The following is a 144,179-nucleotide window of genomic DNA, read 5'->3' as shown; positions in this document are numbered from 1 at the left end:
GAGACCCACACCCAGCTAAATAACATGAATGCTCTCCAAGCCACTCTTGAATCATACACAGAGAGGCACCAGCCAATCACCCCTGCCCCCAGCCTTGCACCTCAGAAATATATAATTTTACACTGCTCAATACTCCTTTGGATGGTGAAAGCTCATTAATTAATTCGCTACTCCAACAAAGGATAGTGGATGTGCAACAGCCATTGTTAACCTGAGCTGAGATTCCCCAAGCACGTCAACCAAAACCACACTGTTTTAAGTAAAATATAAAACAGATTTATTAACTACAGGAAGATAGATTGTAAGTGATTATAACTAACAGGCATAAAGATCAAAGTTGATTACATAAGAAATTAAAATAAAATGCAGTCTAGATTCTACAGACTAAGCAAGATTTGAATCAAGCAGTTTCTCACCCTTATAGATGTTACAGGCAATCTACAGCTCTTAATACACAGGCTGGATCCCAGTTCCCAGCCTGGGACCAGTCTCTCCAGTTCAAAATCAATTGCCAGTTGATTTGGAGTTTTCCAGACTAAAGGTATAATTTTACTTAAGTGTTTTTAGTCTATTAGCTAGTAATCTATCAGTTTTGTTCCCCTTTTCATAATATAATTTTGTGTATCTGATTGCCTGTTCAGCTTTGTCTGTTTGTAGTAAATCTAACTTCCTTCTGGCCTCTAATTTGTTTTATAAATGTTCTGTAAAAGCAGCAAAGAATCCTGTGGCACCTTATAGACTAACAGACGTTTTGCAGCATGAGCTTTCGTGGGTGAATGCCCACTTCGTCGGATGCAAGAGTGGAAATTTCCAGGGGCAGGTAAATATAAGCAAGCAAGAAGAAAGCTAGAGATAATGAGGTTAGGTCAATCAGGGAGGATGAGGCCCTGTTCTAGCAGTTGAGGTGTGAAAACCAAGAGAGGAGAAACTGGTTCTGTAGTTGGCAAGCCATTCACAGTCTTTGTTTAATCCTAAACTGATGGTGTCAAATTTGCAGATGAACTGAAGCTCAGCAGTTTCTCTTTGAAGTCTGGTCCTAAAGTTTTTTTGCTGGAGGATGGCCACCTTAAGATCTGCTATTGTGTGGCCAGGGAGGTTGAAGTGTTCTCCTACAGGTTTTTGTATATTGCCATTCCTAATATCTGATTTGTGTCCATTTATCCTTTTCCTTAGAGACTGTCCAGTTTGGCCGATGTACATAGCAGAAGGGCATTGCTGGCATATGATGGCATATATTACATTGGTGGATGTGCAGGTGAATGAACCGGTGATGGTGTGGCTGATCTGGTTAGGTCCTGTGATGGTGTTGCTGGTGTAGATATGTGGGCAGAGTTGGCATCGAGGTTTGTTGATTGATTGAATGTTCTGTGATTGATTTTTTTCTGATATAACTTAAGTTTTTTTAACCTCACTGAGTAATGTTTGCATTTCCCCTCTCTAACTTTAACATAGGATTCTTAGTTAATTAAGCTGCCCCTAATCACTGTTTTGAAGACATTCCACAGAGTGCTTTTTAAAATCTGGTCAGCATTGTTTGCTTATACCTGATATCTTGATCTCTTTCTGGTCATCTAGCAGTGGGGTGTTTAATCTCCATCTTTTTGTTTTACGTGTCTCCTTCCAGTTTCTCATAAGAAATAAGCAGGGGGGCAAATTTTCTGCTTGGAATGACTGCAATGTTTCGGTCTCTGAGTCTTTCTAGGTCAAACTTGGTTCTAGTGAACTTTGGCCTGACAATTTTCCTTAGCTGCAGCCAAAAATTTAGCATCACAAGGTTGTGATCACTTCCAGTATCAGCATCGGGGAAGTTCCTTGTGTTAGCTCTGTTGATCCCAGAATAAAATCTTTTTTGCACCATGATGTAGTCGATCTGGCTGTGATGTAGACCATTAGGTGCATGCCATGTTGATCGTCTGGATGCTTTATGTGCTTCTAATGTGTTTGCAAGAACCAGATTGTTATAGCTGGCAAACTCCAAAAGTCTCAATCTTCTCTCATTGGTTACCGCATTACTGAAAGGATCACAATAATCTCGCCAATCTGCCTGTACCCACTTTAGCATTCCAGTCTCGTTGGTCATATGTTGGTCATAAGCTTATTCTTACCATTAAACAACTATCAGAGGGGTAGCCGTGTTAGTCTGGATCTGTAAAAGCAGCAAAGAATCCTGTGGCACCTTATAGACTAACAGATATTTTGCAGCATGAGCTTTCGTGGGTGAATACCCACTTCGTCGGATGCAAGTGCACGAAAGCTCATGCTGCAAAACGTCTGTTAGTCTATAAGGTGCCACAGGATTCTTTGCTGCCATTAAACAACTATATCCCAAGGCCAGCAGTGCAGTTCTCGTCAATAGCACAATAGGAGAGTGGTTTCGCATCACTGTTGGAATCCGGCAAGGCTGCCTTCTTTCGCCTACACTTTTCAACATCTACTTGGAGTGCATAACGACTGATGCCCTAGAAGATCACATATGCGTAGTCAGCACTGGGGGGTGAACAATCTCAAATCTTCTGTGCGCTGATGACATTGATGGCCTGACAGGCAGTGAAGATGAACTTGCCAACCTTATGAAATGATTTGATGAGTACAGAGAAATCAGTGGCATGGAAATCAGTGCAGAGAAACCCAAGCTGATGACAAACAAACATGATTTGGGGCTAATCATCACTGAGACTAAGGTTTATGATTTCAAAAGGGCTAACTTTACTAAATTAAGGCGACTATTTAGGGATCTAAAGGCGGAAGACGCCTGGGATTATTTCAGGTTGAAGTTGCAGGAGCTGTCAGAGGCCTGTATCCCGAGAAAGGGAAAACGGTCCTTAGGTAGCAGTTTTAGACCGAGCTGGATGAGCAAGCGTCTCAGAGGGGTGATTAAGAAAAAACAGAAAGCGTACAAGGAGTGGAAGATGGGAGGGATCAGCAAAGAAACCTACCTTATTGAGGTCAGAGGGTGTAGGGATGCAGTGAGAAAGGCCAAAAGCCGGGTAGAGATGGACCTTGCGAAGGGAATTAAAACCAATAGTAAAAGGTTTTTTAGCCATATAAATAGGAAGAAAACCAAGAAAGAAGAAGTGGGACCGCTTAAAACTGTAAATGGAGTGGAGATTAAGGATAAGCTAGGCATGGCACAATATCTAAACGAATATTTTGCCTCGGTCTTTAATGAGGCTAATGAAGGGCTTAGGAATAGTGGCAGAGTGACTGATGGGAATGAAGGTGCGGGGTTGGAAATTACAGTATCCGAGGTAGAAGCCAAACTTGAACAGCTTAACGGTAGTAAATCCGGCGGCCCGGATAATCTTCATCCTAGAATATTAAAGGAATTGGCGAGTGAAATTGCAAGCCCGTTAGCGATAATTTTTAACGAATCTCTAAACTCGGGGGTTGTACCGTTTGACTGGAGATTAGCTAATATAGTTCCTGTTTTCAAGAAGAAAAACGTGACCCGGGTAACTACAGGCCTGTTAGTTTAACATCTGTAGTATGTAAAGTCATGGAAAAAAATAATAAAGGAGAGAGTAGTTACGGACCTTGAGGTCAATGGCAATTGGGACAAATTACAACATGGTTTTACGAAAGGTAGATCGTGCCAAACCAACCTGATCTCCTTCTTTGAGAAAGTAACAGATTTTTTAGACAAGGGAAATGCGGTGGATCTAATATATCTTGATTTCAGTAAGGCGTTTGATACGGTACCACATGAAGAATTACTGGTTAAATTGGAAAAGATGGGGATCGAAATGAAAATCCAGAGGTGGATAAGGAACTGGTTAAAGGGAAGACTGCAGCGGGTCGTATTGAAAGGTGATCGGTCGGGTTGGAGGGAGGTTACCAGTGGAATTCCTCAAGGTTCGATTTTGGGTCCAATCTTATTCAATCTATTTATCACTGACCTTGGAACCAAAAGTAGGAGTGGGCTGATAAAGTTTGCGGATGACACGAAGTTGGGAGGTATTGCCAATTCGGAGAAGGATCGGGATATCCTCCAGGGAGATTTGGATGACCTTGTAAACTGGAGTATTAGTAATAGGATGAAATTCAATAGTGAGAAGTGTAAGGTTATGCATTTAGGGATGACTAACAGGAATTTTAGTTATAAGCTGGGGACGCACCAGTTGGAAGTAACGGAAGAGGAGAAGGACCTCGGAGTCCTGGTTGATCGCAGGATGACTATGAGTCGGCAATGTGATGTGGCCGTTAAAAAAGCTAATGCGGTCTTGGGATGCATTAGGCGAGGTATTTCTAGTAGAGATAAGGAGGTGCTAGTCCCGTTATACAAGGCATTGGTGAGACCTCATTTGGAGTACTGTGTGCAGTTTTGGTCTCCCATGTTTGAGAAGGATGAATTCAAACTGGAACGGGTACAAAGAAGGGCCACTAGAATGATCCGAGGAATGGAAAGCCTGTCGTATGAAAGGAAACTTGAGGAGCTCGGTTTGTTTTCTTTAACCAAAAGAAGGTTGAGAGGAGATATGATTGCTCTCTTTAAATATATCAGAGGGATAAATACCAGGGAGGGAGAGGAATTATTTCAGCTCAGTACTAATGTGGACACGAGAACAAATGGATATAAATTGGCAGTCGGGAAGTTTAGGCTTGAAATTAGACGAAGGTTTCTAACCATCAGGGGAGTGAAATTCTGGAACAGCCTACCGAGGGAAACAGTGGTGGCGAAGGACCTCTCTGGCTTTAAGATTAAGCTTGATAAGTTTATGGAGGGAATGGTTTGATAGGATAACGTGATTTAGTCAATAGGTCAATAACGTGCGACCACTGGTAATTAGTACCGAGGGTCAATGTTGGGATATTGAAAGTCTTTTTCCTGAGTGTCTGGGTGGAGAGTCTTGCCCGCATACTCGGGGTTCAGCTGATTGCCATATTTGGGGTCAGGAAGGAATTTTCCTCCAGGGTAGATTGGCAGTGGCCCTGGAGGTTTTTCGCCTTCCTCCGCAGCACGGGGCAGGGGTCGCTTGCTGGAGGATTATCTGCTACTTGAAGTCTTTAAATCAGGATTTGGGGACTTCAACAGCTGAGTCAAGGGAGAGAATTATTTCAGGAGTGGGTGGGTCAGCTTTTGTGGCCTGCATCTTGCGGGAGGTCAGACTAGATGATCATAATGGTCCCTTCTGATCTTAAGTTCTATGATTCTATGATGAAGGATCCAAGGCAGAAACTCAGGCAAGACCTGTGCAAACAACAGCAGCAGTGGCAAAGCTAAAGCCAATTTTGAGGAATAAGAACATCTCCCTGGAATCCAAACTAAAACTGCTTGTAATCGATCACGTCGGGGCTCAACCCTCCTGCGGGCCGGAGGGGAGCCACACCGACTCACTCCACGTCTTCTGTGGAACCGGCTGAACAATAATAATCAGTGTTTAGAGGCTCAGGCCCTCAGTTGCAGGGGCTGAGTAGCAGTCAGTATAACGAGCTCAGGCCCTTTGAAGCAGGGGCTGGGCAGCAAATAGTCAATAAGCTCAGGCCCTTTGAAGCAGGGCTGAACAGCAAATAGTCAATAACGAGCTCAGGCCCTTTGGATCAGGGGCTGAGCAGCTAATAGTCAATAACGAGCTCAGGCCCTTTGGAGCAGGGGCTGAGCAGCAAATAAACAGTACAGTGAGCTCAGGCCCTATGGAGCAGGGGCTGAGCAGCAAATAAACAGTACAGTGAGCTCTGGCCCTATGGAGCAGGGGCTGAGCAGTAATAAACAGTACAGTGGGCTCAGGCCCTATGGAGCAGGGGCTGAGCAGCAATTAAACAGTACAGTGAGCCCAGGCCCTATAGAGCAGGAGCTGAGCAGTAAATGAACAGTACAGTGAGCTCAGGCCCTATGGAGCAGGGGCTGAGCAGCAATTAAACAGTACAGTGAGCCCAGGCCCTATAGAGCAGGAGCTGAGCAGTAAATGAACAGTACAGTGAGCTCAGGCCCTATGGAGCAGGGGCTGAGCAGTAAATGAACAGTACAGTGAGCTCAGGCCCTATGGAGCAGGGGCTGAGCAGTAATAAACAGTACAGTGGGCTCAGGCCCTATGGAGCAGGGGCTGAGCAGCAATTAACAGTTCAGTGTATAGGCCCAGGTCCTTACCTGGGTGAGGGGGAGAACTGCCACCCGTAAGGGGGGTGGCAGGGGGGACACAGGCCCGCCCACTCCACTGTGTCCCAGCCCGGGGCCCTAACAGCGGCTATCACTGCTGCTGGTCAGTGGGGTCCTGACTGCAACACACTGACATCGGGACCTCTGCATCTGTAGCCTGACAGGGGTCGGCTACCCCCGGGCTACTTTCCATCTCCCCCTCCAGGCCTACCTCATCAGTCGCACTGGATCCAGGCCAGTCGAGCTGCATAGGCTCCTCGGGACCAGGGCTTGGGGGCAGGTCTGGTAGCTCCTCTGGATAGTCCGGCCAGGCGTGCTCAGGCGGTTCCTCCGGGTAACAGCAGGGGTGGAGAGGCTCCGGCGGCTCCTCTTCGTAGTGAGCTCAGGGGAGTTCCAGCGGCTCCTCTGGGTACCGGTCACGGGTAAGCTCCGGGGGTTCCTCGTCGTACCGGGCGCGAGGGAGCTCCGGCCAGTCAGGACAGCTGCCGCGGGCCCCGGTGGGTTCCCAGTCAGGAGCTCTCACCGGCACGTCTGCTCCCGGCGGTGGCTGGGCCCTGACTGAGCTCTGGCGGCCGGCTTTTCTACTTCCTGTCCCGCCCCTTGACTTCCGGGGGGCGGGGACTGGTGGGGGTGGCTCCGCCCACCTGGGTGTCTGTAAGGGAGCTCCCTCCTCAGGGCAGGAGGGGAGCCACACTGACTCACTACACTGCTGCATGCATTGGTCATCTCCATTTTTCTGTATGTGTGCAAGACATGGACCCTTATGGCAGAACTTGAACAGAAAATACAGGTAGTAGAGATGAGATGCTTCTGTAAAATCCTGGGCATCTCCTACATTGACCACATCACTAATGAAGAGGTCCACAACGTCATCACCCAATGCACTGGGTCATATGACAACCGCGAAGAAGCGCAAGCTGAAGTGGTATGGCCATGTAAGAAGATCATCTGGACTATCCAAGATGGTATGATGGGATAGCCTAATTTTTGCAATTAATTGGTCTTCGACTATTAGCGGTAAATATGGCCAATGGCCTGTGATGGGATGTTAGATGGGGTGGGATCTGAGTTACTACAGAGAATTCTTTCCTGAGTATCTGGCTGGTGAGTCTTGCCCACATGCTCAGGGTTTAACTGATCGCCATATTGGGGGTCGTGAAGGAATTTTCCTCCAAGGCAGATTGGCAGAGGCCCTGGGAGGTTTTCGCCTTCCTCTGCAGCACAGGGCACAGGTCACTTGCTGGAAGATTCGCTGCACCTTGAAGTCTTAAACCATGATTTGAGGACTTCAATGGCTCAGACACAGGTTTGATACAGGAATGGGTGGGTGAGATTCTGTGGCCTGCATTGTGCAGGAGGCAGGGGCGGCTCTAGGCATTTTGCCGCCCCAAGCACAGCAGGCAGGCTGCCTTCAGTGGCATGCCTGCGGGAGGTCCACCAAAGCCGCGGGACCAGCAGACCCTCCCCAGGCATGCCGCTGAAGGCAACCTGCTTGCTGCCTTTGCAGCGACTGGCAGAGCGCCCCCAGTGGCTTGCTGCCCCAAGCACGCGCTTTGCGTGCTGGTGCCTGGAGCCGCCCCTGGCAGGAGGTCAGACTAGATGATCATAATGGTCCCATCTGACCTTAAAGTCTATGATTCTATGATCCTCCAAGGGACAGTACAGGGGAAGAGAAGAAGAGGTAGACAGAAAAAGAGATAGATTGACAACATAAAAGAGTGGACAGGAATGGACTTTGCGGAGAATTGTCACAATTGTCAGCGGTGGAGACAATTGGTTGATTGCTCATCAATGATGGTGCCCCAATGACCAATGCGGTTCTGGGAGTGGTGATGATGATGATGATTGATGATGATGATATTTCTGAGAGTCAGCTGACCATAAGCCAATAAAGGAATATTTAGCTAAAGCTAACATACCAGAACTAGAACACACAGACCTAGAAGCCCTGGAAAAAGATATTAAATGAGAGGAAGTCCAAGAGGCTATTAAGTCCCTTCAATAAGTAAATATCCAGGGCCTGACTGATTTTCTCCAGAATTATATAAATGTTTTAGGATATAACTAAGGCCCTACCAAATTCATGGTCCATGAATACATGGCTATCCTCTGACCTATAAAAACAAAAATATTTAACCATAAATATTTATAAAACATTTGTAATTTTTCATCAATTTGTTATAAAAATGGCCTTTGAGTCTGCTTCCTTTAAAGTCGGCAACACATTTTTTCGCACGCTACTCTTTTCCTTTTTTACAAATGGCCATGATTCCATAAAGTCTTCATGTATCTTCGGTTCAATTTCAGGATGAAATGTGGAGTTCGGCAACGGGTCTGCCTCTTTAGCAAAATAAGTGTAAATGGGTCTTCTCTTCTGAACGTGAGCTGGGGCACCCACGGGCAATTCCTGCTTCTTGACGTCTGTAGGCACCTTGTAAAAGGATATGGCCATTGTGTCTAGGTTACCGATTTTAAAACCCTGCTTGCAAAAATACGTAGTTTTATATACAGTCAAATGCTCATTGGCAAGAGTTTTTCAACTAAACTACCCCACAACAGTCCGTTTCTGAAAGGCTCTTGTTTTAAAATCTTGGTATGAAAGGATTGGTTCAAAAAGTGCATTCTGTGATATAGCTGTAAAACAGCTACAGATTGGTCCACTGAAAGGTGGGGCTAGCTCCCAAGGTTCACCACCCAGAACAGCTTACATTTCACTACCGACAGTTGGTGGGGTAGGATATTTCGCTCTGCATGTATTCAGTAACACAGCCTCTCTTATTGCTTTATATATTTTTTTGATTCTCTAAAACCTTTTTTCTTTGCTCTGTGCTTATTTTTTCCTCTCTTTCTATTGTTTAAAAATCATCTCTACTTACTAAACCTAATGAAACAATCGTTCTTCTCTATAATAACCTTTCTTTCCTTTTTCCCCTCTAAACCTTACCAAAGCTTTCTTTTTTAATCTTCAAGCTCTCACACTCTATTCTTTCAACCTTTTTCTCTAAATAGTCAACCAAATGTATCAAAGCACAAGCATGCAACATTACCCTATTCAAACATAAAAAATAATCAAAAAAAGGTTTGAAAATGGCTGACGGTGCCAAACCTTGACACCAATGGAAATAGGTATGGAGGGTGGGACATAAGCCCTAAATGGGGCATGGAAACCTGTCAAAAATACATGATGATAAATGCTCTTGAGGTATATACTACTGTCATGGTATTGCCACCCTTACTTCTGCACTGCCTACAGAGCTGGATGGCCGGAGAATGGCAGCTGCTGGCCAGGCACCATCTCTGAAGACAGTGCCCCTGAAGGAGCAGTGCAGAAGTAAGGGTGGCAATACCATACCATGCCATTCTTATATATATTGAGGGGTGGAGGGGATAGCTCAGTGGTTTAAGCATTGACCTGCTAAACCCAGGGTTGTGAGTTCAATCCTTGGGGGGACCATTTAAGGAACTGGGGTAAAAATCTGTCTGGAGATTGGTCCTGCTTTGAGCAGAGGGTTGGACTAGATGACCTCCTGAGGTCCCTTCCAATCCTGATATTCTATGATTCTATCTGTGCTGCTGCCTTCAGAGCTGGGCAGCTGGAGAGTGACAGCTGCTGGCTCAGGGCCCAGCTCCGAAGGCAGCAGCACAGAAATAAGGGTGGCAATACCATATCATGCCATCCTTACTTCTGCGCTGCTGGTGGTGGCACAGCCTTCAGAGCTGGGCTTCCGGCCAGCAGCTGCCGTGCTCCAGCCATTCAGCTCTCAAGGCAGTGCTGCCATCACCAGCAGCAGTGCAGAAGTAAGGGTGGCAATACCGTGACCCCTCTAAAAGAATCTTGCACCCCCCAAAAAACTGCTTTTGGTCAGGACCCCTGCAGTTACAATACTGTGAAATTTCAGATTTAAATATCTGAAATCATTAAATTTATGATTTTTTAAATCCTGCAACCGTGAAATTGACTAAAATGGACCATGAATTTGGTAGGGCCCTATCCATGAGTCTATTTAGCTTAACAAAGAGACGGTTACTGAGTGACTTGATTAAAGACTAAATATCTATATGGGGAACAAATATTTACTAATGGGCTCTTCAATCTAGCAGACAAAGGTGTAACATGATCCAATGGAAATTGAAGCTAGACAAATTCAGACTGGAAATAAAGTGTGATTTAATGGTGAGATTAATTAACCATTGGAACAATTTACCAAGGGTGGTGATGGATGCTTTTAAACCAAGATTGTTTTTTTTTCCTAAATGATCTGCTCTAGGAATTATTGTGGGGAAGTCCTATGGAGGTCAGACAGATGGTCACAATGCTCCCTTCTGGTCTTAAAATCTAATGGAGTCAATTGATCAGAAGTAATTAGAATAGGAATCAAGGAACACAAATTCCCTTATATGCCGATGATGTCATTGTATTTTTTATTAATCCAGTTTACATACAACTAGAATTGCAAGAGGAAATCTTAAAATTTGGTGACATGTCAGGATATAAAATAAACTATGACAAGTTAGAACTTCTGCATGTAGTGTGGGAGAAATATCCAAAAGATAAATACAAATGGGTAACTACTTCAATCAGGTACCTCGGAATATGAATTTCTGAAAGATGACAAGTCTTGTATAATATTAACTATAGTCTTCTGATTAAGAATATCAAAACAGATCTGGATAATTTGCCAAAATGAGATTTCATTGTTAGGCAAAATTGCAGCAATATTTTTAAAATTAATATCTCACTCCTAATTAGTTTCTGTTTCTAGAGGCACGCCTGGTTTCAGATCCAGAAAGTCTTAGATCAGTGGCAATCCATAATAAGAAAAATCATTTGAGGAAATAAGAACTCCAGGGTTAACTAATCTGTTTCCAGGGTGGTTAAAAGGATGATTTGCATCGTTCTCAGAGATAAAAGACCTAGGATTTTGCGGAGGGGCCTTGGGCTCGTGAGATTGGGTGAGACCTTGTGACCCTCACAGGCTGAGGTCACCGTCCTTCTGCACCTTCTGTTCCCCTGGCTGGGGAGGAAGCATGGTAGGACTCAGAGCTGAGTTCTGGGGCACAGGCTGAGGAGAGCCTACCCCGAGTTACAGGATATCTGGTAGAAGCCAGTTAAATGTCTGCTATAGGAGAATATGGGTGATGGACAGGTAACGGGTATTTAAATTTAATAAGAGTTGCATCCTGCCACTTAAAATCCATCCATGTGTGTTCTTATTTCACCACCATGTCCGCATCAATGTCTCTTTGTTGGGACAAACAATGTTAAGTGAGTTTCCCAGGAAATCTCTAGTGACAGGTGAATGCAAATGTATCACCCCATTGTGCAAAAAACCCAGCAACTCAAAACTACGCACTGAGAAGACAACCATTGTCTTCTGATCACCTGTTACACAAGGACAAGATCAGAGGCCCAAGTGTATAAAGAAACAGGCTGATCTACAAAGTCTGGGTTCTTGTTCCGAGAAAAAGCTGTTATGAACTGGTAACCATGGAAAAAACCTTTTCTGGGATTTGAAGGATTGATCATTTACTGGAGCCCAAGGTTTGAGTTGGGTGTGATCTTATAAGAACATGAGTGGACTGATACAGAATAGCCAATGGTCCATCTAACCCATGGTACAATATGGACTGCTGAATAGCTGTGTCTCCTCAGTTCTCCAACCTGGGATGCCTTTTACACGGCTTTACAGGTGAACAGCCATTCCTGGCCAGTTAACACACAGCCTCTAGCATGTAACTTGCTCTCAGCTACACAGTATTGAGTGCTACTAGCTAGCCACTCATGAATTACACTGCAGAAGGCTACTAGCTGATTCTCTAGTCCCAGACTTTCCCCCAGAAATGTGTGTCTTCTATTGCCCAGCACAACTACACAACACAAGCTCATATAAAGCCTGTCATTTCATCAATGGAAAATGACATGCACCAGCCTTGTTATCCCGCATGGAGTTTCCCCACAGTCTTTAATCCATACACATTGGTTAGCTAAAATAGCGAAACAAGTTTATTAACTACAGAAAGAAAATAAAGATTTTAAGTGACTACAGGTAATGAGGCATAAACATCTGGATTGATTAAAAAAAAGAAAAAGATAAAATACAAGCTAAATGCCTAACTTAACAAGTTAAGTGAACTGAAAAGCACAAGTTTTTTCTCACCATAATCTTACAGCATTCTGTACTAGATTAAAAACATCCTAGCCAGGCCTCCCACCCCAAGCTCAATTCTTTAAGAGTCATTGATATAAACAGAGATGAAGGATGAGAGTGCGGTCAAGTGTTTTTCAGCCCTCTTTATAATTCAATTCCTTGTGCTAGAAACATCCTTGCTGAGTCATGGTGACCAAAAAGCTCTTGTGGACATGAGGTTTGAACCATCATTGTGATGAAATGTAAATGTCTTGTTCAGACTTCCCCCTGCCAAGGAATGGCCATTTAAGTAGGTGATGGTCCATTAACACCTGGTGGCGTGTGTGACACTCTGTACCTCGGGGGAATACCGAGCACCCCCATGTTCATCCTTGTAAAATAATTGTGTGGTATCCAATGCAAAGTTTGTCATGTTGGGTGTCTTCGGAAGGCTCATGATGCATGGTTGTTATAATGATGTTATAGTAAGGTTATAATTTCATGTATATAGTTATGAGGCTGAATCATAGAATCATAGAATCTCAGGGTTGGAAGGGACCTCAGGAGGTCATCTAGTCCAACCCCCTGCTCAAAGCAGGACCAAACCCAACTAAATCATCCCAGCCAGGGCTTTGTCAAGCCTGACCTTAAAAATCTCTAAGGAAGGAGATTCCACCACCTCCCTAGGTAACCCATTCCAGTTCTTCACCACCCTACTAGTGAAAAAGTTTTTCCTAATATCCAACCTAAACCTCTCCCTCTGCAACTTGAGACCATTACTCCTTGTTCTGTCATCTTCTACCACTGAGAACAGTCCAGAGCCATCCTCTTTGGAACCCCCTTTCAGGTAGTTGAAAGCAGCTATCAAATCCCCCCTCATTCTTCTCTTCTGCAGACTAAACAATCCCAGTTCCCTCAGCCTCTCCTCATAAGTCATGTGCTCCAGCCCCCTAATCATTTTTGTTGCCCTCCGCTGGACTTTCTCCAATTTATCCACATCCTTCTTGTAGTGTGGGGTCCAAAACTGGACACAGTACTCCAAATGAGGCCTCACCAGTGCTGAGTAGAGGGGAATGATCACATCCCTCGATCTGCTGGAAATGCCCCCCCTACTTATACAACCCAAAATGCCATTAGCCTTCTTGGCAACAAGGGCACACTGTTGACTCATATTCAGCTTTTTGTCCACTGTAACCCCTAGGTCCTTTTCTGCAGAACTGCTGCCCAGCCATTCGGTCCCTAGTCTGTAGCAGTGCATGGGATTCTTCCGTCCTAAGTGCAGGACTCTGCACTTGTCCTTGTTGAACCTCATCATATTTCTTTTGGCCCAATCCTCTAATTTGTCTAGGTCCCTCTGTATCCTATCCCTACCCTCCAGCGTATCAACCACTCCTCCCAGTTTAGTGTCATCTGCAAACTTGCTAAGGGTGCAGTCCACACCATCCTCCAGATCGTTAATGAAGATATTGAATAAAACCGGCCCCAGCACCGACCCTTGGGGCACTCCACTTGATACCGGCTGCCAACTAGACATGGAACCATTGATCACTACCTGTTGAGCCCGACCATCTAGCCAGTTTTCTATCCACCTTACCGTCCATTCATCCAGCCCATACTTCTTTAACTTGCTGGCAAGAATACTGTGGGAAACTGTATCAAAAGCTTTGCTAAAGTCCAGAAATAGCACATCCACTGCTTTCCCCTCATCCACAGAGCCGGTTATCTCATCATAGAAGGCAATTAGATTAGTCAGGCATGACTTGCCCTTGGTGAATCCATGCTGACTGTTCCTGATCACTTTCCCCTCCTCTAAGTGGTTCAGAATTGATTCCTTGAGGACCTGTTCCATGATTTTTCCAGGGACTGAGGTGAGACTGACTGGCCTGTAGTTCCCTGGATCTTCCTTCTTCCCTTTTTTAAAGATGGGCACTACATTAGCCTTTTTCCAGTCATCCGGGACCTCCCCTGATCGCCATGATTTTTCAAAGATAATGGCCAATGGCTCTGCAATCTCATCGGCCAACTCCTTTAGCACCCTCGGATGCAGCGCATCCGGCCCCATGGACTTGTGCTCGTCCAGCTTTCCTAAATAGCCCCGAACTACTTCTTTCTCCACAGAGAGCTGGTCACCTCCTCCCCATACCGTGCTGCAGAGTGCAGCTGTCTGGGAGCTGACCTTGTCTGTGAAGACAGAGGCAAAAAAAGCATTGAGTACACTAGCTTTCTCCACATCCTCTGTCACTAGGTTCCCTCCCTCATTCAGCAAGGGAGGGAACCTAGAAAATGTATCCTTGTGGCTTACAGCAAGCCCAGGCAAAAACTCTCCAGGAACAGAGAGGCAGTTCACATCTCGTCAGTGCATGTATGGGACAAACCCAACCCTGCCTCACAGGAACAAAGGACACTGGCCTTGGCAGCAACAAAAGAATCTGTTAGACTCTTGAGGGAGTCACCCTCCTTCCTTTGGTCAGTTTGGAAGTATGATACGGTAAGGCTCACCTGACTCTGAAGGTGGAGGAGGCAAAGCCAAGAGGGAAGAAAAGACATGATAAAAGGGAGAGATATTTGCCATGCTCTCTCTCTCTCTTCCACCTACATCTACAGACACTACACCAAGCAACTGAAGCCCTGATCAAAGGGGAGAGCCTGGCTGAAGAGCAACCAGCCAGCCTGTGGTGAGAAGCATCTAAGTTTGTAAGGGCATTGAAAGTCTTAAGATCAGCTTAGAATGCATTTTGCTTTTATGTCATTTGACCAAATCTGACTTGTTATGCTTTGATTTATAATCACTTAAAATCTATCTTTATAGTTAATAAATCTGTTTGTTTATTCTATCTGAAGCAATGCATTTGATTTGAAGCATGTCAGAGACTCCTCTTGGGATAACAAGCCTGGCACATATCAATTTCTTTGTTAAACTGACAAACTCATATAAGCTTGCTGTGTCCAGCGGACATAAGTGGACACTGCAAGACGGAGGTTCATAGGATTGTGTCTGGGACTGGAGGTTTTGGCTAGTGTCATTCAGTTGCACAATCCAAGGAGCAACTTACATGCCAGAGGCTGTGCGTGAACAACCCAAGAGTGGGAGTTCTCACAGCAGAGCAGGGTAAGGCTGGTTTGCAGAGCCAAGGATTGGAGTGACTAGCAAATCACCAGTCCAGATAACACCAAAGGGGAATGTCACAGGGTGCCAGTGTTTCTTTTTCTCTGAAGAACTGGTTTGGGCCTGCTTTTCTAACTTGGAATATGTTACAGTAATGTTATACAGCAAAATCTTTTAACTTTACATACAGTGTTGGCGCACACACTTTACCTGAACAATAATGTTCAGCAGATTATGAATTTTCAAATGATACCTCACAAGGCGTACTTTGTACAAAATTTTTCATAATTCTGTAAAAGTGGTGAACATAATGGTATAGACTGTCATATACCCTCTTCCCCTTACAAAGCCGCAGGAGTGTCAGCCACTGGCTTAGCCATAGGCAGTAGGCCAGGGCCCTCTTGAGTTTTGGCAACATAATTCCCAAGTGTTGCTAAACACTGCAATGCCGTTCACATGTGCTCCTGCAAAGTTCTGTGAACTATTTAACACTTTGACCAGCTTTGTGATCTTCCCTGCCCTTTCAACTGGTGTTGGCTCACTGCACATATTAATACTTTCCAGAGTGGAGTTATCTTGGCATTTAGCCATCAAATCAATGAGATGGTGTGCCTCTGTTTCCCCTTCTACAAAACAGATCATGTTTACCATGGCTTCTCTGCAGTGATAAGCTTTAAGTGTGTTTACATGCATTAGCTGTGAAACAGCATTACCATGAGGCTTTTTAACATGACATGTATTCTCATTTCAAAGGGTTCTTCCCAAGAATTTTGCATCTTTTCACAGGGATTAACACCAAGTTTCCTATTGCAAAAAAAGTGTTTACAAATATTTGTATTATACCACATCTTTTGTTTAGATTGATGGTCTTTGAGGTTGGTTTGGACAATACCTATTGTGTCTTTTAACTCTTTCCTGAACTGCTGCACTGGTGCTTCTTTTACTCTTTTCTGGAGGGCTATGACTTGGGCTCTTTTGGTTAAGAGAGTCCTCCATCGCCATAGACACCCTCTGGCCAGGTGTATCTATTACCAGCAGCATCCTTTCTGCTGCTTCTCCCTTCCCTGGAGTGTCTCTCACCCTTGGGCAAGGCAAGCATTTTGGCAGTTGCCCTGCCCTGCCTGTGTTTCTCCACAGTTAGCTGGGGTCTCAGCTACCACCATGCTCAGCTCTGTCTTTGCTTTCCCACTGAGGGTAGACAGCAAACTTGCTGCCTTGGTTACAGCATCATAGCCAAGGTGACTCACACCTCCTGTGTAGAGATGGGTGGAGACCATCCCTCTGCACCACTTGGCCACAGGTGTCTGGTTACAAACTGGGATGTATCTTAGGCCATGTCTATATGTACAGTGCTGCAGAGGCACAACTGTACCAGTACATCAGCATAAAAAATTCACCTTCACAAGTGGCAGCAGCTGTGTCAGTGGCTCTGAACTGTGATACTCTTCATACATAAAACTTTTAAAAATGGCACAAATCTAGAGTGCACCTCATGGATTTAAAACATTAGAACCTGAATGCAGCGCATGTTCTGCTTCCTCTCACACTGTGCTGCTGTGACAAGCTGCAGACTGCTCCCGATCCTGCACTTACACTGATCTTTCCATAGGCAGGGACACACCCAGCTGCAGTTACATGAAGGCTCTGCCAACCACTGCATGAACCAACAACAGAGAGGCTCCAGCCAAAATACCCCCAGCTCCCCAGCCTAGGACCTCAGAGCTGTACTATCCTGCCCTGGTCGAAAGCCTGACCACTATGAATTTATTACCCAGTCCGCCACTTATACAAAGGAAAGTGGACATGCACTAACTCTTGTTCCTGAGCTGATTTCCCAAGCACTTCAAGCAAACCACACAGTTTTAGGTAAAAATATAGAACAGATTTATTAATCACAGAAAGATTGATTTGAAGTGATTATAAGAGATAGCAAACAGATCAAAGGAGGTTACCTAGAAAATAAGCAAAAATGCAATCTAAGCCTAATATACTAGGCCTGGTCTACACTGGGGAGGGCAGGGGGGAGAGGGGGCGATCGACCTAAGATACGCAACTTCAGCTACGAAAATAGTATAGCTGAAGTCGACGTATCTTAGTTCGACTTACCTCACGTCCTCACGGCGAAGGGTCGATGCCGTGGCTCCCCCGTCGACTTTGCTTCCACTTCTTGCTGAGAGTTCAGCAGTCGATGGGAGAGCGACTGGAGATCAATTTATCGTGTCTACACTACACACGATAAATTGATCTCCAATAGATCGATCGCTACCCGCTGATCCAGCGGGTAGTGTAGACGTACCCCTAGACAGGATTTGTATTAAGCAGTGTCTAACTCTGTTAGTATAAACAGTCCACCAAGGTTTCATACTCAGGCAGGCTTCCTTCTTTCCTGCCTAGGACCAGCACTTCCTCCAGTTCAGTCCTTGTTCCTTAGGTGTTTTCAGGTGCTGTGTTGTAAGGGGAATGAGGCCCCATGATGATGTCACTTCCCCCTTGTATAGCTTATTCCATATGGCGGGAACCCCTTTGTTCCAAGCCAAGTTCCCAGCAGAATTCTGCAGAATTTTTAATGTTTTGGCACAGAATGCCCCCAGGAGTAAGTTTTGCAGTGGTGAAGCAGGCAGTGGAGCATGGAGAGGCAAGTTTGGCTACAGGAAAGCTGAGTGTAAAGCTGGACAAATCTTTCTCAACTGTTTTTTCCCCAAAAAAATGAAATTTCCAAGGTTCAAAATTATTCACCCATCCTGGGTCAAATTTGAGGTATAGTTTTGTTTGGAAAAACAATTTTTAAAGAGTCAAAATGACATTTTGATTTTAAATGTGGCCAGTTTAAAACAAAAAACAATACAGAGACACACAAAAGGGATGAAAATTACCTTAGGCAGCTGAATCAATAGAAAAACTTGGGGGGGAGGGGTTGTTTGAATCAACCAAAATGTTTTGATTGACTCAAAACTAATAAAAAAATTGTTTTGGGTTGGCTCAGAACATTCCAGTCAATACTAACAAATGTTGTTTTGTTTTTCAATTTGACCAAAAAAAATTGAAAAAAGTTGTTTCCGTTCAATTGGAAATGGCTTTTTGTTTATTCAGATCAGCCCCTGAACTGAGAGATCCATCCTGCACGCTGGTCTAGGTAAGTGCTTTATTAACACTGAGCGTCCGACACCTGCTCTCTAGTCCCAAATACACTAGCACATTCTTTCCTGCTCCCTAAGTCCCACTCACATACTGGATCTTGTTCCCCAAATCATATTCTCCTGGCCCCACTCCTTCCAGTCATACTCACACCTACTCTATCTCTCTTTCCCTCCCTCCCCCAAATCACCCATGCGCACACACTAGTACTTCTTCAGCCCCACCGATGCCCCAGCCCCTCCTCCTGTTGGGGTCTGCAGTGTGGTGAGGGGAATTCAGTAGGAAAGGGAGGGCACAGCATACCAACGCTTCTCACAGTGCCTAGAGCAGAGGAGAAAAGGTCCCTTCCTATCCCCGCAGATGGCTGTGCCCATGTGCTGCCCTGGCAGCAGGGCCTCCATTAAACATTACTCAGAACTCTGTCCTGGTCTCTCGCCCTGTTTCTCTAGCTGAGCCTCAAGTGCTTCCATAAAGTGGAAACCGCAGGGCATTCTGGGAGATTAAGAAGACATGGCCTTTGACATTAAGAGTATGTAGTTCTGTTTGTATGAGGGGACTAATGGGAATGTTTTCCCACCGTACTATAGTATTGAAGGAATTACAGCGATTTATGTTTCTCACCTTGGGTCACATCTTCCTAATCCCCTTGTTGTTTTAGCTGCCACCCTTTCTCTCCACCCTCCTCGCCCCTTACAGGGCCACAAGCTAGTACAGCAGAGAGGTCCCTCTTCTTTGGTGCCATGTAGACGGCATGTCTGTGGAAATGGTGCCTCCTAGTCTCCAGTCCTGGACTCTCTGTTGGATCTCCTCTGCCCTGTGTTTGTCTGCTCATACACGATTATGACTTGGAAGATGGTACAGTACCTTCCGGCAGGGGTTGTATTTGTCTGTTCTGTGTCCCTCCCCTCTGCAAATCAGGACATCCAGGTTCAGATGGTACATGTCCCTTATTCATTTCAGTTATCACACCCCCTACAAAGGCAGGCACAGACACCAGATTTGTAGAAAAGGGTGTTCAAACCCTTCTTGTCACCAGGTTTAGGGAGACAAGGAATAGCCCACTGGATTAGGAGCACCAGTCCCAGCTAGAGGTTGGTGGGAGGGTCACAGTCCCGCTAGGGCAGGTTCAAAAGGGACAGAGAATAGCTACCCAGTCTCAGCTATAGAAAAACAACATGGCAGGTCTCCTTGGCTACAGGAAGTAAAACAAATGCGAGCAGCTTCCTTCAGCCTAGCCCTAGGGTCCATGCTAAACAGACAAAGGGGAAGGTGATCAAAGGGACTTGCCTTCCCTGTAAGGGGCAATGAGAGAGCTAGTGATGGGAGCTGTTCTTGGAGTGGGAGTTGAAGAGGGAGCTGAGGCTTGGAGTGATCCTCCCCGAACTGGATGCAGAAGGACTCACTGCTGGGAGCTCCACTCCTGAGGGAGTAAATATAAAGGCAGGAAACCCCTCCCACCAGGTGTGGGGACAGGGAAAGCCAATGTTGCTGTCTGGCAAAAGACAGCCTGAGTGTATCCTCTGGAAGTGAAGGAAGAGCCTCTGTTCCCCTCTCTTGTGGAGGATGGCTAACGAGGTCTGCAGCCTCCACAGAGCCACCAGCAGGGAGAGAGCCCCATTCTGCCCCTTGGACGGCACTCTCCAGGTGCGGAGATGAGAGGTGTTTGTTCTGTGCTGACCTCATTCCTTTCCTCCAGCTCTGGGTTTCTCAGCCTAGTCAGGCCAATCACCCCTTACTCAAAGACAAGAATGTTTGCACCCCTCCCCTGAAATTTACTAAAAAGGTTAGAGTAAAATCTGTCTCTGCAGTAACAGTGATCAGCCTGTGTAATGTACAAGTGTGTGCGTGAGTTACGAGAGGTTATAGGGATACTAGGCCTTGAAGGATACAGGATATGTGGAGAGTGGGGCAGCGAGATTTTCTTTGCCTTAGACTGTAGTAACATTTCCGCTGCCTCCTGGCTCCTCTGATTGCTAATGCCCCAGGCATCACAACCCACTAGCAGAGTGGCCCTGTTCCAGATTATAGATTCTGGAGTTTGTCGGTAGCTACTGCATGCACTCCTAGCCCCACACCAACATGGGTTGTAATGGAAACTTGCGCTAGTGCTTGCACTGTGTTTTTATTTAATTTGTAAAGCTCAGCATTCACCCCTTTCCCTTCCCCAGACTAACCAAGGCATCCACAGTGGTTTTAGCTTTAGGCCAGGTCTACACCAGAAACTTTTGTCAGCATAACAATGTCACTGAGGGGTGTGATCTCCTGTGATATTGCTATACCAGCAAAAGCCCTATGGTGGACCTGTTATCTCAGCCTAAAAGTGCCATAGGGGGAATAGTTTATTTCTCTTGGGTGCCCAGGATAAACTATATTAGCAAAGGCACATTTATGCCAGTATAGCTACAGCTATGGTAAGAGGGCCCTTGCCCACTGCACTGTAGTTATTAACCCTCTCCATTATACTCACTGCAGTGCTGCTGAGTGGGAAAGGACAGATGGCACACATGGAAGAGTTCTGGCTCCCAGGTGGAATAACACCTAGCACCCACAGTGCACCAGGGAAGGAATGGGTGTCATCTATTTTCAACTGGTTTATTGTGTAATCAATGTTTATACAGTAACTGAGGTAGGAAACAGGTGATGAAATATAGCACCCTTATTGATTTACTGAACACTTAAAATTCCTGCCCTTGACATGGGAAAGATAAGGGAGAGGGGTGTCTTATTTACCACTCTAAGCACTGTAGCAATGCCGTTGCACTGGAAGAGTTGTAATACTTGAACGCTGTGCCCTGTCACAAAGTGTTTGCACATGTACCAATGCCTCAGACAAAAGGAATGTGACCACCTTTCAATCTGAATTCACCTGTAGATTCAAAAACTATCCCAATCTGTGGGTCTTAATCCTGTGATCTGTTCAGAGAGCAACAGATTAATATGATAGTCTTTATTGTTAATTATTAACATAGTACACCACCTTCCATGCTATTTATATACCTTTCATTGAAAGAACCCAGACCAGAGGACAATCTTTACAAACTACACACAATCATCAGATGAAATTTAATGTTGATAAATGCAAAGTAATGCACATTGGAAAGCATAATCCCAACTATGCATATAAAATGATGGGGTCTAAATTAGTTATTACCATTCAAGAAAGAGATTTTGGAGTCATTGTGGATAGTTCGCTGAAAATATCCTCTCAATGTGCAGAGGCAGTCAAAAAGGTGAACAGAATGCAGGGAATAATTAAGAAAGAGATTGATAATAGGACAGAAAATGTCATGTTGCCTCTATATAAATCCATGGTATGCCCACATCTTGACTACTGTGTGCGGATGTGGTCGCCCCATCTCAAAAAAGATATACTGGAATTGGAAAGGTTCAGAAAAGGGCAACAAAAATGATTAGGGGTATGGAATGGCTTCCGTATGAGGAGAGATTAATAAGACTGGGACTTTTCAGCCTGGAAAAAAGACTGCTAAGGGGAGGTATGACTGAGGTCTATAAAATCATGAATGGTATAGAGAAAGTAGACAAAGGAGTGTTGTTTCCTACTTCTCATAACACAAGAACTAGGGGTCACCAAATGAAATTAATAGGCAGCAGGTTTAAAACAAATAAAAGGAAGTATTTCTTCACACAACACACAATCAACCTGTGGAACTCCTTGCCAGAGGATGTTGTGAAGGCCAAGACTATAACAAGGTTCAAAAAAGGTACTAGATAAATTAATGGAGGATAGGTCCATCAATGGCTATTAGCCAGGATGGCCAGGGATGGTGTCCCTAACCTCTGTTTGCCAGAAGCTGGGAATGGGAGACAGGGAATGGATCACTTGATGATTACCTGTTCTGTTCATTCACTCTGGGGCACCTGGCACTGGCCACTGTCAGAAGACAGGATACTGGTCTGACCTGGTAGGGCCATTCTTATGTTCTTAATCATCATTTCACCCATCATTGAAATGCAGCCACCTCGTGAGCAGAAAGGAGCAATCTTTAAACAGTTCAGGCCAGAAAGTGAAGGACAATAATTCATCTGGTTGAAAGGCAAAGGAAAACTAAAGAGAAATGCAAGGGAGGCCATCTGAAATCCCCTACCCTAGAAACTGACCAGAACAGCAGAAGTAAGACCTTCTCTCCTGCAAAAGAAGCTGGTGGGGTTACATTTTAATGCCTCCATTTGATACCAAAGACAGTTGGGCAGATTCCCAGCTGGGATAAATGTCACCGATCCATTGAACTCCCTGGAGCTGTGACAAGTGACACAAACTGAGTATCTACCCCAGCTCCTCCAGCAGTGCTGTGCTCCTTCATAACTCGGTTTGGGGCTGATTCAGCACTGAGTCAATATGGGGAAGAGTGTAACCCATGAAATCCCAATTCCCCTTCCTGAAGCAATGATATTTTCCTTGGCAGCCTCTCATTCAAATATTGCCTAAGCCTGAGCTTGGTAATGGATGGATCCGGCATGCTCAGAGCCCAGAGTGGGCTGGCTGCCAGCTGGGTTTGTTACCAAATTGATCAACGGGTTCATCTTTAATCAGTAGTGTAATTTCTATTACAGTAGCACCTAGAAGCCTCCGCTGAAGCTGGGGTCCCACTGAATAAATGCATAATCAAGGACAGGCCCTGTCACAGGGAACTTTCAGTTTGAATAGGCAAGCCAGGCAAAGTATGGGGGAGAGAGAAGTGACTAGCCCAAGGTCACACAGCAGTCAGTGGCAGAGCTCGGTATCTGGATGCCCAGTTTTATGACTTGACAGAACAAGGAGCAATGGTCTCAAGTTGCAGTGGAGGAGGGTTGGATATTAGGAAACACTATTTCACTAGGAGAGTTTTGAAGCACTGGAATGGGCTTTCTAGGGAGGTGGTGGAATCTCCATCCTTAAGGGCCGACTTGACAAAGCCCTGGCTGGGGTGATTTAGTTGGTGTTAGTCCTGCTTTGAGCAGGGGGTTGGACTAGATGACCTGAGGTCTCTTCCAAACCTAATCTTCTATGATTCTATGATTTATCCATTAGACCACGCAGCCTCCTCAAAAGGAACATTTCATAATCTCACATCTTTCCTTAAATCTCCAATGGTGGATAATGACACTGATGTCTCTCTCCCCAGCTGACGGTAATATTCTGCCTCACTGTGCTCTGTACTACCTGACACACCTGGGACTAGGTGGAGGATGACAGCTCCTGTGTAAAACCACGTTGCCCTCTGGTCTCATTTGGCAGGAAAAGGTGAGTCCAGCTTGAAACATCTGCTGACTGAAATCACAGTGATCTATTGGCTTCTCTGAGTTGGGCTGACGTTTGGGGCTTGGCTTGGTCTGTCTGTGGAGGTTCTGAATACGAGAGCCTGGCTTAGTGCGTGCATGTGGTCATGTTCCTGTCTCCACTGAGTGTCACAGCCTGCAACTTAGCGATGGCACATGGCATAAGTCCTTTACCTCCACTACAGCCTGGGACCTTCAGAATCAAAAGCCTTTTGATTCTGAAGGTCCCAGGCTGTAGCCCTGCTAATGATCACACTGCCTCTATATCATAGATACAACCTATTACCCGCCCAAAGCCCTTGAATAGTCTGTTCTCTGCAGCTATTACATGGAGGGACGGGGTGGAGGATGGGAACCATTACTGGAAAGGAAAGGCAGGGAGAGACAGTTCATGGAGATTCTGAAGGAGAGAGTGAGGCCTTACACAGGGAAGGCTTTGATTTGATTTGATTTAAACAAAATGGAGTGTGTCTAAAGAGAAGAGCTCCTCATGTAACCATGCTGTTTAAACTGCTGACATGATGATGATTCCCATGGAAGTCTTTTATCTCTTATATGAGGTAAAATGGGACAAAACTATGTGGCCAAAATATTTTACATCTTTAGTTGGAGTTCTGAAGCCTGTGTATCATTCTGATTGACCATTCCACTTCCTGTCGAATAGCCAGGACAGAGGGGCATGGCAGGCGAGTTCTGTATGACTTCTCTTAGAGCGGAGGGCTAATATATTCCAGACTCAAAGGGATGTTGTATCTCAGGAGTCTGTTCCTGTGTTTCCAACAACCAGCATGTTACACTCTGTGAGCTCAGTTCCACTGGCTTGTGATATAAAGTACAATCAAATAAACTGAAATATAAAGCTTTCCCTGAGGCCTGCTAAACATGCTGTCTGATCTTTGCAATGTCTGTGTGCACGAAACTGACCTGTACTGCACTGGCAATCCCCTAGAATGGGAAAGGGGAATTTCCTGCAGAGTCACTTCTCTGCAGCATTTTCCATTTACAACAAGATCAATGCAGGCATTTGCACTAAACCTGATGCTGTGATTTAAATTCGTATTTCACCCACAGAGGAAAGGCCGGTATCTGCTCTGGGCAGCAGGGACAGTAGGCAGTCAGGGAACAAATCACAGCTCCCTGGTTCTTTAGCCAATTTCACCCCAGCCCAGCCCCTGGTGTAGGCTGGAGCAAGCAAAGACATCCAGGGAACCATATGCCAGATGGAGTCAGCTGGGGAGTGCTGTGTTCCTGCCACACACACCCTGTCTCCCCACCCCACTCACGGATCTGAAATCTCTGTAAGGAAATTTCATGGGTTAACTCCACTGGGCCACAAAAATGTAAACACACATCTCTGGGAGGTACATGAACAAGGTGATAGGAATGTTATAAGCATTATTGCTCTATGGGTTATATTAACAGTCCACCAACACTATCACCTCCGCCACAAGGAAAAGGCTGTGCTCTTCCTATTCTTCTCTGGGAACTGACGAGCATACAGATATGACATATACTGAAGCTCAGGTGTGATCAGTCTCAGGCAGGTTCTCAGAGTCTCATTAGCCATGTTTTCTTTAAGATTATAGCCCAGAATATTTGCACGCCCTGACTGGAAGGGCTGAAGTTTTTTGTTTTTGATCTTGGTCTTATCTATCGGCATTGGGTCCAAGAGACACAGCTCCATAAGTTCCTTTTGTCTCATTCTCAGCAGATTCACCTCCTGATCCAATTTTTCTAGCCCTATTGTCTCCTGAATTCTCCTCCAGAAGGTCCTGTTGAAGTGTTGGTAGAGCTTCCAGTCCAATGAGCACCATTCTTTTACCTTTTCCTTGCTCTCAGGTGTCATGCTTTTGATAGTGTCCTGGCTTCGGGAATTCAGCTTGAAGTAAACCACATCATCCAGCTCCCAGCCCAAAGTCTCCTTCAGCAGGACCATGGACTCATCAAAGTAATCAGTTAGCAGCATCAGCTGAAAAGCCTGTTCAATCTCTGCTAGGACACGCTGAACATAGTCCTCAGTGTCCATTGCATTGTTATCATAGCCAAAGTCAAACCACATGTAGTTCCTCGCATGAACATTATTTCTGTATTCACTCATATTGTAATATGTCCATGGAGATGCCAGAAACTCATTCACATCCTTTGACCTTCTAAATGCTGGTGTAAAAAATTTATTATAGGCATACGAGGACTCCATCAGTGAAACTGGGTTTCTCATGATGGAAAAGTAGGTGGTGGTGTTTGGCATTACTTTTCGGACCTGTTTATAAGGAGACAGCACAATGTGGCCATTAATGTATCTCTTGCTTATGCATAGGAGAGGTTTTGTGATACAAAAATGGCTCCTACTTGACTTTAAGGGTAAACAGGCCAAAAGAACAAGCATAGTGTAGATCATTTGCAGGGGGTTAAAACAGTCACGGTGGGAAAGTCTAAGTACAAGCACTGTACTGACAGGTTGTAGGCAACTGGTCCAGTTCTCTCTCTGTGCTAGGAAGGCTTGCCAGCATTGCTGTACTGGTATAGCTAAACCAGCATACATGGCCCTTGGCCACTCACTGTAGTAAGCATATGGAAGCGGAGCTTTCTCATTCCTGTTAGGGCTGAGTGAATAGTTTGGCATGTTATGATGGGCTGCATGAGGGGTTTTCTGGCTGAACAATCACAGAGGGGTATCGTACCTGAGGTACCTGTGCACCCCTAAACACCATGGATGTGGGCTCAAGGCCAGCCTCACTTGGCTGATGCTGAGGGACACATTGGTTCAGGCCAGTGGTGGAGTGAAGATCCACATTTATGAAGACCCAGTGACTAGCCCAACTGCTACAGTGAGACTGTGGCTGTTATTCCAGACCATTGGCTGGAGCAGCAGCTGTGGGAAGAGGGCTGTGCAACAAACCCTGCACCCTGGCCCTTGGTGAAGGGTAGATTTCACCTCCCAAATTGCATTTTGTGCCCTCCACACAGAGTCTGAATGCTTGGGATTTATGAGCATGGAGTGGAATTCACCCCCAGTTACTCCATCAAGAAGAGAGAGAAAGACTGAGAGATCATGGCCAGGCCTAGAAGTTGACTCTCTATTTTCCAAAGCAAAGGGTCCTCCCTGAGCCAAACAAGTTAACTCCAGTCTTGTTTGTTTGTTTGTTTTATAAATAATTGTCAGTTCTAAGATTCTTAGAGGAATTGCCAGCTAATGATGGCCATTCCCCAGTACTAGTGATCTTTGTGATTGAAGGCCGATGTACTAATTCCTAACTCATAAAACATTTTACATGCCAATTGCAATGCGCTTCTTGAATGGAAAGGCCTCTGCAGAGTGATATTTAGTGCTAGCTAATAACCAGGGATCCTAGAAATCTGTTTGCCATGGAAAAAATGTGAAATTTGCATTTTTACAGAGAATCTTTAGTTTTTACATTTGTGAGAAAATAAAAACCTATACAGTGGAACCCTGATTATCTGATCTAATTGGGACCAAGGCCAGATTGGATTATAAACAATTCAGATAATCAGGAGAATGGCCAGGGCTCCAACTGCAAGCCTGCTTTAAAATTGTAAATATATCAATAAAACATTGTGTTCAACTGATACCTATATATACTGTGGCCAGGGTAACAAAAGTTCAGAATTTCATTTTAATCACAAAAAAAACATGAATTTCTATGTTTTTTTATTGGTGAATTTTGTTTTTTTTAATCATGGAAAACTAGGATCCCTGATAATAACAGCACCACAGTCATTTCACAAGATGCATACCCAACTGCTACTGTCCAGGATCTCACCTCTGGGAGGTTAAACCTCATGTGGTTGCATATGATGTTGTAGCTTTGTCCCCTGGTTTTAAATCCCTCTACAAACTGAGCCATGAAGCGATGAGGATAGCCCAGGTGGTAGTTTTGGCCAGCAGGAAGGGCTAAGGTCAGATTGTGCTTCTCTGCAAACCGGAATAGGATGTTCATGACAGTGCTGCTGGCAGTTTTGTGGGTCTTGAGAAACATCACGTTCATCTGGGGGTAACTGGGCCACAGGTACTTGGTGGAAAACCTCCACATTCTGTATGAACTTAAAGCACATGGGAAATGTTTTCTCTAGTGTTGTAATCCATTTCTTCCACCTGACAGTGCTGCTTTCCCCTGCCATTTCCTACCCTCCTGCCCCTCCCACTTTACTTTTCCAAAGCCACCAAAGTTTAACCTGAACTACCTTTCCTTGGGATAACTGGGGCCAGCTCCACACCTGGCATAAATCAGCATCACTCCATTGAACTCAGTGGGCCCATTCCCCAGCTAGTATAAATCAGCATCACTCCATTGAATTCAATGGATCCATTCCCCAGGTGGCATAAATCAGCATAGCCTCATTGAAGTCAATGGGCCACATCTCCCACTGGTGTAAATTGGCCATAGCTCTATTGAAGACCAGATCCCCAGCTGGTGTAAATAGGCATAGCTCCCTTGCAGTCAATGTGGCTATGACAATTGACACCAGCTAAAGATCCAGCACTTTGTCTGTAGTTCTAGAAACCATAGATGAGCCACACCCCTCTTCTGCCCTCATTAGCTCCAAATGCCAGTCTGCATGGCTCTTTCAGCTCCACACAACAATCATCTTATTTGTTACTGAGGGGGTTTGGAGGGGCTCTGACTTCTCCTGCTCACTCCCCTTTCTGTGTTAGTATTGTTGCAGCTACTCCTAGCTGCTGGGCGCGCTACACTGTTGATAGGTCACTTATTTAGGTGCTAGATATAGAATCAGGCCCCCAGACTTGAAAATCCTAGCCCTAGTCTCTGTGCTTAGGGCTACATTTAGCAATCCAAAAATATAAGATATGATGGATCATCTTGCTGCCCCTGCACAGACAGGGCACGTGACAAGTTCTCCTTACTCGTTCTATCACTGTAGAAAGTGGACTTACGAGGTGATGTTTACATTCATATGGAAGAATCCAGCTAGAAAGATGACTCCCAGCCAAAGAGTAACAAGCCCCAGGAGTCTGGAATGCCTGCAAAAGAAATGGAGATCCAGTGAGTCCAAAATAAAATTTAATGTCCTCCCAATTCGAGCCACACCAAATTTCCTGTCACTCTTTGTAACTGAGGGCTTGTCTACATAAACATTTTGTTTGCAGCAAGCTGGGTGTAAATCTGTCCCCCTAGCCTGCTGCATGCAACTGTCTGAGTGGACCCTGCTGACACGCATTAAAGTTCCGTTGTGCAATCTGATACGAACATCTGTCTCCACCAGTGGCCAGTGCCAGGTGCTTCAGAGGGACTGAATAGAACAGGACAATTTCTAGTGATTCACCCCTTGTCGGCCATGCCCAGTATCTGGCAGTCAGAGGAGCTACCCCACTTTGAAAAGGGAGTAGATTGAAGTGCACTAGGGAACTGCTAGTTCATGTCAGCAGGGTCCACAAGGCCACTTAGTGCATGGAAGGCCAGCGAGGGGTAGATTTACAGCCCAGCTTGTCACAAGCTAAATGTTTGTGCAGACAATCCCTTAATGGCTGTTACAGCCATAGGCGGCAGGTTATATATGTTTGCGGTGCTTGAGCACCAGGAATATTCAGGGCTGGGGGCCCTGCTCCAGCAATATTTGGAGCTGGGTGTCTCCCCCGGCCCCCATGGGTCTCCGACTCCCCCCCCCCACCCCGCCGTGTCCCTGCCTGACAGAAAGCAGCACGGCGCCTCTCCCCTGCCTGCTCCTGCTGCCGGAGTAGAACGGCTCCTGGCAGAACTGCTGTCTGCTGCCCCAGGGTCCTAATGCCCTCACCCCACACCCCAACCCTCTGTCCCAGCCCTGAGCCCCCCCACATCATGAACCCCTCATCCTCAGCCCCACAGCCCTCACCCCACACCCCAACCCTCTGCCCTAGCCCTGAGCCCCCTCCTGCATCATGAACCCCTCATCCTCAGCCCCACAGCCCTCACCCTGCACTCCCTCCTATCCCCAAACTCCCTCCCAGAGCATGCACCCCCTCCCAGAGGGTGCACCACCTGCCCTTTCCCACACACCCCTTCCCACCCCCAAACTCCCTCCCAGAGCCTGCACCTCTCACCCCTTCCTACACCCCCAGCCCAGAGCCTGCACCCAAACTCCGTCCCAAAGCCTGCACCCCTCACCCCCCTCCTGCACACCCACCCCCTGCCCCAGCCTGGAGCCTGCACCCAGCACCCAAACTCCATCCCAAAGCCTGCACCCTGCACCCTAATCTCCAGCCCAGGACCTGCACCCCAGACCTCCCCCCAAAACCCCTCCCAGAACCTTAGGCAGGTGGGGGTGGAGTTTGGGGGGGCAGGTTCTGGGCACCACCAAAATTTCTACAAACTTGCCACGCATGGTTACAGCTGCCTCCTTTCTGGCCTCTCCATGTTGTTAGATAGCGTGAGCACATCAATCAGCATCTGCCTCTCCTGCCCTGGTGTTAACTCTTGTTCTCTGCAGTAAAGCAAGAGTGCTTGTGTTTTAACAATTACATTCTTTTAATTTAAACCTCACATAACTCGAACACAACAGCAACTAGAGCCTGCTGAAATAAGCTGCAGCCAGCTGCTCTCTGACCTGCCCATGCAGGCTACACAAGTGCCAACCCAGAGCACTCAAAAATAGTCAGGCCCCCAAAATCATGTGATTGGCTTAAAAATCAAGAGGTATTTATGAAAAATACTAAATGTTGGTTCTTTTTCTTTGCTTACTGGGTCCTGAGCCATAGAGTTCTCTCGCTTCATGCTTTCAAGCTTTTCTCTGCAACCCCCAGGATACAAAACTTCCCTTTTTACAAAAGAAAGCAGAGCATCTCAGAAAAACACGCATGATCAAATCGCAAGAGTTGGCAATGGAAAGCTGATTAGAATTCCACCTTCCAAAATGAAGATGACAGACCTTTGATCTCTGCAGCTGCACCCACAACCCTCGACAACAAAGGCAGCTCCTCCACTCAGTAACTATGCTCACAAGTGGGTGATGAAGTGGGTATTCACCCACGAAAGCTTAGGCGCCAATACTTCTGTTAGTCTATAAGGTGCCACAGGATTCTTTGTCGCTTTTTACAAATCCAGACTAACACGGCTACCCCTCTGATACTATGCTCACAAGGGTTGTATCCCTGCCACTTGGTTTATTTTGCCCTTCCACACCCTCTATACATGTCATAATTTTTTTCTGTCTTTGGAGAGAAGACCAGCTCCATCGCCTCCAGTGAACCTGCCCAGATGCCTCTTTTTCTCAGCCCAGCTGAACCTGTAGGGCAATGTTCCCTCTAATGTTTCCCACCCATGTGCGGAATGAATTTTGTTATGTGCACCAATATACATCACCTCCATATTGGTTCACATAACAAAATTCACATGGCAGGGTGGGGCTGAGGAGTTTGGAGTATGGGAGGGAGCTCAGGGCTGGGGCAAAGAGTTGGAGTGCGGGGCAGTGAGGGCTCCAGCTGCGGGTGCAGGTTCTGGGGTGGTGCTGGGGATGAGGAGGTTGGGGTGCAGTGGGATTCCTCGGGGCTATGGTGGGGAGAAAGGACTCCCCCCCAGCTCTCTATCCCCACAGCAGCACTTGGGGTGCAGGATAGAGGCACCTTTCCCCCGGCCACAACAGATCCAGGCTGGGCTGGGTGGGGGCAAGGGAGAGGCGCCTGGCTGCAGCAGGGCCGGGGCTGGGTTGGGGCTGGGGGAGGGGTGCCTGTCCCCTGGCCGCAGCAGGTTCAGGGCTGGGCTGGGTTGAGGCCAGGGGAGGGGCTCCATGGCATGTCCAGGGCTTGGGGAGAGGCATTTCTTCCCACCACAGCCCTGAACGCCTGCATGGCACTTAATAGGCAGCTGTGCGGCTTAGAGGGAACTTAGCTAGGTGACATCACTCCCACAAGCCCGCTCACAAGGGGACTCATTCAGTGCTGACACACACTGCCTTTGACGTCAGCTGGGTAGCACATGGGAAGTAAGGGAGCTCTAGGTTGGTCTCCAGGATGAGGAACCACTGCTGTTCAGGAACTGTGGGGAGTGAGGGAAGTACCTCGCAATGCTCTGGGGAAACTGCTGAAGCCAAGGCCAGGGATCCAAGAGGAGCACATGTGCCTGCTGAAAATCCTGCAGCTTGTTCCGCTGCAGGGATAGGGTGAATGGGTGCGTGGAAATGCCAGCGACCCAGAACTTCACCTCGGAGCTCTGGCAGTCACCTTATGGCAGTGGGCTGGCTGGGGGAGACTGCGTTCTAACCTAAGCTATAGGGCCAAATCCTCCAATGGTACAAACTGACACAGCTCTCCTGAAGTCACCTAGACAGTCTCCCCTGGTGTCAAAGGGGCTGTGCTAACTTACACCAACTGAAGATCCAGCCTGTTGCAAATAATATGTGACTAATTTTGTCTGGTTGTTGGCAAATCACTATGACAAACTTTACACTTTAGACACAAGTTATTCCTGTGTGCCTGTTTCAGCGTAGGTACATCAAATAGACTGTTATTCTGAAACACATGGGTCCAGACCCATCCCTGGTGTAGCTCTGCTTACTTCAGTGGAGTAACATCAGGAATGTATTGGCCCTGACTGCATCAAACTATGTGTGATTACAAGGCAGTGTGTAGGTTTGGATGTCCACACCTCCGGAAGCTGCTTAGAATTTTTCTGTCTTATACCAGGCTCCTTCAAAGCAGGCCCAAGGCTTGAGAGTCAAACCATGGTAAATTGAAGTTTTAATAGAAACCAACTGAGCTATCAGAGTGCAAAAACATGGTGAAATTCTTCATTGTGGTCATTTATGAGATAACCAAACTCAGGCAAACCTAACACCCAAGACCATCTCTGGTCTGAGAACAAGCAGGAGAAATGTCACAAAGGCCATCTCAATTGTTTCCAATTACTGAACCCCAGATCTCCAGAGCTATGCCAAGAAATGTGGACAAATGGCGAGAGTCCAGAGAAGAGCTACAAAAATGATCAGAGGTTTAGAAAACATGACCATTGAGGAAATGTTAAAGGAACTGGACATGATTAGTCCAGAGAAGAGAAGGCTGGGGTGGGAGAGCTGGGTGGGGGAAAGAGGGGACCCTGACAACAGTCTTCAACTATGTAAAAAGTTGTTATAAAGAAGACTGTGATCATGGCCATTCAGCACTATGGACCTCCACTATCTACACGTATTACTGTTGCTCAATTGTCCTCCATGTCCACTGAAGGTAGGACACAAATATGACACTGACCTAGCAGGCACCAGCTCATGCCAAGGTCCCCGTGGCTCAGCTGAATACTGCCAGATACATAACTGGACTCTGTCTGGCTCACCTGGAGGTTTGCATTGGTAGGACAGGTATTAGAATGATAAGAAAGTGTTTCGTGTCTGGACTCTATCGAATGCTTGTGAGTTGCTGCCTACATTAAGCCCACGTGTAATATCTGTAATGTAATATTTGTGCAGGTGAAGCATGAGCAGGCTTAATAATTTTGGTTGGATGTACTCTGGAGATTTCATCACAAAACATACTTTTTAATTAAAGATTAATCTTTAATTCCTGAGACTCCAAGACTATCCTGGAGGACTGGCAAACCTAAGCATGAGCCTCTGTGACTAAATGAATCACCACACAAGAAACTGTTACGCCCCTTCCAAAAGAGGAGACCCAGCAATACCAGACCAGCTCTGGGTGGATCTTACAACTGGAAACTCCCTACATCTGGATTGCGAAATTGTCAACAAAAGGACTAAAAGCTCATTGTTCTGCTCCCCTCCCCATGAAGATAAATCACAGGAATGGACTCTTCCCATCAGCTGAGAGCACATGGCAGAAGGGAGATGAAACCCCCCAACAAAAGGACCTAAGGATCTCTATGCTGCTTGGGCTCTGGGGATATGTCTACACTGCAAAGAAAAACCCACAGCTGGCCCATGCCAGCTGACTTGGGCTCACAGAACTCAGGCTAAAGGGCTGTTTCATTGCTGTATAGACTTATGGGCTTGGGCTGGATCCTGGGCTCTAGGACCCTGTGAAATCTACACTGCAATTAAGCAGCCTCGCAGCCTGAGCCCTGCAAACCTGAGTCAGCTGGCACAGGCGAGCCGTGGGTTTTTCTTTGCAGTATAGACAGACCCTAGGGGGACAAGGAGTTTCCTAGGCATAAGAAAGAGATTGAGAATCCATATTCACTTGCTTTAACCTCATAAATAACTCTATTTTCCTATTTAATTAATCTTCATATAATTTATTATAGGATTTGCTGCAAGTATTGTCTTGATGTGAGACCTAAGGCACAATTGACCTGGGGTAAGTGACTGATCCTTTGGGATTGGGAGTAACCTGAATATTGCTGTGATTCTTTGTCTTAAGGGCCATCTATCACAGAAACATGGTGACAAGACAGACAGGAGTATCCAAGAGGGCTATCTGTGACTGTGTTTAAGGCTGTTAATGCACCTGAGGAGTTTGCACTTGGTGAGTTGGTTGGTGAAATCTAAGTTTAGAACTCACGACCAACTTGGGGTTTGTGCTCTATTATTTTTAACAGTCTGCCCAGAGGTTGGTACTCCTGGTCTTGTGCCACCTTGGAAGCCTCACAATTAAGTAATCAGCTTAGTTTGCAGCAAGGGAGATTTAGGCTACCTGATAATTAAGCAGTGGAAGAGGTTACCTAAGGAGGCTGTGGAAACCCTGTTATTGCAGGTTTTTAAGAACAGGCTAGACAAACACCTACAGGGATGGTCTAGGTATATTTAATCCTACCTCAGCACAGAGGGATGGATTAGATGATTTCTTGAGATCCCTTCCAGCCCTACATTTCAATGAGCTTCTGCAGCATGAACTAAAGGATCCTCCAGCTGGGTGCTGTAGAAGAGTCAAGTCATTGGTGGATCAGTCCCAGAGGCAGGGGTGGCTCTATGTATTTTGCCACCCCAAGCACGGCAGGCAGGCGGCTTTCAGCAACATGCCTACGGGAGGTCCACTGGTAACGCAGATTCAGCGGCATGCCTGCGGGAGGTCTGCTTGTAACGCGGATTCGGCTGCATGCCCGCGGGAGGTCCGCCGGTCCTGCGCCTTCAGAGCACCCGCTGCCAAATTGCCGCCAAAGCCATGGGACTGGTGGACCTCTCGCAGGCATGCTGCCGAAGGCTCCCTGACTGCTGCCCTCATGGCGTCCAGCAGGTCGCCCCTCACGGCTTGCCACCCCAGGTACGAGCTTGGTGCGCTGGTGCCTGGAGCCGCCCCTGCCCAGAGGGGCCACACAACACTGAGCGATGGGCTATAAAAGCACTTGAAAACAGGGGTCTAGCTGAAAGTGCCTTCCCTGCCAAAACTATAGCGCCGAACTCTGATATTCTGATATTTCAAATATTATATGTAAATGTTAAAAAAAGAATTTGGACAAACTTTTGACCCTTTGGATCAAAGTGGAAGGAAACAGCAGCTTCAGAGACATGTGACAAAATTACACTGTGATTTAATTTAAAATATTCCTTAAAGGCTGCTTTCCCAGCTTTGCACCCACACCTGGATCCCAGCAAGGAACAGCCAGGTCACAATTAATCTCTGGCCCTGGATCAAGCCAGGGCTGAGCTCAGAGACATATGAACTATTTACACAGCTTAGCCAACACGTTCACTAACGTTTCCTATAAAACTATTGCTTGATCATACCCCCATGATCACTTCTTTGCCCCTTGCTGTCTTCTTACCTCCAAGAGCATACTAGGCTTTTCATGCTGTCTCCAACTTCACCACAGTGAGCTTGAATGAGTGTCCTTTGCAAACCAGCCAAATACACTTCCCTCTCGTTCCAGCTCCCCTAGTGTCTCGTGTTAGTGCCACTATTTCTAGCAATCAATCACATCTATAAAAGGCTGGGACGGGCTGGGACAAAGGGAGTGGCTACGTGTCCACTGGGTGCAAATGCAAATGGCTACGTGTTCACTGGGTGCAAGAGGAGCTTTGAGATGACACTGCCGATACACAGGAGAACAAGAGACAGGTGCAAACCCTCGTCCCATACCTGGGAGTTCATGCATCAGGAGGCAGATATGGGAAAACCATCAGTGAGAGTCTCATGATTTTTGTAATCTTGAAGGGAAGCCACACGCACGCACATAGCTCAGAGTGGGAGAATTATGACTCCATCTTCTTCCTGGCAGCGAAGAGTAAGGCTCCAGTCAGGGGCGGCTCTAGGCATTTTGCCGCCCCAAACACGGCAGGCAGGCTGCCTTCGGCGGCTTGCCTGCGGGAGGTCCTCAGTCCCGCGAATTCAGCGGCAGCTTGTGGTAGGTCCGCTGAAGCCGCGGGACCAGCGGACCCTCCGCAGGCATGCCGCTGAAGGCAGCCTGCCTGCCACTCTCGCGGAGCCCAGCAGAGCGCCCCCTGTGGCTTGCCGCCCCAAGCACGCACTTGGCATGCTGGTGCCTGGAGCTGCCCCTGGCTCCAGTCCTGGCACTGGAGGACAAGGAGGGAATTGCAATTGTTGCCCGTTGATGGTTGTATATTATCTCTGTATATTTTTGTACACACAGTTACACAGCCTGGGTCTAACTGTCGGTCACATTTTGCTGTATTACACCTCCGGTTTTTGTTGGCCTCGCACATGTATGTAACCCTTCTGCCAGGTGATGTTGGCAGCAAAAAGGTGCAGGTTCAAACACCTAGGGGTTCCTCTTAAAATTAACAAACTGTACCAGCCTGAACCTCCACCCAAAAACGTGGGGGAAAAACATCTTGCCACAAGGTAGATTTTTTTTCCCCTTCCCCTTTATCTGATTTGTGTCCAAGGAGTGAATCCTCACTGCTAAGGACCTATATGCCATTGGCCTCCCACTACAGGCAGCTCTTTGCTAAATGAAAGGGGGGGATGGTCCTGTTATTGAGGAGAACTTTCCTGACTTCTGCACTACCCTGTTAGAATGGGCTAGTGAAAGGATCTGAGTCCTTGTTCCCACTTCCATTACCCAGAGGCCTGCCTGACCTTGAGGACTCCCCTTCTGCTCTCCTGAGCAGCAGGGTCCTTGTAACCCCAAAAAGGCTGGGCCCAGGATTCCTGGGAGGCTGAACCCCAAGTCTCATCATGGTCACTTAGGATTCAGGCCAGTGGTGGGGTGAAGATCCACATTTATGAAGACCCAGTTGTGACATTGCAGTCTATATAATTTTATTAAAATATGCTAATGAGTAAATATAATGTAACTGGAATATGCTTCATGCAAAAGGTCTCTTGTAAGTTATCATTACAAAGCTTATAATCTACTGAGTGTGATCATCCTATTTGTGTATAAATGTATCACTCTTGTAACTGAAACTAGAAATATGGAATATAACTCTGAGGGCCTATTGTAATTATGCAAAGTGTGTGCCATTAATGGTGGTTTGAAATTTTGATGGCTCCCATTAACCAGGACAATTGTCTGCAGATGGGTGTGTTTTACCTGTAAGTCTTCCTGTATATGTGTGTGCTGGCATGTGGGCAATGAAGTCTTGCAGTGAGGTGATCATGTCACCTGAACTAGAATCCATCTTTAACCTGGTGTCTTTCTATTGAGAAGGAGGGGATGGGAACCCAGAGAAGGACAAAAGGATTCCTGCTTTATGCAAAAGATATATAAAGGGGTGGAACAGAACAAAGGGAGGAGAGGAGCCATCATGAAGAATCCCCTAGCTACCACCTGAGCTGGAACAAGAGCTTTACCAGGGAAAAGAATTGTGCCCAGGCCTGGGAGGTGTCCAGTCTGAGGAAAAAAACTTACTGAAGCATCTCTGAGGGTGAGATTATCTGTATTCAGTTTGATTAGACATAGATTTGCACATTTTATTTTATTTTGCTTGGTGACTTACTTTGTTCTGTCTGTTATTACTTGGAACCCCTTAAATCTTACTTTCTGTATTTAATAAAATCACTGTTTACTTATGAATTGACCCAGAGTATGTATTAATACCTGGGGGAGCAAACAGCTGTGCATATCTCTCTATCAGTGTTACAAAGGGCGAACAATTTATAAGTTTACCCTGCATACGCTTTATACAGGGTAAAACGGATTTATTTGGGTTTAGACCCCATTCGGAGTTGGGCAGCTAAGTGTTAAAGAGGAACACTTCTGTTAGCTGCTTTCAGGTAAACCTGCAGCACTGGGGCAAGTAATTCAGACCCTGGGTCTTTGTTGGCACAGATGGGAGCATCTGGCTCATCAAGACAGGGTGCTGGGGTTCCGGGCCGGGAGGGAAGGCAGGGCTAGAAGTAGTCTTGGCACATCAGGTGGCAGCTCCCAATGGGGTTTCTGTGATCCAACCCGTCACACCAGTGACTTGCCCAACTGCTACAGTGAGACTGTGGTTGTTATTCCAGACTATTGGTGGGAAGAGCACTGTGCAACAAACCCTGCACCCTGGCCCTTGGTGAAGGGTGGATTTCACCTCCCAAATTGCTCCTTGTGCCCTCCACAGCAAGAAACAGGAAAAAAAATAAAGAAAAAATGGGAAAGGTTAAAACAGTGGCTCTCAACCTTCCCAGACTACTGTACCCCTTTCTGGAGTCTGATTTGTCTTGCATACCCCCAAGTTTCATCTCACTTAAAAACCACTTGCTTACAAAATCAGACATAAAAATACAAACGTGTCACAGCACACTAGTACTGAAACATTGTTACTGCCTCATTTTATCATATAATTATCAAATACATCAATTGGAATATAAATATTATACTTTCATTTCAGTATGATACTTGAGCCTGTTTTCACTTGTGAGCCTTGTCTGAAGCCCAGGCCCTGCTGCCCAGGGCTGAAGCATGTAACTTAGCTTTGCAGAGATTCTGTGGCATGTGGCCTGGGGTAACTTCCCTACTTGCCCCCCCCATGGCCAACCCTGCACTTGTGACCCCCCCGCTAAACCTGTCCTGTGACCCGCACTCAGGGTCACAATCCCAGGTTGAGAAACACCAATCTAGATGAGTTGAGTAGCCACTGGAAGACCTCGCATACCCCAAGGGGTACGCGTACCCATGGTTGAGAACCACTGGGTTAAAGTAACAAGGACCCCGCCTGTGGGGACACCACAACCAGCCATCTCTGGGACGTAAGGGAAGGTCACAGTCTGTTCCTCACCCATCCCAGGCCTCCCCACAGGCCCTGGCTATGCTGCAGTGACACCATGAGTCAGACCCAGTTCTGGCGGTGGCCAGAAGCCCTCAGGCACTAGGTGGCAGTGACCCCTCTCCCCAGTGTCGCCCCTCTTATTGGGATCATGTCCCCCCTCTGGGGCCAGCTCCAGCTGTTTTGCTGCCTCAAGTGGTGAAGTGAGGGGGAAAAAAAAGATAAAGCCGATCGGCAGCAGCTCAATCGCACCGCTTCATTCTTCGGCGGCAATTCGGCGGCAGCTCAAAGAGGAAGAGAGGGATTGAGGGACCCACTGCCAAATTGCCGTTGAAGACCCAGACATGCCGCCCCTTTCCATTGGCCGCCCCAAGCACCTGCTTCCTTCGCTGCTGCCTGGAGCCAGCCCTGCTGGCCTGCAAGGCCTGTTGTCCAGCAACGTCTCCCTGTGCTGGGCCCCCTGCCAAGGGCCCCCCTCACGCTCTGCAGCTGCTAGCCATACTCGGCTCCGGTGTTACTTGTGGCACAGCCAGTGTCTGCTCCCCAGCTCTGGGCCCACAGCACCCGCTGTAGCTGAACCCTAGCTCCCCATCGACGCAGCTGGTCTGTGCTGTGCCAGCTCCTGGCTCTGGGCCCTGGTCGGCTCCAGCTCCACCTCCTCTGGCTCAGTGCTGCTGCTCTGCCCCCAGCTCAGCCCTGGCTGCTGCTTTCCCCTTAGCTCTGTCCTACTCTGGCTCAGTCAGCTCCTGCTCACACATAGGACTGGTCCTGGGCTCCTGACTTCCTCATTGGTCTATCTGCCATGTCAATCAGGCTGACCTGGAGCGTTGGCCTCTCCCGATTGGCCCTGGAGACTGTCAGTCTTGGGATCTTGATTTCTCTTCTTCCCTTCCCCTTTCTTTTGGTACTGGGAGAGAGCCCACTAAGTTTCCAGCAGCCCGCTGACATAAAGGCACAGAGTGCAAGGCCAGAGCTGAGTGACCTCTGGGAAGGATCACCTTAGCCAGCCCACTGGAGCTGAACTCACAACATCGGGGACCCCAGGGTTAAGTGGTGGAGCCTCTGGACTGGCCCCAGACCCTGGTGAGAGGGGGGCAGGGACAGCATCAATGTGATAAGTGATGCTATAGCGGTTCTTCACTGCAGTTTCAGAGGGCAACAACAGCTGAGTGGACAGGGAGACAGCAAGAGTTACCACAGAGATGAAAGATGACGTAGCAGTAGCAGCCAGGTGTCTCTTCATGGTAACCAGTGGCACTTCCCCGAGGGGCTGGAGCCAGGCCTACCTGAGCTCACTCCTGGACTCTGGGACTTTGCTACCCTTTGAGAACAAACCGTGAGTAGGGGGCAACAGAGGAGGAAAGGGAAAAGTGATATGTTCAAGGGACCTTTGTTCGTCAGCTGTTCACACCAACAGGTGAGGAAACTGAGTCAAATGAGTACTGCCCTAGATACTGTGGGGATGGGTGTTCTACTTATTATTCATATCATCATATTGTTGATGTATTGTTGCTGTGTTTTCCCACATTCATGCTGTGTCGCTTAATACATTTTCTTTGTTTCATATGCAGATTCCATGCTTGAGAGAGGGGTAAGGATGCCCAGGGAAGATATTTCGTTTTCTCAGGTTTCTGGGCTGGGACTGAAGCAGGTGCTGTTAGTTAATTTCAAGAGGATCCCTTAGATATTTGAACCTGGACCTTTTTGCTGCCCACACCTGGCAGAAGAGTTGTACATGGATGTTTCTATTTTGTTGCTTATTTGTTTGGAGACTGTTACAGACCATGACTCAAGAAATCCTGGACTTTATTCTGGGTTAATGCACAAGAATTCTCCCTTTCTTTCAGTGTTGTGGCCATCCCCATGCACTTTTCCATGAGTCCACTTTTTAAGTCTGTCACAGGAGTAATTGCGTTATAACCTTCAGTAACAGATTTAGTTACCTCAGATGGTGCATGCAGCAAGAAGCATTCTATCCTGTGAGCGAAGGGCGGTGTATTCAGAGACCCAAAACCAGGGCCGCCCAGAGGACTCAGGGGGCCTGGGGCAAAGCAATTTCAGGGGTCTCTTCCATAAAAAAAAGTTGCAATACTATAGAATACTATAGTCTCATGGGGGGGCCCTGTTTGGCCCGGGGCCATGGGCAAACTGCCCCACTTGCCCCCCCCCCCCCTTCGGCAGCCCTGCCCAAAACCGGAGCTGTAAGTCTTGACAAAAACTTGTATTAGGAAAATAAAACTGGGGGTTGAATTGCTGAATCGCAATCCTCTAGCAACTCCTTCCTCTCTCTTCCTAGCCCAGGGCAAGCTGTACATCCATTCTGCCACCAAGCTCTACAATCAGACACAGGCAGAAAAGCACTGATCGCCAGGGGGGGACAAGTGGGGCAACTTGCCCCAGGCCCCGGGCCCCGCAGGGTCCCTCACGAGAGTATTTTGGGAGCCCTGGAGCGGGGTCCTTGACTCGCTCTGGTGGCCCCAGAAAACTCTCACGGGGCACAGGCCCCTGGAGCTTCTTCCGCTCCAGGTCTTCGGTGGCAATTCGGCAGCGGGGGGTCCTTTCACTCCTGGACCCACCGCCGAAGTGCCGGGTCTTCGGCAGCAATTCGGCGGCCGTGGGTCTTCGGGGCACTTCGGCAGCGGGTAGCAGAGCGGAAGAACCCCTGCCGCCAAATTACCACCAAAGACCCCAGGCCCCCTGAATCCTCTGGGTGGCCCTGCTGCTCGCTGCATGCACCATTAGCCTTGCCAAATCTGTGCAAAGTTCCTGCAGCCCCAAAGTCTGTGGTGGATCTCTGCCAGCCAGGTTTGCTCCTCACCCTTCTCTAAGGGCTACACTTACCTGGAAAGAACAGTCAGCGTGAGAAGCTATTTCTGCATATACCCTGCACCAGGCAGTGATATCTTTTAAAAAGGCCACAAAGCAGAATTTTAAACCTTAAGTCTCACAGGGTGAGAAAAAGGGAGGTGGGAGTGAGTGGAGAAAACAAAAAATCTGCTCTGGAAAGTAGAGACAACAACCACCCAGTTTGCAAAAAGCAAAGCAGGGTGGCTTCTTGTCATTGCACTATCACAGGCTTTTCACAGATCTGCATTATGTGATATTGAGCTGTTATGTCTCTGTAACCCAGGCAAAGCAATGCTATAATCTGTCTGTTTGTCATGACAATGAGTGAGTCACTTTTTCTCTTCCACTTCATTATGACATTTCACAGATTCTCAGTTCAACCAGTGATTTGTACCAAAGGCCCTGTTTGTTGCAGAGGCGGTACTCTACAGACAGCACATGTAATGTGGCCAGACCCATCACTGGTGTAAATCAGCACAGCTCCGTGGCGGAGCCATGCCAATCTCACTCATAATCTGATCCCACGGTCCACCCTTGGTTAAAAATTATATGCTGGTCTGGTTACTAGAATGCCCTAGTGGTGGTGATAGAGTTTGAGTCTTGAGTAGATTTAACATGAATTTTCAAGGAATAGACATTTCTTCCAAGACTATTGTCTTTCAGATTCCCCAATTCCTGTTTCAAGAGTTTGACTAAATATTCCACCTCCCAAAGGGGTCACTGCCACCAGCATGGATTAAAGCATCCCTGAGGCTACTCTAACTGGCCGAGAGGAGGGAAGCAGAAGATGGTACAAGCATAGACCTGGTCTTCTCCTAGTTTACACAGAAACCTGTAAGATTAATTTATATGCACATGATGTCTTACTCCACGTAACTGTTGCAGAGATCATTGTTGGCCATAACAGACCCAGTTTCTGCCACTCTTGAGCTGCAAGATTAAATTCTCTATATCTCATTATCAGATACATTTTCAAAGACAATGAACCAAATATTTACCTTTTGCTTAGCACCATCAGGCTCTCTATTTACCTTCTGTAGTTTATAAGTAGGCTTGTCACCTTATCAGGGCCATCCCTAGGATTTATGGGGCCCTATGCAGTATTATTAAACTGATGCCCCTGTACCAGGAGATGTCAGCAAACCAGTAAAGGGCCTGAACCCACTATTGCTTATTGCTAAAAGCAGCCAAGTCAGCAGGCTTAGCTTATCCAAGGAAGAAGGGGAGGGGGTTTTGGGTGCCACAGAAAGGGCAGTTTGACCTCGCGTCTTTCATGATAAGAATTATGTTGAAGTTGTTGATACATGCATTTTAGAAGAACAGGATGTGCCCTCAGGAATGTGTCTAACAGGGTCTCAAGGCTGCAAACTCTGGGGAAAAAACACACCTGGTTAATCAATAATCAGAAGAAAACCTCCTGCTTGACCATTGAAACTCCTTGTGTAAGTTTTCTTTAAGGGACATGTCATTGTATTACTAATATATAAAATAAGGGGGGAAAGTTTGAGGTAGTGGGACTCTTCGGGACTGGACTCTCCCTCTGGATGCAACTTGTGTTCCTCACCGGCAGACGGACTGCAGCTGTGCCACTCAAGAGCCACACTCCGCTTTGGTAATTATCAAGGGTTGGGGGTGTTTTACTAACCTGTTGCAGATGTGTGTAAGTGCTTGAGACTAAGGGTATGTCTACACTAAGAAATTAGGTCGAATTTATAGAAGTCGGTTTTTCAGAAATCGTTTTTATACAGTTGATTGTGTGTGTCCCCACAAAAAATGCTCTAAGTGCATTAAGTCGGCGGACTGCATCCACAGTACCGAGGCTAGCGTCGACTTCCGGAGTGTTGCACTGTGGGTAGCTGTGGGTAGCTATCCCACAGTTCCTGCAGTCTCCAACACTCATTGGAATTCTGGGTTGAGATCCCAATGCCTGATGGGGCAAAAACAGTGTCGTTGGTGATTCTGGGTACATGTCATCAGGCCCCCTTCCCCCGCTCCCTCCGTGAAAGCAACGGCAGACAATCGTTTCGCGCCTTTTTTCCTGTGTTACCTGTGCAGACGCCATACCACGGCAAGCATGGAGCCCGCACAGCTGACCATCACCGTTAAGTGTCTTGGGTGCTGGCAGACGTGGGACTGCAGTGCTACACAGCAGCAGCTTATTGTCTTTTGGCAGCAGAAGGTGCATTATGACTGGTAGCCATCGTTGTCGTACTCCTGGGTGCTCTTTTAGCCGATCTTGGTAAGGTCAGTCAGGGGCGCCTGGGCAGACATGGGAGTTACTCAGCCAGGTCATCCCCATCTTCTTCCAAGCACTCAGGAGATGATGATTGCTAGCAGTCCTACTGCACCATCTTCTGGCAAGCAGCCAGGAGACGATGATGGCTAGCAGTCGTAATGCAGCATCTTCTGCCAGCCTAAAGATGTAAAAGATAGATGGAATGGATCAAAACAAGAAATAGACCCGATTTGTTTTGTATTCATTTGCTCCCTCCCTCCCTCTGTGAAATCAATGGCCCGCTAAACCCAAGGTTTTGAGTTCAATCATTGAGGAGGCCATTCTGTGTGACAGTTGTTTGTGTTTCTCCTTGATGCAAAGCCATCCCCTTTGTGGATTTTAATTCCCTGTAAGCCATGTCGTCAGTCGCCCCTCCCTCCATCAGAGCAGACAATCGTTTTGCACCTTTTTTCAGCCCAGACGCCATAGCACTGGGATCATGGAGCCCGCTCAGATCACCGCGGCAAATATAAGCACTGTAAACACCACGCGCATTATCCTGGAGTATATGCAGAACCAAAACCTGCCAAAGCAAAATCAGGAGAGGAGGCGACAGCAGGGCAGTGACAAGAGTGATGAGGACATAGACATGGACATAGACTTCTCACAAAGTACGGGCCCCAGCAATGTGCACATCATGGTGTTAATGGGGCAGGTTCATGCTGTGGAACGCCAATTCTGGGCCCGGGAAACAAGCACAGACTGGTGGGACCACATGGTGTTGCAGGTCTGGGATGATTCTCAGTGGCTGCGAAACTTTCGCATGTGTAAGGGCACTTTCATGGAACTTTGTGACTTGCTTTCCCCTGCCCTGAAGTGCCAGAATACCAAGATGAGAGCAGCCCTCACAGTTGAGAAGCGAGTGGTGATAGCCCTGTGGAAGCTTGCAATGCCAGACAGCTACCGGTCAGTCAGGCATCAATTTGGAGTGGGCAATTCTACTGTGGGGGCTGCTGTGATCCAAGTAGCCAACACAATCAAAGAGCTGCTGCTATCAAGGGTAGTGACTCTGGGAAATGTGCAAGCCATAGTGGATGGCTTTGCTGAAATGGGATTCCCTAACTGTGATGGGGCGATAGACGGAACCCATATCCCTATCTTGGCACCGGAGCACCAAGCCAGCGAGCACATAAACCACAAGGGGTACTTTTCAATGCTGCTGCAAGCACTGGTGGATCACAAGTGATGTTTCACCAACATCAACGTGGGATGGCCTGGAAAGGTACATGAGGCTCAGGAACTCTGATCTGTTTCAAAAGCTGCAGGAAAGGACTTTCTTCCCAGACCAGAAAATAACAGTTGGGGATGTTGAAATGTCTATAGTTATCCTTGGGGACCCAGCCTACCCCTTAATGCCATGGCTCATGAAGCCATACACGGGCAGCCTGGACTGTAGTCAGGAGCTGTTCAACTATAGGCTGAGCATGGGGCCGGATGCGCTGCATCCGAGGGTGCTAAAGGAGTTGGCCGATGAGATTGCAGAGCCATTGGCCATTATCTTTGAAAAATCATGGCGATCGGGGGAGGTCCCGGATGACTGGAAAAAAGCTAATGTAGTGCCCATCTTTAAAAAAGGGAAGAAGGAAGATCCAGGGAACTACAGGCCAGTCAGTCTCACCTCAGTCCCTGGAAAAATCATGGAACAGGTCCTCAAGGAATCAATCCTGAACCACTTAAAGGAGGGGAAAGTGATCAGGAACAGTCAGCATGGATTCACCAAGGGCAAGTCATGCCTGACTAACCTAATTGCCTTCTATGACGAGATAACCGGCTCTGTGGATGAGGGGAAAGCAGTGGATGTACTATTTCTGGATTTTAGCAAAGCTTTTGATACAGTCTCCCACAGTATTCTTGCCAGCAAGTTAAAGAAGTCTGGGCTGGATGAATGGACGGTAAGGTGGATAGAAAACTGGCTAGATGGTCGGGCTCAACGGGTAGTGATCAATGGTTCCATGTCTAGTTGGCAGCCGGTATCAAGTGGAGTGCCCCAAGGGTCGGTGCTGGGGCCGGTTTTGTTCAATATCTTCATTAACGATCTGGAGGATGGTGTGGACTGCACCCTTAGCAAGTTTGCAGATGACACTAAACTGGGAGGAGTGGTTGATACGCTGGAGGGTAGGGATAGGATACAGAGGGACCTAGACAAATTAGAGGATTGGGCCAAAAGAAATATGATGAGGTTCAACAAGGACAAGTGCAGAGTCCTGCACTTAGGACGGAAGAATCCCATGCACTGCTACAGACTAGGGACCGAATGGCTGGGTAGCAGTTCTGCAGAAAAGGACCTAGGGGTTACGGTGGACGAAAAGCTGAATATGAGTCAATAGTGTGCCCTTGTTGCCAAGAAGGCTAATGGCATTTTGGGTTGTATAAGTAGGGGCATTTCCAGCAGATCAAGGGATGTGATCATCCCCCTCTACTCAGCACTGGTGAGGCCTCATTTGGAGTACTGTGTCCAGTTTTGGGCCCCACACTACAAGAAGGATGTGGATAAATTGGAGAGAGTCCAGCAGAGGGCAACAAAAATGATTAGGGGGCTGGAGCACATGACTTATGAGGAGAGGCTGAGGGAACTGGGATTGTTTAGTCTGCAGAAGAGAAGAATGAGGGGGGATTTGATAGCTGCTTTCAACTACCTGAAAGGGGGTTCCAAAGAGGATGGATCTAGACTGTTCTCAGTGGTAGAAGATGACAGAACAAGGAGTAATGGTCTCAAGTTGCAGAGGGGGAGGTTTAGGTTGGATATTAGGAAAAACTTTTTCACTAGTAGGGTGGTGAAGAACTGGAATGGGTTACCTAGGGAGGTAGTGGAATCTCCTTCCTTAGAGGTTTTTAAGGTCAGGCTTGACAAAGCCCTGGCTGGGATGATTTAGTTGGGTTTGGTCCTGCTTTGAGCAGGGGGTTGGACTAGATGACCTCCTGAGGTCCCTTCCAACCCTGAGATTCTATGATTCTATGATTCTAAGTGCAGAATGGTGGTAGAATGTGTATTTGGACTTTTAAAAGCTCGCTGGCACAGTTTACTGACTCGGATAGACCTCAGCGAAACCAATATTCCCATTGTTATTACTGCTTGATGTGCGCTCCACAATATCTGTGAGAGTAAGGGGGAGACATTTATGGTGGGGTGGGAGGTTGAGGCAAATCACCTGGCTGCTGATTACGCACAGCCAGGCACCAGGGTGGTTAGCAGAATATAGGAGGGTGCGGTGCGCATCAGAGAAACTTTGAAAACCAGTTTCATGACTTGCCAGGCTAGGGTGTGAAAGTTCTGTTTGTTTCTCCTTGATGAACCCCCGCCCCGCCCTTGGTTCACTCTACTTCCCTGTAAGCTGAACACTCTCCCCTCCCCCCTTCGATCACTGCTTGCAGAGGCAATAAAGTCATTGTTGCTTCAGGGTACGTCTTCACTACCGGCCGTATTGGCGGGTAGCAATCAATTTCTCGGGGATCGATATATCGCATCTCATCTAGACGCGATATATCGATCCCCGAACGCACTCCTGTCGACTCCGGAACTCCACCAACGCGAACGGCGGTAGCGGAGTCGACATGGGGAGCTGCGGACGTCGATCCCGCGCCATGAGGACGGTAAGTAATTCGATCTAAGGTACTTCGACTTCAGCTACGCTATTCACGTAGCTGAAGTTGCGTATCTTAGATCGATCCCCACCCTAGTGTAGACCAGCCCTCACATTCATGCATTCTTTATTAATTCATCACACAAATAGGGGGATAACTGCCAAGGTAGCTCAGGAGCGGTGGGGGAGAAGAGAAGCACCGGGTGGGGTGGGGGAGGAGAGAAGGACAAGGCTACACTGCACTTTAAAACTTTAAAACTTATTGAATGCCAGCCTTCTGTTGCTTGGGCAAGCCTCTGGGATGGAGTGGTTGGGCCGGAGGCCCCCCCCCACCACCACATTCTTGGGCATCTGGGTGAGGAGGCAATGGAACTTGGGGAGGAGGGCGGTTGGTTACACAGGGGCTGTAGCAGCGGTCTGTGCTCCTGCTGCCTTTCCTGCAGCTCAGCCGTACGCTAGAGCATATGAGTTTGATCTTCCAGCAGCCTGAGCATCAACTCTTGCCTTCTGTCAGCAAGCTGATGCCACCTATCATCTTCAGCCCACCACTTACTCTCTTCAGCCTGCCTCCTCTCCTCACATTCATATTGTGCTTTCCTGCACTCTGACATTGTCTGCCTCCACGCATTCTGCTGTGCTCTGTCAGTGTGGGAGTACAGCAGGAGCTCAGAGAACATTTCATCCCAAGTGCATTTTTTTTGCCTTCTAATCTTTGCTAGCCTCTGCAAAAGAGAAACATTTGCAGCTGGTGGAAGAAAAGGGAGAGTGGTAGTTAAAAAGACACATTTTAGAGAACAATGGGTACACTCTTTGACCTTAAACCTTGCTGTTCACATTACACAGCACATGTGCTTTCGTTACAAGGTTGCATTTTGCCTCTTGTATTGAGGGCCTGCCGGTTTGGTGTGAGAGATCACTCACACTTCACCCCTACCCCCACCACGTGAGTAACAGCGGGGAACATTTCTGTTCAGCCACAGCCAAACAGCCGAGCAGGAACGGGCACCTCTGAATGTCCCCTTAATAAAATCACTCTATTTCAACCAGGTGACCATGAATGATATCACTCTCCTGAGGATAACACAGCGAGATAAAGAACAGATGTTGTTTGAATGCCAGCAAACACCGGGACCATACGTTGCCATGCTTTGTTATGCAATGATTCCCGACTACGTGCTACTGGCCTGGGGTGGTAAAGTGTCCTACCATGGCAGACGGAATAAGGTCGCCCTCCCTAGAAACTTTTGAAAGGCTTTGGGAGTACATCCAAGAGAGCTTTATGGAGATGTCCCTGGAGGATTTCCGCTCCATCCCCATACACGTTAATAGACTTTTCCAGTAGCTGTACTGGCCACGAATGCCAGAGCAAATTAATCATTAAACACGCTTGCTTTTAAACCATGTGTAATATTTACAAAGGTACACTCGCCAGAGGTCTCTTCTCCGCCTTCAGGGTCTGGGAGCACATCTTGGGTGGGTTCAGGCGTTACTGGCTCCAGGTCCAGGGTGAGAAACATATCTTGGCTGTTGGGAGAACCGGTTTCTCCGCTTCCTTGCTGTGAGCTATCTTCCTCATCCCCAAAACCCACTTCCATGTTGCGTGATTCTCCATTGATGGAGTAAAAGCACAGAGTTGGGGTAGTGGTGGCTGCACTCCCTAGCATGGCATGCAGCTCATCATAGAAGCGGCATGTTCGGGGCTCTGATCCAGAGCAGCCGTTTGCCTCTCTGGTTTTTTGGTAGGCTTGCCTTAGCTCCTTAATTTTCACGCTGCACTACTTTGCGTCCCTGTTATGGCCTCTGTCCTTCATGCCCTTTGAGACTTTTTCTAATGTTTTGGCATTTCATTTCCTGGAACGGAGTTCAGCTAGCATGGATTTGTCTCCCCATACAGCGAGCAGATCCCGTACCTCCCATTCGGTCCATGCTGGAGCTCTTTTGTGATCCTGGGACTCCATCATGGTCATCTCTGCTGATGAGATCTGCACTCACCTGCACCTTGCCATGCTGGCCAAACAGCAAATGAGATTCAAAAGTTTGCGGGCCTTTTCCTGTCTACCTGGCCAGTGCATATGAGTTGAGAGCACTGTCCAGAGTGGTCACAATGGAGCACTCTGGGATAGCTTCTGGAGGCCAATACCATCAAATTGTGTCCACACTACCCCAAATTCAACCTGGCGAGGCTGATTTCAGCACTAATCCCCTCGTCGGAGGTGGAGTAAAGAAATCGATTTAAAGAGTCCTTTAAGTAAAAAAAAAGGCCTTCGTTGTGTGGACGGGTCTAGGCTTAAATCTGTCCCTGCCAGCAGGTAGGGGATCTTGGGGGACAATTACTGCACTGCTGGGGTGCAAAATAAACTTTATTAAGAAAATGCAAAAACAGGGAAAATTTAATAGTGAGGGGTTTGTTAAGGTAGACAATTGGGGAGGGGTTTCTTTTGGTGAACAGTATAGGGGGTTTCAATAGTGGGGTACAATACAGTAGGATAACCAATTAACACAGAAATATATGATGTAACAGGTAGCTAACAATTTTCTATGTACAGGGTGTGTCACAGCAGCATATAACCAACTAACAGTTATGGATAAAGTATGTTAAATAGCAAACAATTTTAGGTAAAAATGTGTCACAGTGATGTAAATGTAGAATGTGAGGTGTATCAGAGAGAAAAAGGGTAACCAATGGGGTTTTATGCTAGATTGAGATGGGGGAAGAGGAGCACGTGGTGGAGCAGCAAAGAAACTGTAACAAGTCAGAGAGACACAGAGAAAGCCCGGGGGGAGGGGTGACAGTGAGAAGACAGACTTAATCACAATTATACAGAACAAAGCAAAATCTTATCTATGATCTAACTTAACCAAGACTACACAAATTAGCAAGTAACAAAACACAATGCAACAATTCTCTAAGCCTAACTTACAGAGTACAATGCTAAACCTAACTTAACCACAGCTATGCAAAATGAAATTACAATTTATCTAAACTAAAGGCTAAACCTAACCTAAATGGGTGCACCTTATGCTAAGGGTAGTTTCAGAGGGCAGAGTGGTGTGTGCCCAGTGGTGGCTGCAGCAGTGGGGCAGCTGCAAGCTAGAAGCAGATTACAGATACAGCCCAAGGAATTAGCTTGGGTCTGTCTGCTGGGGAAAGAAAGCCAGCAGCCAGGACAGGGGGAGTTTGCAAGAGGGAGTTCTTACCAATCCCCAAAGCAGCAGCAGCAGGAAGAGCAGTTTCAGCATCAGAGGACGCAGAGAGGATTCGATTCGCTCACAATAATCAGGAGATCTCCAGGCAAAATTCGTTGTTCATGGGAGGGGAGTTAAAAAACGGGGGTACGCTCAAAAATAAAACGAGAGCGGAGAAAGGACCCCCCCAGAACCCCTGGCTGATCAGACCAGGCAGCAATGCAGGAACCTTTCTAAGGTCTGATCAGAAAATGTCTGGTTATAAAGGCAAACTTAGGCAGTTTCCTGCCAGTAACTTTGATTGGTTCCCCTTCTTACAGGGGAGGAGAGAAGACTTCAGGTGAGCACAGACATGTCCGGGCAAGTTCTAAGCCACAGGCATGACTCATATGCTCAGCTATTTGGCCATTTTAGGTCTTGCATACCTGGGCAGAGCACCCCACACCGAGCCCAGGTCTAAACAAAGGAGCCAAAAGCCCCCCTCCCTGAGCAGAGCAATGGCTCCAGTTAGTCTGCACAAGCCATTTCCATGAGCAGGGCCAGGCTGTGACTTTTGTTAGCCCATGGCCGGGAGGGGCGGCCACACAGAACAAGCAGAAAGGAGAGGGAGAAAAAAAAGTGCAGCAGGGGGACAGCTGTAACAGACAAAATCGAGGTAATGCTGCTAAATTCGACCTAAAATCATAGTGTAGACCAGGCCTAAGTAAAGTTTAGCTTTAAGTGAAAACACTCTTGTGTTGTCCTGTCTGTGCCAGCTATCCATCAGTCGGATGGCCATGTATCCCTTGATTTATTTCCTGGCACCACCTCGCACAGAGTAAAAGTTACCAAGAGCTTTGGGTTGAAAGAACCCCGGGTAACACCCCTATGCCCGATGGCAGCCCGGGCTCGCATGTGTATTTTAGATAAGGGGGGTCTTTTGAAGGATTACTTTAAAAAACTATATGTCTGAAGATCCAAACATTTAAGGCTAAAGATGAATACTCAGACTGTGCATCTAAAAATCTATGCAAGAATTTTTTTGAGATGTGATTTTATCATCTTCAGCAACACAGTAATGAAATATTTTTAAAGCAAATTTTAAACTAAGGTCCTGTAGACGAACATGTTCTGAGTAAATATTACAGTAATGCACACTTGTTTTTGTCAGTAAATTCAGAAACTGAGGCTGTGTCTACACTGCCACTTTCAGCGCTAAAACTTTAGTCATTCAGAAGTGTGAAAAAACACCCCCTGAGCGACAAAAGTTTCAGTGCTGATAAGTGCCAGTATAGAGAGTGCTTTATTGCCGGGAGCCGTGCTAAGACCCAGGGGGTGCCCCAAATTTTCGGGTGCCCTATGCAGCTGTGTATGCTGCATATGCCTAAGGATGGCCCTGCACCTGAGGATCTAAGCCCTTAAATACAGCCACTGAGATTCACATAGCATTGTTCATGGAGGGTATTACAGAAAAGCCTCCTAAATCCCTGGAAACATTTATTTGCCTCATTTTGTCTGTGCGTGAGCATCAAGAATGCCTTGTCTTTCCTGATGGGAGGGAGGGCGGTGGCAAACAGATGGGTTTTCAGCACATTCTAAAAATGGCCAGCGTGTCCCACAGTCAGACTCTCAACAGAGAAAACTTTACAGTATCTCCAGCTCCTACCAGCCTCATGGTGGCCCTGTGAGGGGCAAGCTGGGGACAGGAGAATGGGGAGGAGCTGGGGGAGAGACAGGAGAGTGCACTGGGGAGCTGGAGAGGAAGTTGTAAGGAGTCTGGTGAATGTGGAAGGAGGAGGAGGCAGACTGGGGAAAAGGGAAGGAAATATGGGAGGAGGGCCCAGGGAATGTAGGAGGCAGTTAGGGGCAGGAGGCTGTGGAGGAGCATAGAGGGACAATAGATAGCTGCCTAGGCTGACTCAGGAGGGAGGGGGATGGAGAAGGATAGAACGTTAGCCCCCAACTTCAGGAGAGAGTGAGTGATACTCCCTCTGCACAATGAGCAGAGGCTGCATTTTTATGCTAAAGGGCTGTGCCAAAGGATGCGGCATCCTTATTCCACAGGGGACTCCACTAGGATGCAGTCCACACTCCACAACAGGCAGCTCTAGAGCATCAACTGGGAACAGCACACTAGCCCTGCCACTGGCCCTGAGCAGGATGGAGCCTGTGAGGCAAGGGACCCTTGTAGCCACAGCACTCTTTGAACTGGGCCCCTCTGTGGCCAGCTCCTTGGGAAGCTGGGGTCCCCCTGAACTCTGTAGCACAGGCTAGTGTGGTAACAAGGACCCCAGAGGATGCTCTGTGTTGAGCAATGAATTTCCCAGTAAACTTCCCTGCCGTTAAATATGAAGCCTGATGAATAACATGTATCCAATTATCTGAGCCAAGCTGCCCTTTGAGTCCCCTGACCTGGATGCTCAAAAGGGTGAACTGGCATCTTAAAGAAATTGCCAAGTACTAAAACTGAGCAAAGAATGAAAACATCCTCCATCCATTCATTCAAATCAGACTTGGATTCAATTGTGTTCACTTCCTGTGAACTTATGGCCCATTTCAAACAGTGCGACTCTAACATGTACCAGGGAAGTTCTGGTGCGTGCCAGCAGGGGCCACATGGGCCCATTGGTGTGAGACATGCTAGTGCAGCCTAAACTTACACTCCTCTGGTGCAGAGTAAAGCGCCGTGTAGACAGGGGTGAAAATAACATTAAGCACTTACTGGTTCGGGGGCCTGGCTCTGGGCCCCCAGAAGGGGCGGGGCCTCAGGTGGAAGGGGCGGGGCTGAGAGTCAGCCTCCGCCAGCCAGCCCATCCATGCTGCCTGGCCCACGCCGCCTGGGGCTCCAGTGGCAATTTAAAATGCTCAGGGCTCCGGCTTCAGCTGCAGTAGGGCAGCAATGGCCGGAGCCCCAGGCCCTTTTAAATCACCGGCCCCGGGGCAGCTGCCCCTTTTGCCCCCACCTTGTCAGTGGCCCAAGGTGGAGCAAAAGGGGCAATGATGTTAAAGTGCTGCCACAGCAGCACTTTAAGCAGGGTCCTTTGCTGCGGCAGCGCTTTAACATCGGCTGCATACAGGCCGATACCGGCAGCCACTTTTTACCGGTATGCTGTACCAGCCCACTTTCACTCCTGTGTGTAGACAAGCCCCAAGTCCCCCAAATCCCAGGCCCTAACCACTGGACCATCCTGCCATCCCAGGGGACCAATATTGTCCTCCCCTGAGGGGAGAACAAACAACAGTCCACTGATCTAGCTGTGCTAGGTCTCAAACAGGGGTTTGGGAGAGGCTGAGGTAGGGCTATAGGGCATTGACAGAGGTTCCTGCCAGCCTGCAGGGAGCCCCCAGGCTTTGGGGGTATGAGGATAAGATGCACCACTCTTGTATGGTGTCCCTAGCCTCTGTTTGCCAGAAGCTGGGAATGGGCGATGGGATGGATCACTTGATGATTACCTATCAGAGGGGTAGCCGTGTGAGTCTGGATCTGTAAAAAGCGACAAAGAGTCCTGTGGCACCTTATAGACTGACAGACATATTGGAGCATAAGCTTTCGTGGGTGAATACCCACTTCGTCAGACGCACCAGCAAAAGCTTATGCTCCAATACGTCTGTTAGTCTATAAGGTGCCACAGGACTCTTTGTCACTTTTTGATGATTAACTGTTCTGTTCATTCCCTCTGGGGCGCCTGTCATTGGCCACTGTCGGAAGACAGGTACAGAACGACTGATAACCGTCTCTGCTATCATGCAAATCAAATGAATGCTGCTGTGTAGCGCTGCTGAATCGCCTCTGTCAGCGGCATCCAGTACACATACGGTGACAGTGACAAAAGGAAAAACAGGCTCCATGGTTGCCATGCTATGTCGTCTGCCAGGGCAATCCAGGGAAAAAGGGCGTGAAATGATTGTCTGCCGTTGCTTTCCCAGAGGAAGGAATGACTGACGACATTTACCCAGAACCACCCGCGACAATGATTTTTGCCCCATCAGGCACTGGCATCTCAACCCAGAATTCCAAGGGGCGGGGGAGACTGCGGGAACTATGGGATATCTACGGAATAGCTACCCACAGTGCAACGCTCCAGAAATCGACGCTAGCCTCGGATTAATGTGCTTAGTGTGGCCGCGTGCACTCGACTTTATACAATCTGTTTTACTAAACTGGTTTATGTAAAATCGGAATAATCCCGTAGTGTAGACGTACCCTTAGCCAGTAGTAATTGCAAGGCTAATGGTGGGTGCGGTGAGCAGTGCTTTTCTGACAGTGCCTTACTGTAGAGCTGTACCTTTTAGCTCAGTGGCAGAATGAATGTATAGCTTGCTCTGGGCTATGGAGAGAGAGGAAGGCATTGCCAGAGGATTAAGATTCAGGAATTCAGCCCCGTTTTATCTTCCTATTAAAACCTTTTGTTAGCACTTCCAGTGTTGTGTCATCATTATATTTATAGTGATTTCAATATACCACCCTTAGCTAACAGGATAGAACACGTCCTGCTCTGTGGAAGCCACATGTGCCGCCTCTGCCACCTTGTAATGACTCCAAGAGTTTAAATGGCTGATTTTTATAGTTCAGTCATAACTGTTTCTACAAACATCCTCCCACAGTACGTGCTGGCTCCTGTAAGGCCTGGTCTACACTACGCGTTTATACCAAATTTAGCAGCGTTAAACTGATTTAATCCTGCACCCGCCCACACAACGACGAGGGAAGTAGCGCTGTACTCCTCCCCGACGAGGGAAGTAGCGCTGAAATCGGTATTGCCATGTTGGATTAGGGTTTAGGATTAGGGTTAGTGTGGCCACAATTCAACGGTATTTGGTCTCCGGGCGGTATCCCACAGTGCACCATTGTGACCACTCTGGAAAGCAATCTGAACTCGGATGCACTGGCCAGGTAGACAGGAAAAGCCCCGCGAACTTTTGAATTTCATTTCCTGCTTGCCCAGCGTGGAGCGCTGATCAGCATGGGTGGTCATGCAGTCCCAAATCCAAAAAGATCTCCAGCATGGACCGTACGGGAGATACTGGATCTGATCACAGTATGGGGAGACAAATCTGTTCTATCAGAGCTCCGTTCCAGAAGATGAAATGCCAAAGCATTTGAAAAAATCTCCAGGCTATGATAGACAGAGGCCACAGCAGGGACTCAACACAGTGCTGTGTGACAAGCATAATGGAAAGCCAAAGAATCAAATGGACGCTCATGGAGGGAGGGAGGGGAGACTGAGGACTCGAGCTATCCCACAGTTCCTGCAGTCTCTGAAAAGCATTTGCATTCTTGGCTGAGCTCCCAATGCCTGAAGGGTCAAAAACATTGTCACCAGTGGTTCAGGGAATATGTCGTCAATTTACTCCCTCTACCCCCCTCAAAGAAAAGGGAAAAAAAATCGTTTCTCGCCTCTTTTCAATGTCACCGTATGTCTACTGGATGCTGTTGGTAGACGGGGTGCTGCAGCACTAAACAGCAGCATCCTCTCCCCTTCCCTCTCCTCCGGCAGATGATATGGTACAATATGACTGATAGCCGTCCTCGTCATCATCCTGTGAGTGCTCCTGGCTGGCCTCGGTGAGGTCGGCTGGGGGCGCCTGGGCAAAAATGGGAATGACTCCCGGTCATTCCCTTCTTTAAGCTTTGTGTCCTGGAGATTCAGTCCTGGCAGATGGTGCAATAGGGCTGGTAACCGTCCTCATCATAGCAGGGGGAGGCTGAGCTCCTCTCCCCCGCACCCTTTAATGAGTAATGGAGATGTCCTGCCTGGAATATCATAGCAGCTGGAGGCTGCCTCCCCCTCATTTTATCTCACTAAAAAGTCAGTGTTTCTTATTCCTGCATTCTTTATTACTTCATCACACAAATGGTAGCCCAGGAGGGGTTTGGGAGGAGGGAAGCAATGGATGAGGTTGTTGCAGGGGCACCCCCTAGAATGGCATGCAGCTCATAATTTCTGCAGGATATCTGGGGCTCTGACCCGGAGCGGCTGTGCTCTCTGGTTCTCTAGTAGACTTGCCCCATATTCTAGGCAGGACTGACTCTATTTTTTGACAAAACATAAAGAAGGGAATGACCTGGGAAGTCATTCCCATTTTTGTCCATGCGCCCCCGGCCAACCTCAGTGACGCCAGCCAGGAGCACCCATGACAGCAGCAGACAGTACAATATGACTGGTAACCGTCATCGCCAATTTCCAAAGCAGCAGACGGTGCAATAGGGCTGGTAACTGTCTCTGCTACCTTGCAAAGGCAAATGAATGCTGCTGTGTAGCACTGCAGTACCGCATCTGTCAGCAGCATCCAGTACACATATGGTGACAGTGAAAAAAGGCTAAACGGGCTCCATGGTTACCAAGCTATGGCGTCTGCCAGGGCAATCCAGAGGAAAAGGGCACGAAATGATTGTCTGCCGTTGCTTTCCCGGAGGAAGGATTGAGTGACGACATTTACCCAGAATCACCTGTGACTCCATCATGGATTGTGATCTCAATCCAGAATTCCAATGGGCGGGGGAGACTGCGGGAACTATGGGATAGCTACCCACAATGCAACGCTCTGGAAATCGACGCTAGCCTCAGTACATGGATGCACACCGCCGAATTAATGTGCTTAGTGTGGGCGCGTGCATTCGACTTTATACAATCTGTTTTAAAAAACCGGTTTATGTAAAATCGGAATAATCCCGTAGTGTAGACATACCCTGAGTTGGGCGTAGACGTTCCCAGGGAGGCAAACAGATACGCAGCCCTCCCTTTAGCCTATTTCTGTGACACCCTTTGTGCCTCTTCATAAGAACATACATACTGGGTCACACCAAAGGTCCATCTAGCCCATCTAGTCCATCTGGGTAGCTATTCCGTAGATATCCCATAGTTCCCGCAGTCTCCCCCGCCCCTTGGAATTCTGGGTTGAGATGCCAGTGCCTGATGGGGCAAAAATCATTGTCGCGGGTGGTTCTGGGTAAATGTCGTCAGTCATTCCTTCCTCTGGGAAAGCAACGGCAGACAATCATTTCGCGCCCTTTTTCCCTGGATTGCCCTGGCAGACGACATAGCATGGCAACCATGGAGCCTGTTTTTCCTTTTGTCACTGTCACCGTATGTGTACTGGATGCCGCTGACAGAGGCGATTCAGCAGCGCTACACAGCAGCATTCATTTGATTTGCATGATAGCAGAGACGGTTATCAGTCGTTCTGTACCGTCTGCTGCCATTGTAAATTGGCAATGAGATGATGGTTATCAGTCATTCTGTACTGTCTGCTGCTGTCATGGGTGCCCCTGGCTGAGGTCGGCCAGGGGCACAAAGACAAAAATGGGAATGACTCCCCGAGTCAATCCCTCCTTTATGGTATCTAAAAATAGAATCAGTCCTGCCTAGAATATGGGGCAAGTGTACTAAAGAAACAGTGTATCAGAGAACCAGAGCACAGCCGCTCCGCGTCAGATCCCGCAGAAATGATGAGCTGCATGCCATTCATAGAATCATAGAATCTCAGGGTTGGAAGGGACCTCAGGAGGTCATCTAGTCCAACCCCCTGCTCAAAGCAGGACCAAACCCAACTAAATCATCCCAATCATCCCAGGGGGTGCCCCTGCAACAACCCCACCTGTTGCTTCCCTCCTCCCCCAGCCTTCCTGGGCTACCGTTGCAGTGTCCCCCCATTTGTGTGATGAAGTAATAAAGAATGCAGGAATAAGAAACAGTGACTTGTTAGTGAGATAAAATGAGGGGAAGGCAGCCTCCAGCTGCTATGATAGTCCAGACAGGACATTAAGCGGTGTGGGGGAGAGGAGCCCAGCATCCCGTTGCTATGATAGTCCAGACCATCACAGGACCTAACCAGATCAGCCACACCATCACCGGTTCATTCACCTGCACGTCCACCAATGTAATATATGCCATCATATGCCAGCAATGCCCCTCTGCTATGTACATCGGCCAAACTGGACAGTCTCTAAGGAAAAGGATAAATGGACACAAATCAGACATTAGGAATGGCAATATACAAAAACCTGTAGGAGAACACTTCAACCTCCCTGGCCACACTATAGCAGACCTTAAGGTGGCCATCCTGCAGCAAAAAAACTTTAGGACCAGACTTCAAAGAGAAACTGCTGAGCTCCAGTTCATCTGCAAATTTGACACCATCAGCTCAGGATTAAACAAAGACTGTGAATGGCTTGCCAATTACAGAACCAGTTTCTCCTCCCTTGGTTTTCACACCTCAACTGCTAGAACAGGGCCTCATCCTCCCTGATTGATCTAACCTCGTTATCTCTAGCTTGCTTCTTGCTTGCTTATATATACCTGCCCCTGGAAATTTCCACTACTTGCATCTGAAGAAGTGGTTATTCACCCACGAAAGCTCATGCTGCAAAACCTCTGTTAGTCTATAAGGTGCCACAGGATTCTTTGCTGCTTCTACAGAACCAGACTAACACGGCTTCCCCTCTGATACATAGTCCAGACAGGACATTAAGCAGTGTGGGGGAGAGGAGCCCAGCATCCTGCTGCTATGATTGTCCAGGCAGTACAGAATCTTTTCTTTACACATGAAGGGCGGAGGCTGATGGAGCTCAGCCCCCAGTTGCTATGATGAAGACAGTTACCAGCCATTCTGTACCATCTACTGGGAATGACCGGGAGTCATTCCTATTTTTACCCAGGCGCCCCCGGCCAACCTCACCTGAGGCCAGCCAGGAGCACTCACGGGCTGATGACGAGGATGGATACTAGTCCTACTGCACTGTACCATCTGCCACCAGGCGCCCCTGGCTGACCTCACCTGAGGCCAGCCAGGAGCACTCACGGGCTGATGATGACGATGGATAGCAGTCATATTGTACCATCTGCCACCAGGGAGGGGGGGAGAGGATGCTGCAGTTCACTGCCACAGCATCGTGTCTACCAGCAGCATTCAGTAGACATAGGGTGACATTTTAAAAAGTCAAGAGACAATTTTTTTCCCTTTTCCTTCTGGGGGTGGGTGGGGGGAGGGGTAAATTGACGAGCTATGCCCTGAACCACCCCGGACAATGTGTTTGACCCTACAGGCATTGGGAGCTCAGCCAAGAATGCAAATGCTTTTCGGAGACTAGGAACTGTGGGATAGCTTGAGTCCTCAGTCCCCCCTCCCTCCCTCCATGAGCGTCCATTTGATTCTTTCGCTTTCCATTACGCTTGTCACGCAGCAGTGTGCTGAGTCCCTGCTATGGCCTCTGTCTGGAGATTTTTTTTAAATGCTTTGGCATTTCGTCTTCTGTAACGGAGCTCTGATAGAACAGATTTGTCTGCCCTTACAGCGATCACATCCGTACAGTCCATGCTGGAGCTCTTTTTGGATTTGGGACTGCATCGCTACCCGTGCTGATCGGAGCTCCAAGCTGGGCAAACAGAAAATGATATTCAAAAGTTCGCGGGGCTTTTCCTGTCTACCTGGCCACTGCATCTGAGTTCAGATTGCTGTCCAGAGCGGTCACAGTGGTGCACTGTGGGATACCGCCCGGAGGCCAATACCGTCGATTTGCGGCCACACTAACCCTAATCCGATATGGTAATACCGATATTAGCGCTACTCCTCTCGTTGGGGAGGAGTACAGAAACCGGTTTAAAGAGCCCTTTATATCGATATAAAGGGCCTCTTAGTGTGGACGGGTGCGGCGTTAAATCAGTTTAATGCTCCTAAAATCGGTTTAAACGCGTAGTGTAGACCAGGCCTTAGGCTGTGCAAAGTTCCTGCAGCCTCGAAGTCTGTGGTGGGTCTCTGCCATGCCAGGCACAATTTCCCCCTCCTCTTTCTCTAAGGGCTTTGTCTGTAAAGAGCGATCAGCATGACAAGCTATTTCTGAATCTGAACTCCCTGCATCAAGCATTGATCTCTTTTAATAAGGCTACAAAGCAGAATTTTTAATCTTAATTCTCCCAGTGTGGTAAAAAGGGAGCTGGGAGTGAGTGGAGAAAACAAAAAAATCTGCTCTGGAAAGAAGAGATAACAACTATCCAGCTTGCAAAAAGCAAAGTAGGGTGGCTTATTGCCACTGCAACTGTCACAATTCATGGCAACTGCACCTGTCTTCCCCTTCTGGTGTCTGTCCATGGCACCCAATCCCAGGCTCCTGGCTCCCCAGCCCTCACCTCTCCTGGTCAGAAACACACGTCTCTCTCCACCTGATCTGGGTATTTCCAGGCTGCGCAGCTCTCTGCCTACACTGTGAATTCCCCAGCAAAGTCAGACTGCCTCAGCAGGCCAGCTTTGCTTTTCTTCTCCAAGGCGGCAAACAGTGCCATTGCCAGGGCCATAACCAGGGTGCAGGGAGAGGGGCAGGTGGGCAGCTATCCAGGGCACAAAACCACAGGGGCAGAAAAATGGGGAGGAAAAATGATGGGAAAAAAACAGCAGGAGGTGCAAATATGCTTGCTTTCCCAGGGCACTAAAATGCCTTATTACTACTCTGGACACTGCCACAGTTGAACTACCACCCAGCTCTTTCTAAGGGCAGGTCCATACTCACCGCGCGGGTCGACGCGGTGAGTTCGACTTCACGGAGTTTGAACTATCGCGTCTGATCTAGACGCGATAGTTCGAACTCCGGAAGCGCCGCGGTCGACTCCGGTACTCCACCACTGCAAACGGCGGTGGTGGAGTCGAAGGGGGAGCTGCGGAGTTCGACCCCGCCGCGTCTGGACGGGTGAGTAGTTCGAATTAGGGTACTTCGAATTCAGCTACGCTATTCCCGTAGCTGAATTTGCGTACCCTAATTCGAATCCCCTTTTTAGTGTGGACCAGGCCTAAGCAAGCACATTGATTCTTAAAGTACAAGTATTACAGAGAGAAAATAAAAGAACCTACACGCTTGTTAATCAGTTTGCCAGAGATCACCCCCCACCCCCTATCTCCACCAGGCCTCTGGTCAGTGTCAGACCTTCCAAGCCTTCCCTAAGGATGAGGGGGGCCCCTCGGACAGAAGGGTCTGTCCGTTTGCTGTAGCCGAAAGCAGGCCCTGAGTCAGTTTAAACTCAGGCTATTTATCCAAAAATTCTTTGTGTCTGTTGGTGCCTGGAGACTTCAGTTTGAACTAGTGGTGTGAGCCTCTCTCTAGGGCAGTGGTCTCCAAAGTGGGGTGCGCGCACCACAGGGGGTGCACAAGAGGATCCTTCAGGGTGCGCGGCAGGAGGAGTGCCGCCAGAGCAGCGCCGCTTTTTTTTTTTCCCCTCCCTCTGCAGTTCGGCCAGGAGTCCGAGCAATTTTTTTTTTTTTGCTTCGACAGTTCAGCCAGGAGCAGGGGGTGCATGCTCAAAAAATTTTTACTGATGGGGTGCACGATCAAAAAAGTTTGGAGACCACTGCTCTAGGGGATGAGGGCTCTCAGGAGGTGTTACAAATGAGTGACTTTACCTAACCCCTTTCCCCCACACCACCCACTGTTGTTAGTGTCTGGAGGGCTGTGCTTCCCCTCCCACAAGGCGTGCATACAATACCAGCCCACAGTGATAACAGAAAGTCAATTAAATAAGGTTTGCTCAGGATATTGCAGGAAATTGCCCCATCAGAGCCTTTTCACAACTCTGCATTATGTATTATTGGTTGCGATGGCTCTGGGAACTCAGGCAAATGCACGCTATGATCCACCAACCTCTCACCTGGTTGTTTCCCTCTTGACCATAGAGTCACTGCATCTAGTTCATTTAATTATGGCATTTCACAGACCCCAAACTCCTTAGCCGGCCCATTTGTACCATTGGCCCTGTTTGCAGCAGAGCTGGTACTCTACAGACAACGAGTAAAAGGTGGCCAGACCCTTCGCTGGGCCCAGTCAGCACAGCTCCATGGTGGAGTCATTTCAAACAGTGGGACGCTAATGTGCACCAGGGAAGTTCTGGGGCACGCCAGCAAGGGCCAAGTGGGCCCGTTGGTATGAGACACGCTAGTGCAGACTAAATGTACAGCCCTCTGGTATGGAGTAAAGCACCGTGTAGACAGGCCCCATGTCTCCCAAGCCCCAGGCCAAGGCCCTAACCACTGGACCCTCCTTCCATCCCAGGGGACCAAGTCTCGTCCTCCCCTGAGGGGCGAACAAACAGCAGTCCATTGATCTAGCTGTGCCAGGTCCCAAACCAGGGTTTGGGAGTGGCTGAGGCAGGTCTATAGGCGTTGACAGGGAATCCTGGCAGCCTGCAGGGAGCTCCCCAGGCTTTGGGGGTACCCGGGTAAGATGTCCCACTTTTGCAGAGGCACAATGTGTGTGACAGAAACAGGCTAATGGGAGGGCCGTGTATCTGTTTGCCTCCCTGGGAATGTCTGACTCTGGGAATGTCTGCCCAGCCCATGGCAGTGAGCCTCCCAGCCTGGGGCAACTGACTCGGGTTAAGCAGCAAAGAATCCTGTGGCACCTTATAGACTAACAGACATTTTGCAGCATGAGCTTTCGTGGGTGAATACCCACTTCTTCGGATGCAAGTAGTGGAAATTTCCAGGGGCAGGTATATATAAGCAAGCAAGAAGCAAGCTAGAGATAATGAGGTTAGATCAATCAGGGAGGATGAGGCCCTGTTCTAGCAGTTGAGGTGTGAAAACCAAGGGAGGAGAAACTGGTTCTGTAATTGGCAAGCCATTCACTTGCCAATGTGAACTCTATGCTAACTCGGGTTAGCGGGCTTGCGCTAGCGCTCCCAAAACAGCTGTGTACACGGCACTTTAAAGTTGCGGCTTGGGCTGGAGCTGAGGCTGTGACGCCTAGGGAGGGGGCTGCTGCCCAGGGCTGTGTACACATACCCACAGGGGCCAGCATGGGAGGATGTTTGTAGGGCTGTTTATGACTGTAATATAAAAAGCAAACATTAAAATTCTCTGAATCATTACCAGGTGGCAGAGGGAGAACGTGGTTTCCAGAGCATGACAGACCATTGTTTTACAAGCTCTCAGACAGTGGTTTCCCCAGGAATTGAAATTGGGGGGGGGGGTCGAATTTACAGGGTGGGGTGTCAGGGAGATATATAAAAGAGATATGAATAAAGTAAATGTTTTGTTAGGATAATGCAAATTTAACATAAGGATAATGCAAGTTACACCAAAACACATAACAGGCCTAGATTTCTTATATATATATATATATATATATGTATATATTTTAAAAGTATTTAATTTAAATTGACTTTTGAAAAGTAAGCCATCATAGGATAAGAGGGAAGTCCTCTCATGGATCAGTAACTGGTTAAAAGATGGGAAACAAAGGGTAGGAATAAATTATCAGTTTTCAGAATGGAGAGAGTTAAATAGTGGTATCCCTGAGGGGTCAGTGCTGAGACCATTACTGTTCAACATATTCATAAATGATCTGGAAAAAGGGGCAAACAGTGAGGTGGCAAAATTTGCAGATGATACAAAACTATTCAAGATCGTTAAGTCCCAGGCAGATGCGAAGAGTTACAAAGGGATCTCACAAAAATGGGTGACTGGCCAATTCAGTGTTGATAAATGCAAAGTAATGCACATTGGAAAACAATCTCAACTATACATACAAAATGATGGAGTCTGAATTTGCTGTTAACACTCAAAAAAGAGATCTTGGAGTCATTGTGGATAGTTCTCTGAAAACATCCACTCAATGTGCAGTCAAAAAAAGCAAACAGAATGTTGGGAATCATTAAGAAAGGGGTAGATAATAAGACAGAAAATATCATATTGCCTCTATATAAATCCATGGTACCTGCACACCTTGAATACTGTGAGAAGATCTGGTCACCCCATCCCAAAAAAGATATATTGGAATTGGAAAAGGTACAGAGATGGGCAACCAAAATGATTAGGGGTATGAAACAGGAGGAGAAATTAAAATGACTGGGAATTTTCAGCTTAGAAAAGAGACGACTAAGGGGGGATATGATAGAGGTCTATAAAATCTTGACTGGTGTGAAGAAAGTGAATAAGGAAATGTTATTTAATCCTTCACATAACACAAGAACTAGCAGTCACCCAATGAAATTAATAGGCACCAGGTTTTAAAAAAACAAAAGGAAGTATTTCTTCACACAACATAAAGTCAACCCATGGAACTCTTTGCCAGGGGATGCTGTGAAGACTAAAACTATAACAGGATTTAAAAAAGAACTAGATAAATTCCTGGAGAATAGGTCCATCAGTGGCTATTAGCCAGGATGGGGAGGGATGCAACACCATGCTCTGAGTGTCCCTAGCCTGTTTGCCAGAAGCTGGGAGTGGGCAACAGGAGATGGATCACTTGATGATTACCTGTTCTGTTCATTTCCTCTGAAGCACCTGGCCTTGACCACTGTCGAAAGACAGGATACTGGGCTATATGGACCATTGGTCTGACCCAGTATGGCCATTCTTATGTCAAAATTAATTATAATAATAAAAATGTTTAGTACAGAAACTCCCCAACATAATGACCTCTCAAGATATCAGTGATGTGAGATAACAACCTTGGCAAATAATGCATTTTAAAAATCTAGGCCTACTAGGAAACATATTTATATAAGTTTCCATTCCCAGTCACAAATCTAGCATTCTGGAGCAAAGTCACTAAAATATAGTCCAACAAACAAATGTTTATTTAACGTGCCCCTCACTTTTCCCTCCACTGCACCCCACTCACCGGTGTTGTCCTTGGTCAGTGGAGACTCAGAGTTCAGAGGTGCTTTCATGTGAGTACACCTCCCAGGTGGGGGGCAAGAAGGCACCTTGCTTGTTCCTCCAGCTGCTCACTGTTTGCTCTGGCCACTGCTGTTTGTTGTACCACCCTTCACTCCACCACTCTGTTTCCAATGGCCCTGCAGTCACCTTTTGCTGCCACCTGCCACTGTGACCTCTGCGAGTTGGTCTCTTGAGGTTCCACCAGCTCTCATTGATTTCAGCTGAGCTCTCTGTGGGGAAACCTCGCTGCTAGTGCAGTCTGGTCCATCTCTTCCCCAGAAACACTGTCCCCACAGCAGGACTAAGCACATAGACCTGATTATCAGTGATTTCAGCTGCAGTGGTCACTTAACAGAACAAAAGACTATCCATGGAGTCTAATCAGCTCTGTCTTTAAACAGTGGAGAGGAACAGGTCCCCCACCCTCTCTCGATGCCCTCAATCAGCACAGGCTAAGTACAGTTCTACTGCCCTTTACTCATACAATAAGAACAACATTTCACTCCCCCACTCCCCGCATTCAAGTGATTTGTAACCCAACCCCAGCCAAAATCTATCACTTGGGCAACACAGCTCTGTTTGCTGGATACCTAGATTAGGTGTGAATGTAAATACAATCTGGTCCTGAAGCCTTTCTCCCCAGCCCCCATCATCACTAGCTGTCAGGGAGAGCTCATTTAGACTTTGCTTACAAATCATCATTTGAAATTATTAGGTTGGCCAACATCACCAAAATGAATGCACTGACATTGTCATAAAAAACAGCAGCTGTATAAGGAAGCTAGTCTATGTTCATACTTTTCAAATCTATTATACTTTTTCAGATACACTGTGTATGCTTTTAAAGTGTGTATTAATATTTCAATTTCAATTCAAATTGCCAAACAGTCACTAAATTGGCATGTAACTAGTTCACAAAATTGGGTGGGAGGTGTTGGGAAAATGCAGGGGGGGTGTAGGGAAATCACTGCTCTCAGATCACCTCTGCTCCAGTTTGAATCAAGGTTGTGAGCTTAAAATACAGCCTATCAAGAGGCCAAAGGACACTGATTAGCAGAAGACTGTGTTTAAAAGTGATGTAGTGATAGAATGACTTGCATACATCCCCATCCCTGGGCACCCCCAAACTCCTCAACTGTCCTGTAGGCACATGCTGTAGCTGCTGATTTTCCATGTACTTGGCACAGATACTTTATACACAGGCCCCCAAAAGCCAAAGGTCTGGGGCTATTTAGACCCCATGAGATGACAAGTGCATACACCTTTTAGATAACATCTGCTCCCTGACAGACTTAGTTCTGATTTCAGTCTTCTGCTGCACACAGTTTTCCTTAGGGGGTTCAAGCACCATTGACAAGAGTTGGGTGAAATATTTTGCACAATTCATTTGGCTGAAGAGTGCAGATTTTGGAGAACTGAAACATTTAGCAAATTTATGCAGAATTCACCAAATAATTTTGGTTGGGGAAACCAAACTCCAAAAAGATCAAAAGGTTTTGTTCTCAACATTTTCTAAACAGTGTTTCAACGCAAAACAACTTTTACTTTCAAATTTTACTTCAATGTTATTGTTAAAGAAGGTTTAAAAACACCTTGACAATGAAATGAAATGTTTCCTTTCAGGCTGAACACAGCATTTTGAAATGAAATTTTTTCAACTTTTTTGGTTCACTAAAAGTTTTTTTTTTAAATTGTTCCAGGTGAGCAGCAAACTAATTTTTTTTTCTATTTTTTTATTTGTCCAGCAAACCTTAAGCCTATATGCGCTTGCTTAGAAAGACCAGTGTGGTCACTTATCTGTGAGTTATTACACAGTTTACAGCCACTGAGGAGAAGGCAAAGCGGCACCATCTCTCTCCCCCACACTGTCCGGATTGGAAGAAATATCATAGAATCAAAGAAAATTACAGTTGGAAGAGACCTCAGGAGGTCATCTGATCCAACCCCCTGTTCAAAGCAGGACCAACCTCAACTGAATCATCCCAGCCAGGTCTTTGTCAAGCCGGGCCTTAAAAACCTCTAAGGATGGAGATTCTACCACCTCCTTAGGCAACCCATTCTGGTGCTTCACCACCCTCCTAGTGAAATAGTTGTTCCTAATATCCATTCTAGACCTCCCCACTGCAACTTGAGACCATTGCTCCTTGTTCTGTCATCTGCCACCACTGAGAACAGTCTAGATCCATCCTCTTTGGAACCTCCCTTCAGGCAGTTGAAAGCAGCTATCAAATCCCCCTTCACTCTTCTCTTCTGCAGACTAAATAACCCCAGTTCCCTCAGCCTCTCCTCATAAGTCATGTGCCCCAGGCACCTAATCATTTTTGTTGCCCTCCAATGAACTCTCTCCAATTTGTCCACATCCTTCTTGTAGTGTGGGGCCCAAAACTGGACACAGTACTCCAAATGTGGCCTCACCAGTGCCCAATAGAGGGGAATAATCACTTCCCTCAATCTGTTGGCAATGCTCCTACTAATGCAGCCCAATATGCCATTAGCCTTCTTGACAACAAGGGCACACTGTTGACTCATATCCAGCTTCTTGTCCACTGTAATCCCTAGGTCCTTTTCTGCAGAACTGCTGCTTAGCCAGTCTGTCCCCAGCCTGTAGCAGTGCATGGGATTCTTCCATCCTAAGCTCAGGACTCTGCACTTGTCCTTGTTGAACTTCCTCAGATTTCTTTTGACCCAATCCTCCAATATGTCTAGGTCACTCTGGACCCTATCTCTGCCCTCCAGCGTATCTACCTCTCCCCCCAGCTTAGTGTCATCCACGAACGTGCTGAGCCTGCAATCCATCCCATCATCCAGATCATTATTGAAGATGTTGAACAAAACTGTCCCCAGGACTGACCCCTGGGGCACTCTGCTTGATACCATCTGCCAACTAGACATCGAGCCATTGATCACTATCCATTGAGCCCAATGATCTAGCCAGCTTTCTATCCACCTTATGGTCCATTCATCCAATCCATACTTCCTTAACTTGCTGGCAAGAATACTGTGGGAGACCATCTCAAAAGCTTTGTTGAAATCAAAGTTTATCACGTTCACCGCTTTCCCTATATACACGGAGCCAGTTATTTCATCATAGAAGGCAATCATGTTGGTCAGGCATGACTTGCCCTTGGTGAATCCATATTGACTGTTCCTGATCACCTTCCTCTCCTTCAAGTGCTTCAAAATGGATTACTTCAGGACCTGCTTCGTGATTTTTTTGGGGACAGAGGTGAGGCTGTAGTTCCCCAGATTCTCCTTCTTCCCCTTTTTAAAGTCTGGGCTGGAGCTGAGCCCGGAGTGAGCCAGGCTGGCCAGCAGCAAGACACATACACACACACCCCGCCACAGCCTGCTTCTCACACACTCTCTGGGATAGCACCAGCAAAAGTGTACTGTTCCCTCCAAACAGATTACCTCTAACTATGTGCTGTATGATTGCTACACACAATGGCTGTCATTGGAAAAAGGCTAAAATTATAATCTAACACTTCAAATTCTCAGGGGATTTCCTGGTTCTGCTTGCCAGCTGTGGGCTCTTTAGGGAAACATGCAGTCTGGGTCTTTCAGCAGTCAGTTAGATGGGGGTGAGTTGTGACTCTGTCTTACGGAGCAGCCTGCTTTGTCTCACTCTATTTTTGGTTCTTGTATGGTAAGGTTCTGGATTTTGAGAAATAAAGTAGAGTGAAATTGCAACCTTCCAGAAAGAGTATTTTATCTAATTCCTCAGTGTGCATGCCATGAATGTAACAGGAACAGAGCCCAGCACCCTTTGCACTAGGAGCTTGATTCTGCACCATTCAGGCTGATGGGAGAAGGGGCAGGCCCCAAAGAAGAGATATCTTTAGCTGTAAGCCTGTAACAAGCACTCAAAGGCTATGTTGATGGTGACCATGTAAGAACCTAGTGTGAGAAAATGGCTGATGTTGGTATGGTGGGTCCCGCGCTTTTCTTGGTGAGGAGCTAAGATGCCACCCATTGCTCCTGCTCTTTGTTATACCAATAAAATAAAAACAAACAGGATCTTTTAAAAGGGGATGAGGCAAAATGCCACGTTTACTGTGAATACAAAAAGAAGCACAGTAAACAAGTAATCAATAATATTCTATCCCATGTACTCACACAAAAGAAGCAAAGCAAGAAGGCAGTTATATTTACTACATTCCATTTACTCACACACACATACACATACAAGTTCTGCAAAGTTGTTATCGTTACTAGCCTAGAGGTTGCTCATGCCAAGTTACTGGCCAGGTAACCTGGGCATGAGGGTGGAGCTGAGTCTTTGTCAGATGCACAGCCGATGCTCCTGGAGGTGGTTGCAGAACCAGATTCAAAGTCCTAGTCTTTAGGGTCTATTTTTATAGGAGTTTATTCCTATGCCAGTCTATGGAGGTGGCTTCATCATGCTGTTGCTGAATCAATCAGCAGATGGCAAATCCATGATGGCTCTGTGACGGCTGCCAGATGTTATCTTGTTCTTTGATTCTCCCATCCTTGGGGTTGTTGGGTGGATTCCAGTCTGCCCTCCGTGGGTTATCCGGTTATCTCCACTTAGCACATTCTTCAGCCGATGGATAGTGAAGTTGTAACTCTTAGGCTGGCACTCCTAACCATTCATCTTCTATTCACACACAATATCCATTCACATGCATTCCCTAGCTTTATTTCAACATATAAATCTTTTGACTTTAACCACTCTTATGGTATAACAAAACTGCTTAACCCCCTTACCATATAACATACATAACAAGCAAGATAAAGAACGGGAGAAGGGTGGAAGTCTCTGTGTGCTGTTTGAGGTACAGTTGCAAGGTCTTATCTTTTCTGAGATAAGGATGTGCTGACACAATTAGCAGTTTGGCCTTGTAAACTGCTCACAGGGAGAAGAAGAAAAAGGCCTTCTAATTAACACTACTTTGGGATCTCTAAACTATGGGGGGGCAGTTTACATTCAATCTATCTACCATACACCTCCTTATGGCATTAATACAGAAACCATACAGAATACAGAAATCATACAGATATCCTTTGGTATAGTCTGACATCTTGGGGTGCCAAGGGCCCCACTAGTGGCCTGAGAAGGTGGTAGAGGAAAACGAGAGAGTGGTCTGGGTTTGCTCCTCACTCTGATCCCCAGCCCCTCTCAACCCCTGTGGATTTCTTACCCTCTTCTCCCTTGGGTAGGGTTACCCTCGGTCCTTGACACTGGGGGAGGGAGTCTCCCTTCCTTCGGTTCCTCAGCAACACACCTCCAAACTCCAGTCCTCTCTCCTTCCTCACACACCTTGATTGCCTGAAGCCGGGGGTTTTATTAGGTTCCTGACAGGGCCTTAATTGACTACCGGTACTCCAATTAACCTGTAGCAATCCTCCCTAGTCTACAGGTGTGACGTTCCCCTCTGGTGTTATCTGGACTGGTGATCTGCTAGGTCACTCCAATCCTTGACTCTGGGAGCCAGCCTTACCCTGATCTGCTGTGAGAACCCCCACTCCTGGGCTGGTCACACACAGCCTTTAGCATGTAAACTAATCCTTGGATTGCGCAACTGAATGACACTAGCCAATATCTCAGTCCCAGACACAACCTTAGGAACCTCCAACTTGCAGTGTCCAGTTATGCCTGCTGGACACCGCAAGCTTATATAGTTTGTCAATTTAACAAATAAATTGATATGTACCTGGCTTGTTATCCCAAGGGGAGTCTCTGACATGCTTCAAACCAAACGCACTGCTTCAGGTAGAATAAACAAACACATTTATTAACTACAAAGATAGATTTTAAGTTGTTATAAGTCAAAGAATAAGAAGTCAGATTTGGTCCAATGAAATAAAAGCAAAACTCATTCTAAGCTGATCTTAAGACTTTCAGTGCCCTTACAAATTTAGATGCTTCTCACCACAAGCTGGCTGGTTGCTCTTCAGCCAGGCTCTCTGTTTGATCAGCGCTTCAGTCGCTTGGTGTGGTGTCTATAGATGTAGGTGGAAGAGGAAGAGAGAGAGAGAGAGAGAGCATGGCAAACGTCTTTCCCTTTTATCATGTCCTTTCTTCCCTCTTGGCTTTGCCCCACCCCCCCGCCTTCAGAGTCAGGTGAGTATTACCTCATCACAGTCCCAAACTGACCAAAGGGCGGGAGGGGGTGACTCACTCGAGAGTCCAACAGATCCTTTGCTGTTGCCTAGTCCAGTGTCCTTTGTTCCTGTGAGGCTGGGCTGGGTTTGTCCCATACATGCCTTGATGAAGTGTGAGCTGCCCCTTTGCTTCTAGAGAGTTTTTGCCTGGGCTTGCTTTAAGCCATGAGGACACATTCTCAGCCACATTACTATATACATGAAATTACAACCTATAACATTACTATAACAATGATTACTATAACAACAATGCTCAATGCATCATGAGCCTTCCAAACACACCCGACATGACAAACTTTGCATTAAATACCACACAATCATATTATAAGGATGAACATGGGGGTGTAGGGTGTTCCCCCGAGCTACATATCCTTACAACAGGAAACCACACCTTAATTAGCCAAGGGCTTATATATCTCCCCTCTACCACTCTCCCACTGCTCTCTGGCCCTCCTGTATCACACTCGATATGCTATTCTCCTCAGAGTAAACCAGCCACTAGCGAAAGACATGATCACACTCATCAAGCCAGTGTATTATGTTTGCCTCTAGTAAGACAAAGCTCACTCTTGAGCATGTGGGGTCCACAGTAGTCCCAGTCCTGTATGCACCAGCCCAACTGATCCTGAGGGGAAGGTCAATCCAGAAAGAGCCAGAGGAAATCTGCACCTACTTTGCAGTGGGATTCAGGTAGCTGCTTGAGATTCATGCAAAAGCTCCTCCTTGGTTTGATGCAGGGGTATATGCAACCGCACACTGGTGGCTGCCACTTCTGCTCAGTGTGGTACCAACCACAGAGGATTCCTTTCACCCATATTGGAGGTTTGGCGCATGTGCAGGGCCTCAGCCCCACTCCTGATGTCATGCTCATTGGCCCAGAGGGCCAGAATCACTGTGGGGTGAGCTGGCTGGCTCTGCTTCAGAAAGGTGCTAGACCAGTGGTGGGCAACATGCGGCCCATCAGAGTACGCTGATTAAGGGCCGCAAGACATTTTGTGGACGTTGACTGTCCACAGGCCTGGCCCCCTGCAGCTCCCAGTGGCTGCAGTTCACCTTTCCTGGCCACCGCTTCCCACAACTCCCATTGGCTGGGAACAGCGAACCGCGGCCACTGGGAGCTGCGGGGGGCCATGCCTGCGGACAGTCAGCATCCGCAAAATGTCTCATGGCCCACAATCAGCTTACCCTGATGGGCCGCATGCGGCCTGCGGGCCGCAGGTTGCCCACCACTGTGCTAGACTATGCTTTTCCCTGGGAGAAGTCTCTGCCATGCTGGATTAAACAAGATGACAAGGCCCTGGCTTTGCATGTTCACTGTTAAACTGAAACTAACTTAATAAATCAGGTTAAAACACGGTATCTTCAGCTCAATTTCAAAAACTGGCAATATAGAATTTTAGAACTCTCCAAGGGCTCGGTCGGGCAGGGTGCAAAGCACTCAGGCCCCGATCTTACAAACAGGGCCGTCCTTAGCCATAGGCAGAACAGGCAGCCGCCTAGGGCACCACTAGGTCTGGGGGCACTGCTCTGCCCAGCCCGGACAGATGGGAAGCAGTGGAGCATGTAAGAGCAGGGCTGCTGGGTCCTAGAGAGAGCTGAATGCAGCACAGTCTGAGGGAGGGGATTGGCTGCTGGGGTCTCTGGGAAGGGGTGGGGGAAGGAACTCACCTGTAGGGTGACCAGATGTCCCATTTTATAGGGACAGTCCCGATTTTTGGGTCTTTTTCTTATATAGGCTCCTATTCCCCCCCACCCCATCCCGATTTTTCACATTTGCTGTCTGTTCATCCTAGATGGGGGTAATTGGTACCTATATAAGACAAAGCCCCAAATATCGGAACTAGCCCTATAAAATCCAGACATCTGGATCTGGTCACCCTAGCTGGGGAGTGCGTCTCCCCCCGCAGGCTGGCAGCGATCCATCTCATCCGGGGGGAGCTGCACAGGGCAGGATGAGCTGCTGTGGCTCCATGGGTGCCCCGTCCCTGAGATCAGATGCTGTGCTAACTTCACCATGGTCTGTTGGGCTGGCAGTGGTGCCCACTGGTGTGTGATCGGACCTGAGGGTTTGCTGCTGCTGTTGCCACTCTGCACACCAAGAGGTGGATTTTGGGGTCCTGCAGTTTTCTACCTATCTCCTCCTCTAGTGCAGCTGTTGGACCAGCAGGCTGGGGGGTGAGCCAAGCATGAAAGCAGTACTGCGTCGCCATTTAGATTGTCATTTAACAAATTTGTTCACCAAAAATGCTTGCTAACAATCCTGAATTCAATTTCAATATTTTTTTTTAAAAAAATCAATATCTTAGCCAAAAACAGAAAATTAAGTTGTTGACAATTATTTGTGACAAGTTTGGTATGGGGAAGGGAGTGGGCCCGTTTTCATCAGAGAAACAAAAAATGTTGACTGACTTTCCTATAGCCCTGTTACTGCTAAATAGAGCCCTCCAACAACTGTAATATGCTCATCTCCTTACTAATGTATAGAGCAGGGGTCGGCAACCTACGGCACATGTGCCAAAGGTGGCACGCGAGCTGATTTTTGATGGCATGCAGCGGTGGGCTGAGCGGCTCAAGGAACCCCAGGCTGGCAGTGGGCTGAGCAGGCCGGTGGCTGAGACCCCGGCTGAGCCATTCAACCCGCTGTCGGCCTGGGATTCCATTCACTCAGCTGGTAGGTGGGCTGAGCAGGACTAAATTCAACGAAATAGGAAAACAAGAGCAACTAACGACAAAGTGTAAGAACATAGAGCAGTGGTCCCCAACCTTTACCCGCCAGACGAAGGACCGTGGCGGTGGATGAGCATCCGCCAAAATGCCGCCGAATTACGGCAGCATTTCAGTGGCGACACCTCTGGATGATGATGCTTGTTGGTGGCAAGCGATGTCATCCAGAGGCGTCGCTGCCAAAATGTCGCCGAATTTCGGTGCCATTTCGGCGGATGCTCATCCGCCGGCCAGTACGCAGGTGCACTGAGAGGCCCCTGTGGGCGCCATGGCACCCTCGGGTACTGCATTGGGGCCCCTGACCTAGACAGCTTCCTGAAGCACGGCGATCGTTTTGATTTAAATGGACTTGAACTGTATGAAGAATTGAGTACACTGTCATCAATGTTGCCACATGCAAAATGGATGATGGACATAGTACAGTTTACTCATAAGGCAAACTTGTTGACATATATCCTAATGTGTACATTGCTACTCGTATTCTACTGACAAATCCTGTAACAGTAGCATCAGGAGAACAGAGTTTCTCAAAACTAAAGCCCATTAAAAACTATCTCCGCTCTACAAGGAGTCAGGAACACTTGACTGGTCTTACTATTCTTGCAATCGAACAAGACATCACTTTGTCTTTGTCATACGATGACATTACTGATTTTGCAGCCAAAAAAGTCAGAAAGATTGCTTTTAATTAAAAATAAATCCTTGTTTCAATACCTCTTCATAGAAATTTCCAATAAAATGTTGACAAATTAAAAAAATATATTATTTGCATCATTCTGTCAAATCAGAATTTTTTCTATAGTGCTACTTCTTTAGTGCTGGTCCATCAGCATTACAGTGTGCTTAATTAAGTTAAACTGGTTTTAATAACATGCATGTGGCAAGTTTTCCAGTAGTGTAAGCTTATGTTTGTCTTGTTAAGAGCAAGACAGGCACAGGGGCACCAGTTTAATAATCCTGCCTAGGGCACCATAAATCCTAAGGACGGCCCTGCTTACAAAACACTCGTGCAGAGATGAAGTCAGTGAAACAGTTCATGTGCTTAAAGTTAAGCATGTGCTGAAGGACTTTGACGGTGCAAAACCAGGGTGCTCAGCACCTTTCAGGATCCCTTCAGAACAGTTTGTGAAATTGCAAAGTGAAAACAAAACCTGAATTAAATTTAGTAACATGTTCTAAACACCCCAATGACCAGCCTGAGGGACAGAACACTTCATGACAGAACTGTGCAACTTCCCTTTGTAAATTCCTTTCCCCTACAGAGAAATACCCTGTTTGCAGTGTGGTTGTAGCCATGCTGGTTCCAGGATATTAAGAGACAGTGCAGATGTGGTAATATATTTTATTCAACCAACTTCTGTTGGTGAGAGAGACAAGCTTTGGAGCTACACAGACCTCTTCTTCAGGTCTGGCTCTGTGTAGCTCGAAAACTTTTCACTTCCACCAACAGAAGTTGATCCAATAAGAGATATTACTTCACCCACCTCGTCTCTGTGAAATATGTTGGCATTCCTGGCTCATTAAAGCGTTCTCATTCTGAGAGTCACTGATAACATGAGCTGTTTTGTGGGATCTCTAGTAAAGCCGTGGCAAAGAATGAGGCACTTGGAGATGTCTTTAATGAACCAAGAAATGATGTGATTTCACAAAGTGACAGCATCTTTTTCTTACAATGAATGGCTTTAACTATTTCTATGTGTAAGGGGACTGTTGGCCCCTTACTAAAACTCAGTGGGGTGGGGGGTTGGTTCACTAGCTCCCAGTACCAAAAGAAAGGGGAAGGGTTGATAGGAAAGCAGGTTCCTGAGACTAACAGTCTCCAGGAGCAATGGGCAAACCCAAACCCTGATGAAAATGGCCAGATCCCTCAAATTGACCTGGTGTTACCCAGGAACAGGGGAATAGAAAATATAGGTAATGAATAAGGCTAAGTTTTTTGTCATGGATATTTTCAGTAAAAATCAGGGACAGGTCACGGGCAATAAAGAAAAATTCACGGAAGCCTGTGACCTGTCCCTCACTTTTACTAAAAATATCCATGGTAAAATAGGAAGGGGCTGGGAGCTCCGGGGCCCCCACCACCTGTGGGGGCTCAGAGCTCCAGGGTTTCCCTGCCCCCTGCAGTGGGGAGCTGCAAGATGTTAGAGGGCTTTCCCTTCACTCTCTCCCCTGGTTCTTGTCACACAGACAGAAAGCAGAAGACCAGAAGTCCGAAGTGCAGGCAATGCAATATTTATTGGGGTTAGTTTCCAGCAAGCATGTGTACCATAAGCCTGACGCTGCAGAGCCTTGTTTCCCAGTGTCCCTTCCCAGCTCTGATGCCGCAGAATCCTCCAGGGTAGATTGGCAGTGGCCCTGGAGGTTTTTCGCCTTCCTCCGAAGCATGGGGCAGGGGTCACTTGCTTAAGGAGTGGGTGGATCGGCTTATGTGGCCTGCATCTTGCAGGAGGTCAGACTAGATGATCATAATGGTCCCTTCTGATCTTGAATTCTATGATTCTATGAGAACATTGCCTGTGTCCCCATTCCCACCTTCTCCTTCTTAGCAGGCCCAAATATACCGGCAATGTACGCCCACAGTTCCACCCCTTACAATTTATGGTCATGTTCCATTATGGGGGGTCATGGGTCTTCACCCGATCTCTTTTTTAGCCAATGGGAGGAGTGAGGTTGTGCTATGGTCAGGGACAGGCATTTCTCTGGCCTTTTAGTGTTTTACCTCCCCCCAGATCCCCTTTGCCCCTCCCGACTGGTTGCTTCACCTTGACTTGGGATAGTAACACTTTAACTGCTCTGTCCCTTATCTCTTTCCATTATACTAACAAACCCATCTGGCTAAGGAGAAGCAACACAGACAGTGTCTTAGTTCTTTGTTCACACATATTATTATAAGATATAAGAGTATCAAAAAGTCAAACCCAAAATTCTATCTCAGGCTGACAAACAAGCCTATATATACTAGCATGGGGTCCCCCCTGCCCTGCAACAGGGACCTGGGAGCTGCAGGGGTCCCCTTGCCCCACCATGGCGGCCAGGGAGTTGCTAGAGTCCCTCTTCCCCACCGTGAGTGGCAGGGAGCTGTGGGGATCCCATGCCCCGCCACAGCAGCTGGGGAGCTGCAGGGGTCCCCCTGCCCCATTGTGGTGGCTAAGGAGCTGCGGGGGTCCCACTGCCCCGTAGCAGTGGCTGAGGAGCTGCAGGAGCTGTGGGTATCCCCATGCCAAGCCGCAGCTGGCAGGGAGCTGTGGGGATCCCCCTGTCCTCCTGCAGTAGCTGGGGAGCTGCGGGGATCCCCCTGCCCCATCATGGTGGTGAGGAGCTGTGGATCCCCTCCTGCCACCGTGGTGGGGAGCTGTGGGGGTGTCACGGAGTCCCCGGGCAATGCTTTGGAACTGCTCCCCACAAAGCCAGTCAGGACTTTGGGGAGCCTCCTCTCCCTTGGAGCAGACTGTCTTCAGGGCAAGAAGCTCACATGGCTTCACCTTCCTGGGTCTCTCCTAGGAGCATTCAGCATATGCCCCTCTGTGCGCTTCCCACAGCGAGTCAGCCCAGGCGGGGTCCTGGGAAAGCCAGAGAGTCCTGCACTCCCACTTCACAGTCAGACGTGACTCTCAGCCAGCCAGTAAAACAGAGGTTTATTAGATGACAGGAACACGGTCTAAAACAGAGCTTGTAGGTACTGAGAACGGGACCCCTCAGGCGGGGGAATCAGGAGGAATCATAGAATCATAGAATCTCAGGGTTGGAAGGGACCTCAGGAGGTCATCTAGTCCAACCCCCTGCTCAAAGCAGGACCAAACCCAACTAAATCATCCCAGCCAGGGCTTTGTCAAGCCTGACCTTAAAAACCTCCAAGGAAGGAGATTCCACCACCTCCCTAGGCAACCCATTCCAGTTCTTCACCACCCTACTAGTGAAAAAGTTTTTTCTAATGTCCAACCTAAACCTCCCCCTCTGCAACTTGAGACCATTACTCCTTGTTCTGTCATCTTCTACCACTGAGAACAGTCTAGATCCATCCTCTTTGGAACCCCCTTTCAGGTAGTTGAAAGCAGCTATCAAATCCCCCCTCATTCTTCTCTTCTGCAGGCTAAACAATCCCAGTTCCCTCAGCCTCTCCTCATAAGTCATGTGCTCCAGCCCCCTAATCATTTTTATTGCCCTCCGCTGGACTCTCTCCAATTTATCCACATCCTTCTTGTAGTGTGGGGCCCAAAACTGGACACAGTACTCCAAATGAGGCCTCACCAGTGCTGAATAGAGGGGAATGATCACATCCCTCGATCTCCTGGAAATGCCCCTACTTATACAACCCAAAATGCCATTAGCCTTCTTGGCAACAAGGGCACACTGTTGACTCATATTCAGCTTTTCGTCCACCGTAACCCCTAGGTCCTTTTCTGCAGAACTGCTGCCCAGTCCCTAGTCTGTAGCAGTGCATGGGATTCTGCCGTCCTAAGTGCAGGACTCTGCACTTGTCCTTGTTGAACCTCATCAGGTTTCTTTTGGCCGAATCCTCTAATTTGTCTAGGTCCCTCTGTATCCTATCCCTACCCTCCAGCGTATCAACCACTCCTCCCAGTTTACTGTCATCTGCAAACTTGCTAAGGGTGAAGTCCACACCATCCTCCAGATCGTTAATGAAGATATTGAACAAAACCGGCCCCAGCACCGACCCTTGGGGCACTCCACTTGATACCGGCAGCCAACTAGACATGGGACCATTGATCACTACCCGTTGAGCCCGACCATCTAGCCAGTTTTCTATCCACCTTACCGTCCATTCATCCAGCCCAGACTTCTTTAACTTGCTGGCAAGAATACTGTGGGAGACTGTATCAAAAGCTTTGCTAAAGTCCAGAAATAGCACATCCACTGCTTTCCCCTCATCCACAGAACCAGTTATCTCATCATAGAAGGCAATTAGGTTAGTCAGGCATGACTTGCCCTTGGTGAATCCATGCTGACTGTTCCTGATCACTTTCCCCTCCTTTAAGTGGTTCAGAATTGATTCCTTGAGGACCTGTTCCATGATTTTTCCAGGGACTGAGGTGAGACTGACTGGCCTGTAGTTCCCTGGATCTTCCTTCTTCCCTTTTTTAAAGATGGGCACTACATTAGCTTTTTTCCAGTCATCCGGGACCTCCCCCTATCGCCATGATTTTTCAAAGATAATGGCCAAGGACTCGGGCCTTGTCCAACTTTATCTTCTCCAGGACCCTGCTGATTAGAGGGAACGGGGGGAAGGTGTAGAGAAGCCAGCCTGACCAGGACAGGAGAAAGGTATCGGAGATAGCGCCCCTCCCTAGGCCCGCCCGGGAACAGAACCAGGGGCATCGCTGGTTCTGCCGAGTCGCGAATAGGTCCACCTGGGGATTTCCCCACCTTTGAAGAGTCGGTGGGCCACTTCCAGGTGGAGAGACCACTCGTGTTGCGAGGAGAAGTCCCTGCTCAAGCGATTCTCCCTCTCGTTGCGGGCGCCCAGTAAGTAGAAAGCCTTCAGGTGGATGTCGTGGGCTATACAGAAGTCCCACAGCCTGAGGGCTTCGAGGCAGAGGGCAGAGGAGCAGGCCCCACCTTGCCTGTTGATATAGAACAACGAGGCTGTTTTGTCCATGAGGACCCTGACTACCTTGCCCTCCAGGTGCAAGTGGAAGGCCATACATGCCAGCCGCATCGCTCTGAGATCCTTGATGTTTATGTGTAGGTATCTAATCAGGTCCTGAGTCGGCCACAGGCCTTGTGTCTGAAAGCTCCCCACATGGGTCCCTCAACCGAGGTCCGACGCATTGGACACCAGCTCCAGCAACGGGGCCCTGTCCCTGAATGGGACACCTTGGAGCATGTTGTTCAAGGTGGACCACCATCGCAGGGAGGTAATCACAGCATCCGGCATGGTGAGGACCTTGTCCATCCTGTCTGTGGCCTGGGAGAAATTTGAGGCCAACCAGAGCTGGAGGGGCCTCATCCTGAGTCTGGTGTGACAGACCACGTACATGCATGCCGACATATGACCCAAGAGCTGCAGGCAAACCCTGGCTGTTGTCACCGGGAACCTTGTGACCGAGTCGATGAGACCTTTCAGGGTCTCGAACCTGCCTGGCAGGAGGGAGGCCTTGGCTGACTCTGCGTCCAGGAGCGCCCCAATAAACTCTATCCGTTGGACCGGGACTAACGTGAACTTGGTGTTGTTTACCAGTAGGCCCAAGGCGGTGCACGTGGATCACATGGACGAGGAGCGCCATGTGATCCCTCACCTGTGACCGGGAGGTGCCCTTGACAAGCCAATCGTCCAGATAGGGAAATATCTGTACCCACTGTCTGAGGTAGGCCACTACCACCAACATGCATTTTGTAAACACTCTGGGGCAGTGGACAGCCCAAATGAGAGGATCGTAAATTGGTAATGATTCTGTCCCACCACAAAATGAAGGAAGCGCCTGTGCCCCTCAAATATGTGGATATGGAAGTATGCGTCCTGTAGATCAAGGGCAGCATACCAGTCCCTGGGATCCAGGGAGGGGATGATGGAGGCCAGGGAGACCATGTGGAACTTGAGCTTCACCATGTGCTGGTTCAGACCCCTTAGGTCCAGCATGAGCCTGAGACCCCCTTTGGCCTTTGGGATAAGGAAATAACAGGAGTAGTATCCCTTGCCCATGAACTCCTCGGGCACCGCCTCTATCGCTCCTAGTCCTAGGAGCTGCCCCACTCTCCTGCTTGAGCAAAGCTTCATGCAAGGGGTCCCCCAGGAGAGATGGGGGTGGGAGGTGGTTGGGTGGGGAGGAAGTAAACTGTAGGTTGTAACCCCAGGAGATGGTGTTGAGGCCCCATCAGTCCGAAGTGAGCCGAGACCATTCCAGGGGGAAAGCACACAACTGGCTGGAGAAGGGAAGCTTTATTGGGGTTGGATCCCTGATGAGGACTGGTGGGTTGCCCCTGAGCCTCCCATCAAAATTGCCTTTTCCCCGCCTCCTTGCCCTTGGAGGGTCCAGGCTGCGGGACAGGCCAAGACTGCCTGTGAGGGCGTCTCTTATAGTCCCATTGCTGCTTATGGGTGGCCTCATACTTTGGGAGGGTGGCTGGGGTTGGAGTCTGCTGCGGCTTGAACTTAGGTTTTGCTGGAGCCAGGACACAGAGACCCAGAGTCTGGAGGGTCATGCGGGAGTCCTTCGTGCCATGCAGCCTTGTATCTGTTTCCTCTGTGAACAGAGCTTTCCCATCAAACAGGAGATCCTGCATGGAAGACTGCATCTCACTGGAGAGCCCGGAGAGCAGGAGCCATGACACCCGTCTCATGGACACCGCGGAGGCCATTGAACATGCGGCCATGTCTGCAGCATCCGAGGCAGCCTGCAGGGAAGCCCGAGCTGCCATTGCCCCTTCCTCCACCAGTGCCCTGAACTCCTTCTTATCACACTCCTGGAGAGAGACCTCAAATTTAGGCAGGGAGCCCAACAGATTAAATTCATACCGACCCAAGAGGGCCTGATGGTTTGCCACTCGTAACTGGAAGCTCAAAGATGAATAAATATTTCTTCCGAAAGAGTCCAGCCTCTGAGAGTCTTTGTTCTTTAGGGTAAGGGCTAGCTGACCCTGTTGTTCCCTGTGGTTGACCAACTCGACCACCAGGGAGTTGGGGGGCGCTGAGTGGGTATATAGGTACTCATGCCCTTTAGTGGGTACAAAGTACTTGCGTTCTGCCTTTTTTGATATAGGGGCCAACAAGGCCGGTGTTTGTCACAGGGCATTTGAAATTTTAGCCACTCCTTCATGGAGCGGCAAGGCCACCCTACCTGGTGCCGATGGGGACAACACATTGAACAAGGAGTCCGAGGGCTCCTCCATCTCCTCTGCCTGGAGGTGGAGACTTGCTGCCACCCTCTTTAAGAGCTCTTGGTGGGCCCTGAAGTCCTCCTGCGGGATGGAGGGAGGCGGGGCTGCAATCACCTCCTCCGGGTGGGGCAAAGAGGCTGGCGCAGTGCTTTGGGTGTTGGCCAGCACCGGACGACCCACTACCTGGTCAGACTCCGGGCACAGTACCGAGGATGAGCATCCTGACAACGACGTCCACTGCGGTCCCGTCGATATCCGCTCTCTGAGGAGGACTGGTGTCGGACGGAACCCAGCCCAAGAGTCTGGTCGGCATCGAGGGCGATTCATGTGGACTCTGCCCCGAGCAGACACTGAGCGGTGATCGGCATCGGGAATGTTCCCTTGACCAAGACTGGTACCGAGCCGGGGCTGACTGCGGAGATCCCAGCGGAGGCTTGCCTCTGGAGCATGGGGCCGACATCGGCAGCACTCTGGGCACAGGCATGTACAAGACATCCCAGGCCACTTGGAGGGCTTCAGGCATGGACGGCATCTGGAGAGGCCTGTTCCGAAGGGGCTGGGCTACTCCGCTCTACGTGAGTTGGAGGCCTAGGGCCCGGTGGGGATCGAGGACTGCCCGACATGGGCCTAGCCTCTGTCCCAGACTTCCCTCGGTGCCGCTGCAAAGAGGGAGTCTTCTTGGCCCTCTTGGCATGCCCTGTGGATGGGGAGCGGTGCTGACTGGTCAATGGTACTGGCGGATCACCACATACTGACACTGCGGTACCGGCTCAGAGAGGCGTGCTGGTGTCAGGGTCAGTGCCGACTCCATCAGAATGGCTCAAAGCCTAATGTCCCTTTCTCTTTTGGTCCAAGGCTTAAACGATTTGCAAATCTTGCACCTCTCGTTGATATGGGTTTCTCCCAAGCAGCACAAAAAGTCTGTGTGCAGGTCGCTTCTTGACATAGAACGCCGACAAGAACCACACAACTTAAATCCCGGGGCTCGGGGCTTGCCCCGGCTCAGGCTCACTGACTAACTAAACTAACTACAGTAACTAACTACAGGTTCTAAATGAATGAACAGTTCTGGGGACGAGCTACAGCAAAGCTGGAGCAGAGCAGTTCCGACACACCTTCACTGGCGGCAAGAAGGAACTGAGGGTGGGGGGGAGTGCACAGCTCCCCATATACTGCACCAGGGAGGTGCCACTCCAGAGGTTGCAGGGGGCGCTTCCCCCCCATGGGTACTTCTAGGGGAAAAACTTCCGGCACCGGTGCACGTGGCGAGCACGCACACCTATTGTGGAATACACATGAGCAATCACTCGAAGAAGAAGATATACATGAGAGCTAAAATTGGTTAAATGGAATCAATTACATACAGTAATGGCAAAGTTCTTGCTTCAGGCTTGTAGCAGTGATGGAGTAAACTGCAGGTTCAAATCAAGTCTCTGGAGTACATCCACAGCTGGGATGGGTCATTCAGAGCTTCAGTTTGCAGCAAGGTTCCTCCAGAAGTAAGAAGTATGATTGAAGACAAGATGGAGGGGTTTTCAGTACCTTTTATATTCTCTGCCCGTGGAAGGACACCCCTTTGTTCTGACTGTGGAAAATCACAGCAAGATGGAATTTGGAGTCACATGGGCAAGTCACATGTCCATGCATGACTCAGTTCTTTGCATTGTTTACGTTAGTTTGAACATTCCCAGGAAAGCTCAGATGTGGATTGGTGTCTCCCAAAGTTCATTGTCACCCAAGTGTTTCTTGATTGGGCACTTACCGAGAATAGTCCCTTCTCAAGAAGCTGACCAAATGCTTCACTGAGGCTACTTAGAATCAAAACACATTGAAATACAAGTACATAGCCAATATTCATAACTTCAACTACAAAAATGATACACACATACAGATAGCATAATCATAACCAGTAAATCATAACCTTTCCATAGACACCTTACTGGACCTCCTTTGTACAAGATTAGGTGCAAATATATAACAGTGGTTGCAACAATGATCTATATGGTCATAGTTTATGTCAATAACGTCACAGCAGCGCAGAAGAAAGGGTGGCAATACCACAACCCCCCTAAAATAACCTTATGACCCCCTCTCCCCACAACTTACTTTTGGGTCAGGATCCCCAGTTTGAGAAACACTCGTCTCCACCCATGAAATCTGTATAGTATAGGGTAAAAGCACACAAAAGACAAGATTTCACGGGAGGAGACCAGATTTCATAGTCCGTGACATCTGAATTTGGTAGGCCCTAATTATCACGTATAGTGTGAAAAAGTAGACACTGAATGTTAAATATGTTAAATGTTCTTTTGTTAATTATTAATGATTTTTTTATATGACATGATTGCGTATATGTTGCTAATATGGGGCCTGATGTACTGGTGTGAATACTATGGCTGTGGCAGAATTTTAGCAAGAGGAAACGACCCCTTACTAAAACTAAGTGGGTTTTTTTTGGTTGGCTAGTTCCCAATACCAAAACAAAGGGGAAGGGTTAATAGGAAAGCAGGACCCTGAGACTGACAGTCCCCAGGAGAAATGGGGAGAGGCCAATGTTCCAGGTCAGCCTGATTGACGGGGCAGGAAAGCTAATGAGGGAGTCAGGAGGCCAGGGGGAAAGAGGGGGGGGTCCCATCCTCCGTATGAGCTGGAATTGCCTGGAACAGAGTGGGGCTGAGCTAAGGCGAGAGCAGGGGTCCAAGCTGAGCTGGGGAGCAGGGCCACATTGGCCGGAGAGAATCATAGATTAGGGTTGGAAGAGGCCTTAGGAGGTCATCTAGTCCAACCCCTTGCTCAAAGCAGGACCAACACCAACTAAATCATCCCAGCCAGAGCTTTGTCAAGCCAGGCCTTAAAAACCTCTAAAGATGGAGATTGTACCACCTCCCTAGGTAACCCATTCAAGTGCTTCACCTCCCTCCTAGTGAAATAGTTTTTCCCTAATATCCAATCTAGACCTCCCCCACTGCAACTTGAGATCATTGCTCCTTGTTCTGTCATCTGCCACCACTGAGAACAGTCTAGATCCATCCTCTTTGGAACCTCCCTTCAGGCAGTTGAAAGCAGCTATCAAATCCCCCTTCACTCTTCTCTTCTGCAGACTAAATAACCCCAGTTCCCTCAGCCTCTCCTCATAAGTCATGTGTCCCAGCCCCTAATCATTTGCTTTGCCCTCCGCTGGACTCTCTCCAATTTGACCACATCCTTTCTGTAGTGGGGGGCCCAAAACTGGACACAATACTCCAGATGTGGTCTCACCAGTGCCCAATAGAGGGCAACAACCACTTCCCTCAGTCTGCTGGCAATGCTCCTACTAATGCAGTCCAATATGCCATTAACCTTCTTGACAACAAGGGTACACTGTTGACTCATATACAGCTTCTCGTTCACTGTAATCCCCAGGTCCTTTTCTGCAGAACTGCCACTTAGCCAGTCAGTCCCCAGCCTGTAGCAGTGCACAGGTGTGACGTTGCACTCTATATGTTTATAGAAATATGCTTATGAGTGTAAATATGACATAACTGGAATATGCTTTGTGCTAGATATGCCATGTAACATATCTTTTCAAAGGTTATGATCTACTGAATATATTCATCTGATTTGTTGGCATGTATCATTTTTATATCTGAAGTTATGAGCATTGGCTCTATGCTTGTATTTGAAGTGTTTGATGTAGGAGACATATAAGGGAGGTTTGGCCAACATATTGTGAAGGATCTATTCAAGTAATTGGAAGTACTTAACTAACAGTGGACTTTGGGAGATGCCAGTCCACATCTGAGCTTTCCTGGGAATGTTCAAACTAACATGTAAACAATGGCATCAGCCTGCAAAAAGCCAAACTGTTCATGGACATGTGACTTGCCCAGGTGGCTACAAACTCCATCTTGTTGCTGTGATTTTGCACAGAAGAACAAAGGGGTTTCCGCCCACAAGAGAGAGAATATAAAAGCTTTATAAACCGGATTTATTTGGGGTTTGGATCCCATTGGGAGCTAGGTGTCTGGGTGCTGGAGACAGGAACACTTGCTAAGCTGTTTTCAGTTAAGTCTGCAGCTTTGGGGGCATGGTTCAGACCCTGGGTCTGTGTTGCAGCAGGCTTGCATGTCTGGCTCAACAATGCAGGGTTCTGGAGGGCCAGACTGGCAGAGAAAACAGGCTCAGAGGTAGTCTCGGCACATCAGGTAACAGTCCCAAGGGGGGTCTCTGTGACCGAACCTGTCACACCAGGATTCTTCCATCTTAAGTGAGGACTCTGCACTTGTCCTTGCTGAACTTCATCAGATTTCTTTTGACCCAATCCTCCAATTTGTCTAGGTCACTCTGGACCCTAACCCTACCCTCCAGCATATCCACCTCTCCCCCTAGCTTAGTGTCATCCACGAACTTTCTGAGGGTGCAATCCATCCCATCACCAGATCATTAATGAAGATGTTGAACAAAACTGGCCCCAGGAGTGACTCCTGGGGCACTCTGCTTGATACTGGCTGCCAACTAGACATTGAGCCATTGAGCACTACCCATTGAGCCCGATGATCATGCCAGCTTTCTATCCACCTTATGGTCCATTCATCCAATCCATACTTCTTTAACTCGCTGGCAAGCATACTGTGAGAGACCGTATCAAAAGTTTGCTAAAGTCAAGGTATATCTCGTCCACTGCTTTCCCCATATCCACAGAGCTAGTTATCTCATCATAGAAGGCAATCAGGTTGGTCAAGCATGACTTGCCCTTGGTGAATCCATGTTGATTGTTCCTGATCACCTTCCTCTCCTCCAAGTGCTTCAAAATGGATTCCTTGAGGACCTGCTCCATGATTTTTCCAGGGACTGACATGAGGCTGACCAGTCTGTAGTTTCCCAGGTTCTCCTTCTTCCCTCTTTTAAAGATGGGCACTGTATTTGCCTTTTTCCAATCGTAAGGGACCTCCCCCACTTGCCTCGAGTTTTCAAAGATAATGCCCAATGGCTCTGCAATCACATCTGCCAGCTCCCTCAGCACTCTCGGATGCATTGCATCCAGCCCCATGGACTTGTGCTCGTCCAGCTTTTCTAAATAGTCCTTAACCTGTTCTTTCACCACTGCGGCTGCTCACCTCCTCCCTGTACTGTGCTGCCTAGTGCAGCAGTTTGGGAGCTGACCTTGTCTGTGAAGACCAAGGCAAAGAAAACATTGAGTACTTCAGCTTTTTCCACATCATCTGTCACTAGGTTGCCTCCCCCATTCAATAAGGGTCCCACACTTGCCCTGACCACCTTCTTGTTGCTAACACACCTGTAGAAACCCTTCTTCTTACCCTTCACATCCCTTGCCAGTTATCTTGGTCATGAGGATGGAGACGAGTCTGCGTCAGATGCACCTGATGCTCCTGGAGGTTGGCAGCAGAACCAGAGACTCAAAGTCTACAGTCTTTAGAGTCCATTTTTATAGGAATTAATTCGTATGTTAGTCTATGGGAACTGTTTCATCCTGCTGTTGCTGACTCAGTCAGCAGATGGCACATTCCTGGTGGCTCCACACTGTCCAAAGTTTGTGTTTCTCATCCTTCCAGGTGTTGGGGTGGATCCCAGTTTACCCTCCGGGGGTTGTCTGGTGGTCCACTTGACACATTCTTCGGCCAATGAATACTCCCTTTCTAGGCTGGCACCTCCCTAACCATTCATGTACATCATGCATTCATCAACATACATTCCATATCTTAACCATATTTTAATTTACTGTCTCCACCACTTTCGGAGTGTGTGCTAATTCATTTGAGACTCCCGGCCCTTTAATCACAGAGGGTGGGGGTCTGTTCCTAGGAGCCGTTGCTGTTACAATGAAGTGAAAGTCACTTAAGGGCTTATAGCATTTGTTTACATTATATCAATTACAGCTTAAGGCTCACAGCAGTTCACTTCAAGAACAATGTCAATTAACTTGTTTGTAAGACATAGTAATAGAGTATCTTTCACAGGACAGATACAATCAATGGTTTCTGCAGACAGTAGCTTACAAGTTTTAACAGAAGACCGAAGAGATTTTTGTATTTGGTGAAACTGTTGGATTTTTAAAGTGTGGGGGACAAATTATGGGGGGGGGTCACTGTCACTTGGGGGAATCACTGTTAGTACCTTCTTTAATATCCCTACACCTTGCCCCCTTATATTAGCTTCCCAGGGGATCCTGCCCATCAGTTCCCTGAAGGAGTCAAAGTCTGCTTTTCTGAAGTCCATTGTACATATTCTGCGGCTCTCCTTTCTTCCTTTTGTCAGGATCCTGAAACTCAACCATCTCCTTGTCGTCTGACAACCACCTCCCCGAGACCCCCCCAATCCAATCCCCCCTTCCCTGGCCCCTGACCGCCCCCCCCCAGGGCCGCCCAGAGGATTCCGGGGGCCCGGGGTCTTCGGCGGCGGGGGGCCCCCGCTTCAGCAGTAATTCGGCGCCGGGGGCCCTTCCGTTCCGGGACCCGCCGCCGAAGTGCCCCGAAGACCCGCGCCGGGGGGCCCCCGCCACCGAATTACCGCCGAAGCGGGACCCGCCGCGGGTCTTCGGGGCACTTCGGCGGCGGGTCCCGGAATGGAAGGGCCCCCCGCCGCCGGATTACCGCCGAAGACCCAGCGGTGGGTACCGCTTCGGCGATAATTCACCGGCGGGGAGTCCTTCCGACCCCCCCCTCCGCCGGCGAAGACGGGAGAGGAAGAGTTTTCCGGGCCCCCTGGAGTGAGTGAAGGACCCCACTCCAGGGGCCCCGAAAAACACTCATGGGGGCCCCTGCGGGACCAGGGGCAAATTGCCCCTCTGGGCGGCCCTGCCTCACAGAACCTCTGCCCCCTCCCTGCCCCCTGAGTGTCCCCGGGACTCCCTGCCCCTTAGCCAACCCCCCGGCCCCGGCTGCTTACCCCCAGCTCACCGCGCGCGTCGAGAAGCGGCCCTGCACAGCGCGGCAGCCGCGTGGCTCCCGGAGGTGCCTGAGCTCCTCCCCGCTCAGAGCCGCGTGGTCAGGGGAGGAGCCGCTCGGCCCGGAGCTCGCAGCCCCGCCCCCTGACCACGCGGCGCGGAGCGGAGGGGGCGGAGCCCAGCCCCCCCCCCGGAGCTAGGCCGCTGCCGCGCTGTTTAGGAGGCGCTGAAGCACCGGGCGCAAACAAGCGGAGGAGCAGCGGCCCGTCTTCTGCAGCCAGGCGGGGCCGCGCTACCGGGTCCCGCCGCTCTTCCGCGGTAAGGAGCCATCCCTCTCCCCCAAGCGGAGCCGGTAGCGCGGCCCTGCCCCGGCTGCAGGGGTCGGCTTGTTTAGCTGGTGCCTCGGGCCGCCCCTGCTCTCCGACCCCCCCATATCTTGGCAGTGTGCGTCCCCTCCCCCGCCGACGTAGTGTGTAATGTCCCCCCCTCCCCCGCTGCTGTGGCAGTGTGCAGAGCTCCCTCTCTGACCCCCCCATATCTTAGCAGTGTGCGTCTGTTCCCCCCGCCCCCCCCCCCCCCCGCCGAGGCAGTGTGCAATGGTCCCCTTCTGTCCCCCCCATATCTTGGCAGTTGTCCCCCCTCCCCCTGTGCCCCCCCATCTTGGCAGTTGCTGCTGTCCCCCACTGAGGCAGTGTGCAGTGCTCCCCCTCCGCCCCCCCCCATGTCTTGGCAGTGTGCGTCTGTTTCCCCCTGCCCCCCCCCCCCCCGAGGCAGTGTGCAATGCTCCCTCTGCCCCACAGTGCCTTGGCAGTGTGCAGTGTGATAGTCATGGTCCACTCCTGTTGTCTGGGAATGCTGACCATGACTTACACTCCCGTACAGCACACACAAACAGACCTGTCTCGGCACGCCAAGCTGCATGCTTGCTGCCATGCACCTGCCAGATGGTAGACCACTGCAATGAGTATCTACCTATGGCAGGACTCCACTGTAGGAAATTAGGATGTATCCCATGTGGCCATTTAATAAAAAGGAGAGATTCTTAGCGTGAAAGCGTTTCTCAGCTGTATGTTCCATGTTGCCATCTCCCCAAACACACATACAAAAGAGATTCCCAGTGACAGCTGGGCACATCCTGAAACAGCTGCCTCTGAACATACAGGTTCCAACGGGAAAGCTCAGCTTTTCCAAAATCCCCTCACGTGTCCTGTGTGAAAGGCTGAGCATCTGAGCAGGCAGATGCTTTGGGTTGGTAGCAAAGTTACTGGAGTAGCAGGTTCTTATTCACACCAAAGTAAATAGAATAGAAGATGGGTCAGGTTATTATATATATATATATATATTACTGTTTAAACCTTATTTTAAAAAGTAGCAAACTTGTTAATTTTATTCTATTATGTGCCACACACTAAATTGGACAGCAGGACAAAAATGTGTCTATTATCATTCACTCTGGGGGGTTCTTTTCTCAGCATAACCACATGGACATAATGTGGCAATAATTGGCAGTGGTACATGCTTATTGGGCCTGAATCAACATAGGAACTCAGTTTTCTCACATATTTTCTATGGGCAGTGGAGCCAGATCCCTTGTAAATGCTGCATTTTGACATTGGCTTGTGGGCATTTAGCTATATATTGGAAGTGGGAGGAGGAATGCAAACTTTTAGCAATAAATGCCATGGACAAATGAGTATATACTTGATGTGTCCTATTTGTCCTATTTCCCTATAAAAGTCCTATTATATGATCTAGAAGGGGAGATAGCTAGTCAATATTTTTTGTTTATATATAACCAAAGTTTTACCTTGCTTCTGAAACTGATTGGTTATAGTCAGTAATTCTATCAACTTATTCCACTGAGCATCCAAGCACTTTCACTGGTTTATTCACATCACATCCAGCACTCCAGCATATTATTGAAACTTGCTGTTTGTACAAAGAAACATTTTAATCAGTGTTTAAGACTAGTATTGTAAAAATTGGTAATGAAAGCAGAGAGGATTTCTTTGTTTGACTCATCAGTTTGCACTAAGTCTTTAGTTCTTCCACACCCACACCCTTTCACTGGTCACTGGAGTAGTTAACATCTTCTCCTTGTTGTTGGGGGCGGGAGGGGGTACCTCAGCTGCAATTTGTATCCAGACAGCCCCCAAATGGTGTTGGTCAGATATGTGTTCTTTGGATTCTTACAGATTAATAAGTATCCCAGTTTATAGATTCTTGCAAATGTACCCAGTGTCATGGGAAACACACAGACGGGTCTGATTCTCAACTGCGTTGTGCCTTGGAGTGGAGAATCAGGCTTCAGGAGTTTATATATGGGTACCTTCTCAAGGGCAAGATGCAGGGGAAAAGCAGGCTTGAGCTATGGGTAGAATTTGTGAAAAAGACTAGTCATGTCATGTGCAGCATAAGGGCTGAGGGCGTATGTCCTCAGGAAGCAGCACATGAGTAGGTGCATTAAATATGAAGCTCTGTCCTTCATTGAAAACAGTTTTGAAGGACCTTTACAGCCATTATAATGCATGCATTTCTCAATGAAAGTTATGATATATCATGTATATTTCATTGGGAATTTTCAGTAATACTGTTAGAGAGTTTATTCCTTCACTTTCACACTTCCCTGGTCCTTGTCACATGCACAGAGAGCAACAATACCCGAAGTCCGAAGGTGCAAACAATTCGATGTTTATTGGAGTGAACTTCCAGCAAGCTTAAATCCAAGTTTTTTTCCTTATTTTCGAATCCCAACTTACTTCCTGTTTGCCCCTAATTTATATAGTAATATTTTTAGCTATACCTTAACCAATCATTCTACTAAAATTTACCTAACCAATCCTAACATTGTAACATGATTAGCTAATCAATTATATCCCACCACCCTAATTAGTTTACACCCAGCAAAATTAATTATACAGCAGACAGAAACAATTACAGAACCAGACAGAGACCATGCAAAAAAACATACAAAACAATACAGAAGTGAGAATTTCACTACTACATCTATACAGACATAAGGGTTTTACAACTACATCTAAACAGACATAAGGGTTCTCCTGCTGTGTCTATTGATAAGTGAGTTCTTACCAGACAGAAAACTATCAAACTAAATTTCTTTTTACATGTTCTAAGCTCTTCCCTTTCTCTGGAGGTGATTGATCGGCTCACCTTCCTAACAGCCCCAGATTGCCTTATTTCAATATGACTAAACAGGCCAACAGACTGTCACAGTGAGAGAAGGCCCTTACACAGATAGACAATTATTTTGATTCTTTCTTTTATACCTCTATAACTAGCTAAGTGATAAGAATACACCTAAATTCTTAAAGTAAAGGCCAGACAGGCTTGAATATCTATATCCTAACAAATACTAGAAGCTTTGGTTTCCCTCTGCTTCCCCTATATGATCCTACTTCAGTCTGGATTTTCCTAGATATGAGATGGGTTGATTGTATACAATAATATAACGATGATCCTGAAACTCTCCTATCTGCAAATAAGAATGACCTTTTACTCCCTACAGGAGCTAGGTTTTCCCTATAGTTCTGCCTCCATAAAGAACAGTAGCAAGTCAGTTAGTTGAAAAATCTAGTTTTTTTATGCATACGGGACATGGAGAGCAGCAGGAAGAATCGAAACTGGGTGTTAATCCTCTGTTTGCATTTCAGGGCAACCATGACAGTTTCCTGTCTCGTCCAGCTTCGTTTGGTTAGGTGCTGTTGGACCCTACCAAGATGGCAGATGAATGGCCATAAGAGACCCTTGGCAGTGTGGACCAGTGCTACTGCTCAGTGGACACTTAAGCAGAAGAAACTAGTAGAGCTATACAGGATACCAGTGTCCAGGCCATCCGTCCTATCAGGCACCAGTCTGCTGGGCAAGCGAGCTCTCTCTACAGCCTCCAGCAGCCCCAAGGAAGTGATGCTGACTAGTGAGCGGTATGGTGTGCAGAGGCTGCCCTTCTCTCATGTTTCTGATAGTGATATAGCTTTTTTCGAGCACCTTATACCTGGTAGAGTCATCACAGACCCAGATGAATTACGACTGTTTAATGTGGACTGGCTGCAGTCAGTCCGAGGTAGGTGTTTTAACATTTTGACACACTCTACCCCCTTAACCATAATTAGCAATATATATTAGCAGCTATAAAAAATAGCAAAAAGTCTCTCATATATTTATTTTCTTTCCAAAAACCTGCTTCCCTTTTTAATAAAACTATTGGATATACTCAACCTTTAAGAGTTTATTCTAATAGTTTTATAGCCATCTATCCCACTGAATCTGCAGGCAAAAACATCAACTCCGGTGCCAAGTTTGTGCTGCTGCTTATTTATACAAATCCTACAAAATCAAATTTGGTTATTAGAGCTGGTGGAAATTTTTCATTCAAAAAATACTTTCCTATGAATTTTTTTTTTGGTCAAAACTCTCAATTTTGTCAGATTTTTTCATTGGAACAAAAAATATTTCCCAATCAGCTCTTGGTTAACTGTTAAATTATGTTTTTGCTTACATATACCCAAAGTTTTACCTTGCTTTTGAAATGGTTCATTTTATAGTGAAATTCATCCACTAAACAGTCAATTATGTTTTAATTGATTCTTTTAGAGTATCATATCTACCTTAAAAATAAGAGTGTTTGTTTGAAATCTTCAAATAGTCAAATCTTTCTTTGATTATCCTAAAGGTGGAGCTATTGGATGCTGTCCCTGAAAATTAGTCTAAAAATGCAAGAGTGCCTGTAGATTTGTGAGAGCTCTATAAAGTACTTGCCTTGTATCATCATTAAACTCACTGACCCAATGAGTATTTAGAACAAGGTGTTAAAATACCTTACAGTAGGGTATGATTCTTCAGTCTTCAACACAGCGGACTTATTTTTGAGAAGGTGATTGTTATTGGAGTTTTCTTCTCTCCACTTATTTATTCTCTTAGCATGGAAAATGGCATATGTTTTCCATGGTTGCCAATGCCAAGCCAGTGAAGCAGAACGCTGGACTGAGCAGAGCTAATTTAGGAAATTTAAGATTTGTCTCTGTGGAGAAGACCAATGATTACGGCCCTAGCAAATTCATGATCCATTTTGGTCAATTTCATGGTCATAGGATTTTAAAAATAATAAATTTCATGATTTCAGCTATTTTAATCTAAAATTTCACGGTGTTGTAATTGTAGGCATCCTGACCCAAAAAGGAGTTGGAGGGGGGGTATTGCAAGATTATTGTAGGGAGTGTTGTGGTATTGCTACCCTTACTTCTGTGCTGTGGCTGGTGGCAGCGCTGCCTTCAGAGCTGGGCAGGTGAAGAGTGGCCGCTGCTGCCAACTCTGAAGGCAGAGCTGCCATCAGCAGCAGCACAGAAGTAAGGATGGCATGGTATGGTATTGCCACCCTTCTGCTCTGCTGCCTGCAACACTGAGCTTTCAGTCAGCAGCCACCACTCTCTGGCCTCCCAGCTCTGAAGGCTGCAGCGCAGAAGGGTGCCATGGTATGGTATTGCCACTCTTACTTCTGCACTGCTGCTGGTAGGGCACTGCCTTCAGAGCTGGACCCCTGGTATAGAGTAAAAACACACACAAGACCAGATTTCATGGCCTGTGATGTGTTTTTGATAGCTGTGAATTTGGTAGGGCCCTACCAATGATTTACCTAGTTTGGTACCCTATGGGTAGGTTTACACTTACCTTCCGGGTCGACGCGGTGAGTTCGACTTCTCGGAGTTCGAACTATCGCGTCTGATCTAGACGCGATAGTTCGAACTCCGGAAGTGCTGTGGTCGACTCCGGTACTCCACCACTGCAAATGGCGGTGGCGGAGTCGACAGGGGAGCCGCAGAGTTCGACCCCGCCGCATCTGGACGGGTGAGTAGGTCGAACTAGGCTACTTCGAATTCAGCTACGCTATTCACGTAGCTGAATTTGCGTACCCTAGTTCGACCCCCCTTCTTAGTGTAGACCAGGCCTTAGTGTTTCTATGTGTACAGTACTTCAGGGAGAAGTGAAAGTCATCCATTATTACATCTGGCCAGTTATACACGTTCTGTGGGAAAAATTCCAGCCACATGAGAGCTGGTATTTGCCAAAACTAGTGCCATTTAATCTCTTATTTTTCTGACCATCTCTTGTCCTCACCATAGCAACATACTCTAATTGTAAAATGAGAATAATTATATTTACCTTTTTAGTAAAGTGCTTGGGGAGCTATAGATAAAAAGCACTATATAAGAGCTCAGTATTATTCCTGTTATTATAGGACACTGCTCCCTTTGCAGCCCATCAATGTCATTTCTGATCACTAAGGCCTGGTCTACTCTCGGTCAGGGGGTGGGGGGAGATCGATCTAAGATAGGCAACTTCAGCTATGAGAATAGCGTAGCTGAAGTCGATGTATCTTAGATCGACTTAATCACTTACTTCACGTCCTCGTGGTGCAGGATCGATGGCCACCCACTCCCCCGTCAACTTTGCTTCTGCCTCTCGCCGAGCTGGAGTTCAGCAGTCAACAGGAGAGTGATCAGGGATCGATTTATCGCGTCTACACTACACACGATAAATCGATCCCCGATAGATCGATCGGTACCCACCCATCCGGCGGGTAGTGTAGACCAGGGGTAGGCAACCTATGGCACATGTGCCAAAGGTGGCATGTGAGCTGATTTTCAGTGGCACTCACGCTGCCTGGGTCTTGGCCACTGGTCTGGGTGGCTCTGCATTTTAATTTAATTTTAAACAAAGCTTCTTAAACATTTTAAAAACCTTATTTACTTTACATACAACAATAGTTTAGTTATATATTATAGACTTATAGAAAGAGACCTTCTTAAAACATTAAAATGTATTACTGGCACACGAAACCTTAAATTAGAATGAATAAATGAAAACTTGGCACACCACTTCTGATAGGTTGCCGAGCCCTGGTGTAGATGTACCCTGAGTTTGGTTACTATTGGAGCATTGCAGGAACGTGTTTCTTCCATGATTTTCCCTGTGCTGCTAAACCAGGGAACAAGTAACCTCACCTCATAATTGAAGCTCATGGTGCAGATGACCCTGACATGTTCTGTTGCCATTAGTGTCAGAAATACCAAAAGATGTTGGGTTTTTCTTTTTGGCCACAATCTTTGCTTCAGATTGATTTTACCATACTTTGCTTTCATTGCAGGCTGCAGTAAGATGTTACTGAGGCCACGGACAGCAGCAGAGGTAGCTGAGATTCTCAGGTAATTTACATCTTTTTAACTGATCTTTGCTACTTAGTGCTTCTATTTTGCTATCTCTGAATTCTGTCTTTGCTCTACTCTAACAATTTTCTCATATCATTTGACATTGCTACCAGATTTAATCAAGAAACCAGGTAATGTGCATGAATGAGCAAATCCAGTCTAACTATGAACGCTAGACCAAGAGAGCTTTCAGGTGGTTAGGGAAAGGAATGGGTTCCTAACTAGAAATGTGATCACTGAAACAACTAACAAATGTTATAAATGCCAAATGGGAAACAGCTGGCTCCTCAGATCCACACACCTGTGGCCCTGATTAGAAAATCCTTAGTAGTAGTGTGTGGGTGTGTGTGTAGGGGGCAGCATCTCATCATTAGTGATTTCTCTGCTCCACTGAACTGACCAAATTGGAAACAGTGCCAGTAGCAGAAAGGAACAATCCTCAGAAGGTCACAACAGGCTCAGGCTGAAGGAGAAAAATAGCCAAAGGGGAAAAAGGAGATTAGGAGAACAAAAGGAAAATAAAATAAGAGATTCAAAATAAATCCTACAAGAGAAACCTTTGGCCTGATCCCAGCTTCAAAGAGCTCCTGAACCTGAAAGTCTGATCCTATATCCATTGAAGTCAATGACAATACTGCTCTCGGTGTCACTGGGTGTACGTCTACACTACGGGATTATTCCGAATTTACATAAACCGGTTTAGTAAAACAGATTGTATAAAATCGAGTGCGCGCGGCCACACTAAACACATTAAATCAGTGGTGTGCGTCCAAGGTCCGAGACTAGCGTCGATTTCTGGAGCATTGCACTGTGGGTAGCTATTCCGTAGCTATCCCATAGTTCCCGCAGCCTCCCCCGCCCCTTGGAATTTCTGGGTTGAGATCCCAGTGCCTGATGGGGCAGAAATCATTGTCGCGGGTGGTTCTGGGTAAATGTCGTCAGTCACTCCTTCCTCTGGGAAAGCAACGGCAGACAATCATTTCGCGCCTTTTTTCCCTGGATTGCCCTGGCAGACGCCATAGCATGGCAATCATGGAGCCTGTTTTGCCTTTTGTGACTGTCACCGTATGTGTACTAGATGCCGCTGACAGAGGCGATTAAGCAGCGCTACACAGCAGCATGCATTTGCTTTTGCATGACAGCAGAGATGGTTATCAGCCCTACTGTACCATCTACCATGTCATAAATTGGCAATAAGATGATGGTTACCAGTCCTTTTGCACTGCACCTTCTGCTGCTGTCATAAGTGCCCCTGGCTGAGATCGGCCGGGGGGCGCAAAAGACAAAAATGGGAATGACTCCCTGAGTCAATCCCTCCTTTTTAGTATCTAAAAATAGAATCAGTCCTGCCTAGAATATGGGGCAACTGTACTAGAGAAGCAGTGTATAAGAGAACCAGAGAGCACAGCTGCTCCGTGTCAGATCCCGCAGAAATGATGAGCTGTATGCTATTCACAGGGGGTGCTCCTGCAACAACCCCACCTGTTGATTCCGTTCTCCCCCAGCCTTCCTGGGCTACTGTTGCAGTGTCCCCCCACTTGTGTGATGAAGTAATAAAGAATGCAGGAATAAGAAACAGTGACTTGTTAGTGAGATATGAGGGGAAGGCAGCCTCCAGCTGCTATGATAGACCAGACAGGACATTAAGCAGTGTGGGGGAGAGGAGCCCAGCATCCCGCTGCTAGTCCAGGGACAATTGAATCTTTTCTTTACACATGAAGGGCGGAGGCTGATGGAGCTCAACCTCCTGTTGCTATGATGAAGACGGTTATCAGTCCTACTGCACCATCTACCAGGAATGATCAGGAGTTTTTTACCCAGGCGCCCCCGGCCGACCTCACTGGAGGCCAGCCAGGAGCACTCACGGGCTGATGAGAATGGTTACCAGTCCTTTTGCACTGCACCATGTGCCAAAAGGCTGATTATGACGCTGGATATCAGCCATATTGCCCCATCAGCCACCCATGGCGGGGGGTGGGGTGGAGCGAGGATGTTGGTGTTGACTGCTGCAGCATCATGTCTATCTGCAGCATTCAGTAAAGATAGGGTGACATGTAAGAGTCAAGAGAGGATTTTTTTCCATTTCACTTCTGGGGGTGGGTGGGGGTGTTAAATTGCCGAGCTATGCCCTGAACCACCGCGGGCACTGTGTTTCACCCTAGAAGCATTTGGAGCTCAGCCAAGAATGCAAATGCTTTTCGGAGACTGCAGGAACTGTGGGATTGCTTGAGTCCTCAGTCCCCGCTCCCTCCCTCCATGAGCGTCCATTTGATTCTTTGGCTTTCCGTTATGCTTGTCACGCAGCAGTGCGCTGAGTCCCTGCTATGGCGTCTGTCTGGAGATTTTTTAAAAATGCTTTTGATTTTCGTCTTCTGTAATGGAGCTCTGATAGAACAGATTTGCCTGCCCTTACAGCGATCACATCTGCATGGTCCATGCTGGAGCTCTTTTTTTATTTTGATTTCGGACTGCATCGCCACCCGTGCTGATCGGAGCTCCACGCTGGGCAAACAGGAAATATTCAAAAGTTCGCGGGGCTTTTCCTGTCTACTTGGCCACTGCATCCGAGTTCAGATTGCTGTCCAGAGCGGTCAGTGGTGCACTGTGGGATACCACCCGGAGGCCAATACCGTCGATCTGCGGCCACACTAACCCTAATCCGATATGGTAATTCCGATACTAGCGCTACTCCTCTCGTTAGGGAGGAGTCCAGAAATTGATTTAAAGAGCCCTTTATATCAATATAAAGGGCCTCTTAGTGTGGACGGGTGTGGCGTTAAATCGGTTTAACGCTTCTAAAACCGGTTTAAACGCGTAGTGTAGACCAGGCCTGAGTGTAGAATCGAGCCCTAATTTAGCAGCAGTACACAGGCTCACCACTTGGTGGTTCAGACAATTAAAGGTTGATCCCATTTTACAACAGTGTATGAACCCAATGCCAGGTGTGTTACAACAAAGTGTAAAGTGATCCTAAAACCTTCTACCATCAAGGTCTGCATTTATAAAATATTTCCTAGTACACTGCAGCTTGGTACACTTAATACAACTGGAACTTGCAGGATTCAGGATGTCTCTTGGTTCAGCAACAAAAGAACAGCATATTTTCCTAGTTCTAAAAGGTTTTAGAGGAGATTTTTAAAGTGCATTAGTTACAACAAGAGAAACTAAACTAGATAGTCCTTATCCTGAGATGCATGCCAGCTCTGTAAGAACTGATTGTGGCACTTTACCTTCTTGAAGGCCCCTTGCTAGTCAACAGCTGTTCCTGATGGGCCTGAATTGGCCTTCTGTTCTTAGTCCTTCCTTAATCCTCCACCCTGTTCATGTGTATGAGGTCTAAGCAGAGAATTAACTTAGACTGCAATTTTGGAGTTAAATTGTAAATTCTGTGGGGCAGAGACCTGTCTTTTTATTTGTTCTGTAAGATGCCCTGCACACACCCATAGTGCTCTATAAATAAGGCTACGATGAGCTCACAGAAGTCACAGATTCCGTGACTTCCATAGGCCTTTGTGACATTTTCTAACCTGGGGCTGGAGCTCCCAGCCAGCCCCGCCTCCACAGCTCCCAGCCCTCACCCTGGTGGGGGGACCCCACAGCTGCCCAACTGTGGTGGGTGGCTGGTGGACCCCGCAGCTGCCCAGCTGCGAGCGGTGGACCCCACAGCTGCCCAAGTATTTTGCATGGCAGGGGAACTCCCTGTAGTTGCCCAGCCGGTGGCCGACAGATGCTGCAGTTTCCCAGCACTAGGGGATCTCCCTGCTGCTGCCCAGTCCCACAGGCAGGGGGACCCTGGAGCTCCCATACACGGCTGCGCTGAGGGACCCGGGAGCCTCAGCAAAACCAAAATTCCATGCAATAAGGTGGAAAGAACACAGAGCAGTGTGATAAAGATGTGCTAACAAAGGCAGCCACATGAACAATTAGTTTCTAAACGGAGTTGACTGCTGTTTGGAGTAAAAATATTGTATTGTACAACTGAAACTGCAAAAAAAGGGATGGTCCTACATTTATATTCCTTTATCCAAGGCCTATTGGCATCAGCAGGATTTGTGCTTTCTCACTCTCTATCTGAAACCGGCCATTCATCTCAAATTCAGCTTTTAGGACTGAAACAATTTGCTTTAATGAGGACAACCAATTCATCCAACTGCACGTGAGAACAAATCTCCCAAAGGCATGAAGAAGGGAAGTGGGGCATGGCTCTGAGCAGTGTGACTGTTGAACAATGTGTTCCCTTTCAGGTATTGTAACAAAAGGAAGTTGGCAGTAAACCCCCAGGGAGGTAACACGGGCCTTGTGGGCGGCAGCGTTCCTGTCTTTGATGAGATTATTATCTCCACAGCTCTGATGAACCAGGTCATCAGCTTCAACAGTGTGTCTGGTAAATATATTTCTTCTAATGTAAAAGGGCTCATCTTTTAATCCTCTGAAAGCCGCCCTCCTTCTGAGTATTGTATCAGCAGGGATTCAGACCAGCAGCACACCACAAGGAGGAAGCAGGGGCTTCCTGAATCCAGGATTCTTCTGATGTTGTTTCTGATAGTACATGGAGACGAGGGGAAGGGAAAGGAGTACCTGCACTCATCCCAGTATCTGTTTAAGAAATCCAGATGGGATACTATCTGGATCTGATAGTAAAGAGTAGGACATAAATCACAGTGGTATTGAAGAAAGGATCTGCCAGGTTTATGGCCAGTCTGCACTGGCATTTGTGGAGGAGAGAAGTGGAAAAAGTATGCATATGTGGTTGGACTTGGGGAATGAGAAAATCTCTTGTTGATTTGAACATTTAAGTTCTTAAAAAGTTGAGGTAAGGGAAAATTAAAGGGAGAGAAATATTTGGTACCCCTGTGTTCCAGGTACCAATCCAGGGCTTTCTTCTCTTGAAGTCAGTGTCAAAATTCCCATAGACTTCAGTAGGAGGGTGTAGCGATGCAGACTCACCTCTGCGGTGCCTCCTGCAGGTTGTCTTGGGAATTAGCTCACCAGTCATCAGAGCGCCCACTGCAAGCCAGGTGTCCTGCCTGTCATTTAGCCCCGCCATGTCCTTCACAGGAACCCTGTGCCCCTTTAACTGGGTGCTGCCCCCTGGAAATACCCCAACAGTCTGGGTCTCCCCTCCCAGGGGAACCCCCACCCACTATCCCCACTTCACCTCAGTCTTGGCTTCTGCCCAGTCTCCATCTAGCTCCTGTTCAAATTGTGGGGCAGACTGCAGTATAAGCCACTCATCACAGGCAAGGCGGGTTTGGACCGGCTGCCTCTGCCTACCCATGGACTGCCCCCTGCAACCCAGTACCTAATGGGCCTTACCAGACTGCAGCCTGGGGCTTTCCTAGGCCAGAGCTCCCTTGGCCTTTCCCCAGCCCTGCTCCAATCTAGGTTCCCTGCTTGGCACCTTGCAGCCAGGCCCTTCTCCATCTGCAGGCAGAGAGAGACTGCCTGGGTCTCTGGCTCATTGCCTCTTATAGGGGCCAGCTGGGCCTGATTGGGGCATGGCCCCAGCTGAGCCTACTTTTCCCCAATCAGACCAGGCTTCTTGCCCCAGCCACAGCCCTCTCCTGGGCTGTTTCAAGCCTCACAGGGCAGGAGCCGGTCACCACCCTGCTATACACACACAGACACAGACACACACACACCCCTTGGGAGAAGGGGGGGGCTTCTCAGCCTGGGCTCCCTGAAGTTAGCCCTCCAGGGTCGTCCCTCCAGGCCCGCCAATCTCCTTTCCGCGGCCTCCCAGCCCCAGGCCACCTCCCGGGTTTGGGTTTCGACCTTCCTGCAGGCCAAATCCGCGGCCTCTAGCCATGCCCGCAGGTCTGAGTCCCCCAGGCCCTCTTCTTTCAGGGTCTGGGTCCCCACAGTCACCTTCACCACTCCCACCTCGGTCCCAGCCTCCTGCTGGGTCCAGTCTGTTTGGGTTTCCCTGTCACTGACCTCCCCGGCGATGGTCTGGGTCCCGCCCTCTCGGAGGATCCCCGCCGTCCCAGTTGTGGTCTTCGCCACCTCCCCTGGGTGGCCCCCTGGCCGGTCAGCCACTCTCTTGGCCGCCTCCAGCTGCGTTGCCCCCCCACCCCAGGGGGCAGTCTTTCTGTCAGTGGCCCAGCTCCTGGCAATGCCAACAGGCTCCCCGCCTCTGTGTTGCCCGGGCCTCCTGCTTCTTCTCGTTGTCCCTCACTGGGCCAGCCCTTCCTGGGTTGCCCTGGGTCGCCCTGGGTCATGTTCCTTGGGGCCGGGCAGTCTCGCCAAAATGCCCCTGCTGCCCACAGGCCCAACGCACCCGCAGCCGCCTGGGTTCCCTCACCCAGTGCACTGTCTGAGGGACTTGTCACTGTCCCTTTTTGGGGTGAGGCACCCTGCCCCCAGCCCCGTAGGGACAGTCCCACCTTATGTGCCCATGCCTGCCACAGGCGTAACAAGTCCTTAGTTCTGCTCCGGGCCTCCTGGCCCTAGGGTCAGGCTCATCCCTCTGGAACACGTGCCGGAGGAGCTTCCATAAGGCCCGCTGTTCCTCCACCAGCCAGGCCATCTGTCTTTGGAGGGCCCATTGCACCTCTCGTAGTTCTTGTGAGTCACCAGCCTCCTGTTGCCATGGTGCTGGCCCCTGTCCCCAACCATGGGAAGTCCATAGCGCCTCTGCACAATACGCCCCAGTATACCTGGGCTCCATCAGCTCCTTTCTCAGTCTGTCCACCATCTTTGGGGCAATCGTCTCACAGTCCTTGCCCAGCCCCTTGTGTCGGGGCAGACCGCCTATGCCTGCATTCTCCACCATCCTGTAGCAATGCAGACTCACCCCTGCGGTGCCTCCTGCTGGTCATCTCAGGAATTAGCTCACCAGTCATCAGAGTGCCCTCTGCAGACCAGGTGTCCCGCCTGTCATTTAGACCCCGTGTCCCTCACAGGACCCCTGTGCCCCTTTAACTGGGTGCTGCCCCCTGGCAGTACCCCCACACTCTGGGTCTCCACCTCCCAGCGGAACCCCTACCCACTATCCCCACTTCGCCTCAGTCTTGGCTACTGCCCAGTCTCCATCTAGCCCCTGTTCACTGGGGCAGACTGCAGTATAAGCCACTCATCACAGGCAAAGGGGGTTTGGACCGGCTGCCTCTGCCTACCCATGGGCTGCCCCCTGCAACCCAGTACCTAATGGATTGCAGCCTGGGGCTTTCCTAGGCCGGAGCTCCCTGGCTCCCTTGGCCTTTCCCCAGCCCTGCTCCAATCTGGGTTCCCTGCTTAACACCTTGCAGCCAGCCCCTTCTCCCTTTACAGGCGGAGGGAGACTGCCTGGGCTTCTGGCTCACAGCCTTTTATAGGGGCCATCTGGGCCTGATTGGGGCATAGCCCCAGTTGAGCCTACTTTCCCCCAATCAGCCCAGGCTTCTTGCCCCAGCCATAGCCCTCTCCTCGGCTGTTTCAAGCCTCGCAGGGTAGGAGTGGATAACCACCCCACTACAGAGGGACCAGGTCCGTGGCAGCCACCGAGGGGGCAGATCTCCTCGCGGAGCCCCTGCTACACAACCCCCAGCTCCGTGTGCAGGTGGCAGAGTCCCCCGCGGTGCGCCAGAGGTTGGTCCTGGCAGAAGCTACCAGGGTCAGAGACCTCCTGGACTACGACCGGGGAGACTGGCTGGATCCCCTGATGCTCACTCAGCGTATGGGGCTCTCCAGACCTTGTACTCCCTGGCGCGTACTACAGGAGGTGAAGGCCGCTTTGCCGCCCGCTGCTCAGGCCTACCTTGACCGGGTCCTGCACGAGGCCACGCCCCGCCCACCCCCACCCCGGGCCCTCCGGACCTTTTAATCGGGCCCCTGCCCCGTGGACCCGACCGGCCCCCCCACCCCTTCTCCGCAAGCCGGCTGCACAATCTGCAGCCGGTCCGCTTCCAAACTGCGCCAAGGAAACATCTCTACACGTTCGTGCTCCACACCCTTTACTTCCTCACCCTCGTGTCCCGCCCGACACAAAGTGGCGGGACCTCCTGCCACCTCTGGAGGGTGAGGAGCCCTGGTGGGCCAGCCTATACTCTACCCTGGTCCCGAGGCCCGCCGGGGATATCAGTTGGTGGCTCCTTCATGGGGCCATGAGCACGGGCGTGTATTTGGTGTGGTTTACCCCTGCCCCAGACACTTGCCCCTTCTGCAGCGTGAGGGAGACCCTGGCGCATGTTTACTTAGAGTGCGCCAGGTTGCAGCCCCTATACCGGCTCCTCACCAATATACTGTTACGTTTCTGGCTGCACTTTTCCCCTCACCTCCTTCTTTATGCACTCCCTATCCGTGGCCCCACAAAGTCACGGGACCTCCTGGTCAATCTCCTCCTCGCCGTGGCTAAAATGGCCATCTACAGAACCAGGGAGAGGAGGGTGGCCAATGGAGACTCCTGTGACTGTGGGGCTTGTTTCCGATCCTCTGTTCACGCATCCGGGCAGAGTTCCTCTGGGTGGCGTCCACTTGACGCCTTCGAGGAGCAGTGGGCGCTGTCCGGGGTTCTCTGCTTGGTGTCTCAGTCAGGCGCCCTTCTTATGACCCTTTGACTGCACGCCTGTCCCTGTTCTTTTATTAGTTGTCCCCCAAAATCAGTGGGGTTTTTGAGGTCCAGTAGATCCTCCCCTTAGGCTGGGGGGGATCCTTTAGCAATGGGGGGCTTCCGCCCGCCCAGTTCCCAGAAACCCAATAGGTACAGAGGGAGATAGAGTCATGAGAAGAATTGTTTTGGATTTGAATTGTACCATCAGGGTAGAAGTTTTGGAGAAAGGGGTGGTCCTAGTTGCTTACAGTTGTCCTGCATCTTTAGGAGACCATTTCTGTGTGTCAAATTGTAGCTTGATTCTTGTGTTTCAGGAATCCTTGTTTGCCAGGCTGGCTGTATTTTAGAGAACCTGAACCAGTATCTTGAGGAGCTGGACTTCATCATGCCACTTGACCTTGGAGCCAAAGGCAGCTGCCACATTGGTGGTAATGTGGCAACAAATGCAGGAGGCCTGAGGCTGTTGAGGTACGGCTCTCTCCGAGGGACAGTTCTGGGACTGGAAGTGGTAAGAGGAGTGTCTTGTAGCTGCTTTCTGTATCTGAACTTCTTTCCATCCTGTATCCTGCTGCCATCCTGTTTTTATATTCATGCATCTGACAAAGTGGGTATTCAACCACAAAAGCGCATGCTCTAATATGTCTGTTAGTCTATAAGGTGCCACAGGACACTCTGCTGCTTTTACAGATCCAGACTAACACGGCTACCCCTCTGATACCAAGCTGGGAGGGGTTGCAAGCACTTTGAAGGATGGGATTAAAATTCAAAATAACCTTGCTAAATTAGAGAATTGGTCAGAAATCAACAAGATGAAGTTTAATAAAGAGAAGTACAAAGTTCTACACTTGGGAAGGAAAAATCAAATGCACAATTACAAAATAGGGCATAACTAGCTAGGTGGTAGTACTGCTGAATAGAATCCGGGGTTATAGTGGATCACTAATTGCATACGAGTTAACAGTGTGATGCAGTTGTGAAAAAGGCTAATGTAATTCTAGGGTGTATTAACCGGAGTGTGGTATGTAAGACAGGGGAAATAGTTGTCCTGTTCTATTCAGCACTGGTGAAGCCTCAGCTGGAGTACTGTGTGTCCAGTTGTAGGCCCACACTTTGAGAGATGTGGACAAATTGGAGAGAGTCCAGAGCTAAGTTCCCTGTAAGTTCCCCACACATGACCTCCATATCGGTGCACATAACAAAATTCATTCTTCACATGGATCTAAAAAATTAGAGAGAACACTGGTCCAGAGGAGAGCAACAAAAATGATAAAAGGTTTAGATAACCCAGACTATGAGAAAAGGTTAAAAAAAACTGGGCATGTTTCGTCTTGAGAAGTAAAGGCTGAGAGGGGGACCTGATAAGTCTTCCAGTATGTGAAGAGCTGTTATAAAGAGGACTGTGATCAATTCCCCATGTCCACTGAAGGGAGGACAAGAAGTAATGGGTGTGTCAGATTTAGGCCTGGTCTACACTAGCCTGTTATTCTGGAATTAGCCAAGTTAATTTGAAAAAAAAAAATTGATTCCGTCCACACAACCAAACTGGTTTTTTTTATTTAAAGGGCTCTTTAATCCGATTTCTGTACTCCACCTCGGCAAGTGGAGTAGCACTTAAATTGAGATCGCAATCCCAGGTTAAAGGTATTGTGGACACAATTTGACGTTATTGGCCTGCAGGAGTGATCCCAGAATGCTCCCTTGTGACCACTCTGGACAACACTCTTAACTCCAATGCACTAGCCAGGTGGGCAGAAAAACCCCTGGGAACTTTTGAATTTCATTTCCTGTTTGGTCACCATCAGCACAGGTGACCGTCAGCACAGTCCACCATCACAGGCGATCATGCAGAGTCCACCATCACAAAAGATCACGCAGTCCTGGATTCGCAGACGAGCTTCAGCCTGCTCCGAATGGGAGGTACTGGATCTCATTGCATGTTGGGGAGACGAGTCTGTTATGGCAGAACTACATTCCAAAAAAAGAATGCAAATACGTACACTAAAGTCTCCAGGGCCATGACGGAAAGAGGCTGCTCCAGGGACACAGAACAGTGTCGTACAAAAATCAAGGAGCTCAGGCAAGCATACCAAAAATCCAGGGAGGCGAACAAGCGCTCTGGATCACAGCCCCATACATTCCGCTTCTACCGTGAGCTGCATGCAATTATGGGGGGTAACGCCACCACTACCCCACCACTGTCTGTGGACACCTGCAAGGGGGGAGTTTCACAGAGCGAGGAGGAAGAGTAATTGGAGGATGAAGAGGAGGAGGAGGAGGAGGACAGTGCACAGGCGGCAAGTGAGGAATGCATTTTCCCCCCTAGCCAGGAACTATTCTTAACGCTGGAGCCAATAGCCTCCCCCACTCCCAAGATGGGCTCCCGGACTATGACCCTGGAGAAGGTACTTCTGGTGAGTGGGAGCCTGATCGGAGCCATGGGGTGGAGGGTGGGGGGAAAACCCAGCCTCGCTGGACTGTTCACGTTTAGTTTAAAGGGCTCATCCCTGCTCAGAGCCTCATCGGAGGCACGCAGTGATTGCGGGGGTGGTGGAGGGGTGTTGTGTGAAGCGGTCATCCCAGAGAGCCTGCAGTCCCTCCTTTTATATGGCAAACCCACCAGGCATTGCTTGCTATGGGAAAGAGGGCCCAGCAGTTTGAAAGCATTGAAATGAATGTAGAAGAAGCAGAACCCCGCGTGCCCCTAGGCTGCCTGCAAGCTGAATTCTGTTGCCTGGCCATGTGATGGCTTACTCACACCAAAGTGTCCCCTTTGTTCTCTGAAATGTATCTTTTAAAATACTACCCTCCGTTTTTCTCCTCCCGCAGATGCAAATGTTTCAATGTGACCCCTATCTACTCCATCCCAGAGGCTAGTCCAGATTAGAAGGCGGAAAAAACAAACTCGTGACGACATGTCCACCAAGCTCATGCAGTCCTCCCGCACTGATAGGGCCCAGCTGAATGCATGGAGGCAAACAATTGCAGAGTCCTGTAAAGCAGTACAGGAACACGAAGAGAGGAGGGACGGCACAATGCGAGCAGGCAGGATGCTATGGTCAAGCACATGGGGGAGCAAACTGACATGCTCCGCTGTATGGTGGATCTAATGCGGGAAAGGCTGCAAGACCACAGACTGCCGCTGCAGCCCATGTATAACCTCCCTCCTCCTCAGGTTCCATAGCCTCCTCACCCAGATGCCCAAGAACACAACGGGGGAGGCTGCGGGGACCCACACACTCAACCCCAAAGGATCGCCCAAGCAGCAGAATGCTGGCATATGCGAACTTTTGATTTGGTTTCTGGACATGTTCTTCTTTCCTCCTCCACCCCCCAACCCAATACCCCCCCCACCCCGGCCCGTCTCCCAGTCTACCTTCTGATTTCTCTCAATGTGTTGTGCAACAATTAATAAAGAACAGTTTTTAAACAATTTTGACTTTATTTCCTTTCATATATATATATATATATATATAGGGGGCGGGTAACTTCAAAAGAAACCAACACAACTGTCACACCGTACCCTGGCCAGTCATGAAACTGGCTTTCAAAGCTTCTCTGATGCGCAGCACGCTCTGCTGCGCTCTTCTAATCACCCTGTTGTCTGGCTGTGCGAAATTGTCCACCAGGCGAGTTGCCTCAACCTCCCACCCTGCCATTAAACGTCTCCCCCTTACTCTCACAGATATTGTGGAGCACACCACAAGCAGCAATTACAATTGAAATATTGTTAGTGCTCAGATCTAACGGAGTCAGTAAACTGCACCAGCGCGCTTTCAAACATCCAAAAGCACATTCTATCACCATTCTGTTCTTTCTCAGCCTATAGTTGAACTGCTCCTTACTACTGTCCAGGGTGCCTGTGTACTGCTTCATGAGCCATGGCATTAAGGTGTAGGCAGGGTCCTCGAGGATAACTATAGGCATTTCAACATCCCCAGCACTAATTTTCTGGTCTGGGAAGTAAGTTGTTCAAACAGGCCAGAGTTCCTGAAGATGCGAGTGTCATGCACCTTTCCCGACCATCCCACGTTGATGTCGGTGAAACGTCCCTTGTGATCCACCAGTGCTTGCAGCACCATGGAAAAGTATCCCTTGCGGTTTATGTATTGGCCGCCCTGGTGTGCCAGGGCCAAGATAGGGATATGTGTTCCGTCTATCACCCCGCTGCTGTTAGGAAACCCCAGGGCATTAAAGCCATCCACAATGGTCTGCACATTTTCCAAAGTCACTACCCTTGATAGCAGCTGGTCAATGATTGCGTTGGCTACTTGCAGCACAGCAGCCCCCACAGTAGATTTGCCCACTCCAAACTGATTCCCGACTGACCGGTAACTGTCAGGCGTTGCAAGCTTCCACAGTGCTATGGCAACTTGCTTCTCAACTGTAAGGGCTGCTCTCATTTTGGTGTCTCTGCGCTTCAGGGCAGGGGACAGCAAGTCTCAACGTTCCATGAAAGTGGCCCTACACATACGAAAGTTTCGCAGCCACTGGGAATCATCCCAGACCTGCAACACTGTGTGGTCCCACCGGTCTGTGCTTGTTTCACAGGCCCAGAATTGGCATTCCACAGCATGAACCTGGCCCAACGCCACCATGATCTCCCAATCGCCACATGCCGTGCTTCTAGTAACATCTGTGTCCATGTCCTCATCAGTATAGTAATCGCACTGTCGTCGCTTCCTCGCCTGGTTTTGCAGGTACTGCACATACTGCTGGATAATGCGTGAGGTATTTACAATGGTCAAAACTGCAGCGGAGATCTGAGTGGGCTCCATGCTTGCCGCACTATGGTGCCTGCAGGGGTAATCCTGGAAAAAGGGTGCGAAGTGTAGGAGAGCTGTTCGGTTCAAGATGGCCGATCAAAGGTGGTAAATGGTTCTCTTCTGTAGCTTTCACGGAGTCAGGAAGCTCGCTAGAGCTGCAAGAGTGGGAGAGCAGAGTTTGCAGCGGAAGCTGCAGCTCAGTTCACGATGGCCGAAAAACGGTGGGGAATTGTTGCTGTCTGTAGCTTCCACGGGAGCCCAGGACCAACAACATGGAAAAAGCGGCGGAAGCTGTGCAGCTCAGTTCATGATGGCCGAAAAATGGCAGGGAATTGTTGGCTTCTGTAGCTTGCATGCGAGCCCGGGACAGACAACATGGAAAAATTAGCGAGCGATGCAAGAACGGGAGAGCAGAGTTTGCGGTGGAAGCTGTGCTGCTCGGTTCACAGTAGCCGAAAAAAGGCGGGAAATGGTTAGATAAAAGAGTAGATAGAAAGACGAGAGGACATGCGAGGTGGATTCATAGTACTAGGAGACAGGCGGTGCACCATACTGCATTGTCTGCTGACAGTATGGCGTCTGCCATAGCTTTCACGGAGGGAGAAGCAAGTGACAGCACACACCCAGAAACACCCGCAAGAATCTTTTTGCCCCATCATGCATTGGGAGCTTAACCCACAATTCCAAGGGGTGGCGGGGACTGTGGGAACTGTGGGATAGCTTCCCGCAGTGCACCACTGCGACATTCGATGCTAGCCTCTGTACTGTGGATGCACTCCGCCGAATTCATGCACTTTAGTGGGGACACACAACACCGAATGTATAAAATTGCTTCCAAAAATTCGAATAGAATAAGTTTGAATTAATTTCGTACTGTAGACATACCCCTAGGTTGGAGTTAGAAAGTTTTTCCTCTTCTCTAAGGCCTGGTCTACACTAGGACTTTAAATCGAATTTAGCAGCGTTAATTCGAATTAACCGCTCAACCGTCCACACCAGGAAGCCGTTTAATTCGACCTAGAGGGCTCTTTAGTTCGAATTCGGTACTCCACCCCGACGAGGGGAGTAGCGCTAAATTCGACATGGCTATCTCGAATTAGGCTAGGTGTGGATGGAAATCGAACTTACTAGCTCCGGGAGCTATCCCACAGTGCACCACTCTGTTGACGCTCTGGACAGCAGTCCAAGCTTGGATTCTCTGACCAGCCACACAGGAAACGACCCGGGAAAATTTGAATTCCTTTTCCTGTCTGGGCACTTTGAATCTCATGTCCTGGTTGGACATCGGGGCGAGCTCCGCAGCACCTGCAACGATGCAGAGCTCTCCAGCAGAGGAGTCCATGCAATCCCAGAATAGAAAGAGGTCCCCAGCATGGACAGACCGTGAAGTCCTGGATCTGATCGCTGTGTGGGGCGATGAGTCTGTGCTTTCGGAGCTGCGCTCCAACAAACGGAATGCAAAGACCTACGAGAAGGTCTCCAAAGCCATGGCACTCAGAGGATACAGCCGGGATACAACGCAGTGCCACGTGAAAATCAAGGACCTGAGACAAGGCTACCAAAAAGTCAGAGCGGCAAACGGACGCTCCGGAGCACAGCCCCAGACATGCCGCTTCTACGAGGCACTGCATGCCATTCTAGGTGGGTCTGCCACCACTGCCCCACCAGTGACCGTGGACTCTGAGTATGGGATAGTGTCGAGGGGCAGGTACTCGGCGATGTTCGCCGATGGGGAAGATGAGGAAGGGTTTGTGGAGGACGACGCAGGCGACAGCGCTTACAATACCGCTTTCCCCGACAGCCAGGATCTCTTCATCACCCTCACAGAGATCCCCTACCAACCCTCCCCGGCCGTTAACCCGGACTCAGAATCAGGGGAAGGATCAGTCGGTAAGTGCTATAAACATGGAAACATTTATTTTTTAAAAAACAGGAATAAAAAATATGTAAAAACTATATAAAAACTTTTCCTTAAATACTATATAAAGAGAAGGTCCACACATATAGGGATGGAACAGAAATCCTCCTGGGACACTTCCACGAAGCTCTCGGAGAGCAGCTCGAAAAGTCTCCGCAGGAGGTTCCTGGGGAGAGGTGCCTTATTTGGTGCTCCGTGGAAGCACACTCTTCCGCGCCAGGCCATCCTAATGTACAGCGGAATCATTGCCTCCACCAGCATTGCAGCGTACGGTCCTGGTCTGTGCAGGGATTCTAGCAGCATCCTCTCTCTCTCTCTCTCTCTCTCCGAGTGACCCGCCTCAGGGTAATCTCGTTCGGCGACTGCTGCATCTAATTAGGGCAATTAGTGTACTGTTACTATTGTGAATGCTTGACTTTTACTTTGCATAGCAATGACCTTCGTTTAACAGCCAGTTGTTGGAGGCCGCAGAGGAAAAGCATACAGCGATCTTTCCCGGGCACAGCCGCGAGGGGCTGGAACAGGGTCAGACTTTATGCTTTACAGATTGCCTTCAGCGGGAGGGCACAGCTATCCATTAACTGTTAAGCAGCCTATAGTGTAGTGCTTACCAGGCCTGGCTGCTACACGGATTCAGCTGTACCGCCCTGCTTGTCCGATCTCCTGTGCAAGACCGCAGCCAATGAAAGCGTATTCCGAAATCTCGAACTTGTCCTGAGAGCTCGTGAGACTAGGTGCCCTGTATGGTCTTGTTCACAGAAACTGACTAGACTGTGTTCAGTGTTCGCAAACATGTATCTTTTCAAGGAAATCACTTCCTTTTTCCCATCACACAGCTGCGGGTCTTTCAAGAAATGCCCCGGCATCCCCCTCACAGAGGCTGGCGCAGATTAGGCGGCGAAAGAAAAAGACTAGGGACGACATGTTCTCTGAACTGATGGCTTGTTCCAGAGCCGAGGCGGCCGAGCAGAGACAGTGGAGGGAGACCCTATGTCAGCACCAGCGCTCACACAGCGAACGGGAGGACAGGTGGCGGCAGGAAGACCAGCAGGCAACTCAAACGCTGCTTGGGCTAATGAGGGAGCAAACGGACACGCTCCGGCGCCTTGTAGATGTTCTGCAGGACCGCAGGCAGGAGCAGAGAGCCCCCCTGAACTGTATCTGCAACCGCCTTCCCCCGCCACAAAGTCCTGTCCCCCCCCTCACCAAAAATCACAAGAAGGAGGGGCGCTAGGGGCCGTGAAAACTGTCACTCCACCCCAGCAGAGCGCTCATGTACCAAACAGCTCTCATTCCCTAAAGTATGAGAAGTGCTTCCCTTCCTGGATCACCCAGTCCCAAATCCAAGTTTCATCCCCCCACTGTGTAGTTGAGTATTAAAAGTAGTTTGTTGTTAATCACTGTTTCCGTCACGTTTTCCTTGTCAGAAGACTTTGTGTGAAGGGGGGGAGGGTTTTTTTAATTGCATAGGACAGCCTCCATTACCAGGGTACAGACTTGGGGGCAGGATCAACAGCAGGACACACACAGACTGCAGTCACTAGGCACCAGGGTCAGTCTGGGAGGTGAATGCTGCCCCAGGTCACTCTGTGAGGTGTATGCTGCCCCAGGGTCCTAGCGCCTGAAATCCACAAATGGCAAGGCAGGCTGCCCTTACCATGCCCTTCCCCCCTAGCCACGAGCCTCTCCGATGCCCTGAGCCCCAGCAAGAGCCCTCATCCACGGACACATACTCACCCTTCCCACACACCCCTCACCCCTTCCTACGCCCCAACCCCCAGCCCAGAGCCTGCATACAAACTCCGTCCCAAAGACGGCACCCCTCACCCCTTCCTGCAAACCCACCCCTTCCTGCACACCCATCTGCAACCGTCCTCCCCCCAGAGACCGCTGTAGGAGCAGGAGCCTGTCATTCCTCTAGTGTAGAAGCGGTCTGGACATCAGTGCACACCGTACCCACCACAGTCCGCGTCCATGTTTCAACCCTTGAACAGGAATTCATAATTAAAGAAAACTTTATTAATAATCAGTGTTCAATTAAAGTTATTTTAAAACGTGTGTTGGAAGGGGGGAAACCTGGAGAACGGGGTATGTAACCGCAGATCGAAGTCAACAGTCACTGAAACAGGCTCAGGTTCAGCTTCTCTGTAAATCAACTGGAGAGTCATAGGTTACCCTGCTCTCCGAGGAACCTATCTTTCAAAGCCTCCCGGATGCACAGCGCTTCCCGCTGGGATCTTCTATCGGCACGGGTGTCTGGCTGAGCGTAATCAGCAGCCAGGCGATTGGCCTCAACCTCCCATCCAGCCATAAAGGTCTCCCCCTTGCTCTCACAGAGATTGTGGAGCACACAGCAAGCAGCAATAACAACGGGGATATTTTTTTCGCTGAGGTCCGAGCGAGTCAGTAAGCTCCGCCATCTCCCCTTGAGACGTCCGAAAGCACACTCCACCACCATTCTGCACTTGCTCAGCCGGTAGTTGAAGAGTTCCTTCTCACTGTCCAAGGCGCCTGTATAGGGCTTCATGAGCCAGGGCATTAGCGGGTAGGCTGGGTCCCCGAGGATCACTGTAGGCATCTGCACATCCCCAACCGTTATTTTGTGGTCCGGGAAGAAACTACCTGCCTGGAGGCGTTTAAACAGACCAGAGTTCCTGAACACACGCGCGTCATGAACCTTGCCCGGCCACCCGACATAGATGTTGGTAAAACGTCCCCTATGGTCCACCAGTGCTTGCAGCACCATAGAAAAGTAGCCCTTTCGGTTAATGTACTCGCTGGCCTGGTGGGCCGGTCCCAGGATAGGGATGTGAGTGCCATCTATAGCCCCACCGCAGTTTGGGAATCCCATCGCGCCGAAGCCATCTATGACGACCTGGACGTTTCCCAGGGTCACTACCTTTGAGAACAGTTGCTCAACGATTGCGTGGGCTACTTGAATCACAGCAAGCCCTATGGTAGATTTGCCCACGCCAAAGTGGTTCGCTACTGACCGGTAGCTGTCTGGCGTTGCAAGTTTCCAGAGGGCTATGGCCACTCGCTTCTGCACAGTCAGGGCTGCTCGCATCCGGGTGTCCTGGCGCTTAAGGGCAGGGGACAGCAAGTCACAGAGTTCAAGGAAAGTGCCCTTACGCATCCTGAAGTTTCGCAGCCACTGTGATTCATCCCAGACCTGCAGCACTATGCGGTCCCACCAGTCCGTGCTTGTTTCCCGGGCCCAGAATCGCCGTTCCACACCATGAACTTGACCCATTGCCACCATGATCTCCACTGCGCGGCGTACCCTGCTTTGTGAGAGGTCTGCGCCACTCTGTGACTTCCTGTCCTCACCCCGCTGACGGAGCCTCCTCGCCCGATTTCTCAGCAGCTGACTGTGGAAGAGGTGGACGATAAGGTGCGAGGAGTTGACAACGGCCATAAGTGCAGCGATGATCGCAGCGGGCTCCATGCTCGCAGTGCTGTGGCGTCCGAGCTGTAACCGACCAGAGAAGGGCGCGAACAGATTTCCCGCCGGCGCTTTCAAGGAGAGAGGGCGGGAGTGACGGTTCAATTATGACAGTTACCCAGAACCACCCTCGACACATTTTTTCCCCCAGCAGGCATTGGGGGCTCTACCCAGCATTCCACTGGGCAGCGGGGACTGCGGGAACTGTGGGATAGCTTCCCACAGTGCACCGCTTCCAAAGTCGACGCTGGCCCCGTTAGTGTGGACTCAGACAGTCGAATTAGTGTATTTAGTGTGGATACACAAATTCGACTTCATAAGGTCGATTCCACAAATTCGAATTAAGTAGATTCGAAATAGTCTTGTAGTGTAGACGTACCCTAATTAAGAGTAGTTAAGCACTGGAAAAGGCTTCCAAGAGAGGTTATGGAATCTCCATCATTGTCCAACCTGTTCTTAAAACCCTTCAAACACCTGTCAGGGATAGTCTAGGTTTACTTGTGTGATGGGTTGCCCCTGGGGTGCTGCCTGGAACTGGGGTACCACTGAGCCCTCTGACCCACCAGCCTGGGCTCCCTCTCACACTTAGCTGCTGTGACAAGCTGCAAAGTCCTCCAGCCTGCACCTTCACCAGCATTCACACAGGTAGGGACACACCCAGCTGCAGTTACATGCAGGCTCTCTAACCACCAGCTTCCCAGCCTAGGACCACAGAGCAGTACTGTCCTGCCCTGGTCAAATCTGGCCAGTATATGGGTTTAATGCCCAGTTCGTCTCTCCCTCAGTGTGAAGAGCACCATGCACCCTTGTGGTAACCAAGAGGCCTTAGTCAAATGCACACTGGTTTGGATTAAAACATAAAATAAGTTTATTAACTACAAAAGATAGATTTTAAGTGATAGCAAACAGATCAAAGCAGATTACCTAGTACATAAACAAAAATGCAAGCTGAGTTTAACATACTATATAGGTAGGATATGAATTGGCAAATTCTCACCCTGAGTGATAAACAGGCTGGCAGATTCTTAAGGCACAAGCTGCCTTTGCTTAGCAGCTTCGGTTTCCCAGGTTTTCATACACAGGATAGAAATCCCTTTAGCCTGGGACCATCACTTCCGCCAGTTCAGTCCAAGTATTGCGTCCAATTTTGGGCCCCCAGTTACAGAAAGGATGTGGACAAATTTGAGAGAATCCAGCAGAAGGCAGCAAAAATGATTACAGGGCTGGGGCACGTGACTTATGAGGAGAGGCTGAGGGAACTGGGGTTATTTAGTCTGCGGAAGAGAAGAGTGAGGGGGGGATTTGATAGCAGCCTTCAATTACCTGAAGGGGAATTCTAAGAGGATGGAGCTAGGCTGTTCTCAGTGGTGGCAGATGACAGAACAAGAAGCAGTGGTCTCAAGTTGCAGTGTGGGAGGTCTAGGGTGGATATTAGGAAAAACTATTTCACTAGGAGGGTGGTGAAGCACTGGAATGGGTTACCAAGGGAAGTGGTGAAATCTCCATCTTTAGAGGTTTTTAAGGCCTGGCTTGACAAAGCCCTGGTTGGGATGATTTAGTTGGTGTTGGTCCTGCTTTGAGCAGGGAATTGGACTAGATGACCTCTCGAGGTCTCTTCCAACCCTAATCTTCTATGATTCTATGATAAAAGGCTGAGGCAGACACCGTGCATGGAAAATGTCAGTGCAAACCATTAAGGTTTGGCAAAATAGGTGGTGCTACCAGCCTATTAGTGAAGTCCAGTTAAAACACAGAAAAGTCTTGGCTGAATGTCTTGTAGTTCTATTAGGCTGTAAAATAGTCTGCTTACTTCTGAAAGTCCTGGTGTTTGGAACATTTAAAGATAGACTGAAAAATTCACTAGTATGTTTATTGTAAAGTACGGTATTGGCAGGGGAAAGGATTACATGACCCAGGTGGTCTTTTTCATCTCTAATGTGTCTAAGAAGTCAAGGCAATCTTTAACTAGAGCATATCTATTACAAACCCATCCAATCTTGGTTTAAGGACTCAAATGATGGAGAACTTACTACTTCTGATGATTAATTACCCTCACTGTTTCAAAATTGGCACTTTACTTTCATTGGTTGCATCAGCTGTCATAAGCTAAAAACTATGTACAATGGCTGATCATGTCCACTGGAGAAAGATCACTGATTGGTATGAAAAACAATCTGTTCTTATTAGTGTAACTGTTCCTTGCTTTTCATGCTACACATGAGCAGAGCATGTACTACTAAGGAAGAGAGGAATTTGGTGGAGCAAAATGGGCACCATGTTGATGGGAGAAAGCTCTCCCTGTCCAAGGCTATGTGGAAGAAGTGATAGGGAAAAAGTGTGGGGAGGGACAACAATTAGAGAAGGAAAAAATAATATAACCACGTTGCAGCACTGAGAGGTAGAGCCCTGCAAATTCCGCGGACCATTTTTGTGGATCAGATGTATCCGTGCAGGGCTCTCTTGAGAGGTTTGCTGCAGCTTCTTATCATCTTGTCTCTTCAAACCAGCTCATCACCTGTGTGTATTTGCGTAATTAGAAATGAAGGGTTTATCAGTATTGTTTCTTTGTCCTCTGCCAGGTCCTGGCTGATGGCTCCATTCTGAACTGCTTGGCTTCTCTGCGGAAGGATAATACTGGCTATGATTTGAAGCAGCTTTTCATTGGATCAGAGGGGACTTTGGGGATCATTACTGCTGTCTCTATCCTCTGTCCACGGAAACCCAAGTCTGTGAATCTGGTCTTCTTAGGTAGGCTCTGTCCCTCTCTCATTCTCCAGCAGTGGTGTTGGTAACCAGAAACAATATGCAATGGTGTTCATACAGTATCAGAGGACCAAGAGACTGATTTGGGGTATATTATTGGAGATGAAGCTGCCCTGTGACCCTGGGGGCTGGTTTTTAATAATTTGACTGCTGAAACCAGTGACAGAAGAAGCCGGGAAAGAATGAGAATTGGGAGAGAAGGCACAAGTCAGTAAACTGCTATAAACCACCAACTTGATTTTATTTCTAACAACAGAATGTTTGAGAGAGTTTGGTGGTGTGTATTAAAATACTTGTGGTCACTGGGATTTAGCAAAACTCTCTTATCTGTGGTATTCCTGTCACCATGCCATTTGAGCTTTAGCTTAGCTCTGGCAGGCAAAATGTCATTCACAGGTAGAAAAATGGTAGGTAGAAGTGAAGAAGGGAAGGGGACCCAGTGTTAAGCTGTACTGGTTATATTTTGCCTCACCACCCTTCTGGCCCAGACAGATAAGTGGGGAATAGGGATACGGTGCCTTAAACATCTTGATAGGATCCAAGGTGTCCTGTTTTCTAAAAATCATTGGCATGAAAAAGACCAGTCTGGTAAGAGTTGCACCTGCATGGTCTACGCTAAACATTTGCCATCACAAACATTTCTAACAGCATTCTGTGTAGCACACATCATTAATTATTATTTACTGGACCCTGAACAAACTATTTTGAGCCAGGTAGTATTTTTTAGTATGTTAGCAGTTTTAATGTTCTCTGTGCTGTTTGTCGTCTGTGGAAAGGTTGTCAGAGTTTCTCTCAGGTTCTTGGAACTTTCACTACCTGCAAAGGCATGCTGGGAGAGATCCTGTCTGCATACGAATTCATGGATGACAAGTGCATGAAATTGGTTGAGAACCACCTCAAACTGTCCAAACCAGTGACAGGTACTAGAATTAATGTACTGTGCGTAGACAGGTTATTTGGAGTATAAGGCAGTGCTATGAACCCAAGTATCTAGATGTTTTATTGTGCTGTGGAAAAAGACATAATATCTTCTGGGGATTTCTTTTGGGAGGCGGTAGGGAATGCTGGGCTAAATACTTAGCTGATCTAAAGAAAGGTCTCTCCAAAGGTGAGAAGGGAGTCCAGTATCCAGGTTCACTGAAGTCAGGACTTCCCCACACTGTTCCATCACTGCACTCCAACCCTGCCATGGAGCAGCTAGTCTCCTGCCTAGGACAAGAGAATTGTTCAACCTGCATGTTCAGTTATTGAGGGGTCTCTCCAGAGACAGCAAAAAGACAGCTTTTCATAGGAACTGTGTCTGGTCCCTTGAAGTAGGAAGGAAGCAGCAACCTAATAAATAGACTGAATAAATTCCAATAACATTGTAACATAATTTATCACTGAGCAAACTTCCCTATCTCCCCAGCATAGTCCCCTGAGACATTCAAACAAACATTACATGAAACATAATTTTTTTGTATTATTTGGGGGGGGGAGGGATTTTATTTTAAATTATTGGCCCCATCTCAACAGCAGCTGCTACAATAAAGAGTGATTAAAACAAGGGCAGTGCATAGAGCATCTGATGTAGCATCAAAGCTATAGCATAGCAGAGAGAGATTCCTCAGAGGGAACCTACGTGAAATGCAGCAGGAAAGGGCAATTTCCAGAATTTTGGACTTTATTTACATTGGTTAACTGGAAGGAAGCAGTAGATAAGCTGTATGCCTTGTAGCAGAGTTTATTTCCATACAAATGGAAAGTATCACTCTGAAACACTCACTCGCAAACACAAAGCAGATACTTTGACAAGATCAAAAATATTTGCAGAATTTCCAGCTCTCGGGGACATCACAACCATTGTGCTCTGTCTAGAGCTCGCTGCACTCTAGCCAATGCAGAGTGCAGAGCGGCTGTTCATGAGGGAGTCTTCCCACATATCCCAGCTCTGGAGGCATTTCCAGCTATTTCACTCCTGCCTTGGCCAGCAGAATTCTTATAGGGAATGGTGAAAGGATGCTGAAGGTTGGGAAGATCAGTTATCTCAACCCTCTACCTTATACAAAAGGAGTCACTGTAGAGAATGTTGCTTTATTTTTAACCCAGTGACTTCTCAAGATGACCTTTTAATCGTCTGAATTAAATCCCTATCTTCTGCTACTGGCTGTTCTCTTGTTCTGTCCTCTCTCGTTTCCAGGAAGCCCCTTTTATATTTTAATTGAAACATCAGGCTCCAATTCTGCCCATGATGAAGAAAAGCTGAACAATTTCTTGGAACATGTCATGGCCTCTGGTTTGGTGACCGATGGGACTGTGGCCACAGAGGATAAGAAAATAAAGGTGATTCACCCTCCAACATAAACACTCATGGAATAATTCTCTATTTGGGTTTGTACTTTATACTGATGAATGGTTAAACAGTTTGTTCTGTGGCGTAGGAGTTCCCAAGTCACCTGACATCAGGAGGAAAAGTTGTAGCTTGTTTATATGGTGAAACATATGCCAATATTTTTTTTGGCTGTTTTGAAATGTTCTACCAACATTTTCCTTATGGCCCTCTTTTATGATGTTAATGAGGAGGTGCTTAATTTTCTTTCTCTAGACATGCAATTTTGCTTGAGCACAAAGTAGTAGAGAAATTCCTCATTTTCTTATCCAGCAAAACAAAACAATAGAGAGAGGCTGACAGGTGATGGAGCTAGAATAACCCTATTCCTCTATAGAAGTGGGAAGATTTGCAGTGCTGGACTACACCCTGACCCTCACTTCCTTGGAATATGTTACAGTGGTGTGTATAGTGGAAGATCTTGTGTTGGACTGGACCATCTGTGTCTCACTCCCAGCAGCATGTTGCACTCATGTATGGGAAGCAAATTTTGGGTACTAGCATGGAGCTGAGATGATTATTATTTACATTACAGGAACCCTTAGGGTCCTGTATTAGGGCCCTATTGTCCCATGCACTCTATCAGCACATAACAGAGATGCTGCCGTCCCAAGGAGTTTACAATTTAAATACAAGACAAGAGACAACAGATAGATACAGGAAACCAACAGGAGAATACAAGGAAACAATGAGACGCTCCTGGTCAGTGTGATAAGCAGTGGTCATTGCACACCAGTTGCCTGACCACTATGGTTTTTTGTTGCCTTGTTGACAGGGGAGAGTTTTAAAGAGGACAGTGAGGTGGCTTTGTGGATATTTATGGGGAGATGCTTCCATAGTCTTCCTCTTCCCTTGCAGCCAATGCACTGGCAGGAGATCTGAGTATTGACTCTAGACAGAAAATTAGCCATTCTAAAATATCCAGGAAAATGAAATTATATGTTTTATCCTTTCTCTGAGACAGGAACTAAACACACTCAAAGTTGGATGAGAGCGCCGTATTTAGAGCCAGAGACTGCTGTGGGTCAAGGCTGAGATGGCTTGTATGGGGCTGAGATAGCAGGGTGCTGGTAAGGCAGAACTGAGGTGCATGGGAACCAAAGACTGCCATAGCAGGGTACTGAGCAAGTCAGTTATTTTAACCAGTACAGCTTTATCTGAAATTGCTGAATTTAGAGACCTCATGCATAGTTCCACCATATGATGGTGCCAATTCGCCAAACAAATATAAATGGATGTTTCCAAGAGCTGTAAGATAATACATATCCAAAGGGAGGACATAAGGCCATCACAGTAGCTCATATAGTTGAATAACAGTTCCCTGCCCCTCTCCCCTCCAGCCTCAAACTCCATGAAGAGTGAAATATGATGTATTTGGTTCATTTTAATTTGCTCTCTCCACTTTATCCTGTTTGATCCAATGAACCACAGATGTTGTGGTCTCTGAGGGAGCGAATCACAGAGGCCCTAACTCATGATGGCTGTGTTTACAAATATGACCTCTCACTCCCTGTGGAGAGACTATATGACCTTGTGATTGATACCAGGGCTCGACTGGGCAAGACTGCCAAGAATGTGGTTGGCTATGGCCATCTAGGTGAGTTGGGAAACATTACAGATTTCCTTTTTTAGCTTAGCTTCTAAGAAATGGAAACTAGATGGTATTGGCTGACTGAGAGCTATAGCTCTAGTCGGAGCTGTGAGGATTTGTTGGAATCCATTAATTTCAGACATGATCCCTATGCTAATGGAAAAATTGATTTCATAACATTAACAATCTGTAGCACAGTATAAGAAGTTATTCAAAGAGATGTTGCCTTGTAGCTCTTTATCCAGTGTTTTGGGTAGATTTAATTGGGCAATAAGTTTGATCTGCACAGTCAACTAATAAATGTAAGTGTTTGGTAGGAACCACTGTCCTCATTAGAGGGAGTAGCAATATTTGTAAACCAATTATGGCTGAGCCATTAACCACCAGAAAAAAGTGATTAAAATAATGCAATTGAGTAAAAAAGGCCTTGGAATTTTTAAAGGGATATTTTGAAATTTATGTAGTGAAACTTGACTCCGGAGACAGACAAATGGATTGCTTAACAGAGTTGAGCTGTCTTTAGAAGTGGAGCAGTGTTAAGCACTCTCTGTTTGAAGATATTTCAGAGCAGTGTCTTTAAACAGGAAGTTGCTTAATAAAGGTTGTCTTTTGTACACATTTGACTATATTGACGATTTAGTTGGTGTTGGTCCTGCTTTGAGCAGGGGATTGGACTAGATGACCTCCTGAGGTCTCTTCCAACCCTAATATTCTATGATTCTATGATTTAACAAATAGGATTATTATTTTTAATTCTACTTCTTAATGTCAAGAGTCATGTCCCTTTTGGGAGAGCTCTTTTCTTCCAAAGTGAACATGAATCACTAAAAAATTCAGATTTATCTTGACTCCCAAATAGTCAATAGATATTTAGATGTTAATCAAAGATCATTATTCAGAGGCAGTCCAAAAGAAAACAACTCTATTAATGACCTACATTTAAATGGTTGCAAAAATATAATTGGAAGAGATTGAATAATGTGGTATGGGTAAATTAAAATGTCACAGTCCTAATGAAGTAACTTTAGATAAATCTTTGCCACAAGAAATATTATGGCTGAAGTTCTAAAAGCACAAAATCAGGAAATGGAAAGTTATTTTACTCTACATTGTGAGGGCTTTCTGATGGACTGTACTTCTTAGAGATGGCACAAGAGCTAGGAAACGTTCTGAGTTATTCAAGCACATAACTCTCTGAAGAGAGGAACCACTGTTTCTAGAATCCTAATGGACAGCTGCTCTCCAGACAACACAGACTCTGCTGTTTTGTTACACAGCAGAGCCAATGAGAAATTTCCATAGCACAGTCATTCCGTTTCTCTATCAGAACCATCTCAGACCCAGCTCTGTTATGCTTTCTTCCAGGAGATGGAAACCTGCACTTGAACATCACAGCTGAGTCCTACAGCAATTCCCTGCTGGATGCCATTGAGCCATTTGTGTATGAGTGGACTGCACAGTATAATGGCAGTATCAGTGCAGAGCATGGACTGGGCTTCAAGAAGAAGCATTACATTCAATACAGTAAGCCACAGGAGGCAGTCCTTCTGATGCAGCAGGTCAAGGCCATGTTGGACCCCAAAGGGATTCTGAACCCTTACAAGACACTGCCAGCTAGTTCCTGAGAGCTTCGTTCTGCTGAGAAATAGGTGTATATCCTGTTGTATCGACTGTATCTCTAGCTCATAACTGCACTTTAGACACTGACAGACTGAACAACAATTTTCAAAGCTGCTTTGCTCACTTTATGATTGTACTGAAATGGTAAAGGACTGCAATTCCTCCTCCCAGTATTGTCCATCATTGCATGAGCTCTGACCGTCCAGAAAGCAGAGATCAGTAGCGGCCAAAGCCACAGAGGCTTCCTCATGGCTCTGAAAGTTCAGACTGAGTATACATATATAAAGGGCCTACCTGCCAGTCCCTCCCATGCTGCTGTGCTTAGAACTATCTCCCATCCCAGTCCAGCTGGTGGAACCCTTGAAAAGCCTTAACTCTCTAATGCTCTGTTGATGGCTTTTCCTCTCTACTTTAGATTGCTTCTGTTATTTCATTTATAGTCCATGCTTGTGGATGTTAGAGCTACATGCAGCAAGAAGAAAGTGTAAGCAGCATCTAGATTTGGTAGACCATCTGCGCTTTCTATCACTTTCTGCCAGTGGGGCAGTTTAAAAATCTCTGTTCTTCTTACTCTATATAGCAAGACAATTTATAGCCTGTTTTCAAACACAGGCCTACAACTTTGCATGTGCAAATTATTACACCTGCAGCTTAGTCCTCTTTGATCTAGGTATGTGATTTGTGAGTGAAGTCAGCTATGGAAATGGAAGATTAAATTCTGGTGGATCTCGGGGGTGTAAATGGCAGGATTATGGCAGTGATGTTTCTGATCCTGGAATTATAGGTATTTTCCCCTCACTTGCTCGTAGTTGTATGTATGTGGAGTAATTTTGGCACAGTTGGTAAATTCATGGCGGTGGTAATAATTTGCTAAGCTCCACTAGGTGTCCAACAGGCAGATCTTAGTGGGCATCATGACCATATCTTTGTCCCTATAGCTCCCAGCTGAGATCAGCTATGTTTAGAGCGTCTTTATAGCATTTGCCTCACTAGCACCAAGCCAGAGTTAACAATTTGTGCTGACACTTGGATACTACAGTTATAGGCACGCTAGAAATACTGTAGTTGGTACCCAGAGTAGGGTTTCCAGTAATGTCAACCCCTCAGTAATCTTTCCTTTCGCACAGATAATACAAACCTGAGATCAGAGGTATAAACAGCATCCCATCAACAACACCCTGAGCCAAAGACAGCTTTGGGCTAACCAGGCGGAAGGGCTGGAGATGCCATGAAAGCGCTGCCTTTACCAGGACAGAATTTTGCCCCTTCCATTCACAGTACCCTTGCTTGGTTTAAAAGAGAATGTAATCATCCTGTGCACAGATCTTGTAAAGTCATAGAAGTAGACTGCTGTCTTATATTAGATTTTGGCTAAACTGGTGATTATGTATCAAACTAGGCTGTTTTGATGGGAAAGATTGTATTGTGGCACCACGGAATAGAAGAGGCCAGTTTATAAAGACAGCATCTGATTATGCTTGCATTTTGGTAATCCGCAAGGAAGAGAAAGGAGAAAATATACATGTTAAGTAGGGTACATACATTAATTTTCAAAATTTTCTTTGTGGATTGGGGGTATTAGCCACTTGACAGACATCTCTGCTCCCTTCCCTTGTGTTGCACAGCAGAGAGAGAAATGTAGGTGCATTGATTGTACAGAAATAGGAGTTAAAAAGCTGGGCAGCAGGAAAGGTGACTACATATCGGTAGCATGATTCCATACCTCTTAGTCACTGGCAGCTCCTCAGCACCAAAAATATGTAAGTAAAACCCCATTTGAAATGCGGGGCTTGGCCTGCTGAAGGGCAGTGGAATTGGGGAACAGATTGTCTGCATGGCCTAAGCCCATAGGATCCCAGTGTAACAACAATGAACTCCTCCCCCTTCTGGCCACAATACACCAATAGGCAGAGTGCAACCAACGGCAGTGTTACATGGGAAGTAGTCATGCTGGCCAGAGGCCTGAGAGAAGTGCAGAAGGGCATGTGTATACTAGGCCAGGTTTGTGGGAGTTCACTGTTCTAACTGAAAACAAGTCTGAAATGAACCTTTTCTGTCTCAGGACAAACATTTACATTTAATGAGAATCATACCAATGGAAAATGTTATCTGGCAGGGACTTGGGGTTTGACTACTTAAAACTTGATCAGAATTTAAAAAAAAATTGCACTATTTTAATTCATAAAATCTTGTATAATGTTTTGCCAGTATTATACCCTAGTCTAAATGGAGACTTCAGTCTTTCTTAGGAAAACAGCTGGAGAACCTTGGTGTTATTTTCAGTGATCTTCTAATGAACATATGTTTTTTTATGACTGTTTAAGAAACTTGATAAAATATAAGAATTTTTAAAAACAAATCAGTCTTTATTTTTATTATAATTGCACCAGTCAGGTTTCATTTCTTGTATCCTTAGTGTAAGCAGGAGCTCCTCTTATGCTCTGACCAAAACCTATACAACCTGGTATGATGCAGCCCCTTTGCACTACTCAGTGGCACAGAGGCTGTAACTCAAACAGATCTGGTCCTGCAGGAATTCCTCTGGCTGAGTGAGTTTCCCCGCACCAGGGGATATATAGTGGGCATGGCCAGAGTACTGCTGTGTTCTGACTATTTCCAACTGCTTCAATGGCTCTTTGGGGGCAGGAGAGTGCAGTTTAGAGGAGCCAAGAGCTGGGATGCACAAAGGTAGCATACAGCTTCCTTTGTCCCCCTTTGTATGGGTTCTGCATCAATACAACTTGGCCACTCCCACAATCTGAGCAACTGTATTTAGTCCAAACATATACCCCTTCCTGGGAATTGGCTTTATTGGTAACATGAATCTACGTTTTCTTCCCAAGTTTGACTGTTCCTAGGGTTTCTGTGCACACACTTCTCTGTTATAGACCCCAGTTCCCACTTTTTAAAAGAGCAACTTCCACCTCCCTCGTAACCAGGGTGGAATTAGCAAGCCACACCTGCCAGTGAGATTCCATCCCCTTATCCATTCTCTCAGGGCAGGGAAGCAGTCAGACTGTCCATAGCTTGGAAACCAAACTTGGTGAAACAAATCCTGTGCATGAGTTCTTTATGAGGACTAAGGTGTTGATCCATTTTGCACAGCATGGTCTTTGACTTGAAAGCGAATGAGAAATGGTTGGACCAGTCTTGGAAAATGAGCAGTTACTCCGAGTCACATACCTCAGAAATGGCTTGGCTGGATAACTTCTAACTTAGATAGAATTCCACAGGAGCTTCAGACAGGGCAGGAGAGACATCAGATGGAAAGAATTTATCAGGATAACTAATATGTCTCAGTTCAAGCTTAGAATGGAAATGCTTTCAGATTTTGCCATAAAGTCACAATTATGACTCCATAATAACCAATGTTTCCTAAAAAGATAGAAAAATTGAAAACAATTTCAGTATTTATTGAATGGGAAGAGATTGGCACTAAACAATTGTAAGTCCATGGTAAGTATAAAATGCTACGTTTCCATTTAATTAAGTTTCATATTTTACACTGGAGAAGAGGAATCAAAGAAATAGATAATTCTAGGGAATGTTAGTTATGCATTCAATAGCACTTTGTGTGTAGACTGTGTGATGTTGCAGTCTATATGATTTTATAAAAATTTGATAATGAGTGAATATAATGTAACTCTCTGGGTTCCCACGCCCTCCTTCTCAATGGAAAGACACCAGATTAAAGATGGATTCCAGTTCAGGTGACATGATCACATGTCACTGCAAGACTTCAAGCCTTCATTCCTCCCAGCCTGACTCACAGGAAGGCCTGCCTGCAAACAGAGCCATCCAGTCAATTGTCCTGGTTGATGGGAGTCATCAAGATTCCAAACCACCATTAATGGTCCACACTTTGCATAATTACAATAGGCCGTCAGAGTTATATTTCATATTTCTAGTTTCAGATACAAGAGTGTTACATTTATACAAATAGGATGATCACACTCAGTAGATTATAAGTTTTGTAATGATACCTTACAAGAGCCCTTTTGCATGAAGCATATTCCAGGGACAAAAGGATTCCCGCCTTATGCAAAAGATATATAAAGGGGTGGAACAGAACAAAGGGAGGGAGGAGCCATCATGAAGAATCCCCTAACTACCACCTGAGCTAGAACAAGAGCTTTACCAGGGGAAAGAATTGTGCCCAGGCCTGGAAGGTGTCCAGTCTGAGGAAAAAAATTACTGAAGCATCTCTGAGGGTGAGATTATCTGTATTCAGTTTGATTAGACGTAGATTTGCACATTTTATTTTATTTTGCGTGGTGACTTACTTTATTCTGTCTGTTACTACTTGGAACCACTTAAATCTTACTTTCTGTATTTAATAAAATCACTGTTTACTTATTAATTAACTCAGAGTATGTATTAATACCTGGGGGAGCAAACAAATGTGCATATCTTTCTATCAGTGTTATAGAGGGCAAACTATTTATGAGTTTACACTGCATAAGCTTTATACAGGGTAAAATGAATTTATTTGGGTTTAGACCCCATTGGGAGTTGGACATCTGAGTGCTAAAGACAAGCACACTTCTGTGAGCTGTTTTCAGGTAAACCTGCAGCCTTGGGGCAAGTAATTCAGACCCTAGGTCTTTGTTGGAGCAGACAGGAGTGTCTGGCTCAGCAAGACAGGGTGCTGGAGTCCTGAGCTGGCAGGGAAAACAGGAGCAGAGGTAGTCTTGGCACATCAGTTGGCAGCTCCCAGGGCGGTTTCTGTGATCCAACCCATCACAGACTGTTTCACTGCTTCCCCTAGTCGAGTGGGAGAGGGGCTATGTAAGGGGATTGTAAAACCACACATCTTGGCACAGGGCTTCTGGGGTAAGGTTAGCACTGAAACTGCTTTTAAATCCTTTTGTGAAACTAACTAGCCTTTCAGTTGGGAGTCCCTTTAAGAATGGATCCCTACCGAATGAAGATGTGGGTGTTACTGTCTAGGACCCCCACTATCATACGGTTAGAGCACGTCAGTGTTTCGATGTATTCATCCTCACAATACCCCTGTGGGATACTGTTACTCCCATTGTACAGTTGGGGAGTTGAGGCCTAGAGACATGGAGCGCTAGATCCATCTAACTGCTGCTTTAGATGCCGAAGTCCAATGTTCAGGCCCTATTGCTCTCCTCAAAACTCCTGCTCAGCTGCTTCCTCACCCTGTGGGCTCCTAAAGTCCCTACATTTCTGCTTGTAAAGTCTCCTAGCTGCCTAAAAATCTGCCAGGGAGCATATGCACAGCTATTAACACATTCCGGCACCTACCTCATGCATTCAGGCACCTATCACATTGCTTATTGTAGCCACACTACAAATCAAAGCTGTTTGAATGACAGCCTTCTGTTGCTTGGGCCATCCCCTAGAGTTGAGTGACAGGGTGCCCAGAGGGGCCCCTCTCCCGTGTTCTTGGGCATCTGGGTGAGGAGGATATGGAACTTGGCGAGGAGGGCAGGCAGTTACACAATGGATGCAGTGGGGTCTGTACTCTAGTTGCCTTTCTTGCAGCTCCACCAGATGCCTCATCATGTCCTCCTGCGTGTTCCGATCATGCTCACTTAATGCTTTCCTGGCCTCTGCCACCATGCATTCAGCTGTGCCCTATCAGTGCGGGAGGACTGCATGAGCTCTGAAAACATGTCATTGTGAGTGTGTTTTTTTCCTCCTTCTAATCTGCGATAATCTCAGGAACGGAGTTGATGCGGGGAGCCTAGAAGCATTTGCAGCTGCAGGGGGGAAAAAAGGGAGAGTAGACTTTTAAGAAGATACATGTCTGAAAACAAAAGGGAGACTCTTTCACAGTGAATCAAGCAATTTACAGCAGACAGCACATGTGGTTTAGGTATAAGGTCGCATTTTGCCTTTTATATTGAGCGCCTGCTGATATGGTGACACATCACACATGGCTGGGCAACAGAATTCGGTTTGCAGGCAGCCATGGTAAGCCAAAGAGTATGTGGGGTTGGCTTCTTCCGTGTTCATAATATGTGGGAATGGTTTCAAACTGCAATGCCCTCCTTTCCGATAGCAACAAATGCCGGTTGGGTTTGCCATTTAAGAGGAGGGGCTGCGGTTGCCATTTAAAAGGAGGGGTGCGGTTTTGGGGTGGATGTGCAGCATAACACCCTCCCCCCACCGCCCCACATGGCTATTCTCCAGGATGATCCCTTTTAGCCAAGCGCAAACAGCCCAGCATGACCGGGATCTAATGTGTCAGGATCACCAAACAGAGGGGATTACTGTTCTCTTACAAAAATTCCCTATTTCAGCAAGGTGACCATGAATGATATCACTCTCCCAAGCTGACACAGAAAGATAAAGACTGAAATGTTGCATGAATGCAACCAAAACCCAGGACCATTCCCTGCCATGCTTTGTGCTGCAATGATTCCAGACCACTTGCTACTGGATTGGCGTGGTAAAGTGTCCTACTATGGAGGACGAAATAAGGCAGCCCTCCCCAGAAACCTTCTGCAAAGGTTTTCAGAGTACCTCCAGGAGAGCTTCATGGAGATGTCCCTGGAGGATTCCTGCTCCATCCCCAGACACGTTAACAGACTTTTCCAGTAGCTTTACTGGCCACGAAGGCATCCCAATTGTTTGGGAAAATCAAACATTAAACACAATTGCTTTTAACCCCTGTAGTGCTGTTACAAATGTTCACTCACCAGAGGTGCCTTCTCTGCCTTCAGGGTCCGGGAACAATATGGCCTGGGAAGGTATTGGCTCCAGAGTGAGGAAAAGGTCCTGGCTGCCGAGGAGAACAGATTTTCCACTTGCCTGCTGCGCATTCTCCTGCTCCTCCTCCTCCTCCTCTTCCTCATCCACAAAATCCTCATCCATGTTGCGTGAGGCTGCCACCTTGCAGGTGTCCACGAAGAGTGTTGGGGTGCTGGTAGGGTCCTCCCCTCAAATCGCATGCAGCTGATCATAGAAGCGGCATGTCTGGGGCTCTGACCCGGAGCAACCGTTTGCCTCCTTTGTCTTTTGGTAGGCTTTCCTCAGCTCCTTAATTTTCATTCGGCACTACTGTGTGTCCCTGGTGTAGCCTCTGTCCACCATGCCCTGTGTGATTTTGGCATATATATCAGCATTTCTTCTGCTGGATCAGAGTTCTGCCTGGACAGATTTTTCTCCCCATACAGCAATCAGATCCAGTGTCTCCCATTCACTCCATGCGGGAGCTCGTTTGCGATTCTGGGACTGCATGGTCACCTGTTCTGCTAAGTTCGCCATGCTGACCAAACAGGAAATGAAATTCAAAAGTTCCCAGTGCTTTTCCTGCATACCTGGCTAGTGCATCGGAATTGAAAGTGCTGTCCAGAGTAGTCACATTGGAGCACTCCTGGGTTAGCTCCCAGAGGCCAGTACCATCGGATTGCACAGTGCTGCTTTTACAGTACCCCCAGTTTGACTCAGGAAGATCGATTTTAGCGCTACTCCCCTTGTCGGGAAGGAGTACAGCAGTCAATTTTAAGAGCCCTTTAGGTTGGCAGAACAGGGTTGGTTGTGTAGGCGCATTCATTATAAAATCGACCTAACGTCGCTAAATTCGACCTAACCTCATAGTGTAGACCAGGCCTTAGGTTCCCATCCCCTTTTTTTCTAATGCATAGTTAATTATTTGTAATGTAGATGAAGAGGAGAAGGAGTGAGAGTAAAGCCAAAAAAGCCCTGGTGAGATGCAGCCACCACACCAAAGTGCAGCATGGAGACACTGAAAAGAACAGAAAAAGAGGCAGAACCTACGAGTGAGCAGGTGGAGGAAGAAAGAGGTGTGCTTCCAACTGGTGGGGACCTCCAGCTCATAACCTGATTGGTCTCACACTCTTTAGAGATGTCACTGCTATAGATTTCTTATGATCTTCCCTTAACACTATGGCAGTGATTTAATGTACTGTCTTGTGAAAAAGAGGCATAGCTGAGACTGGACGAGGAGGAGGGACTCTTACCAGGTTGCAATCTAGTCTGAATGCAGTGCCATGAAATACCGAACAGCTGCAAGAAAACTAATTGAAGACCATGAGCCTGATTGCCATTGTCTTACTCAATTTACACCGAAGTAACTCCAGTGAAATTGGAGGGTAGTATAAAGCCTGTGTACCCCACCTCCGTATTGCCCAAGCTAAGCAGTCTGTTGCCATATGATTATTGCCTGATCTATTTTCTTGCTTCCATCTTAAGATTTTTTTACTTGCTGTTTGCAAAATAAATCAGAGGCACCCATCAGAGAAGGTTGGACAGGCCTGTGACCAGGGCCGATCCAGAGAACAGAAGGGTGTGCTGTCTACCGGGTGCTAAAATACGGGATGTGGACCTGCAGTTGAAAAGGATCCTAAAAGGAGCAGGTAAGAACCCATTGATCATCCTTCATGTAGGAATGAATGACACGGCTAGATTCTCGCTGGAGAGAATCAAGGGAGACTATGCCAGGCTGGATAAGACGCTCAAGGAAATAGAGGCTCAGGTGATCTTCAGTGGGATTCTACCTGTCCCTAGGGAAGGGCGACAAAGGGGTGACAGGATTGTGATGATAAATAGTTGGCTCAGGGAGTGGTGCTATAAGGAGGGCTTTGGGATGTATGGGCACTGGGAGGCTTTCGGGGACAGAGAACTGTTTTCACGGGATGGGCTCCACCTGAGTAGGGAAGGAAATAGACTTCTAGGAGGGAGGCTGGCTCATCTGATCAAAAGAGCTTTAAACTAGGTATTGGGGGGAGACGGTTGGGAGATGTCCAGGCACTCTCCACGCCAAATTTAAACATTGAGAGGGAGGACAACAGGATAAGAACGGATATAGCCAGAGGGAGGGGTTTGGACATACGGAAGGGGGGGGGATGGATACTAGACCAATAGGTCATACTTGTGGTACTGTGTCACTACCAAATTGGGTAACAAAGGTGAGAGAAGCCAAACAGCAAAAATTAGGATGTTTGTTCACCAATGCGAGAAGCCTAGGTAACAAAATGGAGGAATTGGAGCTCCTGGTCCGAGAATTGAAACCGGATATCGTAGGAATAACCGAAACATGGTGGAACGGTAGTCATGACTGGAGTACAGGTATGGAAGGGTATGTGCTGTTTAGGAAAGACTGAAACAAAGGTAAAGGTGGGGGAGTAGCATTGTATGTCAATAATGAGGTAAACTGTAATGAAATAACTAGTAATGGAATGGATAATACGGAGTCTGTTTGGGCAATGGTCACATTAGGGAAGAAAACTACTAGAGCCTCCCCTGGGATAGTGATTGGGGTGTGCTATAGACCGCCGGGATCTAGCCTGGATATGGATAGAGAACTCTTTAATGTTTTTAAGGAGGTAAATACTAGTAGGAACTGTATGATCATGGGAGACTTTAACTTCCCGGATATAGATTGGGGAACAAATGCTAGTAATAATAATAGGGCTCAGCTTTTCCTAGACGTGATAGCTGATGAATTCCTTCATCAAGTAGTAGCTGAACCGATGAGGGGGGATGCCATTTTAGATTTGGTTTTGGTGAGTAGTGAGGACCTTGTTGAGGAAATGGTTGTAGGGGACAACCTTGGCTTGAGTGATCATGAGCTAATTCGGTTCAAAATAAATGGAAGGATAAACAAAATTGCATCTGAGACTAAGGTTTACGATGTCAAAAGGGCTAACTTTACTAAATTAAGGTGACTAGTTAGGGAAGTGGATTGGACTAACATATTTAGGGATCTAAAGGCGGAAGACGACTGGGATTATTTCAGGTTGAAGTTGCAGGAGCTGTCAAAGGCCTGTATCCCGAGAAAGGGAAAACGGTCCTTAGGTAGCAATTTTAGACCGAGCTGGATGAGCAAGCGTCTCAGAGGGGTGATTAAGAAAAAACAGAAAGCGTACAAGGAGTGGAAGATGGGAGGGATCAGCAAAGAAACCTACCTTATTGAGGTCAGAGGGTGTAGGGATGCAGTGAGAAAGGCCAAAAGCCGGGTAGAGATGGACCTTGCGAAGGGAATTAAAACCAATAGTAAAAGGTTTTTTAGCCATATAAATAGGAAGAAAACCAAGAAAGAAGAATTGGGACCGCTTAAAACTGTAAACGGAGTGGAGATTAAGGATAAATTAGGCATGGCACAATATCTAAACGAATATTTTGCCTCGGTCTTTAATGAGGCTAATGAAGGGTTTAGGAATAGTGGCAGAGTGACTGATGGGAATGAAGGTGCGGGGTTGGAAATTACAGTATCCGAGGTAGAAGCCAAACTTGAACAGCTTAACGGTAGTAAATCAGGCGGCCCGGATAATCTTCATCCTAGAATATTAAAGGAATTGGCGAGTGAAATTGCAAGCCCGTTAGCGATAATTTTTAACGAATCTCTAAACTCGGGGGTTGTACCGTTTGACTGGAGATTAGCTAATATAGTTCCTGTTTTCAAGAAGGGGAAAAAAAGTGACCCGGGTAACTATAACAACTTTAACATCTGTAGTATGTAAAGTCATGGAAAAAATATTAAAGGAGAGAGTAGTTACGGACCTTGAGGTCAATGGCAATTGGGACAAATTACAACATGGTTTTACGAAAGGTAGATTGTGCCAAACCAACCTGATCTCCTTCTTTGAGAAAGTAACAGATTTTTTAGACAAGGGAAATGCGGTGGATCTAATATATCTTGATTTCAGTAAGGCGTTTGATATGGTACCGCATGAAGAATTACTGGTTAAATTGGAAAAGATGGGGATCGAAATGAAAATCCAGAGGTGGATAAGGAACTGGTTAAAGGGGAGACTGCAGCGGGTCATATTGAAAGGTGATCTGTCGGGTTAGAGGGAGGTTAACAGTGGAGTTCCTCAAGGTTCGGTTTTGGGTCCGATCTTATTCAATCTATATATCACTGACCTTGGAACCAAAAGTAGGAGTGGGCTGATAAAGTTTGCGGATGACACGAAGTTGGGAGGTATTGCCAATTCAGAGAAGGATCGGGATATCCTCCAGGGAGATTTGGATGACCTTGTAAACTGGAGTATTAGTAATAGGATGAAATTCAATGTGAGAAGTGTAAGGTTATGCATTTAGGGATGACTAACAGGAATTTTAGTTATAAGCTGGGGACGCACCAGTTGGAAGTAACAGAAGAGGAGAAGGACCTCGGAGTCCTGGTTGATCGCAGGATGACTATGAGTCGGCAATGTGATGTGGCCCTTAAAAAAGCTAATGCGGTCTTGGGATGCATTAGGCGAGGTATTTCTAGTAGAGATAAGGAGGTGCTAGTCCCGTTATACAGGGCGTTGGTGAGACCTCATTTGGAGTACTGTGTGCAGTTTTGGTCTCCCATGTTTAAGAAGGATGAATTCAAACTGAAACGGGTACAAAGAAGGGCCACTAGAATGTTCCGAGGAATGGAAAGCCTGTCGTATGAAAGGAGACTTGAGGAGCTCGGTTTGTTTTCCTTAACCAAAAGAAGGTTGAGAGGAGATATGATTGCTCTCTTTAAATATATCAGAGGGATAAATACCAGGGAGGGAGAGGAATTATTTCAGCTCAGTACTAATGTGGACACGAGAACAAATGGATATAAATTGGCAGTCGGGAAGTTTAGGCTTGAAATTACACGAAGGTTTCTAACCATCAGGGGAGTGAAATTCTGGAACAGCCTACCGAGGGAAACAGTGGGGGCGAAGGACCTCTCTGGCCTTAAGATTAAGCTTGATAAGTTTATGGAGGGAATGGTTTGATAGGATAACGTGATTTAGTCAATAGGTCAATAACGTGCGGCCACTGGTAATTAGTACCGAGGGTCAATGCTGGGATATTGAAAGTCTTTTTCCTGAGTGTCTGGCTGGAGAGTCTTGCCCGCATGCTCGGGGTTCAGCTGATCGCCATATTTGGGGTCGGGAAGGAATTTTCCTCCAGGGTAGATTGGCAGTGGCCCTGGAGGTTTTTTGCCTTCCTCCGCAGCATGGGGCAGGGGTCGCTTGCTGGAGGATTATCTGCTACTTGAAGTCTTTAAATCAGGATTTGGGGACTTCAACAGCTGAGTCAAGGGAGAGAATTATTTCAGGAGTAGGTGGGTCAGCTTTTGTGGCCTGCATCTTGCGGGAGGTCAGACTAGATGATCATAATGGTCCCTTCTGATCTTAAGTTCTATGATTCTATGATTTTATTGTATTTACATATATAAGCGGGGGAATGGTCCTGCTGTTGTGGGGAACTTATCTGGCTTAAAAATTAAGAACATAAGAATGGCCATACTGGGTCAGACCAAAGGTCCATCTAGCCCAGGATCCTGTCTACTGACAGTAGCCAATGCCAGGTGCCCCAGAGGGACTGAACCTAACAGGTAATCATCAAGTGATCTCTCCTGCCATCCATCTCCACCCTCTGACAAACAGAGTCTAAGGACAGCATTCCTTACCCATCCTGGCTAATAGCCATTAATGGACTTAACCTCCATGAATTTATCCAGTTCTCTTTTAAACGCTGTTATAGTCCTAGCCTTCACAACCTCCTCAGGTAAGTTGACTGTGCGCTGTGTGAAGAAAAACTTCCTTTTATTTGTTTTAAACCTGCTGCCTATTAATTTCATTTGGTGACCCCTAGTTCTTGTATTATGGGAATAAGTAAATAACTTTTCCTTATCTACTTTCTCCACATCACTCGTGATTTTATATACCTCTATCATATCCCCCCTTAGTCTCCTCTTTTCCAAGCTGAGAAGTCCTAGCCTCTTTAATCTCTCCTCATATGGAACCCATTCCAAACCCCTAATCATTTTAGTTGCCCTTCTCTGAACCTTTTCTAGTGCCAGTATATCTTTTTTGAGATGAGGAGACCACATCTGTATGCAGTATTCCAGATATGGGCGTACCATCGATTTATATAAGGGCAATAATATATTCTCCTTCTTATTCTCTATCTTTAATGATTCCTAATATCCTTTACCCCGGTGAAATGAGCTAGCGGAAGGATCTGAGTCCTTGCTCCCACTTCTTTTCACCCAGACTTCAAGGGCTCCCCTTCCACTCTCCTGTCTGGCAGAGTCCTTGTAACCCCAACAAGGCTGGGCCCAGGATTCCTGTAGGGCTCAACCCCCAACCTTGTCGTGGTCACTTAGGGCAGGGGCTAAGATGTCCCCACTGCAGGGTGCTCTCTGTGCACTGGTCAGTTCCCTGACCCACTGATCATTGCATATAGTTCAAGCAAACACAATTTATTAAACAGCAATCAATTTTAAAAATAAGAAAAAAATGGGAAAGGTTAAAGGAAAACCCATCACCCTGCTCTGTGGGCATGAGGACATCACAAACAGTCATTGCTGGAATGTAAGGGAAGTTCACAGTCTGTTCCTCACACGTCCCAGGTCTCCTGCCCAGGCCCTGGCTGTGCTGCAGGGATCCTGCGGGTCGGTTTCTTGCGGTGGCCACATGCCTTCAGGCTGTAGGTGGCGGGACCCTTCTTCCTGTTGGGGTTACGATTCCCCTCCCAAGTCTGGCCTGTAAGGCCTCTTGGCTGGGGGTGTCTCCCTGCACTGGGCATGCTGCCCTGGGTCCCCCTTCACTTTCCCCAGCTGCTCACCACATCCCACACCGGACTGCTCCAGCTCCACTCTGCCTCAGCACTGCTGCTCTGCCTCCAGCACGGCTCCCTGGGCTGCTTCTCTGCCCCCTCTGGCTCTGGTTGCTGCAGCTCTCCTTCCAGCACAGATCTGTTCCCTGGGCTTCTTCTGTGGCTCTACTCCCAGCACTGACCTGCTCACTGGGCTGCTTCTCTGGTTCTCGCTAACAGAAGTTTCCAGATCACAGGCCTTGGTTCTCATGGGGGACTCAAGCACCCTGATATCTGCTGGGAGCGCAATATAGCAGTGCAGACAATCCAGGAAGTTTTTGGGAGTGTTGGGAATAACTTCCTGGTGCAAGTGCTGGAGGAACCAATGAGGGGCCATGCTCCTCTTGACCTGCTGCTCACAAACAGGGAAGAATTGGTAGGGGAAGTAGAAGTGGGTGGCAACCTGGGCATTAGTGACCATGAGATGGTCGAGTTCAGGATCCTGACAAAAGGAAGAAAGGAGAGCCGCAGAATATGTACAATGGACTTCAGAAAAGCAGACTTTGACTCCTTCAGGGAACTGATGGGCAGGATCCCCTGGGAAGCTAATATAAGGGGGCAAGGTGTAGGGATATTAAAGAAGGTACTAACAGTGATTCCCCCAAGTGACAGTGACCCCCCCCCCATAATTTGTCCCCCACACTTTAAAAATCCAACAGTTTCACCAAATACAAAAATCTCTTCGGTCTTCTGTTAAAACTTGTAAGCTACTGTCTGCAGAAACCATTGATTGTATCTGTCCTGTGAAAGATACTCTATTACTATGTCTTACAAACAAGTTAATTGACATTGTTCTTGAAGTGAACTGCTGTGAGCCTTAAGCTGTAATTGATATAATGTAAACAAATGCTATAAGCCCTTAAGTGACTTTCACTTCATTGTAACAGCAACGGCTCCTAGGAACAGACCCCCACCCTCTGTGATTAAAGGGCCGGGAGTCTCAAATGAATTAGCACACACTCCGAAAGTGGTGGAGACAGTAAATTAAAATATGGTTAAGATATGGAATGTATGTTGATGAATGCTTGATGTACATGAATGGTTAGGGAGGTGCCAGCCTAGAAAGGGAGTATTCATTGGCCAAAGAATGTGTCAAGTGGACCACCAGACAACCCCCGGAGGGTAAACTGGGATCCACCCCAACACCTGGAAGGATGAGAAACACAAACTTTGGACAGTGTGGAGCCACCAGGAATGTGCCATCTGCTGACTGAGTCAGCAACAGCAGGATGAAACAGTTCCCATAGACTAACATACGAATTAATTCCTATAAAAATGGACTCTAAAGACTGAAGACTTTGAGTCTCTGGTTCTGCTGCCAACCTCCAGGAGCATCAGGTGCATCTGTCGCAGACTCGTCTCCATCCTCATGACCAAGATACCTGGCAAGGGATGTGAAGGGTAAGAAGAAGGGTTTCTACAGGTGTGTTAGCAACAAGAAGGTGGTCAGGGCAAGTGTGGGACCCTTATTGAATGGGGGAGGCAACCTAGTGACAGATGATGTGGAAAAAGCTGAAGTACTCAATGTTTTCTTTGCCTTGGTCTTCACAGACAAGGTCAGCTCCCAAACTGCTGCACTAGGCAGCACAGTACAGGGAGGAGGTGAGCAGCCGCAGTGGTGAAAGAACAGGTTAAGGACTATTTAGAAAAGCTGGACGAGCACAAGTCCATGGGGCTGGATGCAATGCATCCGAGAGTGCTGAGGGAGCTGGCAGATGTGATTGCAGAGCCATTGGGCATTATCTTTGAAAACTCGAGGCAAGTGGGGGAGGTCCCATACGATTGGAAAAAGGCAAATATAGTGCCCATCTTTAAAAGAGGGAAGAAGGAGAACCTGGGGAACTACAGACTGGTCAGCCTCATGTCAGTCCCTGGAAAAATCATGGAGCAGGTCCTCAAGGAATCCATTTTGAAGCACTTGGAGGAGAGGAAGGTGATCAGGAACAATCAACATGGATTCACCAAGGGCAAGTCATGCTTGACCAACCTGATTGCCTTCTATGATGAGATAACTAGCTCTGTGGATATGGGGAAAGCAGTGGACGAGATATACCTTGACTTTAGCAAACTTTTGATACGGTCTCTCACAGTATGCTTGCCAGCGAGTTAAAGAAGTATGGATTGGATGAATGGACCATAAGGTGGATAGAAAGCTGGCATGATCATCGGGCTCAATGGGTAGTGCTCAATGGCTCAATGTCTAGTTGGCAGCCAGTATCAAGCAGAGTGCCCCAGGAGTCACTCCTGGGGCCAGTTTTGTTCAACATCTTCATTAATGATCTGGTGATGGGATGGATTGCACCCTCAGAAAGTTCGCAGATGACACTAAGCTAGGGGGAGAGGTGGATATGCTGGAGGGTAGGGATAGGGTCCAGAGTGACCTAGACAAATTGGAGGATTGGGTCAAAAGAAATCTGATGAAGTTCAGCAAGGACAAGTGCAGAGTCCTCAATTAAGATGGAAGAATCCCGGTGTGACAGGTTCGGTCACAGAGACCCCCCTTGGGACTGTTACCTGATGTGCCGAGACTACCTCTGAGCCTGTTTTCTCTGCCAGTCTGGCCCTCCAGAACCCTGCATTGTTGAGCCAGACATGCAAGCCTGCTGCAACACAGACCCAGGGTCTGAACCATGCCCCCAAAGCTGCAGACTTATCTGAAAACAGCTTAGCAAGTGTTCCTGTCTCCAGCACCCAGACACCTAGCTCCCAATGGGATCCAAACCCCAAATAAATCTGGTTTACTCTGTATAAAGCTTTTATATTCTCTCTCTTGTGGGCGGAAACCCCTTTGTTCTTCTGTGCAAAATCACAGCAACAAGATGGAGTTTGTAGCCACCTGGGCAAGTCACATGTCCATGAACAGTTTGGCTTTTTGCAGGCTGATGCCATTGTTTACATGTTAGTTTGAACATTCCCAGGAAAGCTCAGATGTGGACTGGCATCTCCCAAAGTCCACTGTTAGTTAAGTACTTCCAATTACTTGAATAGATCCTTCGCAATATGTTGGCCAAACCTCCCTTATGTGTCTCCTACATCAAACACTTCAAATACAAGCATAGAGCCAATGCTCATAACTTCAGATATAAAAATGATACATGCCAACAAATCAGATGAATATATTCAGTAGATCATAACCTTTGAAAAGATATGTTACATGGCATATCTAGCACAAAGCATATTCCAGTTATGTCATATTTACACTCATAAGCATATTTCTATAAACATATAGAGTGCAACGTCACACCTGTGCACTGCTACAGGCTGGGGACTGACTGGTTAAGTGGCAGTTCTGCAGAAAAGGACCTGGGGATTACAGTGAACGAGAAGCTGGATATGAGTCAACAGTGTACCCTTGTTGTCAAGAAGGTTAATGGCATATTGGACTGCATTAGTAGGAGCATTGCCAGCAGACTGAGGGAAGTGGTTGTTGCCCTCTATTGGGCACTGGTGAGACCACATCTGGAGTATTGTGTCCAGTTTTGGGCCCCCCACTACAGAAAGGATGTGGTCAAATTGGAGAGAGTCCAGCGGAGGGCAAAGCAAATGATTAGGGGCTGGGACACATGACTTATGAGGAGAGGCTGAGGGAACTGGGGTTATTTAGTCTGCAGAAGAGAAGAGTGAAGGGGGATTTGATAGCTGCTTTCAACTGCCTGAAGGGAGGTTCCAAAGAGGATGGATCTAGACTGTTCTCAGTGGTGGCAGATGACAGAACAAGGAGCAATGATCTCAAGTTGCAGTGGGGGAGGTCTAGATTGGATATTAGGGAAAAACTATTTCACTAGGAGGGAGGTGAAGCACTTGAATGGGTTACCTAGGGAGGTGGTACAATCTCCATCTTTAGAGGTTTTTAAGGCCTGGCTTGACAAAGCTCTGGCTGGGATAATTTAGTTGGTGTTGGTCCTGCTTTGAGCAAGGGGTTGGACTAGATGACCTCCTAAGGTCTCTTCCAACCCTAATCTATGATTCTCTCCAGCCAGTGTGGCCCTGCTCCCTAGCTCAGCTTGGACCCCTGCTCACGCCTTAGCTCAGCCCCACTCTGTTCCAGGCAATTCCAGCTCACACGGAGGATGGGACCCCCCCCCCTTTCCCACTGGCCTCCTGACTCCCTCATTAGCTTTTCTGCCCCGTCAATCAGGCTGACCTGGAACATTGGCCTCTCCCCATTTCTCCTGGGGACTGTCAGTCTCAGGGTCCTGCTTTCCTATTAACCCTTCCCCTTTGTTTTGGTATTGGGAACTAGCCAACCAAAAAAAACCCACTTAGTTTTAGTAAGGGGTCGTTTCCTCTTGCTAAAATTCTGCCACAGCCATAGTATTCACACCAGTACATCAGGCCCCATATTAGCAACATATACACAATCATGTCATATAAAAAAATCATTAATAATTAACAAAAGAACATTTAACATATTTAACATTCAATGTCTACTTTTTCACACTATACGTGATAATTAGGGCCTACCAAATTCAGATGTCACGGACTATGAAATCTGGTCTCCTCCTGTGAAATCTTGTCTTTTGTGTGCTTTTACCCTATACTGTACAGATTTCATGGGTGGAGACGAGTGTTTCTCAAACTGGGGATCCTGACCCAAAAGTAAGTTGTGGGGAGAGGGGGTCATAAGGTTATTTTAGGGGGGTTGTGGTATTGCCACCCTTTCTTCTGCGCTGCTGTGACGTTATTGACATAAACTATGACCATATAGATCATTGTTGCAACCACTGTTATATATTTGCACCTAATCTTGTACAAAGGAGGTCCAGTAAGGTGTCTATGGAAAGGTTATGATTTACTGGTTATGATTATGCTATCTGTATGTGTGTATCATTTTTGTAGTTGAAGTTATGAATATTGGCTATGTACTTGTATTTCAATGTGTTTTGATTCTAAGTAGCCTCAGTGAAGCATTTGGTCAGCTTCTTGAGAAGGGACTATTCTCGGTAAGTGCCCAATCAAGAAACACTTGGGTGACAATGAACTTTGGGAGACACCAATCCACATCTGAGCTTTCCTGGGAATGTTCAAACTAACGTAAACAATGCAAAGAACTGAGTCATGCATGGACATGTGACTTGCCCATGTGACTCCAAATTCCATCTTGCTGTGATTTTCCACAGTCAGAACAAAGGGGTGTCCTTCCACGGGCAGAGAATATAAAAGGCACTGAAAACCCCTCCATCTTGTCTTCAATCATACTTCTTACTTCTGGAGGAACCTTGCTGCAAACTGAAGCTCTGAATGACCCATCCCAGCTGTGGATGTACTCCAGACAGGGGCGGCTCGAGGAACCAGCTAAACAATCAGGTGCCTAGGGCGGCAAAATATAGGGGGCGGCATAAGGCTGGGGTCCCAGCTCATCCCGCCGCTGCGAGCCGAGGAGCGGCCGACCCCTGCAGCCGGGGCAGGGCCGCGCTACCGGCTCTCGCTTAGGAGGTGGCCACTGACCGCGAGAGTGGCGCAAACAAGCCAAGCAGGAGCAGCCCGTCCTCTGCAGCCGGGGCAGGGCCGCGCTACCGGCTCCGCTTGGGGGAGAGGGATGGCTCCTTACCGCGGAAGAGCGGCGGGACCCGGTAGCGCGGCCCCGCCTGGCTGCAGAAGACGGGCCGCTGCTCCTCCGCTTGTTTGCGCCCGGTGCTTCAGCGTGTCCTAAACAGCGCGGCAGCCGCCTGGCTCGGGGGGGGCGGGGGCTGAGCTCCGCCCCGCTCAGAGCCGTGTGGTCAGGGGGCGGGGCTGCGAGCTCTGGGCCGAGCGGCTCCTCCCCTTACCACGCGGCTCTGAGCGGGGAAGAGCTCAGGCACCTCCGGGAGCCGTGCGGCTGCAGCGCTGTGCAGGGCCGCTTCTCGACGCGCGCGGTGAGCTGGGGGTAAGCAGCCGAGGCCGGGGGGTTGGCTAAGGGGCAGGGAAAACCCGGGGACACTCAGGCGGCAGGGAGGGGGCAGAGGTTCTGTGGAGGGGGTGGTCAGGGGCCAGGGAAGGAGGGGTTGGATGGGGGGGTCTCGGGGAGGTGGTTGTCAGAGGACAAGGAGCAGGATGGGTCAGGGATTCTAAAAAAATCTCATCTCATTTCATTTGGAACATTTAGCAGGGTTTTTATTTGTTTGTTTGATTTTGTTTTTTTGCTTGGTGAAACAAGAACCAAAAAAGCCTCCAAGGTTTTCAATTTGTTGTTACCCCTCTACCCCGCCTCCTTTCTCTCCCTCTTTACCTTTTTCTCTCCCCGCCCCGAGAGGGAAAAGGAGGCAAGAAGAAGGAAAGGCTGAGAGAGGAAAAGCTCAATGAAAGCCATTTTTAAAGACTTTAATTTAAGTGGAAAAGTTGAATGAAACCATTTTTCTGCACATTTTTTCTTAAATGTTGTTTTGATTGAACAAAAAAAATCACCCAGCTTTAGTTGTAACCACACAAGCTTCTGTATGCTCCTTGTGCCTAGCCTGAATGGCCCACTGGCCTGAGTTCAGTCTCATAGGGGGCACCTGCTAAATATGGCTTGCTTACCTTAACTCTCAGCTTCTCACCCAGCCTCTGTCCCAGTGCCTAGATATCTGGCTGAAACTGTTACTTCTGCTGGATGGCATGAGCACATTCCTCCTTCTGACCTATCACTGAGTCACTCCTTGGGCAAAGAAGAAAAATAGTGTATTTCTGCTCTTCAGATTAACCACAAGATATTTCTACATTATTTTAGCCAAGTATGTGCTTGGGCTGCCTTCTACCACTCAGTCATGTGCAGGTAGGGAAATAGTGGGTGAAAAACTGGTTGGAGGACAGTTATCAATGATACACTTTCAAAGTGGTAAATGTGTCCAGCAGTCCCACAGGGTCCAGCACTATTCAATATTTTCATAAATCAATTGGATAATGGAGTCCAAAGTTCACTTAGGCAATTTGCAGATGACAGCAGGCTGGGAGGGGTTGAAAGCACTTTGGAGGACAGGATTAGAATTTGAAATGCCCTTGATAAATTGGAGGATTGGTCTGAAATCAGCAGATGAAATTCAGTAAAAACAAGTGCAAATTACTACACTTAGGAATGAAAAATCAAATGCATAACTACAAAATAGGGAATAACTAGCTAGGCAGTAGTACCGCTGGAAAGGATCTGGGGATTATAGTGAATCACAAAGTGAATGTGTCAACAATACAATGCAGCTACAAAAGAAACTAATATCATACTAGGTTGTTAGGACATATGATGCAACCTCGTGCAGTATCTCTGGGGATACATACTGTATTAAGCTTATGAATGGTTTATGTATCACTGTGGGCCAGGGACTGTATGCAACTTGGGGCAGTGGAGGAGAGTGAGGGGGAATGATACCACAGCTCCTTCAGGAACTAAAAGCAGTGGATGGTGATTTAAAGTGAATCACTCAGGTTGTAAAGACCTCCAGAGAGGTACCATGCCTGGGGACGCTTGCATAAACTGGTTCAAACTAGGTTTTCCAGAGACCAACTGACTAAGAAAGGATGTTTGGCATAAAAAGTCCACATTTAAACTGACTCAGGGCCTTCTTTTGA

The 144,179-nt window shown here is 47.7% G+C and overlaps 2 protein-coding genes across 3 annotated transcripts; one reads left to right on the top strand and one right to left on the bottom strand.

The window, feature by feature from the left end:
- Positions 1 to 25,075: 25,075 nt before the first annotated feature.
- On the bottom strand, positions 25,076 to 79,829 carry LOC123377558 (galactose-3-O-sulfotransferase 2-like). Its single transcript, XM_045030604.1, has 5 exons — positions 79,730 to 79,829; positions 79,538 to 79,669; positions 28,656 to 28,845; positions 27,523 to 27,802; positions 25,076 to 26,000 (listed from the first exon to the last, which is right to left on the bottom strand). The coding sequence occupies exons 1-5, from the start codon at positions 79,827 to 79,829 to the stop codon at positions 25,176 to 25,178; spliced, it is 1,527 nt and encodes a 508-aa protein (XP_044886539.1). The 3' UTR covers positions 25,076 to 25,175.
- Positions 79,830 to 89,056: 9,227 nt separating this feature from the next.
- On the top strand, positions 89,057 to 125,451 carry D2HGDH (D-2-hydroxyglutarate dehydrogenase). Of its 2 annotated transcripts, XM_045030495.1 has the most exons (10): positions 89,057 to 89,189; positions 92,543 to 92,952; positions 96,034 to 96,091; positions 100,339 to 100,478; positions 104,939 to 105,132; positions 117,330 to 117,498; positions 118,290 to 118,433; positions 119,693 to 119,835; positions 121,313 to 121,478; positions 122,838 to 125,451. In XM_045030495.1, exons 2-10 carry the CDS (start codon positions 92,550 to 92,552, stop codon positions 123,095 to 123,097), a joined length of 1,677 nt encoding a protein of 558 aa, XP_044886430.1. In that variant the 5' UTR covers positions 89,057 to 89,189; positions 92,543 to 92,549; the 3' UTR covers positions 123,098 to 125,451. The 2 variants fall into 2 exon arrangements, with proteins under 2 accessions (XP_044886430.1, XP_044886431.1); XM_045030496.1 differs by lacking the exons at positions 89,057 to 89,189; positions 92,543 to 92,952; positions 96,034 to 96,091 and adding an exon at positions 99,669 to 100,250.
- Positions 125,452 to 144,179: the final 18,728 nt, after the last annotated feature.

The sequence above is a fragment of the Mauremys mutica genome, chromosome 9 (assembly GCF_020497125.1).
Source record: "Mauremys mutica isolate MM-2020 ecotype Southern chromosome 9, ASM2049712v1, whole genome shotgun sequence".
In the NCBI taxonomy this organism is placed as follows: Eukaryota; Metazoa; Chordata; order Testudines; family Geoemydidae; genus Mauremys; species Mauremys mutica.
Note: the sequence above shows the minus strand (reverse complement) of the source record. Positions and strands in the feature narration are given on the sequence as shown.

Excerpts from the sequence above, each read along its gene's own strand:
- D2HGDH (XM_045030495.1), top strand. The coding sequence starts at position 92,550 with ATGACAGTTTCCTGTCTCGTCCAGCTTCGTTTGGTTAGGTGCTGTTGG. Across the intron at positions 119,836-121,312 it reads CAGAGGATAAGAAAATAAAG|ATGTTGTGGTCTCTGAGGGA; the intron begins GTGATTCACCCT and ends AATGAACCACAG. Across the intron at positions 121,479-122,837 it reads GGTTGGCTATGGCCATCTAG|GAGATGGAAACCTGCACTTG; the intron begins GTGAGTTGGGAA and ends GCTTTCTTCCAG.
- LOC123377558 (XM_045030604.1), bottom strand. The coding sequence starts at position 79,829 with ATGCGGCTGGCATGTATGGCCTTCCACTTGCACCTGGAGGGCAAGGTA. Across the intron at positions 27,803-28,655 it reads ATGAATGTAAACATCACCTC|TTCATACAGAATGTGGAGGT; the intron begins GTAAGTCCACTT and ends ATGTGCTTTAAG. Across the intron at positions 26,001-27,522 it reads TGAGGTTTAACCTCCCAGAG|GTCCGAAAAGTAATGCCAAA; the intron begins GTGAGATCCTGG and ends CCTTATAAACAG.